The sequence below is a fragment of the Myodes glareolus genome, chromosome 23, assembly GCF_982192425.1.
Source record: "Myodes glareolus chromosome 23, mMyoGla1.1, whole genome shotgun sequence".
Classification (NCBI taxonomy): Eukaryota; Metazoa; Chordata; class Mammalia; order Rodentia; family Cricetidae; genus Myodes; species Myodes glareolus.
The window spans coordinates 4,885,945-5,030,123 of NC_142048.1; the positions used below are offsets into that span (position 1 = coordinate 4,885,945).

The 144,179-nt window shown below is 44.2% G+C and overlaps 3 protein-coding genes across 9 annotated transcripts; 2 read left to right on the forward strand and 1 right to left on the reverse strand.

Moving 5' to 3' along the window:
* The first annotated feature begins 31,848 nt into the window (after positions 1 to 31,848).
* Positions 31,849 to 49,848, forward strand: LOC125395600 (uncharacterized). Its single transcript, XM_048427051.3, is given in 5 exon segments — positions 31,849 to 31,904; positions 34,169 to 34,384; positions 37,009 to 37,135; positions 37,341 to 38,135; positions 38,138 to 49,848. Coding segments are annotated over 4 exon segments (1,668 nt in total). The 5' UTR covers positions 31,849 to 31,904; positions 34,169 to 34,375; the 3' UTR covers positions 38,875 to 49,848.
* Positions 49,849 to 76,975: 27,127 nt separating this feature from the next.
* LOC125395655 (uncharacterized) lies at positions 76,976 to 89,183 on the forward strand. Its single transcript, XM_087901052.1, has 4 exons — positions 76,976 to 77,136; positions 85,911 to 86,037; positions 86,184 to 86,244; positions 87,404 to 89,183. Exons 1-4 carry the CDS (start codon positions 77,134 to 77,136, stop codon positions 88,590 to 88,592), a joined length of 1,380 nt encoding a protein of 459 aa, XP_087757178.1. The 5' UTR covers positions 76,976 to 77,133; the 3' UTR covers positions 88,593 to 89,183.
* Positions 89,184 to 113,076: 23,893 nt separating this feature from the next.
* LOC125395679 (cytochrome P450 4F3) lies at positions 113,077 to 133,709 on the reverse strand. 7 transcript variants are annotated; one of them, XM_087900811.1, is made up of 13 exons: positions 133,553 to 133,709; positions 133,021 to 133,219; positions 126,811 to 126,955; positions 125,523 to 125,576; positions 125,308 to 125,435; positions 122,957 to 123,078; positions 119,686 to 119,956; positions 117,030 to 117,096; positions 116,702 to 116,831; positions 114,488 to 114,621; positions 114,330 to 114,394; positions 113,676 to 113,715; positions 113,077 to 113,318 (listed from the first exon to the last, which is right to left on the reverse strand). In XM_087900811.1, the coding sequence occupies exons 1-13, from the start codon at positions 133,696 to 133,698 to the stop codon at positions 113,290 to 113,292; spliced, it is 1,530 nt and encodes a 509-aa protein (XP_087756937.1). In that variant the 5' UTR covers positions 133,699 to 133,709; the 3' UTR covers positions 113,077 to 113,289. The 7 variants fall into 7 exon arrangements, with proteins under 7 accessions (XP_087756937.1, XP_087756932.1, XP_087756934.1 ...); XM_087900806.1 differs by having other exon boundaries at positions 113,633 to 113,715; XM_087900808.1 differs by having other exon boundaries at positions 114,307 to 114,394.
* Positions 133,710 to 144,179: the final 10,470 nt, after the last annotated feature.

A 144,179-nucleotide genomic window follows, 5' to 3' on the forward strand; every position in this document is an offset into this window, starting at 1 on the left:
TGTATTAGTATGTAAATGGAGGGGTTGTTTTTTGTCCCGCCCAGTCCCACAACAATTTATAATGGCTCAGGCTTATTACAAGGTAGCTCTCACATTTAAATTAATCCATTTCTATTCATCTTTGTACTGCCACATGACCCGTGGCTTACGGTGCTCTGGCAACCATGAGCAACTGCTGCCATCTCTCTCTGAGTCTGCCCTTTTTCTCATGTACCCCTGCTTGGATTTCCCACCTAGCTCTTCCTGTCTTACTATAGGCAAAAGCAGCTTCATTTAACAACCAGTGAAAGCAACACATATTCACATCATACAGAAAGACCATTCTACAGCATTTTGCCATGGGTGTCGGATCACCTGAAACTGGGATTATAAACAGTTGTGAGCTGCCATGTGGGTGCTGGGAATTGAACCCAGATCCTCTGGAAGAGCAATCAGTGCTCTTAACCGTTAAGACATCTCTCCAGCCCCTTGTTAGACATTCTTATACATAAGAATCCAAGTGAAGAGGGTCTCTTTTTTCATTCATTACTACAAACACACACACACACACACACACACACACACACAGAACTTTGGGTGTGGGCACTGAGGTTTATTTCTTTCCTGAGGTGACAAATATAACTGCAGTAAATATTGGTGGAAGTCTGCTGCGGGAGTATCTTCTGCTGCTTCAGCCAATAGTTGCTGAAGCACGAGCCCACAGTGCTGCAGGAGCGCCTTCCGCTCCGTCAGCCAATAGCCACTGAAATACCAGCCCACTGGGGCGTGGTATATTTCTCTTTAAAAGAAGAGCGGCAAGTCTCAGCTCAGGCTCTTGGTTCCAGCGCTTGGTTCCGGCTCCTGCTCCAGTGACTAGGCTCCTTTCCTGACAGTTTATGTGCATGTAAGTTTACCCCCCAAAATGAATACCCCTTTAAAACATAACTGGTGTGGGATTGATTCGCCATTATTTGGCGCCCAGCGTTTGGTTTAAGAACCACCCCACAAACACCCCCCCCCAGCTCAGCTGCCAGCCTCTGGCTTGGCTGCCTGCCGCCAGCTCGGCTTCGCCAGCTTGGCTTGGCACGAGCCCTCCCTTGGCCATAACCTCCACGCCTCCCAGGATACACAGGTTCGGACAGTCTCTGCCAGTCTACTTTGCTCTGTTCTGCACGGATTTTTAAATTTTTCCTTGCAATGTGAGTCAAAGAGCTCACAGTGCAAGCTCCCTTTGAAGTTCCAGTAAGATGTTTGAAATCCCCGCCATCCGCCATAACTGATTGGGAGCGCTGCAAGCAGCTTGACCCTTAATCCCAGCACAGGGACACGGGGCCCAAAGCACTAGGCCTCTTTAGCAACAGTGCAGTGGCTGTGTCACGACCCTCTGCATCGGGTTGAACAGAGCGGCAGGGCAGGAGAGCCCGGCCTGGGTAGGCCATGCTGCCTTGTTTATTGGTCACTAGAAGCTCTCTGACCTTTTGTGCTCTGTGCCTGGCCTCTGGATTTTCTCTCTGTGTACATCTGACCTCTCAATTGACTCATTTTCCCCAGTTTTTGAACAAATAACAGAGCAGATTTTAAAACAGGATTTGTCGTGAGGCCTACAGTGGTTCCAGAATTGCGACTCGGAGACATCCCCATCTGGTGGCTGAAAGGTAAAATGGCAGGTTTCTTTTTTAATGGGACTCTAGCTGCAGCTTTTGCTGCCACTTTGGTAGAAATCACAAGTGGCCTATATGCCTATGGAGGTACCGGGATTTACTGGTTATTAGGTTTTAGTTTCCTTCTTAATGTTATATCATTGTGGAAATATGTGGCATTAATTGATAGGATTAATACTATGATAGGCAAAATTGACTCCTTATCTAAGGGCACTGAGAAATTACCTGAAAGGATCGAAGCTGTTGAATTTGACTTTGAAAAGTTATCACAGAGTTTTGATAAGGTAACAGACAGAATATACCTCCAGGGTGGCAATTTACATGATCTCCAGGGGCAGTTCAAGGAGGAGATACTATCTTTAAAAGGAACCATTAAGACCTTGGAGTCACAAGTGCAGAATGGGGACCAAAAAATTGATACCTTAGTGAAATCACTAGAAACACATGCAGGTCAGGAGATTCAGGATTTAAGAGAGGCAATGATACAAAGATTTGAAATGATTGAAAAAATTATTGGAACTGATGATCCGGGTGAGAAGACACAATGGCAGGATACAATGCCACCACCACCTGCTAGAACTGGCTTACCCAGGGTTTTAGCAACATACCCTGTAATTTATTCTGACAAAGCATCAACTTCTAAAGGCTCAAAGGGAACCAAAGAATCTAGATGGATGCCAGTAGGTATGAATGACCTAAAGGAAATTAAGCAGGCCGTTGTTAATTATGGCTTGCACTCTACATTTGTTAAGGAAATGATAAGGACTTGGGCTTCTAATGTCAGGGCTATCCCCCATGATTTCTCACAGTTAGCTTCAGCTGTCCTTGAAGATGGACCTTCCTTGATGTTTGGAGTTTATTTCAAGGAAGAATACAAATATATGGAACAGCAAGGAAGAGCAAAAGGTGTAGAGGTTTCACAGGATCAAATTCTTGGCGTAGAAGCTTACGCTGATCCAGAGGTCCAAGTTCTTTATAATGATGAAGTATTGTCTCTATGCCACAAGGCAGCTTTAAATGCCTGGGATAGATTACCAGAGCCAGGAAGAAAGGTAGAGTCATATACTAGGGTTCGGCAGGGACAGGGAGAACCCTATACTGACTTTTTGCAAAGATTAATTAAGGCTCTGAACACAGGAATAACAGACCCAGAAGCTAGATGACTAATTCTTGAATCACTGGCTTTTGAAAATGCAAACTTAGACTGCAAAAAGATAATTGGGCCTTTAAGGTCTAGATCAGCATCTATGGATGAATGGATCCAGCATACCATGAATTTTCAGACCTTTAATTACGATGACGAATCTTGGGTAGGCAAAGCGATTTCTAAAGTGATGAGGGGACATCAACCTGCCAAATGTTTTTAATTGTGGTAAATTTGGACATCTAAAAAGGGATTTCAGGCAAGGTATTTCTAAGAATAACACTTCATCTGGGAATGACAGGAATAGGAAACCTCGGCCTTCAGGTATATGTAGGAAGTGTGGTAAAGGAAGACATTAGACGAATGAATGCAGATCAACAACAGACAGACAAGGCAACCTGATACCATCGGGAAACTCCCTGAGGGGCCTCTCGCAGGCCCCCAAGCCAAAAGTGGCCCAGTCATTCCCAGTAACCGTGGAGGACATGTCACACCAGGGAAATTAAAAACTCTAGAAGCCTCTATACAAGATCATAAGGTTCTAAATGATGCAAATTTGGAGGATAAGTCAGAAATTCAATTAGGAAATAAGAAACGTGTATTTTGGCAAACTTCTATAAATGATCAGAGATCAAAGCTGAGAGTACGTATAAATGGAATTGTGATTGTTGGCTTGATAGACACAGGAGCAGATGTGAGTATCATCACTCCAGAATCTTGGTATCCAAATTGGCCTCTTCAAGAGGCAGATGTTCAATTACTAGGAATTGGAACCATATCTCGAGTTAAACAAAGCACGAGATGGGTTGACTGTATTGGGCTAGAAGGTCAAAGAGGAAAGTTAAGGCCATATGTAGCTGATATTGCAATAAATTTATGGGGCCATGACCTGCTACAACAATGGAATACCCAGATTAACATTCCTGCAGTCTCAGGAAATCATGATTCTGGGAAGGATGTAATAAAGTACTATGCACAAAGGTCACCAGCCATTCAGGCTGTACAAGAACATAAAACAACTAACAAATCTTTAGAGGTATCTACAGCCCTACCTTTAAAATGGCTAACTGAAAAGCCAATATGAGTTAAACAATGACCTTTAGCTGAAGATAAATTGCAGGCTTTAGAACAATTGGTACAGGAGCAATTAGATGCTCAACATATTGAGGAGTCCACTAGCCCTTGGAATTCTCCTGTGTTTGTTGTAAAAAAGAAATCTGGCAAATGGAGAATGGTGACAGATATAAGGGCTGTCAACAAGGTAATTCAACCTATGGGCCCTCTACAGTCTGGACTTGCTCTGCCTTCTCTGTTACCCAAAGGATGGCCTCTTATAGTTATTGACTTGAAAGATTGCTTCTTTACCATACCATTACAAGAAAAGGATAGAGAAAAATTTGCCTTCACAGTGCCTACTTATAATAACTCCCAGCCTACTAGGAGATACCAGTAGACTGTCCTCCCACAGGGAATGCTCAATATCCCCAGCCTGTGTCAATACTTCGTAAGTCAGCCATTGGAAATAATATGTAAGCAATTCCCTAAATCTATAATATACCATTACATGGATGACATTTTGCTATCCAATTCAAACATAGATACTTTAGAAAGAATGTTTGAGGAAGTAAAGATAATTTTGCCTAAATGGGGATTACAAATTGCTCCTGAAAAGATTCAAAGAGGAGATTCTGTTAATTACCTAGGTTACAGAATAAGTTTACAGAAAATTAGTACACAAAAGGCACAAATTAGAAGAGACCAGTTACAGACTCTTAATGATTTTCAGAGATTGTTAGGAGACATTTCCAGTCTATGACCAGCTGTTGGGATAACACCTGATCTAATAATTCATTTAAACAAAACCTTAGATGGTGACAAAGATTTGAATAGTCCCAGAGAATTAACAGTTGAAGCAGAAAAGGAACTGAGCATGGTTGAGAAAAAATTACAGGAGGCACATGTAGATAGGGTGGATCCAAATCTTAGTTGCATTCTAGTCATATTGCCTTCCAGAATTTCTCCTACGGGAATTTTAATGCAGAGGGAAGATACTATTTTCGAATGGATCTTTTTACCACACAAACCAAGTAAAAAATTGAAAACTTATGTAGAAAAGGTCTCGGAATTAATTATAAAAGGTAAACTGAGACTTCATCAACTAGCAGGTTTAGACCCAGCAGAAATTATAGTGCCTTTCACTACTGATGAAATAAAAAAGCTATGGGAAGACAATGAACCATGGCAAAGGGCTTGTGCTAATTTTTTGGGAGAAATTAATAGCAGCTATCCAAAAAGCGGTAGACTTAACCTTATAAAGAGAACTTCTTGGATTCTTCCTCGAATTGTACATGATGCTCCAATAACTGGAGCCCGTACATTTTATACTGATGTTAATAAATCAGGGAAGGCTGGTTACAAATCAGATGAATTGAGTAAGGTGGAACAAAGCCCTTATACTTCTGTCCAGAAGGCAGAATTATATGCCATTCTTATGGTGCTAAGGGATTTAAAAGAACCTCTTAATATTGTTACAGATTCACAATATGCAGAAAGAGTTATCTTGCATATTGAAACTGCTGAATTTATACCAGATGATACAGAGTTGACTTCATTGTTTATCCAGGTACAAGACATAATTAGGAATAGGCTTTGCTCGATGTACATAACACACATCCGGTCCCATACGGGTCTGCCAGGTCCTGTAGCACAAGGTAATGCAGAAATTGATCAATTATTGATTGAAAGCATGTTGCAGGCCTCAGAATTTCATGAAAAACATCACGTCAATAGCAAAGGTTTAAAGAAAGAGTTTTCCATTACCTGGCAACAAGCTAAGGAGATTGTAAAGAGATGCCCTACTTGCTCTTTATATAACCAAACACCACTACCTGCAGGGAGATAACCCAAAGGATACTCAAAGGAATAAAATCTGGCAGATGGATGTCTTTCACTTTGCAGAATTTGGAAAATTAAAATATGTACATCACACCATTGACACTTATTCAGGCTTTCAGTGGGCAACTGCTTTAAGCTCAGAAAAAGCTGACTCAGTAATCACACATTTATTAGAAGTTATTGTCATTATGGGTATACCTGCACAAATAAAAACAGATAATGGTCCAGCTTAGGTCTCTAGGAAAATGAAATGGTTTTTTGTTTATTATAATATTAAGCATGTTACAGGTATACCATACAATCCTACAGGTCAAGCAGTCATAGAAAGACCAAATCGAACTATAAAGGATATGTTAAATAAACAGAAAGGGGTGGAAAATGCCCCCAGAAATAGATTACATAATGCCTTATTAACCTTGAATTTTCTTAACGCTAATGAGAAGAAAACAACAGCAGCAGAAAGACATTGGATAATGGAAAAGTCTGCTAAACTAAATCAACCGGTTTATATCAAGGATGTGCTGATCTCTCAATGGAAGCCAGGAGATGTGCTACGTTGGGGAAGGGGTTTTGCTCTTGTTTCCACAGGAGAAGAAAAATTGTGGATACCATCAAAATTAATAAAGGTTAGATCTGAAGAGAAGAAACCTCTTGGAAAGGAGAAATGACAGCATCTACAATGATGATGACCATACAGGTGGTAAGAAAAACATAGAATGGGGGCAGGGTTCTGCTCTTATCTCCACAGGAAAACACTCGTCTTTGAAAAATTCAAAGGACCCTGGATGTTTGAATACTGACAGATGGAAAAATAACTACCCAATATGGATTATCAAGAAAACTGAATAGGTTCTGTGAGTATGAAGCTCTGGAATATACTAAATAATATTTCTGAATTTATAGAGCTGGTTTTGGAGTTGGACTCTTGACTTGGTCCCTCTCTAATTCCAAGCCTGTTGTTAGGAGAAAAACCCAGAGTTTCTGGAGTTTCTGTCTTATGTCAAGAGCCATGATATGGGACAGAAGAAATATGAATTTAGAAAACATCTTTGCTTTTCTTCATATCTATCATACTTATCATTGAATATGTCTATCATACCTTTCATTGAATATATGTTTGTATATGTCTATATAATTAATGTTTAAGTTTTCCACAATGAACAATGAGTTTTTTCTGCACTGACATTTGAAGTTTCCAGGAAGAAGATGGGACCCCCATAACAACAACTCCACTTGGTTGATATGACGTCATGATACTGATAGTGCTACCACAAATCCTGTTTTGGGTATCAGCTGCACAGATGATTCCAACTTGGTTAGCTGAAATGGTGCACATCTTGTACAACATTCTGGCCAGACCTCCACAAAATACTCAGAGACTGTTTGCAATTTTAAAAGACATTGATCTTGAAATTTAACCATCATTTTACTTTCACAGGATCCTTCAGAAAGAACCTCACCCCCATGACAGCTGGAAGTAATTCCAGAGGACGATGTCCCCTCTCTCAGCAAAGTTTGTCCTCAGGTTTAGGAACAATATTTAGGGATTGATTATAATTAGTATACGGTTGAAAGTTGGGAAAGGAATTTTATAAGCTCAGGAATCTTTTTGGGAAAAAAAGGAGAAAAATTGGATAGATAATAATGGTGTTTGTGAGTTATTGTTTATAGATAACTACATCGGCATTGATTTTTATATATGGATACAAAGTTAAATTATATTGAATATTGTATGTATGCATGCTTCTACCTGTTTAAAATATTTTTATGTATTGATATATATTGTATTGATATATGTATACCATATTGCAGTGTACATTTCTACCTCTGATTAAGATACTCATATATTGTTTATGTATTGATACTTATTGTTTACATTTGGAGGTCATTGTCCTCATTTATTGCACAGTTGTTTATTCTCTTAGTCTTTAAGTTAGATACATGTTAAGAATTGTAGATCAATAGTCATCTATGTCTGTCATATTTATGGTTAGACTAATCAGGTTCTTTAGATACATAGAGATTATATATAAATAGTCTTCAACCTCTTCGAAAAGCTGTAGAAAATGGCATTTAATTTAATCTTAGAGTTCTGTGTAGTGAGACACAATCACTCCTGGCAACACCAACCTATTCCCGAGAGATTGTTGAGCACCAAAGACACTCCACTTGGAGCTTGTCTTCTTGACAAAACTGGCCTCTGGGCAAGGAACTGCCCATACCTCAACTACTGACAAATACACAGTATCTGGAAATGGATAAGCAGAACTGTCAAATCTTACCAAGACAGGGAAAGACGGTTTTGAAAAATCTCTTGCCTGTTAAAATCCGGAAAGGGATAAAATCTGGAAATGGATAAACACAACTGTTAAATTTGCCCAAGACAGGGTAAGACGGTTTTGAAAAATCTCTTGCCTGTTAAAAATAATCTGTCAGTTATTCTAGGCCTTAGTCACAGTTGGTTGCTTCAATGCTGCAAACAGGTCTTTGGTGATTGCCCAGGTAGCCAGTTGTCTCTGTGATTTGTTGCATGTTTTTGAAGTTCTTTGATTGCACTTCCTAATTACTCAGGTAACATTATTTCCCTTCTCGGATCTTCTATGGGGTTGAAGACTAGATAAATGTAGCTACTTTCTTCTCATGACTTGGCCAGGTTATTTATTATACAAGACTTTAGCTAGTTAGAATAGGATATTTGTACTTATTGTATATAATTTTGTAGGTCTGTACTTACTGTATATAATTTCGTAGTAGGTTTAGAACTCTCTTACTTAAACAAAAGGGGGAGGTGCTGCAGGAGTACCTTCCACTGCTTCAGCCAATAGTCACTGAAGCATGAGCCCACAGTGCAGCAGGAGCGCCTTCTGCTCCATCAGCCAGTAGCCGCTGAAATACCAGCCCACTGGGGCGTGGTATATTTCTCTTTAAAAGAAGAGCGTCAAGCCTCGGCTCAGCCTCTTGGTTCCAGCTCCTGCTCCAGTGACTAGGCTCCTTTCCTGACAGTTTATGTGCATGTAAGTTTACCCCCCAAAATAAATACCCCTTTAAAACATAACTGGTGTGGGATTGATTCACCATTAGAAGTCATGTTTATTGGATGCTGACTTAGGATCCTTCAGTAGACATTTTCTTAACTCTCCATACTATTTCAGGTTGTGATTGTATAATCCATTTTAAAGTAATTTTCTTTCTTTCAGGTGTGGTCATTTGTTTTGTTTTGTTTTTCAAGACAGGGTTTCTCTGTGTAGTCCTGGTTGTCCTGGAACACACTCTATAGACCAGGCTGGCCTGGAACTCACACCTGCCTCTAAGTGCTGGGATTAAAAGTATATGCCACCACCACCCTGATTTAAAATAATTTTCTAACACAGGGGAGAGTGGATACTTTTGTATCATGCCTCATTTTAAAATAATACATAGTTTTTCTCCATTCAGTAAAATGTTGGCTTTAGGTTCATTAAGTTGAAAGCTGGTCTCCTCAGTCATTGTTTCCTGGGGAGTTTTGGGGTTTTTTGTTTATTTTGCTTGTTTTTTGAGACACAGTCTCACTGTAGCCCTGGATGACCTGGAATTCACAGAGATCCACCTGCTTCTGCATGTACCACATCTCTTCTGAACTTTTATCTTGAATAGATATATACTGAACTTTTCAAAGGATTTCTATGTACTTGAAATTGTTGTGTGTTTTGCCCTTGATTCTGTTAATGGGCTTTTTAACATTTATTGAGTTTTATATGCTGAAAGATCCTTATATTGTAGGATTAAATGATCAAAGCAATTTGATTGCTTATGATCTTTTCAATGTACTCCTAACACCCTTTGGTTTACAAGAGTTTTGCTAAATATTGTCATCTGCGTTAATCTGGAAATGTGGCCTATAGTTTTACTGTTATGTCTATGTCATTTTAAAATCATAGCAGAATATCATTAGGCATCATTACATTGAAATTTTTCTTCCAATCATGTTTGGTTTAATCCTGGTGCTCCAGGCAGTGCAAGGGGTGAACTCACTCTCATGACATGGGTCTCAGGCTGGACCAGTCACTGACTGGTCACTGCCATGATCTCTGAACCACCATTACTTCAGCATATCTCATAGGCAGGATAAACTATAGGTTGAAAGTTATGTGGCTGGATTGGTATCCCAGTCCCTCCACTGGAAGTCTTGCCTGTTCGCAGATGACCAGGTCAGGTTACATATCTGAAATTACTAGGAGTCTTATCGAGAGTCTACCTTTAAGATTTCTTGGAGTTTTCCTTGCACCAGGTTTCTGGTGACCCCGAAATGCCCCCTTTTCCAGTTGGCAGTTGTATTATTTTTGTTTTGTTTTTTGTTTATTGAGGCAGTGTTTCTCTGTAACTTTGAAGCCTGTCCTGGAACTAGCTCTTATAAACCAAGTTGGCTTCAAACTCACAGGGATCTGCCTGCCTCTGTCTCCCAAGTGCTGGGATTAAAGGCATGTGCCACCACTGCCTGGCTGCATTAATTTTTAATCATTGTGTGTTCATAAACCTTTCACTGTTTCTGAATTTTTCCTACTCTCACATTCAGTTATGCAACTCCTTTTGGAGTACTGGATTAAGAAGTTTTGATCTATCTTTATAATTAGAAACTAATTCTCCATAGTGTATTTTGATTCTGGTCAGGTATGGCCAGCCCCTTCTGGTGTTACAGAAACTTGCTAACATTCAGATGCAATTAAATTAACAGCAATGAAACGAACACCATATTATTAGCATAAACTTGAACACCATCTCTCTTCACAGGTTGGTGGGGTCCATTGGCATACCAGGCTGTAGGCCACAGACAATGTGGGTCTTTGTTCTCGAGCTTTTCTAACAAGGTCTCAGGACACCTGCTGTAAACTCTCCTGTACATGCTAAGTCTTGGAACTTTTTAATAGAAGATGTATCATCAGGCCTAATATAGAAAGCAATTGAAGTGACCCAGCAACACATTTGTTTATCTTGTACATCTAGGTTTCTTTACTGCCTAGCTCCAATCTAGTTTCAGAATTGCATTGTGAAAAGAGTTAAGCTAAATGAAGGGTGAAAGTGTGATGACCACTACATATATTTTTGGAAACTTCAGCATTGTTTGAATGTGTTACTGGTCAAATGCGCATATCAAGTGCTTTGAATCTCACCCATCCTTCCTGGAACTGTGTGGCATGTTTTAGGAGTCTGTAACCTTTGAGGATATAGCTGTGAACTTCACCCTCAATGAATGGGCTTTGCGGGATTCCTCCCAAAAGAAGCTCCACAAATATCTGATGCAAGAAATCATCAGAAACCTGAGTGGTATAGGTAAGAGTGAGGAATTCTTTTATTTAATCAGTGAGAGAATAAGCATTTCAACTGAACAGTGCAAGCCCATGATTTGAAATGTGAAAGGAAAAAATGCTATAAATGCATCATGCTTTGTCCTGTTCTGCCAGTAAACTAAAATGTAATTCCTTTAATGTTGTAGTTATTCAAAGAGATTTTCCTGGTCTGCATTTTAGGAAAAAGGCAAGACAAAAAAATCTTAGAGATGATTATCAAAATTCAATGAGGAATCTATCACATTTAAGACTGCAAGCAAACAATGTGAGAATCAGGGAACTGCAGAGAAATTAAATAAAGGTAAGGAGTGTGAAAGACCCTTCATTTCTCCCCAGTGCTTTGTGAAGCCTGTGAATAACTCAAAATGGGGAGAAACTGTATGAATGTCAGCAACGTGGGGAAGCTTTCAGTAGACAGAGTTGTTATGATTTCAGCCAAATCACATGGCTGACACTTCTGGATTCTAGGGCCATGCATTGCAGGAAAGCCCTCAGGCAGAAGTGCCTAATGGCCCCAGGGATCTTAAAGGACCCTGCCTGACCCACGTGCAGCATGGTTGCACCACTTACGTCTGACACAACCACATGAATGCTTGCACACATGCGTGAGCTCTGTCATCTGCATATGACATAACCACGTCATCCCCCTGTGTGCATGCACTAGGCAGCCCTTAAAAGCTGGACACACCATCTTCAAGCTCTCTCTCTTCACACCGTCCTCACCAGGCCTGTACACTTCCCCCCTCTAATAAACTCCTAAGCCCAATCTGTGCTGTCAGTGCTGCTCCCTGGCCCCCCCCGGGGCTCGAGAACCACCAGGCCCATGTTTCAAATGTGGTAGAACTGGTCACTGGGCCTGAGCATGCCCTAATCCTCATCTTGGTCCCACGAGACCTTATCCAAGATGCCATAGGGAAGGACATTGGACAGTCAATTGTCTTTGTGCCCATCGTGTCATGGAGACATCAAATCCAGAAAATTCCCAAGTTGACTTTTTAGGTCTGGCCATGGACAAGTGAGGCTTCCCAGGCTCCTTTGACCCAACCACAACCATCATCTGTAACAGGGAGCCACAGGTAAACATCACGGTATCAGAATGGCCCATCTCCTTTCTCTTGGAGATCGGAGACACATACTCGATACTGAGGGGATTCTGGGGACCTACCTCTCCTTCTAGTTTCCCTATTGTCTGGGTAAGAGGACAGCCTTATCTACCTGAGCAGACCCCACCACTTAACTGTGTTTTTAGGGGTATTTATCTCACTCATTCATTTTTAGTCATGCCAGCCTGCCCAGTACCTATTATGGGAAGAGATTTTTTTAGCAAAAGTAGGAGCTTCCATTTCATTTGCTCCTTCCATTCACCTTACCTCAGACTTGCCAGCTGCTTCCCTCCTCCTCCTTCTAGCCTCGCAACCTCCCAGCCCCAATGTATCTTTTCCTCGACCAGCCTCTCAGGTGAACTCCTAAGTCTGGGACACCCGAAACCCCTTTGTTGCTAAACACCATTCTCCCATCATAATCCAATTAAAAGACCCTACTATGTACATTAGCCAAACTCAGTACCCCCTCTCTCTCCAGAGCCTTAGGGAACTTAGACCTGCTAAGTCAGAGATAATAGGCTTTTAGCTACTTTGCTACTACCTCTTCTCCCTTGAACACACCTATACTTTCTGCTAAAAAACCTAATGGAACTTATTGCCTGGTTCAAGACCTCCAGCTCATCGACTCCACAGTGGTCTCTCTTCAACCTGTAGTGCCTAACCCTTACACGCTTCTTTCCACTACCCCGCCCAGGAACCTCCCACTTCTCAGTTCTAGATCTCAAAGATGCTTTTTTTTTCTCTATTCCTCTTAGCTCTCAATCTCAAAATATCTTTGCCTTCTCCTGGACTGACCCTGACACTCACCTGGACCATCCTTCCCCGGGGATTCCAGGACAGCCCACACCTATTTGGTCAGGCTTTAGTTTCTTTTTTTTTTGAAAGTAATTTTATTAAATTATAAAAGTTTCCATTTCCGCCCCTCTTCCCAACACCCTCCCACTCCCTCCCACTCCCTCTCCTCCTCCCTCTTCGTCCCTTAGGGCAGTCAGGGTTTCCTGCCCTATGGGAAGTTCAAGTTCCTCCCCCCTCCCTCCAGATCCAGGAAGGTGAGTATCCAAACAGACTGGATCCCCAAAATCCAGTATATGCAGAGGAAACAAGTCTCAGTGTCATAGTCAATGGCTTTTCAGAAAGACTTCGGGCCAGCCACATTCAGAGAATCCGGCCAAATTCGGAGAATCTGGTTAGATCACGTCCTCGTTCAGTCCCAGTCCAACTGGCCTTGGTAAACTCTCATTAGATCCGTCCCCTTGTATCAGTGGGTGATAGCATCCCTCGCAGTCCTTATTTCCTTTTTCATTTTCTTCCTCCTTCTGCTCCTCATTTGGACCATGGGGGGCTCAGTCCGGTGCTCCAATGTGGGTCTCCGTCTGTATCGCCATCCTTCGCCAGATGAAGGATCTATGGTGATAAGCAAAATATTCATCAGTATGGTTATGGGCCAAGGCCGGTTCAGGCACCCTCTCCTCTGTCCAGAGAACAATCTGGGGATCACTCCTTGGACCTGGGATCCCATATATAATCAAGTCTCCTGTAAACCCTAAAATGACTCCCTTAGTTGAAATATATTCTTCCCTGATCCCATATTCATCCTTCCTCCCTCCCCCCATCCCGGTCCACCGAGATTTCCCCATTCCTCCCCTACTCCCTTCTCTCTAACCCTCTCCCCTTCCAACAACCCTCCCCCCCCCATGCACCCGAGGTTACCTGGGACTCTTGTCTATTTCCTACCTCCTGGCGGATAGCTAAATAACCTTCATCAGGTTCATCTTCTTATTTAGCTTCTCTAGGATCACGAATAATAGGCTCAAAGACCTTTAATTATGGTTAGAATCCACTTATGAGTGAATACATACCGTGTTCCTCTTTTTGGGTCTGGCTTACCTCACTCAGTAAAGCGTTTTCTATTTCCATCCATTTGCATGCAAAATTCAAGATGTCATTGTTTTTTACCGCTGAGTAAAACTCTAATGTGTATATGTTCCACACCTTTTTTAACCATTCTTCTATTGAGGGGCACCTAGGCTGTTTCCAGGTTCTGGCTATTACAAATAGTGCTGCTATGAACATAGTAGAACAAATGCTTTTGTAGTATGTTAGGGAATCTCTTGGGTATATTCCCAAGAGTGGAATTGCTGGGTCCTGAGGGAGGTTGACTCCCAGTTTCCTGAGAAACCACCACACTGATTTCCACAGTGGCTGCACAAGTTTGCATTCCCACCAACAATGGATGAGTGTTCCCCTCACCCCACATCCTATCCAGCATAGGCTATCGTTGGTGTTTTTGACTTTAGCTATTCTGACAGGTGTAAGATGGTATCTCAAAGTGGTTTTGATTTGCATTTCCCTGATCGCTAAGGAGGTTGAGCACGACCTTAAGTGTCTTCTGGCCATTCGAAGTTCATCTGTTGTGAATTCTCTGTTCAGTTCAGTACCCCATTTTTTAATTGGGTTAATTAGAGTTTTAGTGTCTAGTTTCTTGAGTTCTTTGTATATTTTGGAGATCAGACCTTTGTCTGATGAGGGGTTGGTGAAGATCTTCTCCCAGTCAGAAGGCAGCCTTTTTGTCCTACTGACAGTGTCCTTTGCTTTACAGAAGCTTCTCAGTTTCAGTAGATCCCATTTATTCATTGTTTCTCTTATTGTCTGTGCTACTGGGGTCCTACTTAGGAAGAGGCCTCCTGTGCCTATATCTTGTAGACTACTTCCCACTTTCTCTTCTATCAGGTTCAAAGTGGACAGATTAATGTTGATGTCTTTAATCCATTTGGACTTGAGTTTTGTGCATGGTGATAGATATGGATCTACTTTCATTCTTTTACAGGTTGACCTCCAGTTATGCCAGCACCGTTTGTTAAAGATGCTTTCCTTCTTCCATTTTATACCTTTAGCTCCCTTGTCGAAAATTAGGTGTTCATAGGTTTGTGGGTTAATATCTGGGTCTTCTATTCGATTCCATAGGTTGACTTCTCTATTCTTATGCCAATACCAAGATGTTTTCAATACTGTAGCTCTGTAATAGAGTTTGAAGTCAGGGATGGTAATGCCTCCAGAAGTTCCTTTATTGTATAAGATTGTTTTGGCTATCCTGGGTTTTTTGTTTTGCCATTAAACTTGATTATTGTTCTCTCAAGGTCTGTGAAGAAGTTTGATGGGATTTTGATGGGGATTGCATTGAATCTATAGATTGCTTTTGGTAGAATTGCCATTTTTACTATGTTGATTCTCCCAATCCAAGAACAGGGGAGGTCTTTCCATTTTCTGGTATCCTCCTCAATTTCTTTCTTCAAAGACTTAAAGTTCTTGTCAAATAGGTCTTTCATTTCCTTGGTTAGAGTAACCCCAAGATATTTTATGCTATTTGTGGCTATCGTGAAAGGTGAAGATTCTCTGATTTCCCTCTCTGCTTCTTTATCCTTTGTGTATAGGAGGGCCACTGATTTTTTGGAGTTGATCTTGTATCCGGCCACGTTACTAAAGGCGTTTATCAGCTGTAGGAGTTCTTTGGTAGAGTTTTTGGGGTCGCTTATGTATACTATCATATCGTCAGCAAATAATGAAAGTTTAACTTCATCCTTTCCAATACAAATCCCCTTGATCTCCTTATGTTGTCTTATTGCTATTGCTAGAACTTCAAGCACTATATTGAAGAGGTATGGAGAGAGTGGACAGCCTTGTCGCGTTCCTGATTTTAGTGGAAAGGCTTTGAGTTTCTCTCCATTCAGTTTGATGTTAGCTGTCGGCTTGCTGTATATTGCTTTTATTATATTTAGGTATGATCCTTGTATCCCCAGTCTCTCCAACACCTTTATCATAAATGGGTGTTGAATTTTGTCAAATGCTTTTTCAGCATCTAGTGAGATGATCATATGGTTTTTTTCTTTCAGTTTATTTATATGATGGATTACATTGATAGATTTGCGTCAGGCTTTAGTTTCTAATCTACTCTCACTGTCTCTCCCTAAGACTAAACTCATACAGTATGTAGATGATATTTTACTTTGCAGTCTATCCTTGAAAATCTGCAAAACTGATTCCTCTGCTCTTTTAAACTTCCTGTCCAAAAAGGGCTATAGAGTCTCACCTTCTAAAGTGCAACTGCCTATTCTTAGGTCATTTACTTAGGATTAACTATTACCCCAACCCAAAAAGCTTTTACCCTAGACAGAAAAAAAGCTAATTCAGTCCCTTGCAGTTCCTTCTACAAGAGAAGAGGTTTTATGGTTCCTAGGAATAGCTGGCTTCCTGCGTTCCTGGATCCCCTCTTTTTCTCTCCTCGTCTGCTCCTTATACAAGGCAACTCTTGGCTCTCTGCAACCAGACCCTTCTCCATCCCATTACTAAACCCTTCCAGAGACTCCAGAAGGCCCTTATCCAGGCTCCAGCTCTTCATCTCCCAGATTTAACTCATTCTTTCTCCTATATGTAACAGAGAAAGAGGGATATGCCCTTGGAGTCCTAGGACATCAGCTGGGATGCACCTGTAGCATACCTGTCAAAGAAACTGGACCTCACCACTCAGGGCTGGGCACTGTGCATACATGCTTTAGTGACCACTGAGCTTCTTATTCATGAGTCAAAGAAATTAACCTTTGGGTCACCCACCACTGTCTTCTCCCACCACAATCTGTCCCATCTCTTAACTTACAAAGGCTTACAAACCCCCTTCTCAAGTTCTTTCCCTCCAGGCGGCACTAGTAGATGCCACACTCACTTTCCAATCCTGCCCACCCATTAATATCTCACGTCTTCTACCTAAACCTAACATTAATTATTCCCCATCTTATTCTTGCATAGAAACCTTAGAGGATCTACTGCCCCACTCCTCACATATACAGGAGAGCGAACTGTCCAAGGCCATTTATACCTGGTACACAGACAGCAGCTCCTTTTTCTGTGAAGGGACCCGTAGAGCAGGCTGTGCCATAGTGTCAGATACTGGGGTGGAAGAGGCACAGACACTCCCTGCCCATACCACTAATCAGCAAGATAGACTAATAGCCTTTACCTGTGTCTTCCAGTTAGCAAAGCCATAATCTTTAAATGTTTACACAGACTCCAAATATGCCTTTCATATCCTCCTGTCCCACACAGCTATGTGGAAGAAGCGTGGGCTTCTTAAACTAATTCAGATTACATTATTGACTTATTAAAAGCCCCCCATCTCCCCAAGGCTACAGTAATTATTCACTGTTGGTCTCATCAGACCAACGGTTCCATTATTTCAAGGGAAATAACTAGACTGACCAAGCAGCTAGAACAGCAGCATTCCAGAGCCCAAACCTTCCTCAATCACCTCAGGAGGTTCATACAGAACAGCCCACATTTTTGCAGACACCCCCTGACACCCAGCAAATTCTGTCCTACCTAGATTAGCTCTTTCATCCTAATAGCAAAGCTCTGTTTCATCTTGTCAAGGCTTACCTCCAACCTACCCCTAAAGACTTAGAATTCTTACAAGTTATCACTGCCTCTTGTAAAATCTGTCAAAAGTCAGATCTCAAGACCAAATATCATAGCTTCCCTTTTCCCACTCACCAGGTTCCCTTCCAGGAACTGACTGGCAGCTTGATTTTACTCATATGCCCACAGTCAGATGAGTTAAATATCTCCTGGTTTTGGTGGACACCATGTCTGGGTGAATGAAGCATTTTCCACCACTAACAAGAGAGCCCAGACAGTTTCTGATGTTCTTCTCTGAGAAATTATCAGAAATAATTTCTGGTTTGGAATCCCAACCTCTCTTCAGCTGGATAATGGCCCAGAGTTTACCTCCCAGATCTCTCAAACTTTATATAATGCTCTTAACATTTCCTGGCATTTTCATATCCCATATCACCCTCAGTCTTCTGGGAAGGTAGAATGAACTAACCCTTCCTTTAAAAATATTCCTGTTAAAATGTCACAGGAGCTTCACTCTGACTGGGTAAAACTTTTGCCTCTGGCCCTTCTTAGGCTTAGGGCTCTTCCCCAAAAATCCCCTTTCCATCTCACCCTTTGAACTCATGTATGGGCAGCCGGTTTTAACTCTCAGTCTCTCACCTAAAACCTCTCCCCTTCCTGATCACCTGCTTACTCTGCTGTTATCTCATCTTGGCTCCATATTATGGGATTTACCAACTACTTATTACCTCAATTCATTCCAATTCATGCTCACCACCAATTAAAATAGGGGGTCAGGTACTGTTCTCTCCCCCTCACCCATTTTCCCTAAATGGCAGGGCCACTTTATAGCAATTCTTGTAACTCCCACGACTGCTAAGCTCGAGGGACTCTCCCATTGGATCCACCTGACCCACTTTAAACCTTTCACTCTTTCAATTCAAGGTACCCCCTCATATGCAGTAACTAAACAGGGCCCTGTTCCCTTAAGTTCCAGAGGACACCAAGATCAGCCACTCTTTTTACAGTTCCAGAAAAATAAAAGTTTCATCACCGTATTCAAGTCTCCTGTGCCAAAAACTTCATATACTCTCCCTCTTCCTCTTTCTCCTATCTGCTTTACCAACTTCTCTATATCTCCAATGTCATACTTAAGTTTCCAGTTAACCACTCAGCTGGTATTACATTGAATATAGAGCTGGAGCTACAAGGATTGCCAAAATCCCAGGTAGTAAGAAACAATAACGAGTTTGGGGACATTCATAGCCCTAAACTCCAAAAACTCACAAAACTGATAACAGGTTTATCACTGGCTGCAGCAGTGTCTCCTGGATGTTAGGTAATACCATGATGTTAAAGAGAACAAGTGCCTTAAGATTTGCTTCAGGTAAACATTGAGGGGTCTAATAATTCCCCTTTCTAATAATTTTCCTCCTGCCTCCTCACCATCTTCTATTCCAACACTATACCATCATAATCATAAGCTTTTAATATGTCTAAAGTTTATTTCTTTTCAAACATGTTTTCATAATCTCCAGGGAGCCAATTGGACCTACCTAAACAGACCAGATTCACCCAGAATAAGTATCATTTAATTCTTCCCTTATCATTCCTGGTCTTGGGAACCCCTGAGAAATCCCCTCCTCCACACCCCCCCCCCAAAAAAAACCCTCTATCTTCAATCTTGGGACTTTCTTCCCTTGACCACTAGGATCTAAAAAATTTTTCCAGACATAATTTTCTGCCTTTCCAGCATCCTGTAAGGTCCAAGCTTTCAGCCAGTCATTTCCATGGAGCCCAGAAAAAAAACACAAAAGCAATCAGCCACCCCAGGATGTGGTCAAGCATCTCAACTCTCCAATGTCCACAAAATCAGCAGGAAGCAGTCACGAGAGACCTTATGATGCCCCATTACCACCCATTAAAGACTCCAAAGTCCCCAAATTTTTGCCCCATCCCCACCCTTTAAGGACCCCAAACTCTCCAAATTTTTATAATAAACAAAAGGTTGGAATGTTATGATTTTAGTCAAACCAACATGGCTGACACTTCTGGATTCTAGGGCCATGTTTTGCAGAAAAGCCCTCAGGCAGAAGTGCCTAATGGCCCCCAGGGATCTTAAAGGACCCTGCCTGACCCACGTGCAGCATGGTTGCACCACCTACATCTGACACTACTGCATGAACGCTTGCACACATGCATGAGCTCCGTCATCTGTATATGATATCACCACATCATCCCCCTGTACGCATGTGCTAGGTAGCCCTTAAAAGCTGGATGCGCCATCTTCAAGCTCTCTCTCTCTACACACTGACCTTACCAGGCCTGTACAGGTCCCCCTTCTAATAAACTCCTAAGCAGGTTTGTTGCATGTTCTGTGTTTTCTTTTCACTCGCAGGTAATATCAACAAATATGTTCAAAGTCAAACAAAAATTCACAATGGAAAGAAATCACATGTATGCAAGCAGTGTGGGAAATGCTTTTTTACTCTTGCAGACATTCAGAGACATACGCTCATGCGCCATGGAAATAAACCGTTTGTGTGTAAGATACATGGTGAAGGTTTTCACTGTTCCAGTTCATTTGTGATACATGAAGGAATTCACACTAGGGGGAAGTTTTATGCATGTAAGTAATATGATAAAGCTGTTACTTATCCTAGTAGCTTTCACCACCATGAAAAGATACATAATGGAATGAATCCCTAAAAATATAGACAATGTAGGAAAACCTTCACTTAGTTCCGTATCCTTAGACATCATAAAAGGGGTCACGGTGGAGAGAAACCACATGAATGTAAACAAGTTACACAAGTGTTTTTCAAAATTGTTTTAAGTCATAAACAAATTCACACTGGATTGGATTAAAGAATGACGCATGTACAGCATATGGGAGACCTTTCACTGATTGCAGCCCTCTTCATTATCATGAAAGGGTTCACAGTGGAGAGAAATCCCATACATGTAAGTTATGTGGGAAAACCTTCAGTTGTAGTGATTCCCTTAGATACCATGAAAGGATTCACAGTGGAGAGAAACCCTGTGTATGTAAGTTATGTGAAAAGGGTTATATATGATCAAGTTCTTTACAAACACATGAACAAATCCCGAATCCATACTGGGGTTAAGCCCTATGAATACAAGCTTTGTTTAAAAAAAAAGCCTTCACTAATCACAGTTCCCAGCAGAGAGAAACCCTGTATCTGTAAGTTGTGTGGAAAATCCTTCTTGAATCACAATTATCTTCAATATAATGCTAAACTTCACAGTGGAAAGAAACCTTGCCACGGACCGGCTCAGGGAGCCACTCAGACTGTGGGGGAACAGGACGAAGGCTCAGGAGATTCCAGGATACGGCGGAGGAATGACAGGCAGACACCCTCAATGTATTTTGACAATGTTGCTGTAATTTTACTCTTTCAGTGCGAGGCTTTTATATTTTTACAAACAAAGAACTTGGCAAAGGCATACATCATCAGATCATTAAAAAAAAGCATAAAACAGTTTACAAAAAGAATCTTTAAAAATGCTTTGACTTGGGCACAAGGACTTTTGCCCAATCTGTACCAGGCGGCTGGCTGGGCTAAGTCCCTTAGAAAATCTATAGAGGTATCTAATGTCCTTTTTCTTGCCATAAGCACATTGGCCTTTGTCCAAGGGATGTCTCTATCCGTCTTTATTTATCTTTGATCTTTTGTTGCCCAGGCTCCCTATCTGAGTCCTGTCTTATGATCCCTCCAGTTTTTTCTTTCTTCTGCCTCCTGCCTTTCTCTTTCTTTTGCTTTCCACCTCCCTCTCTTTCATTTTATTTTCTCTGTCTCTCATTTAACATTTTCTCTGATCATAATTTTAGACTTTTTTGTTTTATATTTGTCTGGTTTTTATTTTTATTTTTATGTTTATTTTTATTCTTATAAGAGCGTTCCATCCTTATGGAACTTGGATTTACATTCATTTTTCCAGTGCTTTCCCTTTTTGCATCGGGGAAGTCCGGGAGTTCCTCTTTGCCCTGTTTCCCTGGGTCTCCTGCAGTATTTCTGTATATGCTGGTTTCCCATAATTATAACAAGTGGGAGATGAGGAGTCTCTTACATCTCCTCCATATGTCTTTTTAACATTGGCGCTGAATTTCCAACCCTTCATTGCTGCAGCATAAGCCATTCCTTGGACTAATGTTGGTGAGGCATCTCTCATAGATTGTCCCATGGTTTCTCTGATCACTTACTTCTTTGACCAGCAATTTCTTCTTCTGGCGGGACTGCAGCTCCCTGGTAAGAACTGTTCCTAAAAACTAATAAAAGGAAAAAGAAAGAAAAGAGAAAGATTACCTGTCCTTCAGGTCCCTGTTCGGGCGCCACCTGCCACGGACCGGCTCAGGGGAGCCACTCAGACCATGGGGGAACAGGACGAAGGCTCAGGAGATTTCAGGATATGGCGGAGGAATGACAGGCAGACACCCTCAATGTATTTTGAAAATGTTGCTGTAATTTTACTTTTTCAGTGCAAGGCTTTTATATTTTTACAAACAAAGAACTTGGCAAAGGCATACATCATCAGATCATTTTTAAAAAGCATAAAACAGTTTACAAAAAGAATCTTTAAAAATGTTTTGACTTGGGCACAAGGACTTTTGCCCAGTCTGTACCAGGTGGCTGGCTGGGCTAAATGACCTTGTGCTCAGAATATCTTGGGGTGTGAGAGGAGAAGGCCACTATCTTCCTGGGAAAACTTTTTGCTAGAAAATTTTAAAGACATAATCTCAAACTTGTTCTCATACCATAAATCTCAACTTTCTTCCCTCCCCGACTCTCAGGGTCAGATGCTGTAATTAGCCTAGGTTATTCTGGCCATAATGAAGGTTGCATAGGCCTCCTGTATGTATTTCTCAGGCAAACATCTAGTGTTGCTGCAGCTGTTTTTCTACAGAAGGCTTCTAAGGTTTCTCCTGCTAAAAGCAATTCCTTTTGCTGCACATCATTAAGGAATTATTTTAACGACGACTTCCCTATTTTTAAAACTGGCTATTTCCTTAAAGACTTTAATGAATAATGGGGCAAAACTCAAAAATGTCCTCAACAGTCTTGTTTGTATCCACAAATGCCTGGAATAGTCTGATCTGTTAGCAATATACAAGGATCACAAAAAGCACAAAGACAAAAAAAAGAACACACATATGGCTTCCAAGGACAGCCAGGTCGAGTCAGTACAAATGGCGACTCAGGTGGCATTACACCACAACTGATTGCCAAGGGACCGCCTAAAATACAGCTCCAAAAGACACAGATCCCAATCCTCCGACAACACTTGCTGCCTGGTCAGCATTTCTGCTAACTGGCGAGACAGCCATGGATGTAGCAAAACCTCATTTGTAAACTACGTGGAAAAGCTTTTGTGTGGTCAAGTTCTTTACAAACACATGAATAAATTCATACTGACATTAATGCCTGTGAATGCAAGCTATGTGGGCAAATCTTTACTAATCATAGTTCTCTTCATTAGCATTTGAAGGTCCATAGTGCAGAAAAACCCTATGTATGTAAGTTATGCAGGAAAGCCTTCATTACTCATAGTTCTCTTCAAGCCATGAAAGAATTCACAGTGGAGACAAACCCTATGCATGTCAGCTATGTGGTAAACTCTTCACTTAAAACATTTCCCTTCAATATCATGGAAGGGTTCACAATGGGGAGAAACTCTGTGTATGTAAGGTGTGTGGGAAAGCCTTCACTAGTCACGGTTCTCTTCAATTCCATGAAAAGACTCACAGTAGAGAGAAAACCTAGCAAAGAAAGGTATGTAAGAAAGACTTCATAAATCACCTGCAATGCCAAAGAAACATTCACAACAGAAAGAAACCATAATATGAATGAAAGCTATGTGAAAGTTCTTCACTCATCTCAGTTCTTCTCAATTTAAGTGCTACAGAAGCAGAGAAATTGAATGATATAACTACTGATCCCTCCTTCAGACAAAGGCTGCATAATCTAAGGCAATATGAAGAAAATCAGTCCCTAATTAACTGACTCAGAGTTATGAGAGACACTTGGTTATTTCTAATGGAGGTACCCATGAATATCATGGATTTAAGGGCAATCAAGAAGACGGGAATTTTTGAGGCAGTTGGATATGCCAGAGGAAGTGTTTGGTGTTCACTGGGTCCACCAGAGAGTTAATTTATTAAAAAAAAACATAGTTCAGCATGAACTTTGGGACAGGAAGCTTTGCTGAACACTGCAGTGGAACATGATGTACTAGGTTCTTAGGTTTACAAGGTTCTGAGTTCATGATCTTTTTATGGATACAATATTCTGCCTGCATATATACCTGCAGGCCAGAAGAGGGCATCATATTTCATTACAGATGGTTGTGAGTCACCATATGGTTGATGAGAATTGAACTCAGGATCTTAGGCAGAGCAGCCAGTGCTCTTAACTGCTGAGCCATCTCTTCAGCCCCGAGTTCATGATCTTTTGAGGTTCTGCGGAATATGAATGATTTAGACTAACATGTACATCATGATCATGAAATGATAAAACACTCAGGAGGAGATGGAGAGGGGAAAACAGAAGATGGGGTCTATCTGAGTCACTTGAACGTTGAAGTAGCAAAATTTGTATGGAGTCAGAGTCTCTAGTGAAATGGGCGAGGGGTGTGCTTTGGGACGCTTTAAAGAATAAACAACAATTCATCAATGATCAACAATCATCTTTGTAATGAAACATTTTCAGAAAGGATGCCGTGTTATGGATTGGTGTTAGCTCTCGGGCTTAAAAGATTGTTGCCTTCTCAATACTTGCAAATGTGAGTGAAGCAGGCTGTTGTATAAGAACTCAAATGTTTGAGGGTCTTCTGTGTTCCACTCAACTCTGCCTTGCCCCCACGGTCATCCTTTTGTCTCCTGTGTACTTGGAATACCAATTATCCATATTTCAGTGCTGAGGAGTTCCATCCAGAGAGGTGAGTGTGTACTATCTGGGGTGGACTGTCCCGCAAGAGAGCACAGGCCCCACCCCTCAGCTTCTGCGGCAGGGTCTTCAGTGTTCCACTGGACTCTACCCTACCCACACGGTCGCCCTTTTGTCTCCTGTGTCCTTGGAATATCAGTTATCCCTATTTCAGTGCTTAGGAGTTCCACCCAGAGGGTGCTGAGGAATTCCATCCAGAGGGCTATCCCTGTGTCTGTGCTGAGGAGTTCCATCCAGAGGGAGCTGAGGAGTACCATCTAGAGGGACGGGAACAGTTCCTGCTCCTACACTGAAGAGATACACCCAGAGAGTCAGAAACAGCAAAAACTGAACCAAGACACCAAGACTCTCCTGGCTCCATTTGAAGGAAGAGATGGGCAGGAACCAAAGAAAGAATTTCTTCAACAACCTGAAAGGCAGCATGACATTATCAGAATCCAAGGATCACGAAACTAGAAGAATTGAATACCCTACTCCAGAAGAAATAGAAGAAATCGACTCTAAGCAGAACTATATGAAAATGATAGAGGAACTTAAGCAGGAGGTGAAAATCTGCCGTAAAGAAATGGAAGAGAAGAATAAGAAAAAGATTGAAGAAATGAATAAAAATGGAAGAGAAGTATAACAAAAAGTTTGAAGAAATGAGTAAATCCATAAATGACACCCTGGGAAACCAAGAAAAAACAATCAAACAAGTAATGGAAACAGTTCAAGAACTGAAAACTGAAATGGAGGCAATGAAGAAAACACAAACCGAGGGCCGGCTGGATATGGAAAAATCTAGGTTAAACAAACAGAGACTTCAGACACAAATATAACTAATAGAATACAAGAGATAGAAGAATGAATATCAGATTCTGAAGACACCATAGAGAAAATAAACGCTCTGATCAAAGAAAACAGCAAATCCAACAAATTCTCATCACAAAACATTCAGGAAATCTGGGACATAATAAAAAAAACCAAATCTAAGAATAATAGGGGTAGAAGAAGGAGAAGAATTGCAGATCAAAGGTCCAGAAAATATATTTAACAAAATTATAGAAGAAAACTTTCCCAACCTAAAGAACGATATTCCTATGAAGGTTCAAGAAGCATACAGAACACCGAATAGACTGGATCAAAAAAAAAAATCACCTCGCCATATAATAATCAAAACACAAAACATTCAGAATAAAGAAAGAATATTAAGAGCTGCAAAGGAAAAAGGTCAAGTAACTTATAAAGGTAAACCTATCAGACTTACACCGGACTTCTCTATGGAAACCATGAAAGCCAGAAGGTCCTGGATAGAGGTACTGCAGAAACTAAGAGACCATGGATGCAAGCCCAGACTACTATACCCAGCCAAGCTATCGTTCACTATCAAGGAGAAAACAAAATATTCCAGGATAAAAAACAAATTTAAATAATACGTAGCCACACATCCAGCCTTACAGAAAGTATTAGAAGGAAAATCACAACCCAAGGAATCCAACACTGCCAACACTGCCTACAATAACTCAGACATCTAGTGACCTTTCACAAGGACAACTCAAAGAAGGGAAACACACACACTCTACTACCAAAAAAAAAAAAAGGAAAATAACCAGAGTCAACAACCACTGGTCATTAACATCACTTAATATCAATGGACTCAATTCACCTATAAAAAGGCACAGACTTAGAGATTTGATATGAAAACAGGATCCAACATTCTGCTGTTTACAAGAAACACACCTCAACCACAAAGACAGACACCTACTAAGAGTAAAGGGTTGGGAAAAGGGAAAAGGTTTTCCAAGCAAGCAGACCCAGGAAACAAGCAGGTGTGGCCATTCTAATATCTAACAAGTGACTTCAAACTAAAATCAATCAGAAGAGATGGAGATGGACATTGCATACTCATAACAGGAACAATTCATCAGGAGGAAGTCTCAATCCTGAATATCTATGCCCCTAATATAAAGGCACCCACTTATGTAAAAGAAACACTTCTGGAACTCAAGGCAGTCATCAAACCACACACACTAATAGTAGGAGACTTCAACACACCTCTTTCACCAATGGACAGGTCAATCAGACAGAAACCTAGCAGAGAAATAAGAGAATTATTGGAGGTATTGAATCAAATGGACTTAACAGACATCTATGGAACATTCCACCCGAATAGGAAAGAATATACCTTCTTCTCTGCAGCTCATTGAGTCTCCTCGAAAATTGACCACATACTCAGTAACAAAGAAAACTTCAACAGATACAAAAAAATATTAGTGACCACCTGTGTCCTGTCAGATCACCATGGATTAAAGGTAGAATTCAACAACAATGCTACCCCCAGGAAGCCAACAAACTCATGGAAACTGAACAGTAAACTACTGAATCACCCCTGGGTCAAGGAAGAAGTAAAAAAAGAAATTAAAGTCTTCCTTGAATTTAATGAAAATAAAGATACAACATACTCAAACATACGGGACACTATGAAAGCAGTGCTAAGAGGAAAGTTCATAGCACTAAGTGCCCAATTAAAGAAAATGGAGAAAGCACACATTGGAGACTTAACAGCACACCTGAAAGCTCTAGAAAAAAAAGAAGCAGATTTACCCAGGAGGAATAGAAGACTGGAAATAATCAGACTGAGGGCTAAAATGAACAAAATAGAAACACAGAAAACAATACAAAGAATCAATGAAACAAAAAGCTGGTTCTTGGAGAAAATCAACAAGATTGACAAACCCCTATTCAAACTAATCAAACGGCAGAGAGAGAACACGAAAATGAACAAGATCAGAAATGAAACAGGGGACATAACCACAGGCACTGATGAAATTCAGAGAATCATTTGGTCTTACTACAAAAGCCTGTATGCCACAAAATAGGAAAATGTAAAAGAAATGGACATATTTTTAGATAAGTACCATATACCAAAGTTGAACCAAGACCAGGTGAACAATCTAAATAGACCTGTTAGTCGCGAAGAATTAGAAGCTGTTATCAAAAATCTCCCTACCAAAAAAAGCCCAGGACCAGATGGTTTCAATGCAGAATTCTACCAGAACTTCCAGGAAGAGCTAATACCTATACTAAATGTATTTCACAAAACAGAAATAGAAGAGTCATTGCCAAACTCTTTTTATGAAGCTACAGTTACCCTGATATCAAAATCACACAAAGACACAACCAAGAAAGAGAATCATAGGCCAGTCTCACTCATGAACATCGACGCAAGAATTCTCAACAAAATACTGGCAAACCGAATCCAAGAACACATTAGAAAAATTATCCATTATGATCAAGTAGGCTTCATCACAGAGATGCAGGGCTGGTTCAACATACGCAAATCTATCAATGTAATCCATCATATAAATAAACTGAAAGAAAAATCCATATGATCATTTCATTGGATGCTGAAAAAGCATTTGACAAAATTCAACTCCCATTTATGATAAAGGTGTTGGAGCGACTGGGGATACAAGGACCATACCGATATATAATAAAAGCTATATACATCAAGCCGAGAGCTAACATCAAATTGAATGGAGAGAAACTCAGAGCCTTTCCACTAAAATCAGGAACACGACAAGGCTGTCCACTCTCTCCATACCTCTTCAATATAGTGCTTGAAGATCTAGCAATAGCAATAAGACAACATAAGGGGATCAAGGGGATTCAAACCGGAAAGGATGAAGTTAAACTTTCATTATTTGCAGATGATATGATAGTGTACATAAGCGACCCCAAAAACTCTACCAAAGAACTCCTACAGCTGATAAACATCTTTAGTAATGTGGCACGATACAAGATCAAGTCCAAAAAATCGGTTGCCCTCCTATACACAAAAGATAAAGAAGCAGAGAGGGAAATCAGAGAATCTTCACCTTTCACGATAGCCACAAATAGCATAAAATATCTTGGGGTTACTCTAACCAAGGAAATGAAAGACCTATTTGACAAGAACTTTAAGTCTTTGAAGAAAGAAATTGAGGAGGATACCAGAAAATGGAAAGATCTCCCTTGCTCTTGGATTGGGAGGATCAACATAGTAAAAATGGCAATTCTACCAAAAGCAATCTATAGATTCAATGCAATCCCCAACAAAATCCCATCAAAATTCTTCACAGACCTTGAGAGAACAATAATCAAGTTTATATGGCAAAACAAAAAACTCAGAATAGCCAAAACAATCTTATACAATAAAGGAACTTCTGGAGGCATTACCATCCCTGACTTCAAACTCTATTACAGAGCTACGGTATTGAAAACAGCTTGGTATTGGCATAAGAACAGAGAAGTCGACCTATGGAATCGAATAGAAGACCTGTACATTAACCCACAAACTTATGAACACCTGATTTTCGACAAGGGAGCTAAACGTATACAATGGAATAAGGAAAGCATCTTTAAGAAATGGTGCTGGCATAACTGGAGGTCAACCTGTAAAAGAATGAAAGTAGATCCGTATCTATCACCATGCACAAAACTCAAGTCCAAATGGATTAAAGACCTCAATATTAATCTGACCACATTGAACCTGTTAGAAGAGAAAGTGGGAAGTAGTCTACAAGACATGGGCATAGGAGACCACTTCCTAGGTAGAACCCCAGTAGCACAGACAATAAGAGAAACAATGAATAAATGGAACCTCCTGAAACTGAGAAGCTTCTGTAAAGCAAAGGACACTGTCAGTAAGGCAAAAAAGCTACCTTCTGACTGGGAGAAGATCTTCATCAACCCCTCAACAGACAAAGGTCTGATCTCCAAAATATACAAAGAACTCAAGAAACTAGACACTAAAACTCTAATTAACCCAATTTAAAACTGGGGTACTGAACAGAACAGAGAATTCTCAACAGAAGAACTTCGAAAGGCCAAAAGATACTTAAGGTCATGCTCAACCTCCTTAGCGATCAGGGAAATGCAAATCAAAACAACTTTGAGATACCATCTTACACATGTCAGGATAGCTAAAGTCAAAAACACCAATGATAGCCTATGCTGGAGAGGATGTGAAGTGAGGGGGACACTCATCCATTGTTGGTGGGAATGCAAACTTGTGCAGCCACTGTGGAAATCAGTGTGGTGGTTTCTCAGGAAACTGGGAGTCAACCTACCTCAGGACCCAGCAATTCCACTCTTGGGAACGTACCCAAGAAGATGCCATATCTTACTACAAACGCATTTGTTCAACTATGTTCATAGCAGCACTATTTGTAATAGCCAGAACATGGAAACAACCTAGATGCCCCTCAATAGAAGAATGGTAAAAGAAGGTGTGGAACATATACACATTAGAGTTTTACTCAGCGGTAAAAAAACAATGACATCTTGAATTTTGCATGCAAATGGATGAAAATAGAAAACGCTTTACTGAGTGAGGTAACCCAGACCCAAAAAGAGGAATGTGGTATGTACTCACTCATAAGTGGATTCTAGCCATAATTAAAGGTCTTTGAGCCTATAATTTGTGATCCTAGAGAAGCTAAATAAGAAAGTGAACCTGAAGAAAATCATATAGTTATCCTCCTGGATATTGGAAGTAGACAAGATTGCCAGGCAAACTTGGGGGCACGGGGGCTGGGGGGTGGCTGGTTGGGGGGTGGATGTAAGGGGAGTTGGGTAGAGAGAAGGGAGAAGGGGAGGATTCGGGAAAGCTTGGGGGAATGGGATGGGGGGAGGGAGGAAGGATGGATATGGGAGCAGGGAAGTATGTATCTCAACTAAGGGAGCCATTTTAGGGTTTGTAAGAGACTTGATTCTAGAGGGGGTCCCAGGTCCAAGGAGAGATCCCCAGATTGTTCCCTGGGCAGCAGAGGAGAGGGTGCATGAACTGGCTTCGTCCCATAACTATACTGATGAATATTTTGCATATCACCATAGAACCTTTATCTGGCGATGAATGGAGATAGAGACAGTGCTATCCAGCACTGGACTTAGCTCCCTAGGTCCAAATGAGGAGCAGAAAGAGGGAGAACGTGAGCAAGGAAGCCAGGATCACAAGGGGTGTGTCCACCCACTGAGACGGTGGGACTGATCTAAGGGAGCTCACCAAGGCCAGCTGGACTGGGAGCAATGGAGCATGTGATCCAAATAGACACTCTGAACGTGGCTGGCAATGAAGGCTGATTGAGAAGCCAAGGACAATGGCATTGGGATTTAATTCTACTGCATGGACTAACTTTGTGGGAGCCTGGTTTGTTTGGATGTTCACCTTTAAAGACCTGTATGGATGGGGAGGACCTTGGACTTCCTACAGGGCAGGGAACCCTGACTGCTCTTAAGACTAGAGAGGGAGGAAGTGTTGGGGAGGGGGAGATGGGAAGGGGGAGGGAAAAGGGAGGCGGGGAAGAGGTGGAAATTTTTAATAAATAAATAAAAATTAAAAAAAGAACTCAAATGTTTTTCTTCCCTCTGTGGAATACTGCTAGCATATTACTCTAGTTTCCATATGCATTGAATGCTTAAATTCTCTTGTTGGCATGTTCATCTTTTAATGCAAATGGATAAAATGAAAAGTTTTGAGAAAGTCTTGGCTGTGAAACAAATTGCCTCATTCCAAATTGCTCAAGAATGGCTGGCATGAGGCTGTCCCTGTTAAACTGTGTTCTGAGCTAGCCAACCTCTTCTCTGAACACGTGGATTGTCTCCATGGAACACTAACCTTGTAATTCACTTAACAAACTGGCAATTTCATTTCCAAAGTGGGAGAAGTGCAGAATGTAGAAACGCAGCAGGTGGCCCTTGGGCAAAGTCAGAGGCAAATTCTGCACAAATGCAATTATATCCAAGGTCAGCTGGTTCCCACCAAGAGTATACTGGGCTGAGAACGACTGTGGCTGGAACGAGGGATTTTGTTCCAGCTTGTCAGGTAGGCATCCCTTATTCTGTCACAAAGGCTCAGTGTATGAATCAAGAGCACCAGTGGGACTTTCCTCATCTGCCATCTTTCAATCTCGTGTCGCCATAGTCGTGAAACTGTCCTAGTAGCTCAGGGAGTCCCGGATTGTTCAACCGCACGGTGTGACACTGACCCCCGGAGTAATCATGAGGGCAGCTGACGCGTCCAGTATGAGCTGTCTTATCGAGGTCCCCTGTGAGCGAAACGGAAGAGCATCACTCGCCATCTTTCTTTCTGGTGCCGCCATTGTTGCGGCCTTGTCCTGTCTATTTATGGAGTCTCGAACTGTTAAGCTTCTTTTTTTTTTCCATGACCTCCAAACCCAGTAACAGAGTCAGGTCGTAGTTGTCCAGCGATTCCGAGGTAAAAAGTGGCGATCCGGTACAACTTGCTTGATCTGGAGCGCTGGAGAACGGAGCGGAAGTTCCTCGTCCGCCATCTTTCTTTCTGGCACTGCCCTCGCCCGCGACGTCCGGTCCGCTGAGGGAGTCCGGGGTCGCGGGACTTTAGCGGCTCGGCAAGCGCTGCTGCCGGGAGCCGCGTGAGGCCGCAGGAGGCCCGGAGCGCAGCCATGGTGAGCGCCCGGGTGCGGGGCGGGCGGCCGTTCATGTCGCGGGGACTGCGGCGGAGCCTCTGCAGCTGCGCCCGGGCTCCCCGAAGACGCGGTGGCCGGGTGCGGGTCGCGGCGAGGGGACACACTCCCGCTTTGTTTCCCTGCCTTTCCGGTTCATGGGAAGCCGTTTCTAAAATCCACGAGTTTGTCCCCATCCGCTGATTGACAGTTGCGATCCTTCAGTTCCCAGGTCCTCTCCACGCTTCCAAAATTTACCGGGCCGGGCGACCCACCGCTCCTCCGAGAAACACGGAATGGAGACGTGTGGCTGCCTATGATGCGCTGGGACTATTTCTGTGTTCTCTGCGCTTCCATTGGACCTTGCGTCTGTGTTTATGCAGTATTCTGTAGGGTTCTGTTCTGTTCTGTTCCCTTTCGTTTGTTCTGTCACCTGCAGTGTGTTTTGAAATCAGGTAATAGGAAACATGGAGCATTGGGGATTGTTTCTAAACCCGGTTTTGGTGGTGCACGCCTTTAATCCCAGCACTAGGAAGGCAGAGGCAGGCAGATCTCTGTGAATTCGAGGCCAGCCTGGTCTACGAACTGAGTTCCAGGACAACTACGGCTACACAAAGGAACCAAGACTCAAAAGAAAAAAAAAATTGTTTCTAGTTGTGTGTAAAATGTTGTGATAATTTCATGGCAATTTCACTGTATCTGTATTATTACTTTGAGTCATTTTTGCAACACTGATTCTCCTAATCCATAGTCATGTTAGGTCTTTCTTCTTCTAATGTCTTTTTTAATTTTTTTGCCTTTTTTATTGAAAAAATATTCATGCAATATATTCTGATCACCTTTGGTCACTCCCAACTCCTCCCCAAACTGCCCCACCTCCCTACCCACCCACCTTCACATCCTTTCTTTCTCTTTGTAATTGCTTCAGTGACCTACAGCTGCCTTGTTGAAGATTTTCATGTAATCAGTGAGGTTTGTCTTGGACATTTTAGTTTGTCTATTCATGACTTCCTGACAATGTATCTCTGTGAGATAGTTCATTATCCACTAGGAGAAAATGTATTGGGCATTGCCTGTTGATTTTGTACCCTCCTGCCTTCCTAAATAGTTTGTAATCTCTAAAAGCCTTTTTGGTGTTTTGGTGGTGGTGGTGGTGGTTGGTTGGTTTTTTGGTTGGTTGGTTGGTTGGTTTTTTGAGACAGGGTTTCTCTGGTCCTGGAACTAGCTCTTGTATACCAGGCTTTAGACCAGACTGGCCTCGAACTCACAGAGATCTGCCTGCTTTGGCCCCCAAGTGCCTTTTTTTAAAAAGACATTTATTTATTTGTGTGCTCTATCTGCATGTATGACTTTTATGCCAAGAGGGCATCAGATCCCACTATAGATAGTTGTGAACCACCATGTGGTTGCTGGAAATTGAACTCCGGACCTCTGACTGGTGTAATCTTTTGATCTGTTTGTAGTTTTGCTGGATATGTTACTTTTTACACAGAGAATATAACTGTGTACCCCAGCTGGCCGGAACTCCAAATCCTGCTGTCTTAGCCTCCCATGTACTGTGGTTCCTGATGTGTATTATAGTACCTGGTTATGGTTTTCTGTGTATTGAAACAGAAATAGTTTGACTTCCTTTCTGATTTGTATACCTGTTATTGATTTTATTTGCATAATTGCTCTGGCTAATTTAATATTATATTCAAGAAGAGTCATGAGTAATAACCTAGTAATTTTTTCTGACCATTGAGAAAATGCTTTCAGTTTTTTCCCTTAGTTAGCATGTTGTTACTAGTCATGTGTTTGTCATGAAAACCTTTATTATCTTAATGTATGCTTCCCACTTCTACTAGATTCTGAGCTTTGAGCATGATGTGGAATAGAATAAGTCTTTCTTGCTTCTAATGTCTATTAGATTTTTAATTCTTGAATTTGTGTGGCGATCTACTTCTGCATATCTAAAGGAAACTTTACACATCAAAAGATACTTGACTATGATTTGTCAAAACACTTGACTTTCATCATTCCCATTTCAGTGTATAATTTGATTCTTCATGGGAAAGGGAAATGTGTGCATGTTTCCAAATAAATATTAATTTGTCCTTGAATGTATTAAGCAAGTTGATTTCTGCCATTAATGTTTGTACTGGCTCATTTTATGTCAGCTTAATACCAGCTACTGTCATTTTGGAAGTGGGACCCTCAACTGAGAAAATACCTCCATCATATTGGCCTGTAGGCAAGCCTGTGATTCATTTTCTTGATTGATACAGGAGGACCCATATTACTGTGTTTGGTGCCACTCTTGGGCTAGTGATCCTGTATACTACGAAGAACCAGGTTGAGCAAGCCATGAGGAGCAAGCTAGTAAGCACTGATCCTGCATGGCCTCTGCTTCAGTTCCTGCCCTGCCCTGCCTTTCCTTCCTGAAGAACTGTGATTGGTACATGTAAACTGAAAGAAATCTTTTCCTCCCCAAGATGCTTTTGGTAATGGTGTTTATCACAGCCAAATAAAACCTAAGACACTGTTGGTACCTGCATGATTATGAATTGATTTTCTGCTTATATGTAGGTCTCTTTTAGTCTCTTCTTAAAAAAAAAAGAATTATTTATTATGTATACAATGTTCTGTTTGTATGTATGCTGCAGGCCAGAAGAGGTGCAGGCCAGAAGAGGGCACCAGATCTCATTACAGATGGTTATGAGCCACCATGTGGTTGCTGGGAATTGAACTTAGGACCTCCTCTGGAAGAGCAGCCAGTGCTCTTAACCTCTGAGCCATTTCTTCAGCCCCTCTTCTTCTTTTTAATACAATATTTTTGAGAATTTCTTATATGCATACAATGTATTTTTATCATATTTACTTTCACTTCTCCTAACTCCAGATTCATCCCCAATCCCCATCTCCTCCCAATTTCCTGTCCTGCTTAGTCTCTTTTTCAACATTACATTATATTTGGTAAAGGTTTCTTTTCATCTATTTGCACTATCATATATTATCATATATTCATTCTACAAAACAATTGGCTTTATTTCCTATAATAGTTTCACAACTACAGGTCTTACGAGTCCCCAGCACATGGTGTGTGCACTATGCACAGTTTTTTTTTAAAAGTAATTTTATTAAATTATAAAAGTTTCCATTTACGCCCCTCTTCCCAACATCCTCCCACTCCCCCCACTCCCTCTCCTCCTCCCTCTTCGTCCCTAAGGGCAGTCAGGGTTTCCTGCCCTGTGGGAAGTTCAAGTTCCTCCCCCCTCCCTCCAGGTCCAGGAAGGTGAGTATCCAAACAGACTGGATCCCCAACTATGCACAGTTTTTTATGTGAGAACTAGGTCTTTATGCTTAGGTGGCAAGCACTTTACCAACTAATCTGTCTTCTTGGCCCAGGGTTTCTTAATATTTTTTCCAAATTAAACATTTTGAAAGTTTTCATCTGATACATGTAAGATAGCATTTCAAAGTATATTTGGGGTTTGGGGGGGTATTGTTTTTGTTAGTTTGGTTAGTTGCTTTGAGTGTGTGTGTTTGTGTTTGGATTTGCTAATGCTTTATCACCTACTGTGTGATGTGTTTTGGGAAATCTTCCGTCTGATGCTGAGAAGAATGTGTGTTCTGCAGTTGTTGGATGGGCTGTTCTGTAAATGCTGCTAAGTGCATTTGATCTGTGGTGCAGTTTAACACTGAAGTGACCTATTTGTGATATCAGGGTATTGACACCACAAGCTGTTATTTTGCCCAGTGCTGTTTGTCTGTAAGATACTCAGTTCATATGTATTTACATGGGACATTCTTTATGGGCTTCCTCTTTACTTATATGTAAGGATCTTCTGATAAAGGAAATTCTGGGTTAATAGTCAACTGGATAAAGATGTGTTGAGAAATAATTATATTTTCTAAATATATCTGTCAGCAAGCCTCTTTTAACAATGCTATTCCCCTCATTTCTATTTCTCTTAGCCTTTTTGAGGAAAAACTAAAGTCTTCTCACATTATCATAGTAGATTATCCTTTGTAGGGCTTTCAAAATATTTGATTGCCAATAAGATGTCAGGTACAAGGCTTCTCAAGTTTTCTTTGTGCAAACAAAGATGTGCAGCTTCTTAAGGAAGAAGTTCGGAGATGAACTGTTTATTCTGTATTACCCGTCAGGCCAGCTCATTGGGAACTAATCCTCCAGAGCATATTTTTATTCTGATCAAGTAGGATCCTTCTGATAAGCATGTCAGAAGCTTGCAGACGTTTAGAGGAACAATGGGAGCTAAACAAGTAGCATATTGCTGTCTTAAACTAGAACAATGAGCCCCTTTCCACAGGTAGGCTAGTGAGGCCCATCCAAAATGCCAGTACCCAGACCCCAGGGAAAGTTGAAAATGTATCTTTTTTATATGTATGCTTACAGATGTTTGCACAAGTACACATGCACATGTGTGTACTTATGCATGTGGAGGTTAGAGAACAACCTTGGGTCATTCCTTGGAAATGACCTTTTGAGAAAGGGCCTTCTTTTGCCTGAAGCTTACCAAGTATACTAGACTGCCGGGCCAGTATGCACCACCTGTCTCCACCTGTAATCTCCAGTGCTGTGTTATACCACGTCCAGCAATTTTATGTGTACTTGTGGGGGTTCAAACTCAGGCCCTCATGCTTGAGAGTCAAGCACTATTCCAAGCCCTGATATAAGAATAGTCTCCGTATAGCTGGTGTTAACTCTATTATGGATACTGACTAGTGGGATTTTTTTTTAAGACATAGCCTCACTATGTAAGGCTGACCTCAAACTTAAGGAGACCCGCCTGCCTCTGCCTCCCAAGTGCTGGGATTAAGGCATGTACTACTATGCCTGACCTAGTAGGATTGTTTTCTTATGAGAGGTATAAAGAACCATTATACAGACTTTACTGGATGACCAAAAAGCATACCAGGCATTTGCTTTCCTTTTATAATATAGTTTCAGCCTAGCATTGGAATGATATTGTTAGAGTGAGGGCATTGACCAGAACGCTGATGAGCACTGCCTGGGTTTAACAGTTAGACAGTACAACATTCTGTACACACTGTGCGCATGAGCAGAGTGCTCCAGTGTGTCTCACCCCTCCTCATTTTTCAGGGGTCTGTATCCTTCGAGGATGTGGCTGTGAACTTCACCTCAGAGGAGTGGGCTTTACTGAATCCTTCCCAAAAGAAGCTGCACAGAGATGTGATGCAGGAAACCTTCAGGAACCTGGCTGCCATAGGTAAGGTGGAAATCTTTGCCTTGTTTAGTCCATGAGAATTAGATCAGTTTTTGCTGATCAGTGCAGCTCCATGATTCGTACAGAAACAGAAATTTTGGTGAATAAACCAGTCATGGTCATGTTGTACTGGGAGCCTACTTAGAATCTAATACTTTCCTATAGTGTTGAATTAACTCAAAGTGATTTTTCTGGATCTCCATTCCAGCAAAAAAGCAGGAAGATAAGACGCTTGAAGAGGATTATAAAAATTTAAGTAAAATTCTTCCCATTGCAGTTCAGACTGGATACAAACCATGTGAGAATCAAGAATATGCCAAGAAACCAGGCACTTATAAGGACTGTGGGAAAGTCTATAGTTCTCCCCAGTGCTTTCTGGAACATCTGAAGACTCACACAGAAGAGGAAACTTACGAATGTAAGCAAATTGAGAACGGTTTTAGTGGACACCATGATGTTCATGACCCTGAAGGAATGCATGCTAAAGAAAAACTTTGTATTTTAAAGCAGAGTGGGAAAGATTTTTTGACTCTTGCTGGTATTCAACAGCATGTAACACATAATGGACATGGGCCATATATATGTAAAGTGTGTGATAAAGTCTTTCACTCTTCTGGTTCTTTCTTGACACACGAAAGAACACATACTGGAGACCAGCTTTATACATGTAAGCAGTGTGGTAAGACCTTCACTTATTCCAGTGGCCTTCGCCGCCATGAAAGGACCCATAGTGGAGAGAAACCCTATAAATGCAAGCAATTTCTGAAAGTCTTTCCTTCTTTGAGTAAGGCTGAGAGTCATGAACAGACATATAATGGAATAGAATACATATGTAATCAATGTGGGGTAGCCTTCAGTGATCACAATTCCCTTCAATGCCATGAAAAGATTCACAGTTTGGAGAAACCCTATGTATACAAGCAATGTGGAAAAGCATTCACTTGTTCTAGTGCCTTGCGAAGACATGAACGAATTCATACTGGAGTGAAACCCTATGAATGTAAGTATGTGGGAAAGCCTTCATTGATTGCAGTTCTCTTCAGTGTCATGAAAGGATTCATAGTGGAGAGAAACCTTATGTGTGTAAGCTTTGTGGAAAAGCGTTCAGTCGCCAAGGTTCTCTTAAATGCCATGAAAGGATTCATAGTGGAGAAAAGCCCTATACATGCAAGCAATGTGGGAAAAACTTCATGCATCACAATGCTCTTAGATACCATGAACAGATTCACAGTGGAGAGAAGTCCTATGGGTGTAAGCAATGTGGGAAAGCCTTTGTGTTGAGCAGTGCATTGAAAAAACATGAACGAATTCACAGTGGATTGAAACCTTGTTTGTGCAGGGTGTGTGGAAAAGCCTTCACGTTTCATAGTTCCCTTCATTGCCATGAAAGGACTCACACTGGAGAGAAACCCTATGTATGTAAACAGTGTGGGAAAGCGTTTATGTATCACAGTTCTCTCCGTTGCCATGAAAATATTCACAGTGCAGAGAAACCCTATGTATGTAAGCTGTGTGGGACAGCCTTCACTTTTCACAGTTCGCTTCAACGCCATGAAAGAATCCACAGGGGAGAGAAACCATATGTATGTAAGTTCTGTGGGAAAGCCTTCACTGATCACAGTTCCCTTCGATGCCATGAAAGAATTCACACTGGAGAGAAACCCTATGTATGTAAACAATGTGGAAAATCCTACAGTACTCATGGTTCTCTTCGATACCATGAAAGGATGCACTGCGTGTAAACTGCATTGGAAGACGTTCTCCTTTTTGAATAAGTTTTAACCTCATTAACTAAAAAAACAAAATATATGGTTGTAAGCAGTGTGGATAAGCCTTAACATGTTCTGGTTCCCTTCAAAAATCATAAGTGGAGACACATTGGAGAGTATCTCTAAATATAGAATAAAGGGAAGCTCCTTTATTGCAAGCTCTTTCTAGCAAGCATGATGGCTTAGCAAATTTAACCTGTATTAATGTAAAGCATGTGGGATTATCTCCGCTTGCCTCTGTTCAGTTCTCAAAAAAAAAAAAAAAAAAACACTAAAGGGTTGGGGAGATGGCTCAGTCTATGTAGTTCCAGCCGCAGAAGTGTGGGTCCTGAGTTTAAATCCTCACTACCCATATAAAAGCCAGATATGGTGGCACATGCTTGTAATCCCAGTGCTAGGGAGGCAGAGACAAAATATCCCTGAGCTTGCTGTTTAGGTAGTCTCAAATCTATTCAGGTTCAGTGAGAAATCTTTCAAAAAGTAAAGTGGAGAATGGTTAAGGAAGACTTCCAACATTAACATCAACCTCTAGCCTCTACTTGCAAGTATAATGTGAGCCACACACATGAACACTCATCCTCACATGAATACACAGCACACACACAAAAGAACACATGATCAGAACCTTGATCAGAAGAAATCTGTAAGTCTTCACTTGGCCAGCACATACACAATCAAAACCTTGTAAATGTAAGTAGAATCGTCATTTGTAGCATGTGTCAAAGGCTGATGTAGAAGGATTCTATTAACACAACTAATGTGAAGAGTCTAGCATAAAATAATTGATGGACCGCTTAGAAATTGCACACTTCAGAGGAAATGTTGTAATGTTTATAAATGTTTGTCAGTGGCACATTCTTAGGTGATCTAAATTATGCGCTTCTAATTTTATTCTTGAAAGTAAATGTTTAAGTGAAGTTATTGCTAAGGTTTACTCAGTTGCATGTGCTTAATCTATAGTTTCAGTGTTGGTAATTCACTTAATAACTTTTTCTCCTTTTAATTTAAAATGTTGAAATGTCTTTTTAATATATGAGCAGTTTTAATTTTATGTAGTTTTAAAATAATTTTGTCTAGTGAACCTGTAAAAAAAATTTTAATTTGGGCTGGGAAAATGGCTCAATGGATGAGCATCAGGACCTAGGTCAGATCCCCAGTACTCATGTAAAAAGCCAGATATGGCCAAACATACCTGTATCCCCAGCACTGAAAGTAGGGAATAATACAGGAAGGACTTGCTAACCAACCAGTCTAGGTGAAAAACAAGCTCCAAGATTAGTGCAAGACCATGTCTCAAGCAAACAGGAAGAGGATGGTAGGAGAGAATAGTTGGTGTTGTCCTCTGGCTTCCATGCATATAAGTTTGGTGCTCACAGATATGAAAAGTTATTAATACTTGGGATTTTCCTATGAGGCTTTTGTATAGGTCATGTATATAAACTCAGAACAAATGACTTTAAAGTGGATTTAACTATTTTTTACTTTTAATATTTTCTCCAAATAAGATTTCTGTACATATTTTATATTTTAACTGTTTTCAACAATGTATACATTGGTATGTGTTATCTTTTTCATATATGGACAGTATATCTGCAAAATAATCATAAAAGAGATCAATTTCACAATTTTTCAATTTTTTTCTTTCAAGTTAGAGTCATTGTCAAAATACTGGTGAAATTTTCTTATATAGTAAAATCCTACTAACTAATGCTCTTTTCCTACATAAATTTTATCATATTTATGTTATAGCTTTTTATCATGATTTTCCCCTCACTTCTCTCACACTGGTTTTAAGTGTGCTCTGGCCAGAGATTACCAGGACCAAGGCTTTAGTCACATCGAATGTAATGGATTACAGTACTAAGTCTATCTACATACCATATCTGACTTCTTCATCAGAAATATCATGTTCTTTTTTATTTTAAGTTTAGTATTTTGTGCACATGCGGTGTATGTAAGCATTGTGAGTGTGGTGGGAACATAGGTGTATGCAGGTGTTTGTGCCTGTGCACCTTTGGAGACCAGAGGAAGATACTGTCCTTCTGTATTACTCTTTGCCTTCTTCCCTTGAGACCAAGTTGCTCCCTGAACCACGAGCTAGGCTAGTAGTCATCCCCTGGCTCTGTTTCTAGAGAACCCTGGCTAACGCACTACGAAAGCAGTATGCTAGGTAAATTGCCAGAGTAGAAACCTAGGAAGGGGCGTGAACAGTCCAGTATTGCGGTAAAGCCCTCGCTCCTCTCAAGTTACGCCTTTCACAGTAATTTTCAGACATCTCTTTGACATCTTTCTAAAGTAGGAACATAGAAATGAGCACAGGTCAGGTAGATGAATGTAAGAACATACTATTTGCCAATGGAAATGAGACATTTTTGTGAGAAAGGGAATTGGTGAACCAGTCATTGAAACTGACTCAGCTATAAAGAAGAGTAGGTATTAGTAGGTGGCATCATACTAAAATACACGTTAGTCTCCATGGAAACTTACTGTGTAAAGAAGCTCTCGCTGTTGGCCTAATATGTCAGCTTGTGTCCTTGGTACTGGCACACATAAACACAGGAGCAGGTGATAATCTTGTTATGTGTTTTAGCAAGTATGATAGGAGCTCTAATACTACAGTCATTCACACTGGTCCTTAGTGTAAACACGGTACTGTTTATGTATGGAAATCATCTTGCCTGGGGAGATGGCACAGTGAGTAGGAGTGCTCACTGTACATATGTGAGGACCTGAGTTTGGGTCCCCAACCCCCCATAAAAAGCTGAGCTTAGCCACAAAATGCTGGTGATTTCAGCAGAGAGAGACAGGCGCGGGGGACGGCTGTGACTTCTGTCTGCCAGCCTAACTCTGGGTCCAGTGAGACCCGGTGTCAAGGTGGAGAGTGACAGAGAATGATGTCCTCCTCTGGCCTCTGCGCATCCTCAAGTGTGCAGGCATGTGTGCACATATCACACACACACAAAGATTTTTTTTTAATTCTCTGGATTTTAAAGACAGGTAATCTGCCTAGAGATAGTACTACCCAGAGTGGACTGAACCCTCCTACATCATTTAGCAAGAAAATGCTGCACAGATATGCCCACTGTATGATGGCAGCAGTTCTTCAATTGAGGTTTCCTCTTCCCTGGTGTCACCTAGGTAGCCTCTGTCTAGGTTGGTCCTACCCACCATTGACCCATCATTGCGTGGACTTCAGCCTAGTCCTGAAAGGTATCCTGACAAGGCATATCCCCCCTCAGCCTGGCACATTTTCATTCTCCAAACATAAGATTTTTGGAGAAATTCCCTTTTCTTGGGTTCCATCATTTCATTAATCTAATGGATTGACAGATGTGTCTCTTTGGAATATCTTCAAGTCTATGAGGCCGGTTACAGAAGCTGAAACTGTTTATTAGTACACAAACAAGTAAAGTCAAGAGTTCTGCTTAAATACAGTTGCTCCCTGAGTGAAAACTGAGGACATGGCAGCTCCTGGCTATGGTGGAGGAGGTTTGTTGTAGATACGTGGAAGAGTACAGCCAGAGGCATCTGAAACGTTCCAGACTCAACATGGCCTGCAGATTGATCCGGACCATGAGAGGAGAGAAGTGGGGGTGGGGGGAGAAACAGAGAAGTAGACCAAGAGAGATTCAGAAGTGGAGCCAGCCAGGAGCCAAGGGATTGAGTAATGAGTAAACAAAGTGACTGAGGTTATATAGGGATCAGAGGCTAGGGAAAAAGAAGCCCAGGCCCTGGCCTGGAGAGATTTAGGGTAGGGAGTGAGTGAAAAGTACTGAGAGGAGACAGGTATTGGGCAACACTGGGAGAGCTCCAGCATCGGCTTTGATACGTTATAGGCACTTCAGTTAGCCTATATTTCTTTGAGACCTAACACCCCGCCCCTGGATGGGCCAGTTTGAGACGAGAGAGAAGAACCGGTACTGTGGCTGGTTTTCACTTGCCTGCATCTTTAGGTCTGATCCCACAGCCTCTGTAGCTCTGTCTTGGACAGATAGAAGTAGTGTGCTATGACTGGACCGTTCTCTACGGCACCTGACTCCTCCATGCTGCTGCCACGTGCACTATGCTGAACCTAATCGCATGATATGAAGGATCCTGCCCCCTAAAAGGTTATTTTTAAAAATCAGACCTCGCCAGGTGGTGGTGACGCAAGCCTTTAATCCCAGTGCTCGGGAGGCAGAGGCAGGTGGACCTCTGTGAGTTCGAGACCAGCCTTGTCTACAAGAGCTAGTTCCAGGACAGACTCCAAAGCTACAGAGAAACCCTGTCTCTAAAAAAAACAGGGCTGAAGAGATGGATCAGAGGTTAACAGCACTGACTGCTCTTCCAGAGGTCCCGAGTTCAATTCCCAGCAACCACATGATGGCTCACAACCATCTGTAATGAGATCTGGTGCCCTCTTCTGGTCTGCAGGCATACATGGAGGCTGAACACTGTGTACATATTAAATTAATCTTTAAAAAAATAAAAATAAAAAACCAAAACAAAAATCAAACCTCTTCATTTGCTCTGGAGAGTAGTCTGAGACAACGCAGGAGGATTGCTCAGGGCTTTGGTCTAGGGATGAAAACTGCTCTCTGAAGCTCCTCTGCCCTCCTCTCCCGTTCTCAAGGTCAGTCTGTCTGCCTCTTCCTGCCCCTCACCCTCTCCTTCCCACCCTCCACTCTCCCTCTCTTTCTCTCCCTCTTAAAGCCCTACGTTTAGATCTGCATAAACTGTATTTTGTCCAATGTCCTTCCTTCCACCTCCAGGACTGATCATGGCTTGAGGCAATTTATAATAAACCTGAAAAGAATTTGTATCAGCTTTCTTTGTGGAAGGACTGCTGCAGCTTTTCACTTTCTCACCGCTGGAATGTTTGGTTTATAGTGTTTCCATTAGTACACATTAACTATATGTAATGTTTCACAGTAATATTCTCATTCGTGTACATAATGTATCTTGTTCATACTCCCGCACACAGATTTTTGCCCTCTCTTGTCCCTCTCCCTCTCTTCTTGACTCCTTTCATCTATCATGTCTGTGTGTCTCAATGAACTTCATTAGAGTTGTTGACAGGAGAAGGAGGGCTGGTGTCAGTGAGGGGTGGGAGAATAATATACTGTCACTGGACATCAGCAATGACCGCAGAAGGAGCGCGGAGCGGCAGGTACGAACTGTCCAATCAGGAGCGCTAAGAGGCAGTTCCTTCTCTGCCAGCCATCTTTCTTCCTGGAGGCTCTCAGCTACCAACTGAGAGAGTCCGAGATGGTCTCTGTTAGGGTCCGAGAGAAGCCCCCAAGGAAAGACCAACAGCCACATATGCAATAACAAGAGTGTTTTCTTAATTCCAACATTGGGGTGGCACATGGCGACCTCCCAAGAAGGTTGCAAGCTCCTTTTAAGTGGAGTTAGGAGAATTCCAGGGAGGGGGGATTAATCTGAAGCTAAGTGGTGGAGGAAAGGTTGCCTGGGGGCTGATTGGTGGGAGGTGCTAGTGGTTAGAGACCGTCCAGCAGCAGAGTAGAGAAAGCTACTTTTAGTTATCAGGAGCGGTGGAGAGGAAAGATACCTGCTGAGTCAACAGAGGGGCTCTGGGAACCTGCTGAGCCAGCAGAAGGCTGTGGGGCGCCTACTGATTGGTTGTTAAATTGTGGTTTTCCTGAGGACTGTTTATCTTTGTCCCATTTTAGTGAACCTAAGTCCTGGTCTCTGTCAGGAGAACCTGTCTTGGCTTTGGTCTTCCCTCGACCCTCTCAGCCTTTCTGGGCTGTGTGACATATATCCCTTGAGATTCTTAGAACAGGAACCCCCCGGTGCAGAAAAAGTATCCGGTTGTATGAGTTGCCCAATCAGGAGTTTGAGCTGGCGGAGCGGAAGCTGATCACCGGGCAACCTTCCTGGCGCCTTCATCCTCGCAGCTGTGGGAGTCCCAAGTGGCTGAGCCTCCGAGGTCGTGTGAACGCCAGCGCAGGAGCCTCCGTGGGGCCGTGGCAGCCCCGGGCGCAGACATGGTGAGCGTCGGATGAACGAGACAAAGACAGGCAGGACTATGCTAGCACCTTCGGTCCCTGATGGCAGCATCACGGCATCCTCCCTGCTGGAGCCTCTGCGCAGCCATGCCCGGGACTCCCACGGCGCTGCGGAGGGGCTGAGACACGGCTTCGGCTTCGCTCTGTGGTCTCCCAGTTCTGAAAAGTGGCCTTTCCGCTTGGCCACTCAGACAAAAGCGGGATTTTCCAGTCAGACTAAAGCGGGATTCAGCGCTTCACCACAGAAAATATTTCGAGGCTGGATGATGTGAAGCAGAGTTGGAGGTTTAGAGGTTTAAGAGGCAGTTCTTGTATGGGAGACTTCACGTCCCGGCTACACGGAGGCCAAAGCAGGACATCTGGTGGCTTGTTTTGTCTAGTTCCACCTTATTCCTGTGAGACAGGGTCTCTCACTGAACCCATGGCTTGGCTGACAACTAGCAAGCTCCGGCGATCCTCCAGTCACTGTCTCCACAGCGCTGGATTTACAGTCGTCTATGACGACGCTTAACTTGGTGCTTTTGAGAACTCAGGCCCTCGCCCTTACTCAGCGAGCACTCCTAACTACTGGGTCATCTCTCCAGCCTGAAAAGGCATGTTTAATATATAGCTCTTAAGACAGAACTGTAGGGAAGACTGAGACTTACCCAGGTGTGAGTGTGGGCTTCTCAAGAGGCAGTCACAGCTGTTTTCACAGTGGGTACATATAGGTCTTTGATGGTACTCATGTTTAGAATTGTAATATCCACTTGGTAGAGTATTCTTTTACAAAGTGTGCTGTGACTAACTTTATCCCTTCATACTGAGCTCTGAGGCAAGACCCTTTCCGTTTTTCTCATCTCTGTGCTTCTGGTACTAGAGGGCTTGTCTTTCACTCTTGGGTTAAGTACGTTTGTGCCGTTTTCCAGTAGCGAATACTCTTTTGGAAGTAACTCAACTGTAACTTGTGAACAGGTTCAAATTACAGTAAATTGCAAGTGTACCGATTTGTTTTGAGACTGAATCTTACATATCCTAGGCTGTCCATAAATTCACTTTATAACCAAACTTTACTTTGAATTTCTGATCCACTTGTGTCCACCTTCCAAGTGCAGGGATTAAATGAGCACATGACCGCCACCACCTGCCACACTGGGAATCAAATCCAAGACTCATACTTACTAGGCAAACATCCTACCATCTGAGCTATAATCACAGCCCCATATCAAGTTTTTTATTATTATTATTAATTATTATTTATGGCTTTTCAAGACAGGGTTTCTCTGTGTAACAGCTCTGGCTGTCGTGGAACTTAGTCTGCAAATGAGGCTGGCCTTGAACTCACAGAGATCCACCTGCATCTGACTCCCAGATGCTGGAATTAAAGGTGTGCGCCACCACTGCTTGGCCAAGTTTTATTATTGAATAACCTTTCAATGATCATAACTTGAAATTATTTAGTTCATTGAACTTTGTTCTCATTGGTATAAAATGGAACCCACTTAGTATTTATTTGACTGTTATTTACTAAGTGACTCTATCTTTCTTTACGTATGATTTAAATGTTTAGTAAGTGTCTCATATTTGGTGATGGGATTCAGTTTATACGCAGCTCCCACCTTCTCTATTGCTGTGTCACCTCCATTGATTTTGATGACATTAAATTTGTCAGGACATTTAACTCCTGTTTTCCTCCTTTCAAATTCACAATTTTACATTAAAATGTTTATAATTTATAGGGTTTCCCCACTCTCTTTGATTCAGCCTTTCTACCTCCTGGAATAGGTATCCCAGGAACCTAAACCAATATGCCTTACTAGTCAGACAACGCAGCTTGCCCTTCCAAACAGACCATATCTGATTACCAATAGACCAGACTCAGAGCTTCCCCCAAGGGATCGGAAACAGTAGCTTGTTCTCAGGGACGCTCCCTGTCAAAGAGCTGAGCACTCCTCCATTGTGGTGGCATATGTTTGTTTAATCTCAGCTCTGGGGGCAGAAGCAGATCTCTGTCACTCCCAGATCTGAGCTGGGTAGGGAGTTCCATATCAGCCAGGACTACATAGTAAGATTCTCTTTCAAAAGTGAGAATGGGAGTTGAACACTAGGTGCAGGATGACTTCCACACCTGTTCATTGTGTGCGCTTTGACTACCCAGGACAGGGGAATGTTGAAACACTGATCTGTCCTGATGATGACACAGGTCCTTACCGCAGTAGTAAGCAGAATAAATAGCATTCCCATGACAACTTCAAAAATGAACTTAGTGTAGGAATCTACAGAAGGCAGCAACCCTGCTCTGGGTTGCTGTATTTGTCCATTCACTTGTTCTTTAATTTAACTTAAACTTCTACATTGGTCTCTGTTTCTTCCAAATAATTTTTCTGTGCCAGAAAAGTAAACACTGGAACAGGTTTCATTTTTTCTTTTCTTTTCTAAGTGGATATATGCATGTGAAAGCCCAAGGTTCATATCAGGAATCATCCTTGGTCATTCTTGCACACTATTCATTGGAGCAAGGCCTTAAACCAAAGGCTCACTGCCATGTCTAGTGGTGCAAACCAGCTTGCTCTAGAGACCTCATGTCTCCAACTTTCACGGCTATGATTACAACCAGGCCACCACACCTACCTGTAACATGAGAGCCGGCTTGTTGGGGTTTCTGCCTTGTCTGGTACTCGCAGCCATTAGGTCCCAAAGAAAAATCACACAGAGGTCTCCATAAGTTATAAACTGATTGGCCCATTAGCTCAGGCTTCGTATTAGCTCTTATAATGTATATTAACCCATTATCCTTATCTATGTTTGCCACATGACTTGGTACCTTTTTCAGCGGGGCAGGTCACATCTTGCTTCTTCCGTGATCTGGGCAGGACTAGGAAGAGTAGGTTTCCTTCTTCCCAGAATTCTCCTGTTCTCATTGCACCACCTCTACTTCCTGTCTGGTTGTCCTACCTATGCTTCCTGTCTGACTACCAACCAATCAGCACTTATTTAAAACATAATTGACAGACATAGAATTGTTCTCCCACACCACCTCCCCAGCATTTACTGGGTCTCAGGGGACCTTAACTGGCAAGTACTTAACTGCTGAGCCATCTGCCCAGACAAACATTTGGATTCCTTAGTATGCTAGGGGTGCTTTCTTGAATGACTGGATTCTTGGAGATTCCAGCAGAAAAATGTCCATACATATGGTCCAGACATCAAATCTCACACACCTGGAAACAGTGAGACTCTTGCATTTACTCTGATCACAAACGCTAAAGCAGAGACTCATCTCACATGTAGTGCCTTTGATACAACCTGGTCCAAAAGGCAGCACTGCAAATGACAGCCCAAGCATTCCTACAATTCAAGGAAGAATTCCCAATGTCTTAAGTGTTAAATACAGAAGAGGAGCAGATATCACATACTTACCTCCAGGAATGGGTTCTATCAAGATAAAGGACCTCAGACAAGGATTGGGCCTTGATTGGAGAGAGCATTAGAAAGGAATAGTACATCATGTTGGGGGTGGGAGGAGTCTTCAGAACAAAACCCTGAATAAAGGAAACTATGACTTTTCTATCCTGTTGGGGTAGCAGTAAACCCTACACCATGTTATTCCATTTGAGATAGCCTACTGGCGAGAAATATGGAAGGGCCAGGTAATGGGTAGGGCCATAAATTAAAGGCTGTGAAAACCACAGCACAGAGCAGGTTCTTAACACTGTGTCACAGAGGGAGCGCTGCTTGAGGGTTGACACACCAACTCCAGTGTCGTCTGTGTGACACGACTTATGTCATTAGGCTGGACGGGAGCTACGTGTCCCTCAGGGCTAGGCTTCCTAGAGGTTCCTGGCAGAGTGCTCAACCCTGGCTTCATATCAGGCCAAGATGCACTTCTCGCTTGATAAGCTACCTGGGATATGGGTCTGTGTAGTCTCTTTTATGGCTATGTTTTTTTCTTTTATGTATTAATCGAGCAATATCTCTTGGAAGATGGCTGATAGACGGAGAGGGACTTGATGTCCCGGAGGAACATGATGAAAATAGAAAGATAGAAATGGAGCCAACAGTATTGAGTCAGGAAATTAATGACCTACTTATGAATTTAAGTAATAGGCAATCATGGAACATTTCCACGAGAGATCCACCCATAATTCAGGCCCTTGTGAAGGTGGTGTGGAGGCAAAATGAAACTTTTAGGGACATTCTCAATGGATTGCAACAGGAGGAACTGTTTTGAAAAACCTAGGTATACTTGATAGTACAGCCATAAGAGTCCAGGCACTTATTGGGAATGAACACTCAGCTAGAAAGAGTCCATTGGGAATTCCCTCTACTATGATGTATGGTAGAAAGCATTACTTAATTCAAGGAATGTGGTAGGCTCCTCCATTAGGAAAGAACAATAAGGGAATGTATAAAACTATACCTGAGCCATTGCCATGTACAGGAGTATACGATGAACAAGGAAACAGATGGGTTAATGTAGAAGGGCAAAGAACATTATATTGGTCATTAAATTCCATGGAAAAATTGGCCAGATCCAGACCTCCCTGGTGTTTGATATCTAAGGCCAGCCAATAAGCAGTTATACAACAAGTGTTAAAATGGTATTTCCTTCATTGGCCATGAGACAGAGTTAGGCAACGGTTAGAAGGAGGCATGAAGGTTAATCTGGTATGGTTCAGTGGTCCTTGACATAATTAAAATGAAACTATTGTAGCGCAAATATCGGCTCGAGTTGAAACCACTAGTCTGAGGTTTTGATTTCGTCTGGGCTTTGAGCATGTTCACAGGGGCAAAAGGCTCCTGGGGTAGAGGATGTATCATGTCTAGGACTAGTTCCTGATACTGTATCTTTTCTTAGAAAATGCTGATGTTGCTTTGTTCCCTCATGATCTGTTCCATGTTTGTAAACTATATAATCAACTAACTGCAGAAGTAAAATCACAGCAGATTCAAACCACTCTCTTGTGTGTTGTGTCTGTTTGTCATTTACCGAACTCATGTCTTCCTGAGTACCAAAGCCCTGGTTCTCATACAGTCGTGGTATCCTGAGTGAGATGGTCCGTGGCAGAGGGTGTGACCTGATTTCTTTAGACCATGGTATCTGACCCCTTTAGAATAACCAGTGTCTTAATGGATGAATATCAGAGGCAAGGAGTAGCCTGATATCCATGAGATACTTTTTCCTATGGCTATCCAAGTTCTCTTTGTGTCTCTTGCATTTCTTTTTCTGGAGATGGCCCTCTTCCCTTCTCATCATTGATGTCACAGGGCTCATTGCCACTAGAAGAACTTCCTCTGCAGGAACCTGAGAGGCTTCCAAGTCACAGATTTTACTTCCTGATGAACAGCAATGTCTACAGTCTCCTTGACCCATAGAGACCTCATGACTGCCAAATCTGAGCATAATTTGCCATGGTCATTCTAACCAAGAATGTATCATGGCCTGGGACCTGGGTCTCTTTCCTCTCTTCAGCATGGAAACCATATCTGGAAGAGATTCCGCTAGCTGATCAGAACTACAGTCAGTTCAGATTGCTAGCTCCCGAAGCCACAGGCCAGCTCCATCCAGCTCTGTGAGCATCCTGCATCCAATGCTACTGCTCTTCTTGATTCATTCATCCCCATCTCTCCTTTCCCACTGCCTTGCTGTCTCCAAGGTATCACTATACATCCCTGACTAGCTTGAAATTCCTATGTAGACCAGGCTATGATCTTGAACTCACAGAGTTTTCCTACCTCTGCCTCCCAATTTCTGGGATTAAAAATGCACCAACATAACTTTTTTAAAAAATATTTTTATGGTTTATTTAACTTTATTTTATGTACATTGGTGTGAAGGTGTCAGATTCCCCAGAACTGAATTTTCAGACAGTTGTGAGCTGGGAATTGAACCCGGGTCTCTGGAAGAGCAGTCAGTGCTCTTAACCGCTGAGCCATCTCTCCAGCATAACACAACTTTTTTTATGATAAGACATTCTCTATTGCATCCTAAAGCATTAACGTTTTATTGTTTTCATTTAATTAAATAGTGAGTCAACTCCTGGACATGAAATACAGACAAATATAACATAGTATCCAATTAGATACCAGTTTGTCCTTGCCTCACACATAATAAGGTGTTCTTCAGTTCTGCTACCATTCCACAGTACCTGTTCTATCATTTTTCTACCCTGTGTGTATGTGCTACATAACACAACATTCCATTGTATTAGAAAGTGAAATCATCTACTGCATTTTGAAATATGTAATAAATTATTGTCAATGATACACTATTGTGCTATAGAACACTTAATCTTTCTTTAATCTTATGTATTATTTAATTCATGTGAAGTATTGTATGCTATGTTCATGCTTCCAAATGTAGTTACTTAGTATAATCACAGAAAATGTAGATTTCTCAAGTGACAAGTTATGACAACAGGCGTGAAAATATGCCTGTAGAAGAAGCTCATTAAACATGGTACCCAGGAAGATTAGAGGGATGATCAAGGAGGCTTTCTCTACTGAACATCTAAAAAGAACATCTAAAAAGGGTCCCAACTTTCAGAGTAGAAGCTGGTGAACAAGTACAAGAAGTGTTTTGACAAATCAGTCTCCTTTGGCAGCTATATTGATGAAGTCTGTCATCTAAACACAAGTAAAGGAGATGGAACTGTGTAAACACATACATTTAATGACTATGGATCCTCTGAACTGCTCTCAGTAATTGCTGTGTACACTGAGCAGTGCATGCTGTACACCTGCTATTCAATGAAACCTCAGGGATGACCCAACAACATATAATAACTCACCAGATGTCACTGTTTTGTTATTTCTTCAAAGGAGTGTTCACTAGAACACTAGAAAAGCTGTGTGATAGTGGCCAGGAGTCTCCAGTATCATGAGAATTTCCATGGATTGAATATAGGCCCCCAATGCTGTCAGTCTCCCCCTTTCTCCTGAAAATACATGTGGGCTGTTTTAGGAGTCAGCGACCTTTGAGGATGTGACTGTGACCTTCACCCTGGAGGAGTGGGCTTTGCTGAGTCCTTCACAGAAAAGTCTCCACAGAGTTGTGATGAGAGAAACCACCGGGAACCTGCACGCTGTAGGTAAGAGGGGCATAACTTCTTCATACAGTGTCTACTGCCCACCAATGCTGCTCTGTGACTTGGAATATATGAAAATGATACACTTAGATGAATCAGCTTGGTATGGCCACAGTGTAGCAAGAACTTGAATCATAATTTTTCATAACTCATAACAGGTTTTCTGGGTCTACTTTTAGGACAGAAATTGGGAGAACAGAACACTGAAAATGAGTACAAGAATCCTGGGTGTAGCATGACAGCCGGCTTGTTGGGGTTTCTATCCCGCCCAGTACCCCACAACTGGCAAGTTCCAAAGAAAATCAATCACACAGAGATCTCTGCTATGTAGCATGACAGCCGGCTTGTTGGGGTTTCTATCCCACCGGGTACCCCACAGCTGGCAAGTTCCAAAGAAAATCAATCACACAGAGATCTCTGTAAGTTATAAAGCTGATTGGCCCATTAGGTCAGGCTTCTTATTAGTCCTTGTAACTTATATTAATCCATTATCATTATCTATGTTAGCCACACGACTCAGTACCTTTCTCAGTGTGACAGCTCACATGTTGCCTCTTCGGTGGTCTGGACAGGAATGTGGAGGGAGCTTTCTGCTTCCCAGAATACTCCCAGTCTCTTTGCTCCACCCCTACTTCCTGTCTGGCTTTCCTGTCTATACTGCCTGCCTGGCCAATCAGCATTTTATTAAAATATGATTGACAGAATACAGACAATTCTCCCACACCACCTGGGGGGAATCTAAGGTAATTTGCATTCACAAGAAAAACTGGCTTCTCAGAAAACCTGAAATTGTAGAAAAAATTAAAACAAACACAACAAAGTAAGCCCAGCTTCAAACTGATTTATTTTCAAAACATCTTAAATTTACCTACAGACTAAGTATTTAAAATTCAGAAATTTAAATGTGAATTTGTTGAGTATAAACATGATACCACAAATGACACTTTCTGATGTTTTAATGTATACAAACTTTGTTTCACAAAGTTATTAAAGAAATCATGTGACATTATCTTCAGGTTTTGGATGGAAGGCATATTTGAAACTTAATAAATGTTTGCATTTAGGTCTCATCTCATATAAGTTCTAATATTTTAGAATCTAAACACATCTGCCCTTTGTGTTTTAGATGAGGCATGCTTAAGCTATATTTAAGCATAACACAGGTTTTCAACGTTTGCAAAATAGTTAATGAAAATTGTATTAATTAAATTACTGCCTGGCCCATTATGTCTAGCCTCTTCTTGGCCAACTCTCACATCCTGATCTAACCCATTTCTACCAATTTGTGTTCACCACGAGGTCGTGGCTTTACTGGGAAAGATCCTAACTAGCATCAGTCTCAGACAGAAGCTTCATGGCGTCTGCCACACTGCCCTCTTCCCAGCATCCTGTTCTGTCTACTCCGCCTACCTAATTTTTTGCCCTATCAAAAGGCCAAGGCAGATTCTTTATTCAACCAATGAAAGCAACACATACTATATACCACATACTATAATTCCAGGACAAGGGAAACTCAAAACTAAAGATTAAGAGTTTTGAATTCTGGGCTATATTGCTTATCTGGATTAAAGAAAATTTGTTTTTCTTTGTTCTCGATTTCTCATTCATTCATACAGTGAAGTATGATCATATTACTCTCCCTTTTCTCCTTCCAACCCACTAGATGTAATTAACACTGCCCATTCGTGTATGGGTATAGCTACTTTTTCAAAAAAGAATAATTCTGCCTTCTCCAGAAGTTGTCAATTGCCAATAGCTCCTCAGTAAGGGGTCAAGGTTGGAGATCATCTACTCCATCAATGCTGGGATTTTGACTGGTTTGACCCTGTGCAGATAACCACAAACATAGTGAGTTCATGAGCGGAATGACAGTGTGATGAACAGAAGATGGCATCTCACACTACTCTCATCCTCTCACTTGCTTTCTTTCTACCACCTAGGAAAATGTTTTTAATAAAGTTTTACTGTTATCTTAGTGTTCTATTGCTATGAAGAGACAACATGACCAAGGTAACTCGTAAAAGAAAATGTTTAATTGAAGACTAATATAGAAATTGTAAGAAAAAGGGATAGATTATTGAATCTACTTTAATCTAAAAAACAACTATTAATCTCAAAATATTTTACATTAGTATGGGTTTTGATTTATTCATACAAATTTAAAATTAATTTTGTTATACTGTATGTATGTTTCTACTCTTGTTTAGGGTATTAGGCTTATGCAGCTCATTTAAAAGAGTAATATATAATTAAGAAACATAACACAGATTAATAGTCATCTATAATAGTCAAACTTATAGTCATATTAGGTATATTTTCAAGGTCATAAAAAGATATATTTATATAAATAGATAGTCTTTAAATGCTTCAAAGACCTACAGAATATGGCATTTAATATGTTTAATAACCTAAGGCTTTTCATGATAGTGAAACATTGCTGCTCCTGGCAACACCAGTTTACTTCAAAGGAAGTTGATGGGCACTGAAGAACCTCCGTATGGAGTTTGTTTTCACTGTGGTAAAAGCTAGCTAGCTACTGGGCAAAGAACTGCCCTTACCTCAATTGCTGACAATAAACCATTCAAACTGTAACAGCAGAATATAAGAAAAGGGACTGTCAAACTTTGCCAAGATAAGGTAGGACAGTCTTTCAAAATTCCCTGCTTAAGAAAAAAAATCTGCCAGATATGCGAGGCCTGTAGGACAGAGCTGGATGCCCCAACATTGCAGAGGAACTTTGGGTGACTGTCAGGCATACTGATGTCCCTGTCATTAGGTAATATTTCATCCTTCTGGGATCTTTGATGGAGTTAAAGACTAAATAGTTAAACTTATAGCTTTCTTTAGTTATAAAAGAAAGCAAATTAGGTATAAAACTTTAGATTCACAAAGATAGGATAGATAATGGAATATTTTCTCTGATTTTGCCAAGTGCAAATGAACTGGATTTTGTAACTAATTCTTACTTAATAACTGGTCTTGTTGTATATAACTTTTACTATGTTAAAGTTAAATCTTCCTTTTTAATCAAGCAAAAGGGGGAAATGCTGTGGAACAATCTTTGTATACTGTAGTGAGGGGCTGCGGGCAGGCCTGCTTTTCGTCTCACCCGGCTCCCGCACAGCTAGCTTAGTTCCAGAAATAACAACATACAAATTGTATTCATTTAAGCACTGCCTGGCCCATTATCTCTAGAGAGTTAGTTACTGACTAACTCTCATATCTTGATATTAACCCATTTCTAATAATCTGTGTAGCACCACGAGGTGGTGGCTTACCGGAAAAGATTCAGCACGTCTGACCTGGTGGCTGGCTCCATGGCATCTGCCTCATAGCCCTCTTCCCAGCATTCTGTTCTGTTTACTCCGCCTACCTAATTTTCTGTCCTATCAAGGGGCCAAGGCAGTCTCTTTATTGACCAATGAAAATAACACAATAGACAGATAACCCTCCTTCATCAGTATACTGTAAATATGTATTGTTTTCATTGCTAATAAAAAGCTGATTGGGGGATGGAGAGATGGCTCAGCAGTTAAGAGCACTGGCTGTTCTTCCAGAGAACCCGGTACAATTCCCAGCATCCACATGACCGCTCACAACTGTCTGTAACTCCAGTGCTAGTGGATCTGTTACCCTCACATCAATACATTTAAAAAAAATTTAAAGAAAAGCTGATTTGGCCAATTGTTAGGCAGAAAGAGAATTGATGATATAGCCTGAGACAGAATGCTGCAGATTGGAAGGGTGGAGTCTGAATAGTCTTGAGCAGATGCAGAGGGAATGGGAAATAAATGTGCCATGATAACACAGGTACCTCCACGTGGCAGAGCATAAATAAGGGGTGTGGGTTAATTTAAAATTAAGAGTTAGCCAGGCAGTGGTGGCGCACGCCTTTAATCCCAGCACTTGGGAGGCAGAGGCAGGTGAATCTCTGTGAGTTCGAGGCTAGTCTTGAACAAGAGCTAGTTCCAGAGCAGGCTTTAAAAACCAAAAAAAAAAAAGAGTTAACTAGTAACAAGTCTGAGCTGTCCACTGAACATTTACAATTAATTATGAGCTTCATTGTTTATTTGAGAGCTGCTGGCAGGACAGAAACTTCTGCCTATAGATTAGTGACAGTTTTAGGGGTTTATTATCATCATGGTGAGGAGTGTGGTAGGAAACATGGTAACATGCAAGCAGACATGGTGCTGGAGAAGTAGCTTCTATATCATGTTGCGATCCAGCCCCAACATAAATTATCTCTTGGACCAGTGTAGAAGTGTGGGAATAATTGAGGCACAGTTCACACAGCAATATCAGGAGGGAGTCTCAGGGTTCATTCACATCCTGAAGTGTAGGTACCCAGGTTCCCCATTTTTCCCCCCCGAGGCGCTATGCAGGGCTGTTCTGCTTCCTGGTTCCACTGCATCAGCTTGAGGGTGTAGCATAGAACTGCCCTCTCCTGTTATGTTAATTTCACCTACGGCCCAAGGGTGTAGCTTAGAGAGAACTCTTCTGTCATGGTAATTCCACCTGCAAGCAAGGTTCTCGCCCGCAGGCAAGGTTCCTGGGTCAGCTTTTCTCTGAGCCTGAGCACGCCCACCTGGCTTCCTCTTTTCTCTGTTCAGCTGCTCTCCGACCTTGGGTGCGGCCCCCTGACTTTTCTCTTTCCTTGATCCTGATGGGGGGCTGGTGTCCTTTTGCCCCACAGTATATATACCCGACTTATGCTTAATAAAGCTGCCATTTGCCACTTGCTCCTTGGCAGATGAGCCCGGTCTCTTTGTGTGTGTGTCATGTATTTTAACCCTTAGGACAATCGTCCGTTCTCGTGGGCTCGAGTCAGGAAAAGCGTGCGCCTGTTTCGAGGTTCAGGTGTCCACAGAAAAGTGCGGAAGCTTACACTGAAGATCACCCACGTTTATTATCTAAACAGTTTTTATATCAAGAGGTAAACTGAGGGGGGAAGTTCATTAGCATTCTGTTTCCGGGGTAGCAGGACTAAGATCAAGTCTGCAACTATGGCTGCTCTGTCACATAGCCTGAATTAACACCTCTTCCCAGGTGATCTCCACAGTTATAAAGGAGCAAACTAGCATTAGCATATTCTGACCCTTTGTTAGGGATGGCAACAGTTTGTCTGGAAAGGCTAGGTGACCACCTTCTGTGAGGCCAGGAGTGAACTATGGCCTGAGAGTCTGGCCGCCATACAATGTAGACAGACATATGGGCCTGTATAATATGGCCCTACAATATCAGGTTCCATAGGCAGCAGGAAGAGAGAGGCCCTGAGCCTGGCTTCAGCTTTTGAAACCTCAAAGTCCACCCCCAGGGGCACACTTCCTCCAAGAAGGCCACACCTCTTAGTCTTTCCATTCCCTGATGATGAAGCACTCAAATATATGGGGGTTTCTCTAAACCACCATAAATGTCTCATGAAATTTCCTCTAGAAACCTACAAATGAAACTAATACAAAGCTCTGAAACAATAATTTGTATAATTTTTATGCAGTGCTTCATAAAATAACCTAACATGAAGAAAATATCCTAAAAGTTACAGATAAATTGTTTGTATCAGTGTCTCGTGCTTAAGTAGACTTCTGATCTGTGTCTCATTCTGACTCTTTAAACATTTGATGACAGAATTCAGTAAGTATTGTTTTTGCAAGATTGCTAGATTAGGTAAATCAGAATTCCCTTTTATGGGTGTTTAGTCTTATTGATAAACAAATTTTAAGATAAACTCAGAAGAAATCTCAAGGACCATTTCCTTAGTGTTTAAGAGAAAAGCAGTAGGGCAGGCACACTGAAACCCCAGCAGTTGCTGTTGAGCGTGAAGGTGAATTAGGAGCTAGAGAAAGGTCATATAGTGGTATATTATTTGTGTTTTAATAAATAAAGGTTGCCTGAAGATCAGAGGGCAAAGCAGTCACACTAGTCAGCCATAGAGGCCAAGAAGTGATGGCACACACCTTTAATCCCAGGACTTGGGAGACAAAGGCAGACAGATCTCTGTGAATTCAAGGCTAACCTGAGCTACACAAGATCAATTCAGAAACAGATCGAGGTAGTGGTGATCCACATCTTTAATCCCAATGTTTGAGAGTCACACACTTTTAATTCCTGCAATGGGGAGGTAGAGACAGGAAAGATATGACTGGGCAGAGAGAGGAATATAAAAGCAAGAGACAGGAACTCACTGGAGTGTGGAGTCTGAGGATTTGTGGAAACAGGATCTGTTATTCCATTGGGACACTTTAAGAACTAACCACGCCCATCCCAGCCACTTTTGGACCCTCCCCCCGCCGCCATCCTCTCTCTCTCTCTCTCTCTCTCTCTCTCTCTCTCTTTCTTTCTCTGGTGTGTGTATGTGTGTGTGTGTGTATGTCTTTGTTTTATGTTTGTCTATATCTTCCTTTTTAAGTAATAAATGTCTAGCTTTATATATAGCCTTATGTCCATTTACTCTGCTGTTCACCACATCCAGCCGCTTGACTCTGCCGCTCGCCCAGGGACCCTGACTCCCCCCTGCCGCATGGCGCTTCCACTTGCAGCTGCTCCGTAAGCTGCCTGGGACATTTTGTCATCATATTCTTTTAAAAGAACAATAGGATCTCACCTATTGGGTCTGAAGATTGGGTAGAGGTAAGAGGTCTCTTTAGTGGCTGACTGCTTTGCCTTTCTGATCTTGAACCCCAATATCTGTCTCTGGGTTTTTATTATTTGTGTAACAGGGTGGTGTCTTTTGTTTTGTTTTTTGTTTGCTTGTTTTTTGGAGATAAGGCTTATCTGTGTAACAGCCCTGGCTATCGTGGAACTCAGTTTTTAGACCAGGGTGACCTCGAAGTCACAGAGATCTGCTTGCCTCTGCTTCCTGAGTGCTGGGATTAGATAATGACCACTTGTTGTAAGACTTTCTGAAGTAAGCACTCCGATTCCAATGAGAGTGGACCAAAGCCAGGATAGCTCCAGAAGGTTTTGATCCTGGTTCCAGTTGGTACTCTCATTTTATACTATAAAAATACAAGATGAGGGACGGGGGAGCTCGAGCAAGATCTTACAAGAGCATACACAGCAGTCAGCAGGTTGTCAGGAGTTCTATTCCAGGTAGCAAGTGAAGTCATGCTTGGCAAATGGTCGGTGCAAGCAGTGTTTTAAGTAAATCACTAAATGAATCAATAAATAGTATCTAATAATTAAGTCTTTCTACCTTAGCCACCATATGGGTGCTGGAAACCGAACCACATCCTCTAGAAGAGTTGCTAGTGCTCTTAGCCACTGAGCCATCTCTCCAGTCCCCGCTGAGTCATTCTTATAAGAACTATTTGTCTTTAACTGCAGATCCTGACCTGATGTAGTACAGTAGCTCTTCGAGTTTCTCCAGACTCCGTTTTGCCAGCAGTGCAATGATGTCACTCGTTTGGCTTTGTCCCACCATCTGCAGTGCTGGCAGGCCATTAATGTGGTGTCCTCTCCAGCAAGGCTTTCATAACCTCACGATGTGTTAAATGAAGCTGTGGGTCAGTTGTCCATACAGTGCCCTAACTTCCAGGCCAGGCTGCCCTGCTCATTAATGCTGCAGAGCCTATCCCATGGATGGCCGAGGAGATACCCTGCTCTGGGGCTGACAGGAAGAGGCTCTCAGCCTTCTGCATGCAGTTCACCACGGAAGTGCCAGAGTGCCCCTTTATCTTTGCTTCATTTTTTCTTCCTCTTGCCATTCCCTTTCACCCTCATTTACTTCATTCATTTTTCTGATTTATTAATTTTTAACCTTATGTCTTAAGTAAGTCCTTCGTTCTTATTCTTTTCTATAAATAATGGGGGGGGTTGTTGTGGTTAGCTTTAACTGGTTTGGAGCATTCCTGTTCATGATTTGCTTTCTGGGTTAGACAGCTACCAGGTTCTCTGCCACTCCAGGCAGATCTCTGTGAGTTTGAGACCAGCCTGGTCTACAAGAGCTAGTTCCAGGACAGGCTCCAAAGCTACAGAGAAACCCTGTCTCAAAAAACCAAAAAATAAGTAAGTAAATATTTATCTAAACTATGAGTTAATGGCATTTTGAGCTAAGGGCAAGTAGTTATGGTTAACAGTTTAATCCTTCACACATTCTCCAGTCTTTTTATATTTCTGCCATCTATGCAGAAGAACTTCTTTCCTTCTCCACATTTCTAACTCCTTTTCAAACCTTCCCCAAAACCAATCTCAAGACGTTACAGACATTTATCTCTCTCTTCTATTCTTATCCCATTTTTGCTGAATCTGTTTTAATTGCTTAATTAAGTTTGCCTTTTGTTCTTTATTTAATAAGCACCAGATTGGCCTAGATCTCTCAAATCTTTGCATAAATTTTAATAAAAACCAGGAAACCTGAAAGACCTGGATAAATCCAGATCCCCCAGCAGGAAAAAATAGAGTCAAAAATCTAAACTGGGAGGGAAGAATCAGAAATCTAGGATTAGCCGGCTCAGTTTCAGGAACTAGCTGAAGATAAAATTAGATTGTAATCTTGAGAATAATCTTGAGAAACAGGGAGTTTCCCCTTTGTGATTATCATTGGTGTTTTTGGAATTTTCTATGATGCCCTCCCTACTCCTTTGGATTACTGGGCTGTGGTTTCTTCCCCTAAAACCCCCCTCTCCCAGCTACTCAGGGTCGAACTCTTCCCCTGCGTGGAAGAGTTATGAGTCTCAGCCCCAGTGCACTGGTTCCCATCTTGTCGATTAAACCTCATGTGATTGCAGCAAGGATGGTCTCTAGTGAGTTACTGGGGGGGGGGGTCGTGTTATCCCGAGACTTGAGTGAGAGTCTACCCACACTGGGGGTTTTTCAAACCTTTTTGCCTTTGAAAGTTAACCCATCTTCCCCCATTAGCATCGCACACGCCTGTGTATGGCAATGGCTCATCAATAGACTCTGGAAACTTAAACATACTGTCAATGAAGGACCCCAACTCATTTTAGCCACAGTTATGTCATTTTGCAAAGAAGCTCAGTTCAGAGAAGGGCCCCCGGAATGCTGAGCAAAGCAGGATACCTGAGGTCAGAATGAGGACGGCCTTATCAGGCTGCAGGACAGGGGATTTATGGTCAGACATCTGGCGAGATATCCAGGACAGCCTTATCAGGATGCAGGACAGGGGATTTATGGTCAAGACATTCTGGCCTGAGTGGAAACAAAGACTTCAAAAGACGACCATATGTGCTTGAGATAAGGTCTGGTCAGTTATCTGGTTTCTTTGATCCAGGCCAAGGACCACGAGGCCTGCCCTCAAATTCACCCCTCGCCTCATTCAAACTGGCCAATGGGACCCCTGTAACCGTGCTTTTGCTTCTGTAACATTGCTTCTGCCTATATAAAGATACCCCAAGACGTAGCTCAGGGTGCTCAGTTCTCCATGTGACTGCAGCACCCACAGGGCTGTGAACAATAAAGTTTGCCTCTTGTTCTTGCATCCAGTGGCTCTCGGACCTGGTTCTTGGGCATGGGTCTCCACGCGTGTGAGACACCCTCCAGGTGCTCTTTCACTCCCTTCTGGGGGAAGCCAGACTGTATCCCTAGAACATGAGCAGGGAATGCCAAAAGTGTGTGGGCTCAGATGCAGGTAGCACAGCACACACCTTCTCTGCAGGCACTCTTCCTTGAAGTTTGTGCCACAGCCTGCGTGAGAGGCTAAGCAGACTCGGCAGGAGGTGGCGTGACAGGGTTTCTCTGTTCCTTAGCTGTCCTGGAACTCACTCTGTAGTCTAGGCTAGACTCAAACTCACAGAGATCTGCCTATCTCTGATTCCTGAGTGCTGGGATTATGGTGTGCACCACCACTACCTGGCTTTTATTATGATTTTTAATAACATTGAAACAAATTAATTCTGACCATGTGCACATGTGTATGGGGACAGTCTTGGGGGCAGGGCTTAAGGCAACCAGTCAGCAGACACATCGCCAAAGAAAAGTGACCCTCCCTCAGCAGTTACCAACACTCTAGGGTGGGGCCTTAGGATCCACTTCCCCATCCATGCTGTAATTGTGACTGATTTGATCTTGCCTAGGTAACCACAACCGATATGAGTTGATGTGTGCAGCAGCCATGTCATGTTCAATAGACAGAACTTCACACTCTTCTCTGAAAGACTGAGGTCAAAGAGACCATCGACACCAAAACTACCAGAAGCAAAGACCTGTATTTTGAGTCTGCATTTTGTTTACAGCCATCTTAAACTCACAGGTTAAGAAAAATATCTACCTCTCCCGGCCCTGCAGGGTCTAGAAAATCAACCTGGCTTCTTATCTCCTAGCAGAGACCTGCAGGAACCAGGTTCTGGGAACTCATTAGCATTTTCCTTTGTTAGTCAATAATCACAGACCCTCAGTATTTACCTATCAGCTGGGGATGCCTCCGGACCTGAATTCCAGCAGACCTGAGTTTCCTGACACCCTTCCCTCTCTCCTTTTGCCTGTTTGCTATATAACAGCTTCTGACGAAATAAACTGAGGCGGCTTGATCAGAAATCCTGTCTTGCCATCATTTCTTGTGTCTCTTGTCTCCTTTCATTCCTCTCCACTAGGTTTATCAGGGACCCCCGTTCGTATCCCGCTGGTGGGGATGCAAAACGAGGGATGGAACAGGACTCAGCTTCTTTGGGAAGTGGAGTGCAGAGTCGTTATTCTTAGCCCTATTATACTGTCACAGCTGAATAGAAATGCACAGTGCATACCGATCTGTCATGACTGCTTCTTTTGAAAGCACCCCCCACCCCACCCCCACCCCCACTCCACCCCCGTTCTGGTGTCTTCCCCTCGGGGACCCTGACACCCAAGAACCAAGACTAGTCCGCACTGGATGCAAAAGCAAGAGGTATTTTTTATTGTTCACACGGAGCGCCCGTGGATGCTGCAGCTTTCGGGTGGCTGAGCGTGCCGGGCTAAATTCGGGGCTGATTATATAGCAAGAAGCCGGCTTACAGAAGCGGACGCATTCTCCGTGGTTATTTCTGATAAGACTTTGAGGCCAGGTCAGGGACAGGGTTGTCTATTCATCTTGAATACATGGGAATCAGTTAAGGTTCATTTCAGCACACTCTGGGCTTCCTGCTCCCTTTTGTCTTCCTGTCTGCTGGCCAAGGCTGACCTCCAGGTATCTGACCACAGATATCTGGCCTCAGAGTGATTATACTGGCCTGGGAACAGCTTGACCTGGTTTGGACTATAGTCGAAACGGAAATTCCTCGAAGCAGGCGGGGGATAGCTGCGAGGGCAGACGGGCAGCAAGAGCAGATGGGCGGGGGTCTTCTCACTTTCTTGCTGGACAAAGCACAGCTTTTTATATGTTACTGATTGAGCCTTTTCCCAAACGAAATACAAAGAACATGACAGCTGGTCAATAAATACTTGTTGGAGTATGAAAGCAGCATTATGCCAAAATCCTGCAAACATCCTCCGGTTTTCAAGGGATGTCTGACAAGTGCATTGTCCCGGCCTGGTGTCAGCTCAGCACACCGCCCTTATTTCCCCTTTTTATTTAACTATGTATTATAGCACAATGTTGAATACAGCTGCTCGATGCTGAATCATTTCTTGGTCGTCAGATCTTTCTCCCAGACTATTAAACATAACAAAATCAAACAATCAGTATAAACATTACAGCATGGAGGAGCTTGCATTCGCTGATTAAATGAATTCAACTTCTCCATCCATCAGCAGTACCCACCAATAATTTATTTCTAGTCAGTCCATGCATTTGTATTGCAATGTAATATCCCAGACTGTAATTTCAATATTGCCCGAGCCATATACTAATATACATAGCAAATATACATATACACCAGGCAGTGGTGGTGCTTGCCTTTAATCCCAGCACTCAGGAGGCAGAGGCAGGTGGATCTCTGTGAGTTCAAGGCCAGCCTGGTCTACAGAGCAAATTCCAGGACAGTTAGGGCTACACAGTGAGACCCTGTCCAAAAAAGAAAAAAAAAAGAAAAGAAAATATACATATACTATATTAGCTCATTAATTATATACTAATACACATAATGTTTTCTAGTCTCATCCCAAGGGAACAAAGTCTTGTTATGCCCAGATCACAGAGTTTCCCCAAAACCAACTAGGAGACAGAGTCCTGTATGCAAAAACAAAGAACTTTTATTCTTATACAAGTTTACAAACTCAAACTTTCCATGTGTCCCACGTATTGGAGTGATCAGGAAGCCCTGAGGCTCAGCTGGGGTGGTGTAATGGTTTAGATGATGTTGTTCAGTTATCAGCAGCGGGCCAAGAAGGGCAGCCAGGTCCCACCAACCGAGTCCTCTGTTGGCTCCAGGCAAGTGGGAGGCAGCAGGTGAGATCCAGTCCCACCAGGAGCCGTGGGAGGTGAGAGCCGGTTACATCATGCAGAGAGGCGAGTTTATTTAGTGGGTTATGGAGGGGAAAGGAAAGGGGGGAAGGGGAGAAGGGGAGGTAGAAAGAAAAACACAGAGTGTAACATGAGGGCCGGCTTGTTGGGGTTTCTGTCCTGCCCAGTACCCCACAGCCGGCAAGCCCAAAGAAAATCACACACAGGACTCCATAAGGTTATAAACTGATTGGCCCATCAGGTCAGGCTCCTTATTAGTCCTTGTAACTTACATTAATCCATTATCGTTATCTATGTTAGCACATGGCTGCTCCGTACCTTTCTCAGCTGGGCAAGTTACATGTTGCCTCTTCGGTGGTCTGCGCAGGAGTGCCAGAGGAACCTTCCTGCTTCCCAGAATTCTCCTGTCCTCATTACATCACCTCTACTTCCTGTCTGGTTTTCCCGCCTATACTTCCTGCCTGGCCAATCAGCGTTTTATTAAAATACATGATTGACAGAATACAGATAAGTCTCCCGCACCAACAGAGAGAGAGGGAGAGAGAGGAAAGAAAAGAGAGAGGGGGAAAGAGAGGGAACATAGTTACCAGAAAGAGAAAGAGAAAGAGAAAAGGAAAGAGAAAGAGAAAGAGAAAGAGAAAGAGAAAGAGAAAGATCACAGGCTGGAGGAGGAGGGATATCCACTTCCCTCATCAGAAGGGGAGGGGTTGGGAGAGGGCAGGGATCTCTCTCTCTCTCTCTCTCTCTCTCTCTCTCTCTCTCTCTCTCTCTCTCTCTCTAGCTTTGGAGCCTGTCCTGGAAACAGTTCTTGTAGTCCAGGTTGGCCTCGAACTCAGAGAGATCCACCTGCCTCTGCCTCCCAAGTGCTGGGATTAAAGCATGAGCCACTACTGCCTGGCCAGAGTTTGTCTCTTAAAGGGACAGGATACACAGGTGACAAACCAGGCCAGTCATGTGACACCAGTGTAATGATTTAGATAAACAGTGGGTGGGAGACCTTGCAGGACAGTGGGTTGTAGAGGGAAAGGGGAGGGTGAGGTGGGAGGTGGCAATCACTTCTTCCAAAGAGAGACTGAACTGAGAGAGCACAGGCTGGAAGTGAAGGAAGATCCCAAGGGGGAAGTAGGCAGGGCTTGTCTCTTAAAGGACAGGACGAGTCAGTAGCAGGTCATAACAGGTGGGACTTTTAATAATAGCAGAGGTTGGGGTGAAGGATTTCTTAGGTTCATGACTCCTGATAGGGTGACATTTGTCTAGTTGTATCCTGGTGAAAAACAATGGTGTGTGCTGGCAGGTGATCCTGTCTACAATGGTTGGAACGTTAGGCAGTTAGGCATTTCCTGGGTGGTACCTGGGTGATCTCAGTTTGTGGTCTTTCTTGGAACCAGGGCAAACTACTGAGACTATTGAGCTTGTCACAGCTGGGTCCTACAGTCTCATTCCAATGCACAGGAGTAACACAGAATTGAGTCACATTCTGATCATAACTTTTTTAATTTTACTCTATTTATTTATTTTACTTACCAACCACAGGTTCTCCTTCTTCCTCTCCTCCCATTCCCTCCCCACCTGCCTCTGCCTCCCTGCAGTCACCACCACACCAGGCTAAATGTATAATCCAGGCTGGCCTTGAACTCCCCTATCTTCCTGTCTCCACCTCCTTCAGCAAATCCTACTGGCCTGCACCACCATAACTGGCTTTCTTTCATTTTGAATGATTCTCACTATGTGTTCGGGAGTTTCCTTATACTCTAATAAAGGATGAAAATGTATACAATGGATGTCTCTTGAAACAAAGTAATTATTTGTAAAAAATTTCCACCACCACAGAACCATGTACTGTGATAACTCTGCCTATTACCACACAAGTTAACACCAAGCAGCTAGAAAATTTAGATGAGTAACTTACGTTTGGTAAATAAGGTATATTTAATAATCAATATTTTTAATTTTCTTTTTTTTGAAGTAGATGTACTTTTTTATTCTTACATAAAGAATTAAATCATCGCTGAGTATTTGGTACTGCAGGACATAGAACACTGTCCATTTTTTTGAGCTGATAGCCATTTTGATTTGATTTTATATTTTTTGTTTTTTGTTTTTGTATATTGAGACAGGATTTCTCTGTGGAGCTTTGGCTGTCCTGGCACTCTCTCTGCAGACCAGGCTGACCTTGAACTCACAGAGATGCACCTGCCTCCGCCTCCTGAGTGCTGGAATTAAAGGTGTGTGCCACCATCACCCAGCTCGCAAGCAGCAGTTCTTAAAACCAAACATTCAAACATAATACAATACAAAGATGTTCTAATTTAATCCTACATGCTGAGAAATAGCATTTTAAAAATTATGTTAATTACTTTGTTTTTTATTACTTTATAAATAATACCAATCAAAATTTCCACTTCCTCCCCTCCTCCTACTCCCCCCCCCGCTCCTGCTCCCCTACACACCCTTCCCCCAACCCCCTCGATTCCTAAGAGAGGGCAAGGTACCCTGCCTTGTGAGAAGCCCAAGACCCCTCCCCACTACATCCAGACTTAGGAAGGTGTGCATCCAAATGCAATAGGATCCCAAAAAGCCAGTACATGCAGTAGAGACAAATCCCAGTGCCATTATCATTGGCCCCTCAGTCTGCCCCAATTATCAGCCACATTTAGAGGCTCTGGTTTGATCCCATGTTCCTTTAGTCCCAGTCCAGCTGGAGTTGGTGAGCTCTAATTAGCTTAGGCACACTGACTCAGTGGGTGAACCAACCCCTCGTGGTCCTGACTTCCTTGCTCATATTCTCCCTCCTTCTGCTCTTCAACTGGACCTTGGGAGCTCAGTCCAGTATCCCAATGTGGGTCTCTGTCTCTATCTCCATCCTACACCAGACGAAGATTCTATGGCCAGTTCAGGCACCCTCTCTTCCATTGCCCAGGGTCCTAGCTGGGGTCATCCAAGTAGTCTCCTGGGAACCCCTACAGAGCCAAGCCTCTTGACAACCCCAAAATGGCTCCCACAATTAAGATATCTTCTTCCCTGCTCCCATATCTGTCCTTCATCTCAAACATCCCACTCCCCTAAGCTCTCCACAACCCTCCCCTTCTTCCCTCTCTAACCCCCTCTCCCCTTCCCCTCACTCCCACCCCATGCTCCCAACTTTTGCCTGGTGATCTTGTCTGCTTCCAATTTCCAGGAGGATCTATATATGTTTTTCTTTGGGTTCACCTTATTACTTAGCTTCTCTAGGATCATGAACTATAGGTTCATTGTCCTTTGTTTATGGCTAGAATCCACTAATGAGTGAGTACATACCATATTCATATTTTTGGGTCTGGGTTATCTCACTTAGGATAGTATTTTCTACTTTCATTCATTTGCATGCAAAATTCAAGATGTCATTGTTTTTTACTGCTGAGTAATACTCTAATGTATCGATGTGCCACACTTTCTTTATCCATACTTCCGTGAGGGGCATCTAGGTTGTTTCAAGTTTCTAGGTATTACAAATAATGCTGCTATGAACATAGTTGAACAAAAACTTTTGTAGTAAGATTGGGCATCTCTTGGGTTATTACCAAGAGTGGTATTGCTGGATCCTAAGGTAGGTTGACTCCCAGTTTTCTGAGAAACCGCCACACTGATTTTTAAAGTGGTTGCACAAGTTTGCATTCCCACCAGCAATGGATGAGTGTTCCCCTTCCTTACTCCACATCCTCTCCAGCATAGGCTATCATTGGTATTTTTGATTTTAGCCATTCTGACAGGTGTAAGATGGTATCTCAAAGTTGTTTTGATTTGCATTTCCCTGATAGCTAAGGACATTGAATATGTCCTTAAGTATCTTTTGGCCATTTGAAATTCTTCTGTTGAGAATTCTCTATTCAGTTCAGTACCCATTTTTTAATTGGGTTATTTAGATTTTTAATGTTTAATTTCTTGACTTCTTTGTATATTTTGGAGATTAGACCTTTGTCTGTTGTGGGGTTGATGAAGATCTTCTCCCATTCAGTTGGTTGCCTTTTTGTCTTAATGACAGTGTCCTTTGCTTTACAGGAGTTTCTCAGTTTCAGGAGGTCCCATTTATTCATTGTTGCTCTTATTGTCTGTGCTACTGGGGTTATACATAGAAAGTGGTCTTCTGTGCCCATGCATTGAAGGCTACTCCCTACTTTCTCTTCTATCAGGTTCAGTGTGGTCAGATTTATATTGAGATCTTTAATCCATTTGGACTTGAGTTTTGTGCATGGTGATAGATATGGATCTATTTTCATTCTTCTACAGGTTGACATTCAGTTATGACAGCACCATTTGTTAAAGATGCTTTCTTTCTTCCATTATATACTTTTAGCTCCTTTGTCAAAAATCAGGTGTTCATAGGTTTGTAGATTAGTATCCGGGTCTTCTATTTGATTCCACTGGTCAACATCAGTGTTTTTATGTCAATACCAAGCTGTTTTCATTACTGTAGCTCTGTAACAGAGTTTGATGTCAGGGATGGTAATGCCTCCAGAAGTTCCTTTATTGTATAGGATTGTTTTGGCTATACTGGGTTTTTGTTTTTCATATAAAGTTGATTATGGTTCTCTCAAGGTCTGTGAAGAATTTTGTTGGGATTTTGTTGGGGATTGCATTGATCTATAGATTGCCGTTGGTAGTATTGCCATTTTTACTATGTTGATCCTACTAATCCAAGAGCATGGGAGATCCTTCCATTTTCTGGTATCAATTTCTTTCTTTAAAGACTTGAAGTTCTTGTCAAATAGATTTTTTCACTTCCTTGGTTAGAGTTACACCAAGATACTTTATGCTACTTGTGGCTATTGTGAAAGGTGATGTTTCTCTGATTTTCTTCTCAGCTTCTTTATCCTTTGTGTATAGGAGGGCTACTGATTTTTTTTTAGTTGTCTTGTATCGTGCCACATCACTGAAGGTATTTATCAGCAGCAGAAGTTCTCTGGTAGAGTTTGGGGGGTGCTACATCCACGGCTGTCACGCCAGTGTAGCAAAAATGCTGACTGGACGGACTGTTGCCGTAGGATTGGGGCTCGCGCTTCACGGAGTTATGTCCCTGGCTGTCCCTTGGCAATCAGCTGTGGTTATGATGCCACCTGAAGTTGCTACCTGCACTGACTCGACCTCGCTGTCCTTGGCACCGATATGGCTGTCTTTTCCTTGTCTTTCTGTTCTTTGTGATTCTTGCATATTGCCAACAGATCAGACTATTCCAGGCAGTTGCGGATACAAACAAGACTGCTGAGGACATTTTGAGCTCTGCCCCACCATTCACTAAAGCCTTTAAAGAAGTAGCCAGTTCTGGGAATTGGGGGTCATCGTTAGAATAATTCCTTGATGATGTAGAGCAAAAGGAGTTGCTCTTATCAGGAGAAACCTTAGAAGCCTTCTGTAGGAAAACAGTTGCAGCAGCCCCCACTAGACATTTGCCTGGGGAATACGTGCAGTTTCAAACAGGAGGCCAATGAAGCCTTCCTTATGGCCAGAAAAAACCTAGGCTGATAACAACATCTGAGCCTGAGAGTCGGGGAGGGAGGAGAGTTGAGATTAATGGTGTGAGACGAGTTTCAGAGAAGTTTGAGATCATGAAATTTCCTAGCATAAAGTTTTCCGAGGAAGATAATGGCCTTCCCCTCTCACACCCAAGATATTCTGAGCACAAGATCACTTAGCCCAGCCAGCCACCTGGTACAGACTGAGCAAAAGTCCTTGTACCCAAGTCAAAGGATGGAGCAAAAGTCCTTGTACCCAAGTCAAAGCATTTTCAAAGATTCTCTTTGTAAACTGTTTTATGTTGTTCTTTTTTCTTTTTTTATGATCTGATGATGTATGTCTTTGCCAAGTTTTTTGATTGTAAAAGAATATAAATCTTACGCTGAAAAAAGTAAAATCACAGCAGCATATTCAACCACATTGAATGTGTCTGTCTGTCATTTCCTCGCCGATTCCTGAATTCTCCTGAGCCTTCGTCCTGATTCTCCCACGGTCTGAGTGGCTCCCCTGAGCCTGTCCGTGGCAAGGGGCACTTATGTACACTATCTTATCATCTGCAAATAACAAAAGTTTGACTTCTTTCTTTCTAATTTGAATCCCCTTGATCCCCTTATGTTGTCTTATTGCTATTGCTAGAACTTCAACCACTATGTTGAAGAGATATGGAGAGAGTGGACAGCCTTGCCTTGTTCCTGATTTAGGTGGAATGGCTTTGAGTTTCTCTCCATTTAATTTGATGTTAGCTGTTGGCTTGCTGTATATTGCTTTTATTATATTTAGATATGAACCTTGTATCCCTAATCTCTCCAAGACCTTTATCATAAAGGGCTGTTGAATTTTCTCAAACGCTTTTTTCGCATCTAATTAAAAGATCATTTTTTTCAGTTTATTTATATGATGGATTACATTGATATATTTTCATCTGTTGAACCAACCTTGCATCTCTGGGATGAAGCCTACTTGATCATAATGGATGATTTTTTAAATGTGTTTTTTGATTCAGTTTGCCAGTATTTTATTGAGAATTTTGCACTGATGTTCATGAGGGAGATTGGTCTGTAATTCTCTTTCTTGGTTGAGTCTTTGTGTGGTTTTCGTACCAGGGTAACTGTAGCTTCATAAAAAGAGTTTTGCAATGACTCTTCTGTTTCTATTATGTGGAACACATTAAAGAGTATAAGCATTAGCTCTTCTTGGAAGTTCTGGTAGAATTCTGCACTAAAACCATCTGGACCTGGGATTTTTTTGGTTGGGAGGTTTTTGATGACAGCTTCTATTTCCTTGCGACTTATAGGTCTATTTAAATTGTTCACCTGTTCTTGATTTAATTTTGGTATATGGTACTTATCTAAAAAATTGTCCATTTTTTACATTTTCCAATTTTGTGGAGCACAGGCTTTTGTAGTAAGACCAAATGATTCTCTGAATTTCCTCAGTGCCTGTGGTTATGTCCCCCGTTTCATTTCTGATCTTGTTCATTTTCGTGTTCTCTCTCTGGCGTTTGATTAGTTTGAATAGGGGTTTGTCAATCTTATTGACTTTCTCAAAGAACCAGCTCCTTGTTTCATTGACTCTTTGAATTTTTTTCTGTTTCTATTTTGTTGATTTTAGCCCTCCATTTGATTATTTCCCATCTCCCACTCCTCCTGGGTGAGTCTGCTTCCTTTTCTAGAGTTTTCAGCTGTGATGTTAAGTCTCTAATGTGAGCTTTTTCCATTTTCTTCATGTGGGAACTTAGTGCTATGAACTTAGCACTGATTAGAACTTAGAACTCTTAGCACTGATTTCATAGTGTTCCATAGGTTGGGTATGTTGTCTCTTCATTTTTGTTGAATTCAAGGAAGACTTTAATTTCTTTTTTTACTTCTTCCTTGACCCAGGAGTGGTTCATTAGTTGACTGTTCAGTTTCCATGAGTTTGTAGGCTTTCTGGGGTAGCACTGTTGTAAAATTCTAACTTTACTCCACGGTGATCCGATAAGACACAGGTGGTTATTCCAATTTTTTTTGTATCTGTGGATGTTTGCTTTGTTACCACATATGTGATCAATTTTCTAGAATGTTCCATGAGGTGCTGAGAAGGTATATTCTTTTCTGTTTGGGTGGAATGTTCTATAGACGTCTGTTAAGTCCATTTGATTCATTACATCTGTTAATTGTCTTATTTCTCTCTTAAGTTTCTGTCTGGTTGATCTGTTCATTGGTGAGAGAGGAGTGTTGAAATCACCTACTATTAGTGTGTGGGGTTTGATGTGTGATTTGAGTTCTAGTAATGTTTCTTTTACATATGTGGATGCTTTTATATTAGAGTCATATATATTCAGGATTGAGACTTCATCTTGATGAATTGCTCCTGTTATGAGTATAAAGTATCCTTCTATATCTCTTCTGATTGATTTTAGTTTGAAGTCGATTTTGTTAGATATTAGGATATCCACACCTGCTTGTTTCTTAGGTCTGTTTGCTTGGTAAACCTTTCCCCAACCCTTTACTCTGAGGTAGTGTCTGTTTTTGAGGTTGAGGTGTGTTTCTTGTAAACAGCTGAATGTTGGATTCTATTTTCTTATCCATTCTCTTAACCAGTGCCTTTTTATAGGTGAATTGAGTCCATTGATATTAAGTGATATTAATGACCTGTTGTTAATTCAGGTTATTTTTTTGATGGTAGTGTTTGTGTGTTTCCCTTCTTTGAGTTGTGTTGGTAGAGGGTTATCAAATGTCTGTGCTGTTTTGGATGTTGTTGGCTTCCTTGGGTTGTGGTTTTCCTTCTAGTACTTTCTATAAGGCTGAGTTTGTGGATACGTACTGTTTAAATATGTTTTTGTCATGGAATATTTTGTTTTCTCCATCAGTGGTGAAAGAAAGCTTTACTGGGTAGTCTGACCTTGCATCCATGGTCTCTTACTGTCTGCAGCACATCTATCCAAGACTTTCTGGCTTTCATGAAGTCAGGTGTAATTCTGATAGGTTTGCCTTTATATGATACTTTACCTTTTTCCTTGATATTTCTTAATATTCTTTCTTTATTCTGTATGTTTTGTGTTTTGATTATTATATGGTGAGGGGATTTTTTTTTTTTTTGATCCAGTGTATTTGGTGTTCTGTAAACTTCTTGTACCTTCAGAGGGATATCCTTCTTTAGGTTGGGAAAGTTTTCTTCTATAATTTTGTTGAATATATTTTATGGACCTATGAGCTGGAGTTCTTCTCCTTCTTCTACCCCTATTCTTCTTAGGTTTGGTCTTTTCATGGTGTCCCAGATTTCCTGGATGTTTTGTGTTAAGAATTTGTTGGATTTGCTGTTTTCTTTGACCAATGCATCCATTTCCTCTATAGTATCTTCAGTGCTTGAGATTCTTTCTTCTAACTCTTGTATTCTGTTAGTTATACTTGTCTCTGAAGTTTTTGTTCGTTTACCCGGATCCTCCATATCCAGTCATCCCTTGATTTGTGTTTTCTTTATTACCTCCATTTCGATCGTCAAGTCTTCAACTGTTTCCTTTACCTGTTTGATTGCTTTTTCTTGGTTTTCTTGGGTATCTTTGAGGGATTTATTAATTTCTTCTTTTTGTTTATCTTCTCTTCCATTTCTTTAAGTGAGTTTTTCACTTCCTGTTTAATGGTCTCCATTATTTTTATACGATTACGTTTAAAGCCATTTTCTTCTACTTCTTCTGGGTTAGGGTGTTCAAGTTTTCCTGTTGCATGTTTGTTGGATTCTGGTGTTATCATGTTGCTTTTCAGATTGTTGAAGGAATTCTTGCATTGGCGCCTGCCCATCTCTTCCTTCAAATGAGGCCAGAAGAGTCTTGGCATCTCGGTCCAATCTTTGCTGTGGCTGACTGTGTACTTGGGAGTTTTTCTTGGTCTACCCTCTCTTAGGTCCCCTCAGCACTGGATCAGGCTCTCAGATACCCTCCACCCTGAAACAGGCTATGTTGGGGGTTCTAAGGACCTCACAGATAAAAAGGCGGGCATGGGTGCAGGGTGGAATGGGATAAAGAAAGCCAGCAGCAGGAACACAACCAGCTGAATGGCCAGAAAAGCTTAGGGAATTAAAGGTGGCCCAGATTCAGTGCTTCCTCACCCCCAGGACTGTCCCAGAAAGTGGCATTTGAGGCTGTTTGGCTGTGTGGCCACTTACTTACCTCTCTGGTTCCCCTCAGCATGGGAGTAGGGTATCTTGCAGGGTTCCAAGGACCTTACAGACAAAAACGTGGGCTTGAAGACAGGGTAGGATGGTAGAAAGAAGTCCCAGTGGCAGAAACACTCCCCCCTGGCTCTCCGGTCTCCTCAGCCCTGAAGCAGGCTGTGTTGGATATTCCAAGGGCCTCGCAGATGAAAAGGTGGGCTTGGGGTCAGAGTGGAATGGGGTCAAAAAAGCCAGCAGCAGGAACACAACTGGCTGAAAGGCCAGAAAAGCTTAGGGAATTAAAGGGGGCCTGGATTCAGTCCCCGTCCCCTGGGACTGTCCCAGAAAGTGGCAGTCAAGATTTTTAAATTCGAATGGTCTACTCAGGTTCTCCGTAATATTTGTCTAGCCCTGTCTTTGCTCACTTTTAAACTTGAGGAAAGTTCCTGCTTACTAAAAAAGGAGACCTGTTTATCTCTAGAAGAAGAACTTGTGGCCCTTCCATTAACACACGTGACTGGTGCCTATTGCCAAGGTCAATGCTAGCTTCTTCAAGCCCTGATGACAAGCCACACCTCAGCTAATTTACTTCCTTTTTGACCCGTCCAGCAGGCCAGGTAATTTATGGGTCTCGAGGAGGCATCACCTAGAAATAATGGGGGGAAAGGGAAAGGGAACCAAGCGTGTAAAGAAAGACAAAGTCAGTCTGAGATGCGTCAAGGCTCCGTTTATTGCAGGCAAGGTTTCATTTTTATGGGGCAGTTCTGGAAGGGAGGGGTACGGGTAGAGGGGGATGGAAAACTACTGTGCCCTAGGTCAAAGAGGAAGTAGCTGTTTTTGTTCTTATTATATCTTATAGAACATCTTGCGGTTAGACCGTTCCAAAAACTTGCACCACAGCTGGCTGTGCTCTCTGCAGAAAACTGTTCTTATGAAAAGGGTATGGAAGATTGACCAGTTCTTTTGGCCTGAGGGTCTCTTGGTCCCTCACACCTTTTCCCATTGAATTTTGCATGCAGCTACAGAGTATAAAAGGTGTATTCTTTTTTCAATAAACTATACGGGAAGCCATAGTTATTTACCCTCAGATCCTGTCAGTCGTTTGTTCCCTACCCCCACGCATCTTCTTTGGGACCTGAACCCCACAGAGCTGGTCTCTAGCACCGGGCACTAAAGATGATTTTTCAGAAGTTCCTCTTAGATAGCACCATGGCAATGCAGCCCAGCCAATCAAGTTAAAGCTCTCCTCCTGCTAAGTGAAGTCAGCCGGACCTATGCCCCCTTAGCTTCTGGACACAACCATTAGCACCGTCCTTCACAGGAAGTAGCCAATGGGGTAGTGTATCGTATCATCTTCTGATCTGTTGTCAGGTTCTGGAATGAAAGCTTAATGACCTAAAAGCCTCAGGTAGACTATGAGGCTCTGGACACAAAAACTGACCTGGCTGATGTCACCTGGGTGTAATGGTCTGTGCTGACCCTTTAATAGACAAGCCACACCCACTCTCTCTCAGAGGCAGCTTCTGTCTCTCCCTTCTCCCCACTTCTCCCCTTTCCCCCTCTGTTTCTCTCTCTTTCTCTCTGCTTCTCTCTCTGCTCTTTCCCCTTCTCCCCTTCCCTTCCATAACCCACTAAACAGATATCCAACTTCACTCTGCATGACGTGCCTATCCATGTCTCTGTCTCTCACCCACCATGTGGCTCCCTGTTTCGGAGACCTGCGGCATGGTCTCATTGAAATGGATTAATAAAAATGCTGCAGCTCTCCAACTGGCTGAAGCAGCAGCGGGCCATGAGACCATGCCGCAGGTCCCCGAGCCAGGGCAGGCAGCAGGCCCCAGAGCAGCCAGTCCCACACAGGGACAGCACACAGGTCTCTGAAGGCAGTTGGTCCTGGGCAGGGAGACATGCAGCTGCAGGCAAGAGACAGAGACATGGATAGGCATGTCATGCAGAGTAAGACTGGATATTTATTCAGTGGATTATGGAAGGAAAGGGAGAGAAGGAGAGAAGAGCAGAGAGAGGCAGAGAGAGAGAGAGAGAGAGAGAGAGAGAGAGAGAGAGAGAGGAGAGAAGAGAGAGAAACAGAAGGGGGAAGGGGAGAATGGAGGAAGGCAGAAGCTGCCTCTTTGGGGGAGAGACGGAAAAGAGGAAGAGGTCCAGGCTGCAAGCAAGAAGGAAGATCTGCCTGCCTCAACAGAGGCGGGTATGTGTGGACAGGTCTTAAAGAGACAGGACAGAACTTGTCAACGGAAGCATGCCAACCCAGGACATAGCTCTGTGCTTCAAAGCTCACCCTGAAAAGGGCTGGATTTACAGTGGATCCCGAACACTCAGGGTAGTCACCTGCCGGCTAATAAAGACTTTCTATTAATCCCAATATTGTTCTTTTTAAAATATTACCATGGTGGGATGTCCCAGACAGCTCGCGGAGCAGCTGCAAGTGGCAGCGCCATGCGGCCAGGGAGTCTGTTTCATGGTCTTTGTCTTTATAAACCCCTTACAATAGTAAACCGGGTCCTCCCTCCATCTGCTGTGTCTGACTGTGAGGTAGAGGACCCGTACTAGCCCGTACTTAATAAACGAAGCCTTGTTTTTGCATTTGGAAGTGTGGTTCCGTGGTGGTCTTCTTGGGGCTGGGGGGGGGGGGGGGTCCTAGGACTCAGGCACAACAGTGCCAAGTTGTGTGTGCCATCACATTCAATTTTCCGTGAATAAATCTGGCTTTTCTTGTGTCCTTTTGGAGACAAGGTCTCCTTCGACCCAGGCTGACGTCCACTGTGAAACCAAGGAGAGCCCGCAACTCCAGCTGCTCCAGCCTTTACCTTTACTCCGGTGCACAGGCGCAACCAGATTCCAGCCAGCAGTGGGACGCCTCTGGACAGCAACCAGGCCTGGGCAGGACTGCGCTGGATCGCACTGGTATCAGTATCGTGCTGGTCCTGTCCATCAAGGAACAGGGACTCCCTGGAGCCAATCAGAATTGCGTATAAGCGGAGCCGTCCAATCGACAGCGGGCAGCCGCTCTTCCGGTGCCGCACTGTTTGTCTCGTGTCTGCCCGTGTCGGCTCCAGCGCGGCGCACACGGTTGGTGGTGGCGTCCAGCGGAGCGCACTAAGATCGGAAACGCGTTTCGGCAGCTGCGCGGCGCACACGGTCGGTGGAGACGCCCAGCGGAGCGCACGGAGATTGGAAACGCGCCATGGTGAGTGCGGCGTGGAGACGCCGGTGGGAGGCGGAGAGGCCGGGGACTCTGCAGTCGGCTGCTCGGAAGTTCCCGGAACTGCGCGTTTGCAAACCGCTCTCCCGGAGTCCGCAGCCGAACTGCTATGGAAAAAGGGACCGCCGTGTTTATGTGTGTTCAGGTGTTCATGTGGAAACGGAGACATAGGGCCCTCTATGGGTTAAAAACTCTTGGGGCTGTTTCTAGAAATGTTCTTTCGGTGTTTTAAATTACACTTATTTGTAGGGGTGGGCCGGTGGGGAGGTCCGTGTCCGGTCTCGGTTTGCACCGTGTGGATTCTGGGGATCGAACGCAAGTCCTCAGGCTTGGCAGCAAGCACCTTTTCAGCTGAACCATCGCGCAGGTCCCTTCTTTTTCTTCTTCTCTTATTGTTTTTTCCCTTGTGTGCATACACACAATCCAGGTGAGACCCTGTGCCTAGAATGAGAGAAAGGGAACTCTCCCTGGGGTAGAGAGATGGCTTAGAGGTACTGAGTTCAATTTCCTCTGCCACGTGGTGACTCACAGTAAAGGAATCTGATGCCCTCTTCTGGCCTGCAGACAGCACTCATACATTTTCCCCAACAGAAAAATTACAACTTGGAAAATTTTCCCATCATCTATTATATGTCGTTCCCCCCCCCCCATTATATCACAAGCAAAAGGGGTGGGGGTTGAAGGTCACTGTAACCCCGCCTGGCCAGCACTATTTCATTACCTGTGTCAGGACCCTGTGCCAACAACAGAAAGGAGAGCAATGAAATAATACAGGGCATGAGGGCATGTTAGAACTTCAGTGGGACCTCAGAGGGACAAAAAAGTCTCCATAATCTTGAGAATGGCCCAGTGTGGGTGCTGGGAACTGAACCCAGGTCCTCTGGAAAAGCAACAAGTTCTTATTACCACTGAACCATCTCTCCAGCACCTTAAGATTGGCGGGAGGGGGGCGGGGGTCCTGTAGACTCAAAGATCCTCCCTGGCTCCCAGGTGCCAGGGATTAAAGGTGTGGCCACTACCATGATCTTAAGACTCTGTGGTCATTGTAGCCTCAATGTTTTTGGTTTTTTTGAGACAAGGTTTCTCTGTGTAGCTCTGGAGCCTGTCCTAACACTCGCTCTGTAGACCAGGCTGGCCTCGAATTCACAGAGATCTGCCTGCCTCTGCCTTCCTAGTGCTGGGATTAAAGGTGTGCGCCACCACTGCCCAGTTTAGCCTCAGTCTTTAGCATGGTCTCTATCCTTCTCCCCATCTCTCTCATCTCTCCTTCCCTCCCTTTCTCTGTCCTTCTCTCCCTCTTGGCAACTTCAGTTCTCAGGGAGTTACCAGGAAACTGATACCTGAAGCCTTGGAAATTTCAGGCCTGCTTAGAACCCCGGGGCCCAGCGCTGAGCTTGTCAGCAGGCAGTGTCCGGGGCTCACGCTCTTCTAGACTGGAAGCTGGAAAGCACCTTCTCTCTCACTGTAAAGCACCTTCTCTCTCACCTTACCCTCACTGTAAAGGTGGGACTGTGTGGCCTAGGACCAGGGTGGGTTAAAATTCTCAACCTGTTTGATTTTTGGGATCCAGCTTTTTGTTGGGTCTAAAATGTCCCCATAATTGAGTAGCAAAAGTGCTGTTACCCTCTGAGGCTTCTCTACCACCCTATAATTAGAGACCCATACGCACCTCTTTCCCTCGTCTGCTGAGTCTTTGTCCTCTCATACTCCATGGCTTCTTTTTTATTTTGTTGTGATTGTGTGTATGTGTATGAGTTTGTATGTCTGTCTGTGTGCCAGACTGCAGGTGCCTGCAGAAGACAGAGGTGCCAGGTCTCCTGGAGTAGGCATTAGAAACAATGTGAGCTACCCAACATGGGTATTTGGATCTAAAAGAGCCAGCTCATCTCTACAGCCCCTTGTGCCCTCCTTGGTATGTGGGTACCAGGCACGGTGGCCCAAGCCTGCAATCCCAACACTGAAGAAAAGGAGGAAAAATTATTCAAGGCCAGACTCAGCTGTTGGCTTCTAGGTCAGCCTTAGCTACATGAAATCTCATCTTCAAAATATGCATTGACACATGGTGGTTCACAACTGTCAAAGTTAAAGGGGGAAAGCAGATTTATTCTTAATAAGCCAGGCATGGTGGTATGGGCCTGAATCTCCAGCATTTGGGAAACAGAAGCCAGAGAGTTCAGGGACAGCCTGGATTACAAAAGAATCTGGGCCCACAAAACACAGGGAAAGGCAGTTATTCCTGGCCTGTGGTCTCACTACTAAGAAAGTAGAAGGGAGAGGAGTGGGAGGTCAGGGCCATTCGGGGCTACTTAGGAAATATGAGGCCAGCCGAAGCTACTGAGAAACTGTTTGAACAAAAAACAAGTAAGGAACCAGTTGGTGATGGTGCACACCTTTAGTTTCCAGCACTGGAGAGGCGGAGGCAGGTGGATCTCTGATTTTGAGGCCAGCCTGGTCTGCAAGAGCTAGTTCCAAACAGGCTCCAAAGCTACAGAGAAACCCTGTGGAGGGTGGGGGACGAACAAACAAACAAATAAGGAGGTAAAATGCTAAGTACAAGTAGGATGTGACCCTATTGGAAGGAGTATAGGAATAGGAGGGGGAGAGCCCACACTGAGGTTAGACAGATGAGGGTGTGTGTGCATGGTGTATAGTCCCTGTACCCACTGAGGCCAAAAGAAGACATTGCACCCCTTGGAACTGGAGTAACAGATGGTTATGTAGGTCCTAGGAACCAAAGCTGAGTCCTCTGCAGGAGCAGCAAGTGCTACTAAGTACTGAACCATGCCTCCTTTTATGTATATGAATGTTTGCCTGTGTGTGTGTGTGTGTGTGTATGTGTGTGTGTGTGTGTGCACGCATGAGTGCGCACCATGTACATGCCTGGTGCCCCCACACACACCAGATCCCCTGGAATTAGTTCTATAGACGGTCGTGAGCTGCCATGTGGGTCCTGGGAACAAACCTGGGTCCTGGAAGAGCAGTCTGCATTCTTAACTGCTGAGCTGACTCTTTCAGCCCTGCCTTTCTTTCTTCCTCTCTTCCTCTTTCTACTCTCTTTAAGATTTATTTTTTTTGTTATGTGTGATTTGGCTGTATTTATGCATGTGTACCACATACATGCCTGATGCCCACAGAGGTCAGAAGAGGGTGCTGGGTCCCCTGAAGCTGGAGTGACAGATGACTGAGCTACCATGGAAGTATAGGGACCAAACCCAGGTCTTCTAAAGGAACAAGTGCTCTTAACGGCTGAATCATCTCTCTACCATCCCCATCTATACCCCTTTTCACACTAATTTGTACCTCTCCTTGTATCAATTTTAGTATATTGTTTCTTTCTTAGAATTGGTTAATTATAGTAAAGCTGTTAGATATGTGGAACCGGGCTTGTTCATGATGTTTCTTTGTGGTCCCTTTTATTTTCCTTTAGATTTTTATCAGTGGGTCCTCTTATCACAGGTATTGGTGGTTTCTAGATTGTCTTTTTGTGCATTTTATTTGTGTGTGTGTGTGTGTGTGTGTGTGTGTGTGTGTGTGTGTGTGAGTGTGTGTGTGTGAGATATGTGTACGTGTGGAGGTCAGACATTCAGAAATCACCATGCATCCCACCCATGGATTGAACTCCATCACCAGGCTTGGCTGCAAGCTCTTCCTCTCGCCCACCTTCTCTTCTTCAGTTTGACAAGAAATTTATCAAATCTCATCCACCTTTTCAAAGAATGGGCATTTTCTTCTGTTGTTTTCGTGAGTTTAACTTCTCATGTTCGCTGGGCATGGTGGCAGACACTTAATCTCAGCACTGGGGAGGCAGAGGCAGGCAGATCTCAGTGAGTTCAAGACCAGCTTGGTCTGCAAAGGGAGTGCCAGGACAGCCAGAGTAAAAAACCTTGTCTTGAAAAAACAAACAAACAAAAACGGTAACTTCTCATGTTCTTGGGATTGTCGTAGTTTTGAAGATATCTGTGTGTGAGCCAGGTAATGGTAGTGCACACGTTTAATCCCAGCACTCAGGGGGGCAGAGACAGGCAGATCTCAGAGTTTGAGGCCATCCTGGTCTACAGAATGAGTTCCAGGAAAGCCAGAGATGCACAAAGAAACCCTGTCTGGAAAAAAACAAAACAAAGTATTACATGAGTGCATTGCTTAGGGAGGCCAGAAGAGGGCGCTGGATCCCCTGGAGCTAGGATTGCAGGTGACTGCTGGGCATCCCCTTGGGTGAGTGCCTCAGCAGTAGAGACATTGCTACCCACTCCCACCCCCGTGTAACCTGATACCGCATTAGAAACATACCTGTAAAGGTTTGCGTTTATTTTTGTGAACAGCTGACTGCATTAGCGTTGTTTGATGCCAGTATTCCTTGTTTCTCTCAAGATTCTGTAGTCTGCAGGTACTTTAGGTGTTCCACCCTTTCAGTTAGTGCTAGAAGTACATGCATTTCTTTTCATATATTTTATTTTCCATATTTTTTTTTAAGGGAAAAGGTTTATTTCAGCTCAGTTCCTATTTACAGTTGATCATGGAGGGGAGGTCACAGCTACAGGAGCTTGAAGGAGCTGGCCATCTTTGAAATGATTGGCTTCTATTTATGTGCCTCTGGATGCTATGGGTTGACAGGCTGTGCCATCAAAGCCTGGCTTCTATTTCTTCACCATCTCTGTTGATTGTTTGAGTTTTTGTTGTAAAATTGCATGTGGGGGGTGTTGTTTGTATCTGTGTACCACATGCATGTAGTGCACACAGATCAGAAGAGGGTGTCAGATCCCCTGGAAATAGACTTAGATTGATGTGAGCCACCATGTGCATCCTAGGGATTGAACAAAAAATGCTCCTGACCACCAAGCGCTTTCTCTAGAGCCAGTAATGTTACTTTTATCAATGATGATGCTGATTGTTGGGTGTGGGGTACACATACCATCAGACGTGTGTACATAAAAGAATAACTTAGAGGAGTCAGTTCTCTCCAGGGGTCAGGCTTGGGTCACAGCAAGCACTTGGGCCCACTGAACAGTCTGGCCAGGCTCCTAGTGTGATTCTCCCGTTATTTGAGTAGGTGGGATCCCCTCCCAAATTCAGATCCTAAATACCAGGAGAGATTGAACCGTGTGAACTGGCTGCTCACAGACCATCTTGGAATGCTTATTCACCGCTTCGACGCTGCAGACAGTAGCGCTGCATTCAGTCCAGTGCTGAAGAGGGGGTAAGCTCCAGCTGGATGGCTCAGCAGGTGAAGGTGCTTGCTGCCAAGACTTGTGACCTGATCCCTAAGACCCACATGGCAGAAGGGCAGAACTGCTCCCAGTGGGTTGTCCTCTTGTAAGCACCTACGCTTACTCACAGGCCACCTGATACAGCAGCCAGGAAGACTGGGGCTGTGACAGTTTTTGCTGAGAGCAATCAGACTTTTTATACCTTTATCAGAAAGAATATAGTGTCATTGCCAGGATCAGTACAGTTGTAGTTGCCAGGATACAGTGATGTTTGCAAAGTTTGCAGACTACACAAGATGAATGTCTAAGACCAATTGTCCTGAAAGCTCCCGTGCTATCGTGATTTCTGAGGGATCATACAGAGAAACACAAGGCAGTCTGAGAGCATCACTGCCTGAGGGAGGAACCGAGAGGCCAAGGTGCCTCAGGAGCCATGGACTCTAACCTGGAAAACCCAAGATGCATTTTTCTCAGGGCAGCTAGACCAGGCTACCTCCATAGTTCCCTACAATTCACCCTTTTTTATTTTTTAATTTTAGGGTAAGCAGAGCAGGTAAGAGTAGCAAATCAATCTCAAGGCTGTAACGCTTCCCAGATAACCAATAACAAACCTCCCAGAGACATTCCTTGGACCATAGTTTAGAAATTCAATTAGAGATCAAAATAATAATAATAATGACCAAAATTCTTTGCTAGGTTTTGTGTAGCAATGGATGAAGGTAATTCATTTCATTTGAATGCTGAATAATTATTTCATCATGCAGGACCTGGACATCAATACTCAAATTGTCATGTGACCATCTTTGTCTTCCCATCCCTTATCTTCTATCTTATTTACTTAAAAATTTTAAATTTGGACAAGAACGGCCTCACAGCTACAGAATGTTTTGGGGTCCCTCAAAACAACTCAGAGTTTTGTTCCTTTGGCCTGGGAGGGGGGCACCAGGCATGTACATAGTGCGCACACACACAGAGGCAAACATTCATATACATAAAAGGAGGCATGGTTCAGTACTTAGTAGCACTTGCTGCTCCTGCAGAGGACTCAGCTTTGATTCCTAGCGCCTACATAACCATCTGTTACTCCAGTTCCAAGGGGTGCAATGTCTTCTTTTGGCCTCAGTGGGTATAGGGAATATACACCATGCACACACACCCTCATCTGTCTAACATCAGTGTGGGCTCTCACCCCCAATTCCTATACTCCTTCCAAGTTCTGGGGCTTCTGAAACTCTCACACTGATTTGCTTGTAGGGAAATACCAATGAACATAAAATAAAAATAAACTATATATTTTTAAAAAAAGAAAATAAAATATTATGAGGAGTAGCCATGATACCTTACCCCCCTCTTTATTTTTAAACAATGTTTAAGCTGTCTTAACTCTTTCCACGAAAGGTTGACCCGAGGGTTATGTGGAATGCCTGTGAATAGGGGTTGTATCAAACTGTTGGCAAAATTACTGAAAAGACTTGGCAGTGTATACAGGAGAATTGTCAGTTTTCAATGTTTTATAGGGGCATAAATGTTTATTATTTTGGCAGAAAACAATATCCGTATAATGTATAATAAAAGCAAGAAGAAATCCTGGATCTCTGAGTTCAAGGCCAGCCTGATCTACAGAGAGAGTTCCAGGACAGACTCCAAAGCTACAGAGAAATGCTGAAAGAAAAGCAGTAAACAACAAACTTTTGACATAAAGTTTGTCATTTCTTTCTTTTTCTTGTTGAATGACTGCCAGTAGTTGTGGTTCCACCAGCCCTTCAGTGGCCACAGCCAGAGATAGCCCTTCAGTGTGTGAAGGCCCAGCTTAAGGACAGAAGCAGATATGAGAAGGCGGATAGCAGTGTGGCATGCAGCATTCTCAGGCCAGTTGCTGGACAGTAATCATTCCTGCCTCCCCAGCAACCCCGAGAAAGATGGGAAACGAAGTCTCGCTCTGTCTCATCAGGGCCCCTGTCTAAGTTTAGAAAGTTCCTCTGTCGTTCTTCCGGAATCTGGTAACTAACACCATGCTCGGAGTACCATTTGTCCATAATCCTCAGGAGGATGTGTGAGCATCACAATACATGTCTTCTCCTCTTAGTATCTCAGAAGTTACAGGCATGTTATTTTGTTGATTTCTGATGTTTCTAAATTCTAAGATGGGAGTTTCTTTAACATCTCTATGAATAAGTCAGTCATCTACAGTAAATATTTACCCCCAGTAAGACAAACTTTAGCAGTTGGTTTTTGTTTGTTTTGCTGGCAACAAGGGATTGAATCTCACAGGCCCCGTGGAAATAAAAATGTTACTAGGTTTTCTTTGAAATTAAATACATTGCCATCATTTATCCTAGAAATCTAGTGTAAAATATAGCAAGACTAGAAACTAGGGTCGTATTAATTCTTGTTCCACTGAGAAAACAGAGGGTTGGATAAAGCTTTCCTAATTGCTTCAACCTTGAAACAATCTTAAATAAGTAATAAGCAGTTACAGTGTTTGCAGGGCCATTTAAATCTTTAATTTCTAAATTACATGTACCATCTGAATTTTCTTTTCATTCTTCATTTGATTTACATCCCAGCAGACTGACATGGTCTTTTAAGAAAACTGTCTTGACCTGGATGAAGTGGGGGGACCTTGGACTTCCCACAGGGCAGGGAACCCTGACTGCTCTGAGGGAAGGGGAGGGGGAATGGGGGGAGTGGGAGGGAAATGGGAGGAGGTGGAAATTTTTAATAGATAAATAAATAAAATTGTCTTGATTATAGATTGATATAGTACAATGCAGTTCACTGTCAGCAACAACATTGCCTGGACAGATGGTCCTGGGCTGTATATTTATTAAAAAAAAAAAAAAACTAGCTTCTCGTGAGCCAGCAGTGTTTCTCCGTAGTTTCTGTCCTCAATTCCCACTTGAGTCTGTGCCCTGGTTACCTTCGATGATGGACTGTAACCTGGAAGTATAAGCCAAGTAAACTCTTACCTCAGTTAACTTTTCTGTTGCTGTGAAGGGACACTATAACCAAGGCAACTTAGAAAAGAAAACATTTAATTAAGAGCTTGCATACAGTTTCATAGGATGGGTCCATGACCATCACTGCAGGGAACATGGTGGCAGGCAGGCAAACAGACATAGTACTGGAGTTGTAGCTGAGAGCTTATATCTGATCCACACACAGGAAACAGCACATTGGGAACGGCATGCATGGGCTTTAAAAAGCCCAACCCCAGTGAAACCTCTAAATCCTTCCTTGAAAAGTTCCACCCACTGGGAACCAAGCATTGAAATATGTGAACCAGTGGGGACATTCGCGTTCAAACCATCACACATTCTTTCTTCACCTAAGTTGCTTTTGGTCAGAGTGTTTCATCACAGCAGCAGAAATCAAACTAGAACACTATTGTGTGAAATTACAGTTGCAGTGTGGGAAAAAGTGTCGATGACAGTTCTTGTTACCAAGTCCTAGAACTGACTGAAGCCTTATTCTCTCAGCCTGGTATCAATTAACAATAAATCCCAGCAACTGCTGGTCTCCTTGTTTGTGGTAACATAGTCCCATATGTTTCAGGATTCGATAACCTTTGAGGATGTGGCTGTGTACTTTACCAAGGAAGAGTGGGCCTTACTGGACATTTTCCAGAAGAATCTCTACAGAGATGTGATGCAGGAAACCTACAGGAACCTGACTTCTCTAGGTGAGCATGACATTGCTGCTTCACGCCCTGTCTCTTTGTTGAGTGCTGGGTGCACATGCTAAGTCAGGCTTGGTCTCATGCACTAAGCATCTAATAATCACTTTATACGTTTTGTTTTTTTTAATTATTCTGTGTCTGTGTTTTAGGAACAGAATGGGAACAGTGGGATTTGGACACTTACTACAGAAGTCTGAAGAGAAACCTGAGGTATTGGACACCCACAAATAGCTGTGGGTCATTGGATATTGGGAAAATATTAGAAAGAGCACAAATTCAAACTATGTATTCTTTTAAAAGCAGTCTTTGTGAGCTCTGAAAATGAATGTTTGTATGTGCTGTGGATATTTGAGGTTGGCAAAACAGTTTTTGTAAATCAGTATTAAGACCTTCCAACTGGGACCAGAGCACTCAAATATGTGAGCCTGAGGAGGCCATTCTCATTCAAATTACCACATGCACATCATTTGGAACAAATAACTAAGGGGGCTGGAGAGATAGATAAGAGCACTGGCTGTTTTTCCAGAGGACTCGGGTTCAATTCCCAGCACCCACATGACAGCTTATAACTGTCTGTAACTCCAGTTCCAGGGGATCTGATAACCTTCAGCAATGTACATAAAGTTAAGTAAATTATTAAAATATACAAAACATAAAAATTTTTAATAAGTAATAACAAAATCTTTAAAAATAATGATAAGGGGGCTGGAGAGATGGCTCAGTGGTTAAGAACGCTGACTGCTCTTCCAAAGGTCCTGAGTTCAATTCCCAGCAACCACATGGTGGCTCACAACCACCTTTGATAAAATCTGGTGCCCTCTTCTGGCCTACAGGCAGGATACTGTATAAATAAATAAAAGAAAAAAGAAAAAAAAATAATGATAAGGCGCTTTGGACCAGCCAGCTTTCAGACCCGTGAATCCACTTATGTGAAAGCTGGGGTCAGGTGGGCAGTGTGCAGCACACGGAACCTGAGTACTTTATTATCACACCACAGAGCTAGAGTCTGCAGGAGGTGTCTGTAGGCAGCAGTCTCGGGGATGGGGAAGCTGCCGTTGCTAGTCTTTACACGCACCGGTCAGCCGTTTGTAATACTTGAACACACTGTCAATATTAGCACTCAGCCTGGAGGAGGGCTTTACCATTGTCATTAGTCTGAGACATGGCTGTGCCCGTGTCAGCAATGTACATTCTCTCAGGGTTTTGTCTCTTTACACATTTACTCCAGGACTTCCTTGTCTGCCCACACTTTGGGGCATAAATGTCTAAAATACCTTGTGAATGTTCCCAGAATAAATCCAGTATCTACTAGTAAGTATAAAATTGTTACTAAGCAAACTCTTATGATTATATTTCTTAATTCTTACAGAATCCAAATGGTAAAGAGAGACTGTGAACTTAGAGACAATGGCCAGTGTAGAGAAATCACGGCTCAAGATCCCGTCAGTATCACAAACAAGAAAATGCCTGAACCAAAGCTTCCTGAGTGTCGTATCAGTCAGTCCCTAAAGAGACATGTTACATTCAACCCTCAAAATAGACCACGTGACTATCAGAAATATGTAAAGAAATACTGTGAATGTAGAACATGTGGTAAAGTCTTTATGTGTCCCAGCTCCCTCAAAAATCATAAAAAGATCCACAGTAGAGAGAAACCTTACAAATGTCTGCATTGTGAGAAAGCCTTTAGTTACCGCTTCTGTGCTGAAAGGCATATGCTAACTCATAGCGCAGACAGGCATAAATGCAAGCTGTGCGGGGAAATATTTCCTAATGCGGATACCCTTCGGGGACATAGAATAATTCACTCCGGAGAGATGCCTGAATGTAAGGATTGTGGGAGAATGTTCTGGACTTCCAGTTCTCTCGAACTGCATAAAAGGCTTCATACAACAGAAAAACTTTATGAATGTAAACACTGCAGGAAAACCTTCAAGAATTATTGTTCCTTTAGACTACACGAAAGGATTCACACTGGGGAGAAACCTTATGAATGTAAGCAGTGTGGGAAAACCTTCAGACATTCCAGCCATGTTCAAGCACATAAGAGAACCCACACTGGAGAGAAGCCCTATGAATGTAAGCAGTGTGGGAAGACCTTCACTTCTGGGCATTGTGCAAGAAGACACTTAGGGACTCACAGTGGAGCCTGGCCTTACAAGTGTGAGGTGTGTGGGAAAGCTTATCCGTATGTCTATTCCCTTCGGAATCATGAAAAAAGTCATGCCAAAGAGAAACTTTATGAATGTACGCAGTGTGGGAAAACCTTTAAATATAATGCTTCCTTACGAAACCATTTGACCACTCACACTGGGGAAAAGCCATATGAATGTAAGGAGTGTGGGAAAACCTTCAGTTGTTCCAGTTACATTCAGAATCACATGAGAACACACGGGCAGCCCTATAAATGTGAAGAATGTGGTAAGGCATTCTCATACTCCAAGAGTCTTCGAAGACACATGAATGTACACAGTCGATTGGTGGAAAGCTTTCAGTATGAGTTAGAGGCTGAGCATAAGAAGAACAACTCCACACGTTCAAGCTCATGTTCAAAATGAGTCTGTGAGTGCAGCGAGCGAGTCTGCACTGGTTAGATGGGCCACAGTTTGGTGTGCCAATGCCTATGAGTTGAAAGTGTGTTGGGAAGCCTTTGAGCACTGAGGACTTAACTGGAGATGAACACTGACCTGGAAAAGCTTTTTGCTCATCCTTGATAGCATACATGGGAAGACTGGAGGGAAAATCTATCACTGTTAGCAGTATGGGGAACATTTTACCTTGAATTCCCAGTGTGGGAAAGTCTTCAATAGGCTCCACCACAGACCTAGACTCTCTAAATGGAGGAATACTTGGACTCTTGCAATGTTAACATGTTCAGACCCCTGAAATGAAGTTGAGTCCCCAAATCTCATAAACCTAAGAAGTATAAAACCCGCTGTGTCAGTATACTGTGGATTTTGGATTCTTAGTCATAATTCTGTTGGTACTTTTTGTTTAGTTGTATGTAATTTTTAAGTACTTTTGTAATTAATGAGCCAGTAAAATCTGACTTTGTAAATGTCCAGATTTTTGTCATAGTCCTCGACTGTCCAGGTATGACTGTACTTTGTCATTTGTTTCTAATAAAAATGTCTTTTTCCAGCACAAAATTTACTCGGTCCTTTGTACTAAAATGGTGTCACGTTTTATGCTCGTTATGTCATGGGAGGGGGTGTGTGCACATGTGTCAGCTGCCTGCAGAGCCCAGACGAGAGCATTGGATCCCCTCGAGCTGATCTTGGGTGACACGGGCGCTCTGTAAGAGAAGCTCTGAGTCCTCTCTCCAGCCCCGCATGTTTCTGGGGAATGTTCTCATGGAGCTGTAGTGGTGTCTCAGAGAAGCATCCCTGGCTAAAATGCTGCTGCCACGGATCTGTTCGTGATGTTGCTTTGAAAAGTGGCTTTCTTAGGGGAGCCATTAAGTGGCTTAGTGTCCTGGACTCAGTACCCTAGCACTGCGAACGAGTTGGTGCTGTGTGAGTCAGTGGGATGGATTTTCTGAGTGGAATCGCGTGGGGTGGACCTTCATTCCTGGACTAGCCGTTCTGGAACCCTTTGCTGCTTCCCTCGGCAGCTTAACTTGCCCGAGCTGTGGCAGCAGTGAGAGAGGGGCTGTCAATCTGGGGCATCAGAGTGTCAGTAAACAGGAGCATGCTGCCACTGCCAGCGCCATCTTCCAGTGTGTGTGTGTCCAAGTTGCAGGACCCCAGGAATCTGACTTAGTCATCAGGCTTGGTCACAGTGATATTGCTGGCTGAGCCATCTCACCGTGTTTTCTTAATGTAGGAAATTTTAGTTATCTTAAGAATTGCAATTTTACCATAGTGAGATCTTACTAAAAGTTAGACTTTTCCAACTGTCCTCTCTCAGAATACACCACCCCATGTGTTCTCAAAGAAGGTGTCAAAAAATGAGGGAGCTGTAGAGATGGCATGGTGGTTTGTGTGCACACTCATGTGTGCCCAGGGTTTCCAAGAGTGGACATCCAGACCGCTGCAGCTGGGATTACAGGCATTTGTTAGACATCCAGAATGGGTACAAGGAACTAAACTCGGATCTTATGCAAGGGTATGAAGCGTTTTGTCTTGTTTCGAGATTTATTTTTTATTATGAATACAGTGTTCTGTCTGCATATATGCCTGCAGGCCAGAAGAGAGCACCAAATCTCATTACAGATGGTTGTGAGACACTGTGCGGTTGCTCTTCACCTCTGAGCCATCTCTCCAGCCCCCGTGATGCTCTTACATGCCAGCGCAGTCAAGTCATCAAGCATGCACACAATGCAGGGACTCGGGGCTCTCAATATAGAGTCAATAAACACTTTCTTAAAACCTAGTGCTAGTTTGTTTTTTGTTTTTTTTTATGAAAAAGATGGATGTAGAAACAATACAACTTTAGAGGACTGGAGAAAGCTCAGTAAGATACTTGCCATGCAAATGTAAGGACCTGAGTTTATTTTTAGAATTAACATAAAAAGCCAGGTACAAAAGTCTACAGACTACTGCTGAGTCCCTAGAGGACAGGCCTTCGCACCCCCACTTGATCTGTTTTGTGGTTGGTTGAAAACAGGAACAATCTGTTGTTTTCAGCAATGTTTCTAAGGATGTTTACCCCTAAGCCATGTGAGTTACGGTGATGAGCTTCCTGCTTTTGCTGGCTCGGTCTACTGAGGGCTGTATATACTGTGTGAGAAAGTGGAATAAAGGCTTGTCTACAAAACCTGACGTTGTGTTGCGTGTTAATCCCAATGACTGTCGCTCAGAAGAACTACAGTTGCCGTGCTGGCGTGGCACCTACATGCAAGCAAAACACCCACACACATAAAGATTTTAAAAGCTGAGTATAGTGTTGCACACTTGTAATCCCAGCACTGAGGAGGTAGGAACAGGAGGACTGAGCCTTGCTGGCTCAGATTTACAGAATTTTCTATATATTACCAAAGGACTTCATATCCGTGTTCACTGCTGTTCTGTTCACAAAGGCTCAGAAATGGAACCAAAGGTCAGCAGCTGCAGAGTGGAGAATGAAAGTGGGGACTATGTACACAGTAGGACATTAATCGGTTGTAAAGAAAATTGAAATGTAATCTGTGGGAGCGTGGAGGTAACTGGAAGATGTTTGACGCTGTTTAACTCAGGTTCAGAAACAAATGCCACAGATTCTGTCCTTCGTGGATTTTAGAGAATTCTTTTAATGACTTGTTTTTCTGGGAGGTGGATGTGTGTTTTGCCTACAAGTGTGTACATTCACCATTGGTGTGCTTGCTACCTGCAGAGGTCAGACTTGGGCAATGAATCCCCTGGTACTGGAGTTAGAGGTTGTTCTGAACCACTGTGTGGGGGCGGGGAGTGGAGCCCATGTCCTTTGCAGAAGCAGCAACTGCTCTTAACCACTGAGCTTCCCACCCCATCACATGCAGATTTTAGCTTGTGGTTTGTAATATATGCATTTTTTTTAGTCGAAGTGAGGGAGAGTGCAGGGAAAGGACCCATCAGAGGAGAGGAAACACCTTTCAACAGAAAAGGACTCTCTAGCTAACTCTGAACATTAAATATGTTATATTTGAAACCTAAGAGGTCGTGATTTCTGGACTAGTATCTGACCGCTTATGACAGACTCTAAATTAATGACTGGGTTTGGTGAATAAAGTCACTCGCTGTGGGGTCTGAGGACACATTCCCCAGAGCCAGGTGGTGGAAAGAGAGAGCCGGTTCCTGCAAGTTGTCCTCTGGCCTCCACACACTTGGTGCCTATGCATGCAAGCACACAGTCAGTAAAGCAAATGTACTTGATTGCATTCCCTGATTAGGTCTATCAGGAGCTGCTGTTCAGATGTACTCCCAGACATTTCTCCTCATCACTGCTGAAAGTGTTGTGGCTTTCCTTATTCATGTCCACACATTTGGCTGTTTCCATCGAGTTGCTTTTTTAAATTCAATTTGTCTTGCATTAGTTCTTATTATGTAAATGTAAATATTTTAATAAATATGTAAGGGGATGGAGAGATGGCTCTGTGGGTGAAGAGTGTGCTGTGCAAGCACGAGAACCTGAGTTCGAATTTCCAGCTCCCATGCAAAGGTCAGCACATTATCAGCCAGGGACAGAAGCAGGGGATCCCTGGAACTCACTGGCTAGTCACTCTAGCCAATCAGGTGACCTCTGGGCTCAGTGAGAGAGACTGTCTCAAAAGAGAAACTGAAAAACAGGTGGTAGTAATATAAATACAATAAAAATAAAACAAAAGTAAAATACTAAAAGGTAAAGAGCAACTGAAAAAGAGAAATTGAAATCAGCCTTAACTCCACAAATGCACACACACATGCACAAGCACACGCGTACAAATACCTGCATGTGCATATACACACAATATTCATATACATACACAAAAAATAAGACAAAAATCTGGGAGGGGCTTGGTAAAGGACCTTCCCTTTTGAATGACCCTCATCAACTGTAGGATCCTAACTATGATGTACACACAGGACAGGTAGCCAGCTTCCTGTGTTGTCGTTCATGCCTAAAAAGAGAATTGCAGAGATGTAAAGGAGTGGCCATGCAATTTCAGAAGGACTTTGCAACTCTCAGGCTTGGTATATGGTGCAGAGTATGAGATCATGATCTCTCTCTCTCTCTCTCTCAGGACTTTGCAACTCTCAGGCTTGGTATATGGTGCAGAGTATGAGATCATGATCTCTCTCTCTCTCTCTCTCTCTCTCTCTCTCTCTCTCTCTCTCTGTGTGTGTGTGTGTGTGTGTGTGTGTGTGTATCTGAGACGGGGTCTCTTTGTAGCCATGAGTCTCCTGAAGCTTTCTTGTGTAGACCAGGCTGGTTTCAAACTCACAGAGATCCACCTTCCTCTGCTCCAAGTGCTGGGACTAAAATCAAAGACTGGCCACACCTGGCTCCCTTTAATTTGTTGATACAAGGTCTCCCAAGGAAGGTAGAGCTTACTACCTGATTTGACTAAACAGTGGGTCCCCATGACACCTCTCCAGGGCTGGTGTTACTGGCATGTGTGTGCAGAGGAATTAACGACCAAGTCATCTCCCCTGCTGCCTGTGGGACTCTATCGGGAGAGTCATCAGCTAGTGTTTAGTTAGTGAACACCACTAGATGCCAGGCAGAGGGAGAATATGACAAGTAAATTCTGGGTAGTCCTTGCTGTGTGTACGTGTACATGCGTATGTGTGTGCACACACGCCACAGTGTGTTGGTATACTGAGTTGCTCGGGACAACCAGAGGGACATTCGAGGATGTAAGGAAACTTTGCAGTGCCAAGGGAACAATCTGCAATGGTCTGCACCCTGAGCATCTCTGCAGAAGCATAGTTATCCATCGTCACACAAGAGGTCTTTAAAGTAAGTCAAGTTTCTCATACCAGAGCCTATGTCCTGATCTGTGTGTTGCCTGAAGGAACACATGACCCACGAACTTCTCAGTCCTTATCGTACAAGAATTCCGTGTTTGCCAGAAATGTCTTGTGATTAAAGTCAAGGCCATAAAGCTCCTTCAGCTAAACTGGGGCTGGAGGGGCGGCTCAGCAGTGAAGAGCACTGGCTACTCTTCCAGAGGGCCCAGGTTTGATTCCTAGCACCCACATGGCAGCTCACAACCGTCTGTAACCCCTGTTCCCAGGGATCGGACTCCCTCACACAGACATGCGTGCTGACAAAGCAATACTGTACATTAAAAAAAGAAAAGAAACAAGAAAAATAACTCCATAAATCTCAGAAAACAATTCTGATCAGATGCAGAAGATTTCCTCAGGTCTTAGGCTTGTCTAAAACAATCCCAACATCCAGTGTTCATGCCAGATACAATGACTTCAGTAATGGTCCCACGACAATGCGGAAGCCAGAGGACAGCTCGCCGGAGTCTGTGCGCTTCTTCCACTCTGGATCCTGGGAATTGGACTGGCTCATCACGCTTGGTGGCAAGCGCCTTTACTTCTCAGTCTCTACAATCCCTGCTCACATCCCTTGATGCAAGTTGGAGTTTGTGCTTGAGGCTTGAGGGAGGAGGAGGCACATTCTTCCAGAATGGTGTCCATCTGTGCTCCGTCTGGCAACCTAGCTCTGAGCCGTGGCAGCTACTTAAGGACGCTTAACTGTTCTCAAGCAGCCCGCAGTGTGGGGGACTCATTTGCAGCCCCTGCTGCTGGGAGACCATGTGACCCCCTCCTAACCCTTCCTCTGCTCCCCACCCCTCACCATTCTTTTGCCTCCAAATTGTGGGAACATTTCTCCCTGAATGAAATCTGGGTCGTGTTGGGCATCTGCATCTCCCTGCTTCACTGGAACACCCGAGAGAAAGGGGGATGGATGGGTTGTAGAGAGGATGTGGTGGGAGGCCTCCTCCCCATCCCTCAGCCTTCCTTCTTCAGCTGAATGAAGTCCTCCTGCTCCTCCTCTGCCATCGTCAAGATGGGTCAGACACAAGCAGCGGGTTTTGAAGTTTCCAGAACAGCCTCAAGGTTCTCCTCTGTTCCCACTGACTGACTGGCTAAGGCTGTATCCTGCACCAATGGAGAGGACCCTGGGAAGGCTCTATGGTGAGGAAAACTGAGTTCAAGAGAAGAGGAGGGGAGGGGAGGGGAGGGGAGGGGAGGGGAGGGGAGGGGAGGGGAGAGGAGAGGAGGGGAGGGGAGGGGAGAGGAGAGGAGAGGAGAGGAGAGGAGAGGAGAGGAGAGGAGAGGAGAGGAGAGGAGAGGAGAGGAGAGGAGAGGAAAAAGGTCCTGCCTCAGAGCAAGAGCTAAAACCTAAGACAGAGACAGCTTTATTCAAAAGCTTTCAGGAGTTGGCAAAATGGTTCACAGGTAAAGACACTTGCTGTTGAGTTCTATACCTGGAACCCACATGACAGAAGGAAAGAACTGGATGCAGTGAATTGTCCTCTATCCTCCCTACATGCACCATGGCAGGTATGTGTGTGCACACACACAATAATTGAGTGAGTCATTGGTTGGCTGAGTTGTAAAGCTAAAGCTGGAGAGATGGCTCAGCTTTAAAGGCTATTACCATTCTTACAGAAGACCAGAATTCAGTTCCCAGTCCCCACATCTGACAGCTCACAGCGCCTACAACTCCAGCTCCAGGAGGTCTGGTGCCCTCTTCTGGCCCACACTGTCACTACTCTCACATGCACAAACACACAGACATTTGTGTTTGCACATGCACATAATGAAACATAACACAAATCTTCAACAACAGTTTTGAAGCATCCACAGAGACAGTTAACAGTCTCTAAGTGGAGAGACCACTAGTAATATGTCCCTGCTCTTTAAGTAACCCCTCACCCATGCTCCTGCAAGAGTGAAGTGTGTTGCTACACACACACACAAAGGCAAGAGGAAGAACCAGCTTGGAAAGGAATGGGGATCAGTGGGAGGCGGAGGGGGAAAGCGGGTACCGAGGTATGACTGTGATCAAAACTTTGTATACGTGTACGAAAATGTCAGAATAAAACACACTATTATGTATCATTAATACACTCTAATAAAACATTTCTTAAATGTTTTAACAATTATGTGTTGTGGGTGTGTGCAACAGCAAGTGTGTGAAGGTCAGAGGGCGTGATGGCTAAAGCAGCTCCATTTTATGCCGAGCTTCTTGGTACCCCCAGTCATTTGTCTCTGACTCCAATCCCTGGAAGATAAGTTCCCAGTAACCCCGACTCAGTGACCCCCATGTAAATATGTATGTGTGTGTGTGTGTATGTATATAGTATATAGCATATAATATAGCGCATATATATGCTAGTTATGATATGACTACTGCTTTCTTTTTTTGTTTCTGTAACTTGCTGTGCAGATACCCAAATGGCATGACCACATGACGACCATTGCTGCTGGACAAAGTTCCAGCATGTCGACATCGCAGGCCACAATTCTCCAGCACTTTATGACTTTCATCTTTAATAATTCTCACTATGTGTTATGAAAGTTACTTTATGCCTTTTCTTTTGGGAAGTTTTGTGTGGGCTTTGAAGGGTGAAAATGTACTAAACAGCAGCCTCTTTAAACAAAATAATTCTTTGGAAAAAAAAATCCCCACCACCGAGGAACCAGGAACCCCCGTGTGCCCTCCTAATTACACCAAGAACAGGAAAGTTAGAGATTTACTAGACATGCCAGACCCCAAGGGTAAAATGCTTTCAATCCAGATCCAGAGCCTGAGGCCATTAAGGGCAAGAGTTCAGTTAATAAGTACAGAGAAATCAGAACGTACAGTGGGAAAAGAGTAAGGCCTTTCAGGACCTTCCCCTTCGGGAGCATCACTCTGTAAGCCTTAGACACAAGGGAACGCAACTAGGGACCAGCTCCGTGCAAACAAGGAATCATGCCCCTTGAGGGGTGAAAACTGTTCTTAAATTGGAATGGAGTTTCCATTCCCCTAGGAAGTCCTTTTCCCAAGGTCAGGCATTTGGATCCGGAGCCTCCATTGCTAAAGCGGTCATTCTCCTGAGCTCTAGCAGGAGGAACGGTAGTCCTTCTGTAGATGTCAGAGGGTGCCTGGTAAAGTTACTGAACCTTTGAGAACAATAGGCATTTAGATAGTTGCTGAATTTATGGTTTCTGCCTCAGGAGAAATGCTAGACGTTAATAGCCGCTTGAGCATGTCCCTGAATCACTGAGTCTACTTTCAATCTTGGCTGTGGCTATTACCTTTTCAATAAATAAAAAGGAATTTCACCAATTCACCTCAGATCGTATCTGTCTCCTTCCCTCCCTCTGCAGACTCTACACATCCTCTTCAGGACCCAAACACCACCCACACCCCATGTAACAGGAATGGCGGGCTGCTTCCCACCGCCTGCCCAGCTAGCTTTACTCGAAATAATTACACGGAAACTGTATTCTTTTAGACACTGCCTGGCCCGTTATCTGTAGTCTCTTATTGGCTAACTCTCACATATTGAGTCAACCCATTTCCAATAATCTATATGTAACCACGAGGTTGTGGCCTACTGGGAGAGATTCAGCATGTCTGACCTGGCAGCTTCATGGTGGGCAGCTCTCTGACTCTGCTTCCTTCTCCCAGCATTCTGTTCTGTCTACCCTGCCTACCTATGTTCTGACCTATCAGGCAAAGCTGTCTTAGTTTGGGTTTCTATTGCTGCGATAAAACACCATGACAAAAAGCAACCTGGGGAGGAAAGGGTTTATTTGACTAACTCTTCCATATCACTCTTTATCACTGAAGGAGGTCAAGACAGAAACTCATACAGAGCAGGAACCTGGAGGCAGGAGCTGATGCAGAGGCCATGGAGGAGTTCTGCTAACCGGCTTGCTCTGCTTGCTCTGCTTGGTTTGTTCTGCCTGCTTTCTTACAGAACCCAGAACCACCAGCCCAGGGATGGAACCACCCACAGTGGGCTGGGCCTCCCCTATCAATCACTAGTTAAGAAAATACTCTACAGACTTGCTTACAGCCTGATCTTTTAAAAAAAATTGTTTATTTTTTAACTCATTTTACATTCCAACCAAGGTTCTCCCTCCCACCCCCTCTCTGGCCCCCCCTTGTCTCCCTCTCAGTCCACCCCCCATCCACTCCTCCCAACAGGTAAAGGCTCCCATGGGGAGTCGACACAGTTTGGCATATTAATTTGGGGCAGGATCAAGCCCCTCCCTTCTGTATTAAGGCCGAGTATGGCATCCCCTCATAGGGAATAGGCTCTAACAAGGTAACTCCTGCACCAGGGGTAGATCCTGGTTCTATGGCCAGGGGCCCTCAGGTAGCTCAGGCTTCACAACTGACTCCCACATACGGAAGGCCTGGTTCAGACCCTTGGAGGCTCATGAGTTTCCACGAGCTTGGTTCAGCTGTCTCTGTAGATTTCTCCATCATGCTCTTGTTATCCCTTGGTCATGTATTTCCTCCTCCCTCTCTTTGACTGAATTCCTGAAGTTTGGTACAGCCTGATTTTATGGAGGCATTTTCCCTCCTCTCAGGTGACTTTAGCTTGTATCGGGTTGACATAAACTAGCCAGCGCAGGTGGTTTAAATCAGAATGGCCCCATAGGCTCATATACTTGAATGTTTGGTCACCAGGGAATAAAGCTGTCTGAAAGCATTTAAAGATTAGGAGGTGTGGCCTTGCTGGAGGAAGATGTGTGTCATTGGAGGTGAGCTTTGAGGTTTCAAAAGGCCAAGTCAGGCCCCCCCCCGCCTTTCTCTCTGCCTGTGGATCAGAGTGTAGCTCTCAACTACTACTCCAATGCCATGTTTGCCTCTATGCTCCTGACCAGGATGATAGTGGACTAAACCTCTGAAACTGTAAGCAAGCCCCCAATGAATGCTTTCTTGTATAAGAGTTGCCTTGACAAAGGATACTGTCTATAAGCCAAAACAGTAGCCTACAGAATGGGAAAAGGTTTTCACCAACCCCACATCTGACAGAAGGCTGATCTCCAAAATACATAAAGAACTCAAGAAACTAGACATCAAAAAAACAAATAATCCAATTTAAAAATTTAGGTACAGATTTAAACAGAGAATTTTCAACACAGGAATCTCAAATGGTCAATATATACTTAAGTAATCATTCAACATCCATAGCCATCAGGTGCTGGTGGAGGCTGCTCATTTGTTCCTGGCTGCCCAGACCCGAAATAATCGCATAGAAACTGTATTAGTTACAATCCTGGTTGGTCAATAGCTTAAGTGTATTTCTAATATCTTAATTAACCCATTTCTATTATTCTGTGTATTACCATGAGGCTGTGGTTTACTGGTACTGGCATGTGGGCAGTTACATGGCAACTCTCTGACTCAGATTTCCCACCAGGCTATATTGTGCCCTGCTATAGGCCCAAAGTTGCTTTATTAATTAACCAATAAAAGCAACATATATACAGAAGCACTTCCCACACCATTTCCCTTTTTCTGTTCAAATAAAAAGGAAGGTTTTAACTTTAATATAGCAAAATTACATATAACTAAGCAGTTAGCAAGCAGGAATTATAGTTACAATATTTAGTCCATTTACATTTGGCAAATTAAGGAGAATACTCTATCATCTATTCTATCTTTGTGAGTCTAAAGTTTTATATTTAATCTATCTTTTATAAATATAACTATCTTTCTTCAACTCCACCAAAGATTCAAGAAGGATATATTACCTAAGTAAACAGGAAGTTCATTGTAAGCAACTTCCAAGACTCTAGAATTGACAGAGAGGTCTCACTACCTGGACAGTCACCCAGAGTTCTTCTGTAATGTTTCAGCATCCATCTTCAGCCTACAGGCCCGTAGTCTCTGGCAGACTTTTCCATGAAGCAGGAAATTTGAAAATCTGTTTGCCTTGTAATGACCAAGTTCATCAGTCACTTTCTTCTATATCCTGAAGAATGTCTGGCAGACTCTTTCATGAAGCAGGACCCTGAAGAACCATCTCACCTTGAGGCAAGTTTAGCAGTCATTTTTCTGTGTGTCCTGCATGTCCAGTTTATATAGCATAATGTCAAGCAGTTCAGGGAAGAGCAGTTTCTTGCCCAAATGGCTAACAAACTCCATAAGGAGCCTCTTCGATGCCCATCATCCTCTTGAAGTAGATTGATGTTGCCAGGAGCAGATGTGTCATGAAAAGTCCTAAGTTCTTAAAACATTTTAAATGACATATTCTGTAAGTCTTTGAAGGGTTTGAAGAACATCTATCCATCTGAACTATATCTTTGTACATCTAGAAAAACCTAACTAACATGACTATAAGTTTGAGTACTATAGATGACTATCTATTGATCTGTATTTCTTAATTATACATTACATTTTTAAATAAACTGTACAAGCACAATACCTTAATCAAGAGCAGAAATATACGTATAACAAAATTGACCTTAAATTTGTATCAATAATCCAAGATCCATACCAATGCAAACATCTCTATAGTATATCTCCCTTTAAATGTAAACAAATATTTATAAAAAATATTTGGGTGTAGTTCTCTCGAAACTGCTTTCTCTTTTTGATTTGATGAAGTAATGTTGACATTTACAGAGATCTTTCAGGGGATCTTGGTCCATCAAACCACATTAGTCTGGAAGGAATCCATAGGTTCTCATCCTCTGTGGAAATAAAGGAGAACCTCTTTTCCAAAGCAACATATCCTTAGACCCAAATTTTGAAGTCAAGAGACAATATATATATATAATATATATATTATATATATATATCTATATATGTTTAGATCAGCAGCCCATACAATGAAATGTCTCTCTGTACTGAGCTAATTCACAGTCAAAAAAATTTTAAAAAAATAGTATACATAATTCAGACTCTCTGTGTATTTTCTGTCTTTATGTGACTTATTTTTCTTTACTCCTTTAATTTATGACTGTCTGTACTCTGTCTCTTTAAAGACTTTGTTTTATTTTTTAAAGTGATCTACTGTAGGGTCATATTATACAGGTCCACATTGTATGGTGGACAGAATTTCAGGCCACAGCCTGCCCCTGCCACACAGGAGGTGGTCACTTAGCCTTTCCAGACAAACTGACACCATTCTAAACAAAGGGTTGGGATATGCTAACGTCCTCTGCTCCTTCTTTGTAATTTTAGAAGGTCACCTGGAAAAGAGGTGGTCTTCAGTCTATTCGACAGAACAGGCACACAGAGCAGGAAGACGGATAGGAAGTCATGACAAAAATGGGCATACAAAGGTGTGGCTGTGACCAGAGTCATTCTCCCGGCTACCTTGGAAACAGAATGCTAATGAATTTCCCTCTCAGGTTACATTTTGGTATAAAAGCTGTTTGGAGAACAAACATGTGTGAATTTTTAGGATGTGAACTCAGGATTTCATGAAAACTCCCTCCCGATAAAGACATGTGAGTTGTGTTTTTATTCCCATACCTCTTCTCTGGTCTGAGAAATAATTTATGGTCTGGGCTGGTCCCAGACCCTGACAATCTACTTCTTTTTATAATTCTCTAAACTCTTTTTCTTCTCTCTCCCAAGTCTACATACATTTTGTTAAACACAGTGTCTCATTTAGAGGTCTTTTATGTCTGAATCTGTCCTATTGTGTATCTGAAATCCTTTTCTGACAAAGAGCATTTTAAAATCATAAGCAATGTGGTCGCCATGGCCCTGGATACTGCCTCTGCCTCTCTTGGCCTTTTAACATGGTGGAGGTAGTTCACTGCCAGCTCTGGGGCTGCCGGGTGGGAGCCGTCCTCACCACCTCAACTCTGGGTAGCACCGTGTAACATATAAACCCTTTTTATCTGCCATGCAGCAAACTGTGCTGCCTGGAAATATCTCTGCGTAAGGTGGCAGGAATCCAACGCTCTCCTGCCTGTGCATTCCTAGTAGACACAATCTCACCATCTGCACAGGCAGGGGGCACTGAGCTGCACCATGGTCTCAGCTACTTTCCTCTTGACCCCAAGTGGGCACACAAGCATCTGGACCCAAAGTGAGTGGTGGGCATCAACCCCAAACATTTGTTGGACACCATTCTGTAGGCGGAGACTGCTCATTTGTCCCTGGCCTCCCAGACCCAAAATAATCACACAGAAACCATATTATGTTGCTTTAATTGGTTAATGAATAAAGCTGCTTTGGGCCTATAGTAGGGCACAATGTACCCAGGTGGGAAATCTGATATATAAAGAGAGTAGGCGGAGTCAGAGAGTTGTTGACGGAGACTGCTTGTTCATTCCCAGCCACCAGACCTGAAATAATCACACAGAAACCGTATTAATTACAATACTGTTTGGCCAATAGCATAAACATATTTCTAGCTAGCTCTTAGATCTTAAATTAACCCATTTCTATTATTCTGTGTATTATCACAAGGCTTGTGGTTTACCAGTACCAGCAGGTGGGCGTCTTTTTCCTCCAGCGGCTACATGGCATCTCTCTGACACTGCCTAATCTCTCTATATATCAAACGTCCAGCCTGGCTATATTGTACCCTAATATAGGCCCCAAAAAGCTTTATTCATTAACCAATAAAAGCAACATATATACAGAAGGACTTTCCACAATTAGGGAAATGCAAATCAAAACATCTCTGAGATACCATCTTACAACTGTCAGAATGGCTAAGATCAAAAAACACTAATGACAGCCTGTGTTGTAGAGGATGTGGAGTAAGGGGAACACTCCTCCACTGCTGGTAGGAGTGCAAACTTGTACAGCCACTTTGGAAATCAGTATGGTGGTTTCTCAGAAAATTGGAAATCAATCTACCTCAAGACCCAGGTATACCAATCTTGGGCATATACCCAAAGGATGCTCAAACATACCACATGGACACTTGCTAAACTATGTTCTTAGCAGTGTTATTCATAATAGCCAGAACCTGGAAACAACCTAGATGCCCCTCAACTGAAGAATGGGAAAAAAGTGGTACATTTACACAATTGAGTGCTACTCAGCTGTAAAAAACAATGAAATAATGAAACTTGCAGGCCAATGGATGGAGCTAGAAAAAAATCATCCCTAGTGAGGTAACCCAGACCCAGAAAGGCAAGCATGGTAGGTACTTACTCATAAGTGGATATTAGCTGTAAAGCAAAGGATAACCATGCTACAATCCACAGACCCAGAGAAGCTAGGTAACAAGAAGGACCCAAAGAAGGATGCATGGATTTCCCTGATATGGGAAAATAGATGAGATCTCCAGGATAACTTGGGGTAGGGGATGGGGGATAAGAAAAGGATCGGGTTGGACAGGTTAGGGGTGGAACCGAGGGGGAGAATAATGAGATAACTTCATGGGGGGTAGTTTTGGGGTTAGGGAGAAACCTGGTGCCAGGAAAACTCCCAGGAATCCACAAGGATGACCCCAGCTGAGACTCCTAGCAATAGTAGAGGGGGTGCCTGAACTGGCCTTCTGTAATCTGATTGGTGAATACCCTAATTGTCATCAGAGAGCCTTTATCCAGTAACTGATGGAAGCAGATGCAGAGATCCACAGCCAAGGACTGAACTGAGCTCCTGGAGCCCTATTGAAGAGAGGGAGGAAAGATTGTATGAGCAGGGGTGGGAGGTGTCTTCACAGCAATAGAACACTAAGACGGTGGGTAAAGGTGCTGGCCAACAAGTCTGATGGCCCGAATGAGATCCTGAGCATCCACATGGTGGAAGGAGAAAACCAGCTCCCACAAGCTATCATCTGACCTCCACATGGATACACACACACACACACACACACACACAGAGAGAGAGAGAGAGAGAGAGAGAGAGAGAGAGAGAGAGAGAGAGAGAACTTTCTCTACTATGTAGACAGGGTTTCTCTGTGTAACAATTCTAGCTGTACTGAAACTAGCTCTTGTAGACCAGGCTGGCCTCGAACTCACAGAGATCCACCTGCCTCTGCCTCCCAGGTGTGTGTCATCACTGTCTGGCAGGGAGGCATATTTATTACTGCATTCTGTGAGCCATTCTTCCAAGGCATCAAAGACATACATGATATCATGTTTGTCTTTAGGGAGTAAAAAACAACAACAACAGAGTCTGAGATAGGAACTGTGTTATATATGATACACAGGAGGCTGGAAACTCATATAAACCAAACAGAGGGCTGGAGGGCAGGCTAAGAGCACTTGCAACACAAGCCTCAGGATCTGTAACCAGCCAGCATGCCTACTGGGTTGAGCAGAGAGAAGAGGATTGCTGCGGCTTGCTGACTCCCAATTTAGCCCCCCAAATATGAGGTCCAAATTCGATGAGAATAAATCAGAGAGTGATAAAGGGCACGAAGGCTCTTTTCTGCCCTCCGTGCACACACCAGGCAAGTGCATGTTACCTATACCACACAAACCTAACAATCCTATAGGGCTAGCATGGGTCCTTTCTGACACCCCAAAAACCCCACTATTCTCTGCTGCATTCACTCCAATACCAAGAGATGGAAAGAAAGAAAAACTGGGACTGGGGAGGCGGCACTGCCTAAAGTGCTTGCCCACTAAACATGGGGTCCTGACCTTGATCTTAAGAACCCATATAAAAAGCTGACTTGGTGGTGCACACTTAGAATCCCACTGCTGGAGAGACAGATACTGAATGAACCTTGAGGCTTGCCGTCAGGCCAGACTAATCAGTGAGTCCCAGGTCCTAGGGACAGAGCCAGGCTCAAAAAACAAGGTGGGGCCCAAAAGATGGCTCAAGGGATAAAGGCATTCGATGCCAAGCCTGATGACCTAAGTTCTATCCCCAGGACCCACATGGTGAAAGGAGAGAACCAACTCCGGCAAGTTGTTCTCAAAACCCCACACTCAACCCATGTCATGCACGCACACACACGGAGATAAATAAATTAAGTGATTAATTCAAGGAAAATTATAAACAAAATGTGTTCATATACAATAGAGTACTGAAAATCCCGGGTTGGATTCCCTAGGAGGAACGGGACAGCACATTGGCCCTCTAGTGGTTGGAATCACACGTTAGTGTCCCGTCCCCCCCCCCCCCCCCCCCGCCCAAGCTGTGGAGACTGACACACCAGTCCCTGTCAGTCCCTGGTGAGTGGTGAGCCACGGAGGTTTCGTTCTCCCAACACGTCTCAGTTTCCCTGACTGCAGAGTTACAACACTTTTTAAATCTTTCCTTTGTTTTTCAGAATTTCACACATGTACACAATGAAATGATGTTCCTCCCACCCCCCTTCCACTCCCCCCATTCCTGGAACACCTCTCTTCCTTACTTACCCAAGTACAGTTAGTGCTGCCCATACATGCATGGGTATGTGGATATCCACTAGATCATGGGAAATCTGCCAGTGACCACATCCTCTATAAAGAACAATTGTCCCTCCCCAGTACCTATCCACTGCCAACAGCTCCTCAATAAGCGGTGGGGCCTGGAGACCAACCCCCCCCCCCCGTGTCTGTGGGGATTTTGACTGGCTTGATAACATACAAGCAACAACATAAGCTTGACAGCCAAATCCTGTCCAAAAGCTGGCATTTCACAATTCTCCTCTCCACCCTCTGGTTCTTACCCTTTCTGATGTGCGCTGAGACTTGGGTGAGGGGGGAGGCTTAGTGCCAACATCCTGTCTAGGGGGAGCATTAATTCTCAGCCTCAGCACTGGGGTGATTGGGGAGGCTTAGCACAGGCATCCTGTGTAAGGGGAGCAGTCATTCTCAGCCTCAGCACTGGGGCAAGGGGGGAGGCTTAGTGCAGATATCCTGTCTAGAGGAAGCACTCATTCTCAACCTCAGCACTGGGTGAGGGGGAGACTTAGTGCAGACGTCCTGTCTAAGGGGAGCAATCATTCTCAGCCTCACTTTGACGAGTTGTCCATCTTTCCATTGACTGCTCGCTGCAAAATGCGGGTTCTCTATCCAAGTCTGAGAACAGCCCAGTCAGGACCAGGGGCTGAGCAGACTTCCAAAACAGCAAGTCCTTATGGGTAGAGGGCCCGGCTGCAGGGATTGAGTACTGATGACCATAGGACTGAGCATTACTGTAGATCTGGCCACAACTGGGAACAGAACAAGATGAAGGAGACAGGAAAGTTTCTGTCTCGTGGAGCTTGCATCTTGATTAGAGGAGGTAAATCTGCTGAGCACCAAAATGCAACATCCAGAATGGATTTTATTGACTGGGGCTGGGGCTCAGTTAATAGGGTGCTTGCAGCTTGGATGGTAGAGTGCTCACCTAGCCTGCAGAAAGCTCTGGGTTGAGTCGGGCAGTGGTGGTGCATGCCTTTAATCCCAGAACTTGGGAGACAGAAGCAGATGAATCTTTGTGAGTTCGGGGCCAGGCTAGTCCAGTTCTGTTGAAGGAGAGAGCTGCTTGTTGATTCCCAGCCACCCAGCTAGCTTAGACTTGAAATAATCACACAGAAACTATGTTAATTAAATCACTGCTTGGCCCATTAGCTCTAGCTTCTTATTGGCTGACTTTAATATTAATTTAACCTATTTCTATTAATCTGTATATCACTACGAGGTCGTGGCCTACCAACAAAGTTTCATCACATCTATCTCTGGCAGCAGCTCCATGGCATCTCTAACTCTGCCCTCCTCCTCTCATGCTATAGGCCAAGCCAGTTCTATATTTATTAACCAATAAAAGCAACACATAGACAGAAGGATCTCCCACACCATAGTTTCAGGACAGACTTCAAAGCTACAGAGAAACCCAGTCTCAAAAAACAAAAACAAAAACAAAAAAGAAAAGAAAAGAAAAGAAAGTTCTGGGTTCAATCTCCAGCACTTCATAAATGGGGCTTGGGGGGAAGTTACTTGTCTTCCTAGCCCTTGGGAAGTAGAGACAGAGGTCAGGGCATCAAGGTTATCCTAAGCTATAAAATAAGATTGTGCTAACATGCAATATATGAGACCCTGTCTCAAAGAGTTACAAGCACAACATGCCTTGGGGCGGGGGGCACCAGCAAATTCCAAGGCCCCAGGTAAGAGGACAATGAGGCTGTCAGGAAGGAAGCAGTCTGAGGAGAGAGTTCAGTCAGTGATGAGATTGTGAGATTCCCAGAATTCACAGGAAACAAGTCGGACTGGTGGCTTGTCATCCCAGCCCTGGGCAGAAGGCAAACAGATCTCTGGGGCTCACTTAATATAGAACTTGGGGCCATGGCTTTTGTCCCAAGAAGCCAGACTCAGTCACAATCCTCTATAAGCCACCTGGAAAAATCAAATTAACAATAAAAAGTAGAAAAAGGTGACTTAGTCAATGTGGTCACTTTGGGAAGAGGAGCAAAGAGACCCAGCAACTCCCCCAAATCCACCTTTGAGGTCCTGGAGTGAAGTGGGTACTTCTGTGCGCATCTGGGCCATCCTGGACAAGTGAGGGTCCTGCCATCACTGCCAGACCATCACCTTTGGAAGGTTGGAAATTGCTCCGGGAGAGAACACCCCTCTGGTTGCCCAGGCTGTCCTCATACCAGCATGAGGTCCTGGGAAATTACAGTTCCTTGGTGGCCATTTCTAACAGTCATAACCAAAGAGTCTCTTTAGAATATAGTCATTTCTGCAGTGCTGATTACACGCTGGCCAGGAAACCTGCCATAACGGTAAGGTCCAAGTTCAGGAAGAAAATATATCTTATAAAACAAGATTAGGTCGGGAGTAATGGCACTCGCCTTTAATCCCAGCACTTGAGAGGCAGAGGCAGGTGGATCTCCGTGAGTTCGAGGCCAGCCTGGTCTACAGAGTGAGTTCCAGACAACAAACATACACAGAGAAACCCTTTCTCAAAAAACCAAGGGAAAGACAAGTTGGCAGGGAGCTGGAGAAGTGGCTCAGTGGTTAGGAGCACTGACTACTCTTCCGGAAGACCTGAGTTTGGTTCCCAGCACCCACCGCAGCTCACAGCCATCTGTAACTCCAGCTCAAGGGAATCTGACACATTCTTCTGGCCTCTTAGGCACTGCACACATGTGGACACACACACACACACACAAACACAAACATAGCACACACAGAGGAGGAAGAAAAAGAAGAAGCATGGGGAAAGAAAGAGGAGGAGGGGGAGGTGACCACTGCCACCAGCAGCAAAACTAGGGAGCTGGAAGGAGGAGGAGGGAAGGGGAGGAAGGTGAGAAGGCCAGCCAGGCCTCAGTAGTGTGGAGCCCCTCAAAGCGAAAAGTGATCAGCAGCTCAGCTGAGGTTTCCCTCAAGAGCCATCTTGTTCTTCCAGACACACCCACCACTCTATGAAAACACTGCTGGCTGGGACCAGTGAGATGGCCCTGTGGGTAGAAGTGTTTGCAGCTTGCTGCTCAAGTCTGAGGGCGTGAGTTCGATGCCCGGAGCCCATCGTGGAAGGAAAGAACTGACTTCTGAAAGCGATCCTCTAATCTCCACCTTTGTGATGTGGCATGTGTACATTGTACACACGCGTGCGCACACATACACACATTTACATACATACGAAATAATAACAATAATGATGATGATGATAGCAAATTGGTGGCAAGGTCAAATTGGTGGCAAGGCCCTATTGCTGAAAATAATACCTACACAGCTCAGTGACTATGAAGTCAAACTGGTGCCTTCCCAGGGCCTTCATCCCCACTGTCTAGTGTTCTTGGTACTTGAAGGTACTCTGAAAGCAGCCAAAGGAGAAATATAAACACCGACCCAGTCATAAACCCAGTCATCTACAATGGTGACCTGCCTGCAAGATAAGCTAGGGCAATGGTGGCACAAAGCTTGAGGGAATAACCACCTAACATTTGATTTGATGTAAGGCCCATACCACAAGATGTAACCCAAGTCCAACATGGCTTGAGTGAGCAAGGACCAGAGACAATATAACCCTTGGGGACGTTGGGTAAAACCAAATACCCCTGTTCTACAAAAGGAGCATAGCAGTGCAGGGACTCTGCCGTACTCATAGACCAGTGCCTTCCTCAGCTGTCCTCAGAGAAGCTTTCTCCGGAGACAGATGGGAACAAATACAGAGATTCAGAGCCAGGCAGTATGCAGAGAATGGGAGACCCTGGGACTCTCAGCCCTAACTGGGACATCTCCACCAAATCCCTCCTCTCAGAGCTCAGGGAACCCTGAAGAAGGAGGTAGGAAGAGTGTAAAATCCAGAAGGGCTGCTGGGTAGTGTGGCGCACGCCTTTTATCCCAGCTTCGGAAGGCAGAGGCAGGTGGATCTCTGAGTTCAAGGCCAGCCTGGTCTATAGAGCGAGTTCCAGAACAGGCTCCAAAGCTACACAGAGGAAATCCTGTTTTGAAAAACCAAAAAAGAAAAGGATCCCGAAGGTATGGAGGACACCAAGGAAATAAGGCCCACTTCATCTAGTACAACAGCTGTACAGACGAACGAACCACACAGCCTGAGGCAGCACGCACGGCCTGCTCGGGTCTGGCCCAGATGGGGTCCTAGAGCCGGAAGGAGAAGCGGATTTGGCCCCCAGGCCTAACGCAGACGCTGTCACTGGCCAATGAAGACTTTGTACTCTCCGAGGGAGTCTCACTGGAGAAACAAAGCCGGCGGCCAACAGAAGAGCTCAACACTTCTGCAGGAGTTCCGTGTCTCTTAATGTCACGGCAGGGCTTTTGTTTCCTTTCTACTTGTATCTTATTTTATTTGTGTTTATTTGTCACCCTGCAGGTTTTGCACAAGTGTTTGCTTCTGATATTGTGTTTTATGGGATTCCTGGGTATGCAAACGAGCGGACTCCGGGTTTACCTCAGCTCTGCTGCGCTCTCTCGGGATCTTTTCCTGCTGCTTGTTTGCTTTGTCCTAGTCTCATATTGCATTTTATTTTATGTTATCCCTTAGAAGTTGTTTCCTAGTGAGAGACAGAAAGAGAGTAGATCTGGATGGAAGAGGAGGTGGGGAGGAACTGGCAGGAATTGGGGGAGGAGAAACTATAATCAGAATATATTGTATGAAAAAAATCTATTTTATAAAAGAAAATATCTATAATACATTGCTATGAGATATAAGCAAGAAACTATGATTTTAGGTGATGACTCTCATAAATATTTTTACTATTTTAATATACTACCTTATTTTTGTGACATTTTAGTAACAGGCTTTTTGTTATTCTAATTTCTATATGACATATCCTAAATTATAATGCCTTATGTATTTATAATGTATAAATATATGAGAATGAAAGTACAGAATATTTTATACTACAAAATACCAGATAATTGAATGGTCATTCCAAAAATGAAATAAAATGAATAATAAGCCTATGAAAAATAATAATAGCAATAAATTGATTTTTAACCTGTGTTGTAAATATATGCAGAGCCACCAAGGTAGGCAGAGCTGATGCAGCAAGCGCAAATACTAGATCACCTGCCTTTGAGTTTAAAAAAAAATAAACTAAAGGTGCCCAGAGAAGCTTGTGATACCCACCGAGGCTCCCAAGAGGGGCTTGTGATACCCACCGAGGCTCCCATGAGAAACTTGTGATACCCACCGAGGCTCCCATGAGAAACTTGTGATACCCACCGAGGCTCCCAAGAGGGGCTTGTGATACCCACCGAGGCTCCCAAGAGGGGCTTGTGATACCCACCGAGGCTCCCAAGAGGGGCTTGTGATACCCACCGAGGCTCCCAAGAGAGGGGTAACAGCACCCTGTTTGTTCAGCACTTATTATGTACCAGGCACAACCCCAAGTCCTTATGCTCGCTCCTTAGGGTTGTGTCGGATTGCTCCCCGTTATATGATGAGGAAGCTGAGGGACAGAGAGAGGGGCTGACCTGCCTGCCCCGTCACACAGTGGAGCACTCAGCGCTCTACGGGTCCCTGGCTCTTCAGAGGGGATTTTTTTTTTCTTCCAGGGGTTCAGCTTTAACTCTCAGGAGTCAAATGGAATATCCCTGACCTCCTCCATGCTGCCCCCAAATGCGCTAGGTGTTCTGTAATAGACATGAAGACAGAATCCTGGAGCTAAGCTGGGGAGGAGAGGACGCACCTCCTGACATTTGTGACGGCCCTGGGCTGACAGTGAGGGCTAAGCCTGCCTCTCTTGGCCAGCATGTAGCATCAGAGGGTCCACGAAGCAAACAGGGGGGTCTCGGAAGGCAGAAGAAGTCACCAATGGAACCGTGAGGGGCTGACACAGGGGACAATAGCAAGGACTGGAAGGCAGTCAGGAATCCTGCTGGGCTGCCAGCGCTCCTCTGCACTCTTGACCAGCCCTTTGTGAACTCTCCTCTCTAGCGCAGAGTCTTGGGCATGCCCTTGCCTTGATTGCATGTCCAGCTGCTGTAATGAAACACCCTCAGAAGATAAGGGAGCGGGGTGGTCTGGGTGAGAAGAGCCCCATAGGCTCATGAGTTTGAGTGCTTGGTCCCTCCTTGGTGGAAATGTTTGGGAAGCGTTAGTGTGACTGTGGTGGCTGTTTCTGGCTTTTAACTTGACTACGTCTGGAATTAACTAAAACCCAAGCTGCTTGGTACACCTCTAAGGGATTTTCCTTGATTAGATCATGTGAGGTTGGAAGAGCCACCTTTAATCTGGGTCACGTCTTCTGGCCGTAGCCTACAGAAAGGATGTGGAGGAAGGAGGTCCTTGCTGTTTGCCTGCTTGCCCTTGACCTTGCTCTTGCTGGAAAATTCATTCCTCACTGGCACTAGAACAGGCTCTTCACCTTCCTAACGCTGTGCTGCCCCTTTAACACAGCTCCTCATGTCGTGCTGACCACCAGCCATTAAAGTATTTTCACTGCAACTTCATCACTGTGATTTTGCTACTGTTATGAGTCATAATGTAAATATCCATGTTTTCCCACGGTCTTAGGTGACTCCTGGGAAAGGGTTGTTCGACCCTCAAAGGGGTCACCACCCACAGGTTGAGAATTCCTGCATTGGCATTTGCTTCTTCAGGATTCTGGCATATACTAAAAACCAACTGAGACAACCCTACCTCATAAGCCAAAAAACTACTGGATCCCAGGCCTTTCCTTTATTAGACAGCCATTGTTAGAACGCTCGGGCCACAGCCTGCGAGCCACTCTAATGATTCCCATTTATATGCATTCAGTCTGTAAGCTGTGTTTCTCTAAGAATCCTTACTAATACAGTGGCCTTGTGGGAAGAGGTGTGTCACTGAGTCAGGGGACTTTGAGGTTCCAAAAGCTCAGGCCATTCGCAGTTAGCTCTTTTATCTCGAGCTTGTGGATGAGATATAAGGTCTCAGCTACTGCTCCGACACCATGCCTGCCTGCCTGCCACTGTGCTTCCTGTCATGAGAGTCATGGGTTCACCCTCTGGAACTGTAGGCTCTCAATAAACACTTTCTTCTACAGCACATGATAGGATAGGATGGGATAGGATAGGATAGGATGGGATGGGATGGGATGGGATGGGATGGGGTGGGGTGGGGTGGGGTGGGGTGGGGTGGGATGGGATAGGGTAGGGTAGGGTAGGGTGGGATGGGGTGGGGTGGGATAGGATAGGGTAGGGTAGGGTAGGGTGGGGTGGGATGGGATGGTATAGGGTAGGGTAGGGTAGGGTAGGGTAGGGTAGGGTAGGGTAGGACTGGATAGAATCTGTACAGTTCCCCATCGCTGTGTCTCTTCACAGCGATAGAAAAGAAAACAGAGAAGGTTAATTCTGGTTCTCAGCTCAGGTCGCAGTCCAACATGGTGGGAATGGTTTGGTGGCAGGGGCATGAGGTGGCTGGCCACATGGTGCTTAACTTGCTTCTTGTTTGTGTGTTTAAGATTTATTTTATTTGCTGGGCAGTGCAGTGGTGCCACATACCTTTAATCCCAGCACTCGGGAGGCAGGTCTCTGTGAGTTCAAGGACAGCCAGGGCTACACAGAGAAACCCTGTCTCAAAAAATTGAAAAAAACAAAAATCATTATTTTGTTTAAAGTATATGGGTATTTTGCCTACCCTACATGCATGCCTGGCACCTGTGGAAGCCAGAAGATGTGGGATCCCCTGGAATTGGAGTTACAGACTGTTGTGAGCCCCCATGTGGATGCTGGGAGCCGAACTCCAGTCCTTTAAGCAGAGCCCTTAGCCTTAACCTGTCAGCCATTGCCAAAGGTTTGCTTCTTCCTTTTTATACAACCCAGAACCCAAACTCGGTAATGGTGCCACCTACAGTTACGACGGAGGATCGTTCCACCTCAAATGGCTTAATACAGATAATCCCTCCATGGTGTGCCCAGGACCTCCTCAGTCCTTGGCATCCAAATAACCAAAGAGTCTGGAAACAGCTCCCACAGGGTATTTAAACTGTACCCTTCCCCAGAGCCCAAACACGAGGTTTTCTTGTCTTTCTTTTCCGTCTCCTCTCTGGGAGGCTGGAAAGTCATCCGGGAGCCCTTATATCCATTAATCCTGGACTTTTTCTAATTCTGTTTGATTTGGTCTGATTCGGATTATTGCGTCAGCAGAGAGGATTATTGGGGTGCAGAAATTTTTCAGATTTTAACAATTTTCAGAAATTTTTCAGAAATTAACAATATTAATCTTCCTGTCCCCTAAATCCGACCTGTCCCCTTACTGCTCAAACACCTTCCATGGCTGCATGTGGCTCATGGGAGCCGCACCACCTTGATTCCCGGAGCCTCCCTGCTGATGTTTGGCCAGGCTCAGACACCGGGGTGACAAAGATTTTTATTGCTGGGAATGCTCGCAGGATAGGGGTGGTCCCGGGCCAGATGTGGCGTCACTACGTGCTCAGCGGCTCCACCCGCAGCCATAGCCCGCCCTCTGCGCGCAGGATCAGCTCTGGCTGCCTGCGAGGCTCCTTATCGTCCGGCAGGACGCGGAAGCGCAGCAGGGTCAGCGCCAGCGCCACCTTCATCTCGCTCAAGGCAAAAGTCTGCCCGATGCAGTTCCTGCGGGAAGGCGGGGTGGGTACTCTGACTGTGCTCTAGACCCCACCCCGAACCAACACAGCACTAGAACCTGCCCCCGGACCAATGCATGGGCATCCGCATGCTGGGAGCCTGATCCAGACCAGTAACCAAACGGTCTAGGGAGGGACTCTGAGCACGGAGAGGGGCTCTCTTCACTTTCCCCTCCTTGGTTCCCCAAACCTTTGCACAATTCCTGTGCAAAGGAACAGGAGGGAGATGCTAACGCCCCCACCACCACCCCAACTCCTCCTGCTTATCAGCCCCAACCCCCGCCCCCTCACTCATGGCCTCACCTGGGCCCTGCGGAGAAGGGAATAAAAGCCAGGGATGGCCTACCCTTGGAGCTGTCTGCATCAAATCGAAAGGGGTTATAGACCTGCAGCAGATAAAAAGGTCTGGTGGGTGAGTGCCATCTGCCGCCACAACCAGGAAGGAGCAGAGAGACCTCTGCATGGGAGGTAAGAACTGATGTCTCTGCCTCCAGGACTGGTAGAGTGCTCGCCTAGGCTAGGAGCAGTTGGAAGCCCTGGATTCCATTTCCACACCAGCATAAAACCGAATGAGTGAAAACCTGTCATCTCGGCACTCCAGAGGTGGAGGCAGGAGGATCAGTGATTCAGGGCCAATCTTGGCTATATAGGCTTTCCAGGTTAGCCTGGGATCCCCAAGACCCTGCTTGGTACAACCTATGGTTAGGGTTGGGGAGGTCGCTGAGTGCGTAGAGCACTTGCCTGGCGGGCAGAAAGCCCTGGATCCCATGCCTTGCACCATATAAACCAGGCACAGTGCTGCAAACCTGTCATCCCAACACTCAAGAGGTGGAAGCAGATGGATCAGAAATTTTACATCATCCTCGGCTACAGGACGAGGTCAAGACAAGCCTGCGCTACACACACACACACACACACACACACACACACACACACACACACACACACACGCCTTCTTCTCTAGAACCATAACCTACATAGGAGAATAAAGGGACAGAACCTCGGGGTCAGGCCACACAGTTGGATTGTGATGGGTCCCGAAAATACTTATTCTGCAGATGACACCTGTGGAGGAAGTGAGGCAGTCAAGACAAACTGAGCACGCTGGACCCACTCTCTGCCCAGGACCCTCCCTCTCCTCCCCGATGCGGTGGGCACCTTTGGGGATGACCCGACCATCTGGGAGCACAATGTCCTGAGTGCAGCAGCGGGAGATAGCAGTGACCGGGGGATGCAACCGCAGACTCTCCTTGATGCACATGGTGAGGAAGGGCAGCTGCGCCAGGTCGTCCCTGAAAAGAAACCCCGGCCAGCAGGTAATCAGGTCAAAGTGAGAGCCTTCAGCTCCTCTGTGACCCAGCGAAACCTTTCTCCCTATAATAAAATAATCTTGAGATGAAGTACTTGAGCATTGTGAAAGCACAGGCTGAGTAGACAGCTCAGTGAGTAAAAGCACCTGCCGACAAGCCTGAAGACTTGAGTTCAATCCCCAACAGCGTAATTTTTAAAAGCGAGAATAAAAACAAAATTCCAACAGTGGAAGGCCGAGACAGGATTATGAGCTTCAGACCAGCCTATGGTACACAGTGACACTCCATCTCAAAATACATTGACTACTAATTAACAGTTGGTTAGCTTACTGATTAATTAGTTTAATTGTGTGTTTATTAACAATTAACTTTTAATTAATCAAAATGTTTTTAAGTCAGAGAATTAGGGAAGTACAAAAAAAGTTTAGTCAGGTAGCTTTAGAATCCTTTTCTGAGAGACCTCAACACCTAAATGGCAACAGTAAAAAAGTCAACAAATGGGCAGAGAGATGCTCAGCAGTTAAGAGGACTTCAGTTCTCAGCACCTACATCAGACAGCTCTCAACTGCTCTGCAGCTCCAGAGACTCTGACACACTCTTCTGGCTTCTCCAAGCACTGCCCTCACATGCGTGTGTGCACATTTGCGCCCGCGCAAGCGCGCGCGCGCGCACACACACACACACACACACACACACACACATTTGTAATTTTAAAATAAAAATAATTTTTAAGTTAATGGATCTGCACAAAAATTACTGTCTCTGGAAAAAAGAGGAAAACCAAAGTATGAAACAGTAAAGAAGTAAAATAAATAAACCTCATGCTTTTGCTTTTCTTTATTGCTGTACTAGAGACACTAGCAAATGTAATTAGCCAAGGGGAAAAAAAAAGAAGGAAAGAATGTGATTTACTGTAGAAGGGTAAATATATCACGTTAGCACAGATTGGTGCTGAGGAAGGTTGTTTGGTTCTGGTTTGTTTTGGGTTTAATTTTTGCAAGGCAAGTGTTCTCCCAGCAAGCCCCATCCACAGCCCCAGACAGTGATATTATGCTTAGAAAACACAGCAGAACCCACTGGAAAACTTTAACAACTAATGCAGAGCCAACAATGTGGCTGGAACCTTTAATCTGGGTTCTTTTGGTGTGAGCTGCTAACTGGCTCAAAAACTGAACTCCATGGTACATCACTCAGCCCTCTGACACAGTGCCATACACATCTCTCCTGGCGGCTGCCTGGTTGCGAGATCTTTTTTTGTTTGTTTGTTTAAGAACGCCCTTTTGTTTGATGTTTTTTTTAAGGGTTTTAAAGTGTGTGTGCTCGCACGTGCGCATTTGCATGCAGGTGCCCAAGGAGGCTAGGGCATTGGATCCTCTGGAGCTAGAGTTACAGCAGTTGTCAGCAGCATGGCATGAGTCCTGGGAACTGAACAGGGGTCCTCTACATCTCTGCAGCCCCGTTTTGTGTTCTCAGGTAGACAAGGTCTTATTATGCTGCCCAAACTTATCTCCAACTCCTGACTCAAGGGATCTTCTTGCCTCAGCTTCCCAACTAGGTGGGACTAAACACGTGCCCACAACACCCAGCTCGCCTGATGTTTCAAGGGAATTCCAACAAATTAAGCTAAAGGTTTTCTGGAAGACTAAAGGATTGTACAGTTAGGTCAATCTGACAGGGGAGGACCTTCACGATACAGAGCTGACTTGCCTCTCTTCTGCTTACACCTTCTCCTGGTCCCATAAATGCCCTTGGGTTAAAATCAAAGTCACTAACATGGCTTTTCCAGTCTATGCTACTGGCCTCAATTGCTGCTATCTTGATTCATCTTAGCCCCACCACACACACGCATGCACACACACATACACATGCATGTATACACACACACACACATAGCTTCCTGTCTCCCACTCCCTCATTTCTTTTCCTCCCACTTCATCTTCATCTTTTAAAGCCCCTTTCTCCTATCTAAAAGCAGGCCTCCTCTTCTCTCTTTCCCTCTCACTTCTTGTAGAGAAAAGAGCCGAGGAGAGGGGCTCAGAGACACCCCAGGACCTGCACTCACCATTCAATCTCCTCAGGTTCACGGTCCCTCAGGAGCTCCCGCACCTCCTGCCGGCATCGCTCTTGGTATTCTGGGTGCCTTGCCAAGTTGTACAGGACCCAGGAAAGCCCACTAGCCGTGGTATCATGGCCTGAGGGGCAGACAGGCAGCCTGGGGTCTCTGGGCTACTTCATCATTTACCACATAGGTGGCTCAGTCCTCAGGAAGTGTAATTGCCAGGAAGGACAGGGAAGGGGAAGGAACAGAGGGATCCACGGTCTGCCTACCCTGTCACCAGGATGCCCAGACAGACCCCTTCCCTCTCTGCAGCAGTTCACAGAAGGCTCACCTCCAAACATGAAGGTATCAGCCTCTGCTCGGATGTCCTCATCAGACAGTGCCTTTCCATGTTCATCCTGAAGACAAAGCAAGACACCAAATAGCACCAGTTTGGAGGACTCCTGTGTCTAACCTGGGACAGTCTCTGAAGACCCCTGGTCCATCTCGATACCCAACCAACCACAACTCTGTCCCTGTGTTAATCACCGTCACCAGAGTCCCCACACCAATGATGTCAGCCCTGGCTGCTGGCCTCTGTCCTAACCCTGGAGGAACCAGCAACTCATCAATATTCTTTATCCTGCACTACAAGTGTCTGGAGAAGGGAGTGGCACCCTAGGATACAGGAGTTGAATGTGGTTTGCCTTTGAAGACAGACGCAGAACAGCTGCCAAAGAGCATGCTCCCGTGTGTATCTAGGAAAAGGCCAGTGAGAGCGCTCCATGGAGCAAGGCTTTGCCACAAGCCTGATGAGTTGAGGTTAATCTGAGATCCACATGGAAGGAGAAAACCTGTTCCCTGAAGTTGTCCTCTGGCCCCTGTGTGTACTGAGGCACAGGCACCCACACACAATAAACAAACAAACAAACAAACAAATAAATAATAAATGAACAAGTAAACAGTGTGGTTTTAAAATGCTATTAAAATAGAAACCCAAGTATCTTATCTCCAGGGAGATAATATTTGGCTTGCATGCCTGTAGATGTCACTAAGTAAACCTAATTCACACTTCAGAGCACAGTTCACTCTCTCCCTTCCTTCTTCCTCACTCTTGCCGCCATTCCTCATCCTTCCTCTTTACAGGGAAGCAGATACAGATGTGACAGCTGTCCTGCAGAAGCCCCAACCCTTATAACATTCAAACTGTGTTACTTGAAGATAATAGATATAATATAAGATAAAATGTATCTTATATATATTATATATATTATATATTACTAATATATAAGATAAGATAAGATAAGATAAGAGTTGGGAAATGGCTCAGTCGATAAAGCACTTGCCACTCAAACACCTGTCTCAAAAACCTGGTGAGATGGCTCAGCAGGTAAAGGCACTCACCTTCAAGCCTGAAGACATGAGTTTGCCAGGAGTTTGAAGTCAAGGATGCTACTACATAGTGGAAGGAGATAACCAGCTCCCAAGTTGTTGGGTGACCTGGGAGCACACACATACCCACACAAACCCATCAAGCAATCAATAAAATGTAATAAGTAAAGCAAGGTGGAGGGGCTGAAGAGATGGCTCAGTGATTAAGATCTCTTGCTGCTCTTGCAGAAGACCCTGGTTCGATTCCCAGCACCACATGGTGCCTCACAACTGTAATTCTAGATCCAGGAGATCTGAAGCCATCTTCTCACTCCCTTGGGCACCAGGCACATATTGAGTGCACATACATGTAGACAGAACATTCATACATGTAAAATATAATAAATAAGCCTAAAACCATTTTCAAAATACAGCAAGATGGAAAGCAATCGGGGAAGACACTCGATGCCAACCTCTGTTCTCTGCAAAAGCATGCTCACATGAGCACAGACCTTCTACACAACATGGGAACATACACACAACATTTTATTTTAATGCTACATGTACAGGTAAAAGCATTTCATTGCCCACTAAGGAGACCCTGGAATGGGGAGCTTTGCTGTCCATCATCCTAGCTGCTATTGTAGAATGGACTGTTCTGCTCCTGGGCACCAGGCTGCTGAGCACAGCCATAGGAAGATGTGCCTACTGATCAATGACACTAACTTCTCCTCTAAAACTCAAAGGTCCCCAGAGCTTCAGCTATGGAAGTCCCTGTGTCGTCATCTCTAAAGCCACTGATGTATGACATGTTCCCCCATCCTCAAGCTGCCCACTGCCCTCTACGTCAAGATCCATCTCTTTTCTTGCCCTCAATTCTTTGAAAGACTGGGTCTCATGTAACCCAGACTGACATTAGACTCACTCCATAGCCAAGGAACCTCTGACCCACCTGCCTCCAACACATGAATGTTGGGGGTGATAGGCAGGGACCAGCATGCCCTGTTTACAAAGTGCTGGAATGGAACCCAGGGCCTTGTGCATGCTAGGCAAGCACTATATCAACTGAGCCCTGTCCATAGTCCCAAAGGAGGGGAGAAATCAGCTCTCACTGTCCACTAATATGTGCAAGACTTTATCCCTGGCTATGTTGGCAAATGCTACACACCCACCATGACTGGGTCTCTCCTGAAGGGTTATGACCCTTTCTACTTTAACCTGACAATATCAAAGGAATATTGCCCTGAGTTTTATTCCTTTCTCACCCATGCCCATGTGAGTCTAGGGGCCTGGTGTGTTGGGTAGGGTCTTGGCCTGACAAATGGGGATGAGGAGAGCTGGCATGGCTGGTATTCAGGGTCTCCTTCCCACCCTTCGTATAGGTCATATGCAACCCATAGTTGAGAAGTCAAGAACAGCCTTCCTGTGCCCAGAGCCCCTCTGTAGTCTGAGGAGACTCAATGGATGTAGATACCCATGCAGTGTTCCAGACACCTTAGTTCGCCTGGTGGTGAAGGGCTCAGGGCCATGTTCCAGTGATAAGTGGAGGCTGCATAGGGTCCAGGACATAGTAAGGACAGAGCATGCTCAGCTTTTTCATCCCAGCCCCAGCCATCTGCTTCCCTTAAGGAACCCACCTTGCTCAACAACAGCACATCAATGAAGTCCAAAGTCTTGGCCTTCGCCTTGGCCTTGAGGATATCATCTTCACCCTGATCAGGAAGGGTGCGACGCCTCTCCTGGATGACGGCGTTGGTGAAGTCGTGCACTAGGCGGCAGGCCTTCCGGAAGCGCATCCCGTCCCAGGTGAAGTAATAGAGCAGGTCCACATGCAGATGCAGCCTCTGGTGCCTTCTGGCCACTAAGGCACTAAGTTCCAAGATGGCAGCGATGTACTCACTAGGCTTCCTGGAGGGTGTCGGCATAGAGGAGGTGAAGCTTTAACATACATGAACACTGAGAAACATCTCAGCAGGCAGGAGCTGCACCCCTGGGGATGGAGAAGCTAGAAGCATGTGTTTACTTTTGAGGCTATCTTGGACTTTACCCAGGAGCCATGGCAACTAGATCAGAGCAATACAGTGGTACCCAGGTCTCTGGTGATAGTGTCAGACCTGCCTCCTAGTAGATGGAGGAAAGGAGGGTCAGGAGACCCTCACCTTCAACTCCACCACCTGGCACAAGTTATCTAGAAAGTGGGACTCCATGTACATCCATGAGGTCACCACCCATGATGAGGAAGGTCTCGGTGACGGTGCAGCACCTAGACGTGACCCTTCTACTGTGCTTTGTAAGTACAGCGAGCTCTGTGACGGGCGTTCCTAGGAGGAACTGCACTCGATCTTGAGCCTCTGTAAGGCTGCTTCGCTGATTAGAGTTTCAGGAACTGTGGAGAGCTGGGATGCTTCAGGTGCAGAATCCAACTGCAGCCTAGACTGTCTTTAGCCCCAGTAACAGTCACCATTCCTTGCCCATCGCTGTGACTTGTGACTAACAAGTAAAACCTTTTCAAATGCAGTAACTTAACAAAACCACAGTTCTCAGCAACCAACAAAGGCTGTGTGTCATCAGATGACTCCCGAGCCCACAGTGGACACCCCCAATCTGCATTTAATCTTGGAATTTAACCATCGTTTACTTTCACAGGTTCCCCTAGGAAGAACGTCACCCCATGACGATTATACTTCCTGTTTACTCAAGTAATATTACTTTCCTTCTCAGATCTTTGATGGAGTTGAAGATTAGATAATTGTAGTTACCCTCTTCATGATTTAGCTAAACTTAATTTCAATACATTATTTAGACTCCTTAAAATAAAATGCTTAGTAAAACTTTTGTTATGCATTTCTTGCTTAATGTTGTTTATTACTTGTAATTTTATATTTGGTATCTCTTCCTATTGTACATAGTTGTATTGGGTCGATCTTGTTTAGACAAAATGGGGAGATGATGGAAAAGCTCAACCAATCACATCTGGTTAGGGTGTGGCTGCCTGGGGCCCAGGTAGAAAAATCGGGGTAGGTAGGTGCACTCTCTATGTTGTGCCCGCCAGACCATTTCGGATTTCAGACCTTCCACTCTGGTAGCGTGAGTTCCCCCCTTTTTCAATTATTAAAATATAACTGTTGTTCTTGAGCTGGTCTGGTTATTTATCGTACCGACCGAATATGTCAACATGCATTAACCTACCAACCTGATGTCTCCCTTTATGTATTTTAAAAGTGCCTTGATTTATGACATTTTTAATATCTTTAAATTTATTTATTTTATTCTATGTGTGAGTGTTTTGCCTGCATGTATATGTGCACCATGTGTGTGCTTAGTGTCCACAGAGGTCAAAGCAGGATCCCCTAGAACTGGAGCTACAGATGGCTGTGAGCTACCCTGGCGGGGTTGGAACTGAATCTGGGCCCTGCCATGACCAGCAAGTGCACTTAACCCTGAGCCAACTCTCCACACTCCCCAATCTATGACTTCATTCTTATCATCAGCCTCTGACCATGCTGAAGCATAGCATTTGGGGAAACCTGAGTCAACTTCAGGGCCATTGTCACTCATATTTGGCTCCGGAATAAGCAGTTTCTTCTCCCCTTTGGGGCGAAAGCTGTGTCTTTGCCTCAATACTCATTGGTCTCACAGAGGTGGACTTCGGTCTGTCCTGAGTGCCCACCTTAGGGGAAGAAGTGTTTGGTCGACTGTCCCAGGGGAAAAGTCAGTTCATCCACCACAGGAAAGAGCCCTGAGACTCGTGTCCATCCCCTGTCCTTTAGTGAATCTGTGTGAGCTGCCTCTATGTCCCAGAGTACAGTGTGGACACTTGACTCCTCCCCTTCCTCCTCAACCCAGGCTCCACCCCTTCCTCTTCCCTACTTGTCTTCTTTCCACTTCCATGTCTATAATTATTGGTTGGTATCACTGGTGACTCAGTGAGTTTGAATGGGGTTATTTGCAGGAGTGTGCACACCTTACCAGTGGTTACACCACTGAAGAAAGTATCTCTCTGTTTCCATTAACTGACTTATTGTACTATAATTTCCTCTGAGTTGAAACATTCTCTGCTGGAGCAAGATTCTTTAAGACTCAGGAAGTAAACAACTCTCTAGTCTCAGGTAATTCCTGAAACTCACCAGGTTCACAAGGCCCATCCTTCCCCAGCGTTGCATTAGTAAGAACTGCTGGAGAGAGGAGACGCTCTGACCTGTAGGGCTGCAGAGAGCTCCAAGCTTCCAGCTTTGTGAGCTGTCAGCCCTGCTCGTGTGTGCTTTGGTGATGCAGCTGTCTGTGAGTCATTTCTGCTTCTATAAGTGACCCCTATGGAACTCATTGGTTCACCAAGTTGGACTTTTGAGGTATCCTTTGGTCTGTCACAGATTTCCTACCCGGGATAAGTAGATATTTGTTTAAATCTCCTCAAGAATCATGTCACAGAGCAAGTCTTCAATGTCCCAGGGACTGTAGCCCCAGGTGGGGACCAATGAGCCTCTCTGCCACCTCTCTCTTTACTTTGGAAACCCTCCTCTTTCTTCTCCATGCTCCGACTTTGAGGTACTGCCTCATCACAGGAGCCAACTGACTGAAGCCTCTGAAACCCTGGCCGCAAACAATCCTTCTCTTGATGGAGATTGTCCTGGATATTTTGTTACAGTGGGAGCAATCTGACTACTGCAAACTTAAGCACCCTCTGTGGTTTCCTTGAGATATCATAATGACGTTCACATCACTTGGCCTAGCTTTTCCGGGTCCTTAGAACTGAGCTACCACCTCCCCAGATACCCTCCTCTCCAAGATGCGCCCTCACTGCTGGACACAGGCCTGCATCCCCATACCATGCACTGCTCACTCTCTCCCTCCCAGTGCTCCCTCCCTTGTGTCTATGGGTCATGTCCCCAGGCCAGGCCAGGCACTCACTCCTGGCAATTGCTGTTGAAGCTGAAGACACACTTCTGCAGACTGTCCAGGGTCATGAGGCTGATGTGTTCAAACATGTCCAGACGGGCGCTTCCCTTGGAGGCTAGGCACTGCCACTTGGCCTGGTCAGAGAAGGCGACAAAAATGGGCTGGACCTTGGAACTTTGAACCTCTTCCCAACCACAGCCACCAAAAAGGAACCTCCCGAAACTGCATCTGATTTAATCTGATTTGCTGTGTGCCAAAACCAAGACGGAACTCATACTCCACCACGTCTAGATCACTTCTTTGCCTGGGTGGACTTGAACAAGCTCCCTGTTAGGTCAAACCTTCAGGATCACCCGTATTGGGCAGCAGCACCCTCTACTTCACAAGCTTATGAAAGTAAAAACCGATAGCGGCTATTACTGAATTGACATGTGTGACCATGTTTGGCACGCGAGGTGTTCAGCCAGTGTTAGCTTTCTGGATCCTCAGTGTTATAGATTTATTTTTTTAAAAAAAATCTGTGTTCTGATGAGATGGCTCAGTCAGAAAGGTGCTTGCCATCCTAGCATGAGGTTCTGAGTTCAATTCTCAGAACCCATGTGGAAAAAAGTGGTCATGGTGGTATGTATCTGTATGTATCCTATCCCCAGAGAGGTGGAGACTGGAGGGCCCCTAGGGCTCAACAGCTAGGCAGTTTGGCCTAATTGGTGAATTCCAGGCAGCAGGAGACCCTATGTCAAAAAAGCAAGATGGATGGCAACTAAGAAATGATCCCCAAAGTTGATCTCTGATCTCCACTGCGTGCACGCACACAGGTATGCATGTGCACACACACAGGTGTACATGCACACATAGGTTTATACACAGAGATGTATACACACAGGTGTATGCTCACACAAACAGGTGTGCATGCATATACACACAAATGCATGCATATACACACAGGTATACATTCATGATAAACAGGTATAATATGAACACACAAGAGTGTACACACACAGGTATACATACATATGCACACAGGTATACATGCAAATGCACACAGGTGTTCATGCACAATACACAGGTGTCCACACACACACACACACACACACACACACACCTGTAATATATGAGAGGGTGCTGCCCCTGATCATAAGAATCCTTCCTAGGAATACCAATAATCCATGTCCTGTTAGTCCTCATCCGGGCTGTTTCTCAGATGTGTTTGCAGAAGAAAGCTCAGAGAGCAGCAGCAGCTCCCTCGGGAAAAGCCCAGGCTTCCTTGTTTCCTATCACAGAAGATCCCAGCCTGATATGACCACACATGCCTGTAATCCCAGCATGCGGGAGGAAGAGACAGACCCCAGTACAGCTGGCTAAGGAGACTAACTGTATCTGTGAGCTCTGGGCTTTATTGAGAGACTGTGCCGCAGTGAGTTAGGCTGAGAGAGATGGATGAAGATTGTCAACCTCAAGTTTGGGCCTCCACACGCGCGTGCACACACACACACACACACACACACACACACACACACGAACATACAAACCCTCTGTGATGATCAGTGTTGATTGCCAACCTCACACGATCTAGAATTGCCTAGAAGACAAGCTTCCAGGCATGCTTTGAGGGCTTAGCTGCATTAGGTTCCCTCTGTGCACGGCTGGAAGGAGTTATCTGAATGTGTTGACTAGTTCTGACTGTCAGATGGACAGTTAGAACCACCTGGGAAGAGCCAATGGATGAGTTTTCTAAACCAGCTTTGCCTGTGGGCATGGGTATCGCGACTGTTAACTGATGTGGGAAAGCCCAGCCCACTGTGAGCAGCACCTTTCCCCGGACAAAGGTCCCTGGAATGTACAGAGAGAAAACGGACTGAGGGTGAGCAGGGAACCGTGCGTTCATTCTCTCTGCTCCTGACTGTAGCCATGACATTTTCAGTTCCCGCCTTCACTTCCCTGCTGTGACAAACTTGAGCCAAACAAGTTCTTTCTCCCCTAAGTCACTTTTTGTCTGGGAGTTTTGTCACACAGCAAACGTGAACTAGAAGGCTTAGTTAGGTTAATGGAAGTGCGATGGTCCATCCTAAAAGTGGGCGGCCCCAGCTGGGCTCCTTGGCTGTACAAAAGGAGAAAGTGAGCTGAGCGCCCGCATTCATCCCTCTCTGCTTCCTGACTGTGCAATGGGACCAGCTGCCTCACGTTTCTGCCATCTTGACTCCCGCAAATGGTGGAGTGTGAGGCAAAGAGACCTCCTCCCTTAAATCGCTTCCATTGGGGTCTTTTATCACAGCCTCCATCTAAGGCAAGGACCGGAGACCAGGTCTGTCTATAGCTCTTCTTCCTTCAGGGTTCAGCTACGGACCTGGGCTCCAGGGACTCACATGCATGATGTTGGTGCTGTCCTTGAAAATCTTTACGTACGGCTTCAGGATGTTGAAATGGAAGGCGGGTGTCAGCATGCGACGGTGGCGGCTCCACTTGTCGCCAGTGCTCATCAAAAGACCATCTCCTAATGGAGTAGCATGGCAGTGGGCAAGGACAGCACTTTCCCCCAACCCCTAGGGGTATTGCCAGCTCCTCACCTGTTGGTACTCACCCAGCCAGGGCTTCAGGAAACTGTAGAAGACTGTGTCCTTGGGAGCAACTGAAGCTGATGTGAACAGGCACCATCAAGAACCATGGCAGGAGGAAGGGCAGGAAAGGATGGGGTCCTTAGTCTGGGATCCACACCCTCCCCCCCCCAAGTGCACATGGTAGGATTGGGGGCAGGGAGGGAGGGAGAGGAGAGAGGCCAGACATGCAGCAGCACTAGACAGAGGCGACTCCGCCTGCTGTGACACACATACTGTAGCACGCCTTCACACAGCTACTGCGTGGTTGAGCATGTTGGCCCTGCTAAGCACAGCATCCCATTCTGCAGACCTTTGCAGAGACCCAGTGCTCCTGTCCGCTCCAGCATGTGCTGATATCTCCTGACACAACCATGTGACAGAGACACACATAGGCTAACATGACTGACACACACATGACCTGCCCTAACTGTGACAAACACACCTCAGCACTCCCCATTGACAGGTTCCAGGTGTGATTTGAAAATCTATTTCTGGGCCAGGCATGGGGGAGCATGCCTTTAATCCCAGTGTTATGGAGGGAAAAGCAGGTGGATCTCTATGAGCTCCAGGCTAGCCTGGTCTGCATAAGTTCCAAGCTAGTCAGAGCTACATAATGAAAATAAAATAAAATATAGTGTTTAGGAAAATATAGTTCTAGAGGGTAAAAATTCATTTTGGGAGCAGTGTGATGGCTCGGCAGGTAAAGGTGCCTGCCACCAAGCCTGATGAGCTGAGTTCAATTCCTGAGACCCACACAGTGGAAGAAGAGAAACGACTCCCACAGGTTGTTCCCCTGACTGCCACCCTTGCTCTGCAGCACACACACATATGCACACTAAATACAAGCAAAAATAATAAAATTAACTTCCCTGATGTGACCTAAACAGGCCTCAGCATTACTCAGATTTTTCTCAAAAGGTCTCAGTCATAGCCCCAAAAACTTCTGGCCCAGACTTCAGACACTTCAGGAAAAAGAACCTGTTTCTACCAGCACCTTAGACAAGTGCCGGTGAGAAGCCAACATGCCCCAATTGTCTGTGACCCCGGAGAAAACTATTGTCATATAAACCCAGGTGGGAACCAGGCGCAGCCGATAACAACACACACTAGAAAGATGGAGGCCACCCACAATAGCACACGGAATGCCCACAGGTGAGTCGGGTGGGTTTGAAGGAAGCAGCAACAGAGATATTCCTACCATAGTCCTTCCTGGCTGCACTGAGGTCACCAGAGACTCACGGGTGTGCAAGCTGGGACCAGCATGGTGCCTACCTGAAGCCAAGAGCACAGGCTTGATGAAGGCAGGGTGGAATATGCGGATGACAGGTTGCCACGGCCCCACCCACCAGCAACAGACATCCCTGAAGGTTCGCACCAGGCTCTGGATGTACAGGAGCCCTTCTTCCGAGGCCTGGATCTGTAGAAGAGGACTCACCCAGTGTTTGCTTCTCTGGGTTGCCAGAGAGAACACGTAGGGTGGGCAGGCACCGGGAGCCCCAGGGACTCCATCCAAGACTTTACTCACCCGGCTGAGCCCTGCCTGGGTGCCCCCAGGGAGAGAAGACGTATCCTCACTTCGGATCCTAAACACTGTATTTTATCTATGTGTGCATGCTTGTGTGTGTGTCCATGTACACACGATCATGTGTGTGAGAGTATGGAGGCCAGAGGTCAACATCAGGTACCATCTAATTTGTCTTTTTTGCACATATTTTTATTACATTCTATTTGTTGGTGGGTCATGTGCTAGGATGTACAATGTAGAGGTCAGAGGACAGCTTGCAGGAGTTGGTTCTCTCCTTCCACCACGTGGGGTCCCAGGAATTGAACTCAAATCACCAGACTTGGGAGCAAGCACCTTTACCTGATGAGTCATCTCACCAGCCCCAACTTTGTTTTCTTGAGTCAGAATCTCTCACTGACCTGAGGCTCACTGATTAAGCTAGGTTCATGAGACAAAGAGCTCTGAGGACCCAGCTGTCTGCACCTCACTAGTGCTGGGGTTGCTGGAGGCCATCAGAGTATACAGTAGGTGACAACTAGTGTTCAACAGGCTGACCTACCAGATGAGTGACTCTGATGGGGAACCCCACTTGGAAAAGCCACAGGGTCGCTGGGCTGTAGACAACTGTTTGTCTCTGTCTGCAATTTCTCTCATGAGTCACTTTATTTCTTCCCTAATAATAGCTTTGGGTGTTTCCCACTGTTGTGTGTTTATCTCATGAAAATATTGTATCTACTGGGCACACACATATCTGTGGATGGTCAGGAAGATGACTTCTCATGAATCTGTATGACTTTGATATATAGAAACTATTTTAGGACATTCTTTATAGCTAGCTCCACTGTCCCACAAGGCTGTAGACCCTTAAAGCCTGCCTTGCTCCTTTACTCAGACTAACACAAGAAAATAAATTTCTCCTCAGTCTCAGACAAACGGCACACAGTCAGTTCATTTCACCTCAGAGCAAGTTCAAACTAGACTAAAGGTTTTTGTAAATGAATCATAAGTTTAAAGCTTTACAGTTGTGCACAAAGTCAGAGTCACGGGAGTCCAACCAAGGTTATTAATGCAAAACAGCCTAAAAATCATGTCACTTCTTCTCCTGCCAAATCTGGCTGATAAAAGGCCTATGTCTGAAAGCCTATCTCACTGGGCACTGTGCCCCACCCTGGTCACAGTCTTTCTCCAGAAGCCTTGAAACTTTGTGTTGCCATGGTAAAGGGTTCTGCTCTTACCACTCACCCAAAGGGATGTGCTTTTGACCCATGAGATGTAACTCTTGTAATTTTTTATTATTGCTTCAAGCTTCCTGTAAAAAGTGTATTTCAGCTACGCTATGGCTGGGAGGTAGTTTTGTGAGCTGTACTGGCAAGCTACCGAAATGTGATCACACTCTTGCACCAAGCCCTTCACTGACTAAACCATCTCCCCAGTGCCCAGAATACCATAGTAACCTGTGTTCCTCTCCATCCCATCTTCCACATGGAAACAGTTGCCCTGAAGTACCTTACAGTTTCCCACATAGCGAGTGGCATGTCTGAGACCTGACCCTGGGGCTGTAGACCTCCAGGGTCACAGACTTAATGCAGACCTTGCCGCGTGAAGGATACTTAGGGGAACTTCAGCGGGCAGTGAACTCTCCTGTGGAACTGAGTCTCTAAGACTCATCATCATAGGCATAGGCATGCTGGGCGGGGGTGTGGGTGTCTCGGTTGTTAGCTGATGTAGAAAGACTGAGTTTTGGAGGGGCAGCACCATTTCATGGCCTGATCCTTGTCCTAGCTTTAGTCTGTTACTGTGATAAAACACCCGACCAAAGGCAACTTTGGGAGGAAAGGGTTTATTCGCCTTCTGCTTCCAGGTCATAGTTCATCACTGAGGGAAGTCAGGCACAAACTCAAGCAGGAGTCAGAAGCAAGAACTATGGGGGAACACTGCTCACTGGCTCACTCTGGCTTCCTCTCTGGCTTGTGTTTATCTATATTTCTTATACTGCTCAGACCCACCATGTAGGGATAGTGGTCTGGGCTCTCCTGCACCAGTTAACAATCAGAAAATACTCCCACAGGCCAATCTGATAAAGGCAGTTCTTTAAGATTCCTTCTTCCATGGTGTGTCAAGTTAACAATCAAGACTATTCAGTGTGTGTGTGTGTGTGTGTTTGTGTGTATGAGTACAGTATATGCAGAAGCCAGAAGAGGATGTTAGATCCTAGAACTGAAGTTATAGGTGGTTGTGAGTCACCCAGTATGGGTGGTGGCAAATTAATTAGGTCCTCTGCAAGAATGGCCAATGCTCTTACCTACTGAGCCATCTTTCCAATACCTTGACTGCTTTCTAATGTTCTTGACCCCATCAGTCACAACTTAGCCCCAGATTTCCAATTGCTCCTTTTTTTTTGACCAAACTACTACTTTTTCCTGTATTATTCTGTCCAGTTTTTTGCTCCTAATTTTTATATAAACATATCTAAAAGCAAATATCAATATCATGCAATAGCCTGAAAAACCTGCTACTTTGAAATTCCTTCTGTCAAATACACTAGTTTGCCATTTTTAAACACAGCCTTGTGCCTGGAGAGATGGCTCAGAAATTAAGAGCACTTGTTGCTCTTGCAGAGGATCCAAGTTTGGTTTCCAGCATCCATGTGGTGCAGCTCACAACTACCTGCAATTCCAGCTCCAGGGAATGCAACACCCTCTTCTGGCCTTCCCAGGCACTGCACACACACACACACACACACACACACACACACACACACACACACACAAAGTAAATCTTTAAAATGAGCCCCCCACAAAGTCTCAGAGCAGGAACAAAATGTCCATAAGTTCTCTACCAGTGTGTCACACAGGTGTGTGTGATGATGACTTTCTCTCGGGAGATGCAACACACACCCATACTCACCATGACAGACCAAAAGTAACCATTGCACCAATGTCCAATTTGGCCAAGCAATGAGTTTCACTGGGGTTACTAACAGGACCATAGGAGGGGGATTACTCCTCCCTGTGAGCAGCTGCCTCACAAGAAACCCCACCCCAACATAGGTGACTGCGCCCCACCCCAACGTAGGTGACTGCACCCCACCCCAATGCAGATGACTGCACCCCACCCCAGAAAATTCCTGAAAAACGAAGCACACTGGAGCTCTCTGTGCAGCTCACAGGCAACTCCACAGTTGGAATATCTTTCTGTGTGCAGTTTGTCTGGTCAGTCTCTGTCCAGCAAATGTTTACCCCTTTTTAAATTGTTGGGTTAAGATCCCCAATAATCTCCTAAACTTCTATTCCTCCTGAGGTGCTTTTGCCTCCTTTCCTTTCTGGATAAAATGTTTCAGTTAGGAAGAAATGTTGCAATTTGGAGGAAAATTCCATAGAACAGGTAGCCTCTACTCCAACTACAAGCACAATGGGGTTTTTCCCCATTTAAAGACTCATGAGCACAGTCATTACCTCACGGGCACAGCTATTACCTCACGGGCACAGTCATTACCTCACGGGCACAGTCATTACCTCACAGGCACAGCTATTACCTCACAGGCACAGCTATTACCTCACAGGCACAGCCATTACCTCACGGGCACAGTCATTACCTCACAGGCACAGCCATTACCTCACGGGCACAGCCATTACCTCACAGGCACAGCCATTACCTCACGGGCACAGCTATTACCTCACGGGCACAGTCATTACCTCACAGGCACAGCCATTACCTCACGGGCACAGTCATTACCTCACAGGCACAGCTATTACCTCACGGGCACACCATTACCACACGGGCACACCATTACCTCACGGGCACAGCCATTACCTCACGGGCACAGTCATTACCTCACAGGCACAGTCATTACCTCATGGGCACACCATTACCTCACGGGCACAGTCATTACCTCACGGGCACAGCCATTACCTCTAAGTGCAGCCATTACTACCCAAATTCTCGTCAGATTCCTCCAGAACCCCCATGACTCTATGTTAGTTATGTCTATGAACCTGTGAGCAGAGTCCCTGCAAGAGGGAGCGAAAAGAGGAAGACTCGCTCTGCTCCAGGTTTCAGAGCGTCCGGTCCATGACTGCTCAATCCACCCACTCGATGTTTCACATTGCGGCAACAGCAGCTATGGTAGGGGACTTCTTTACCTCCCATGGACAGGAATCAAAGAGAGATAAGAAAGGACAGAGGACAAGACACCCCAAGAGCCCATCCCTAGTGTTCTATGTCTTCCAACTCTACCCTGACTCCTGGAGTTTCCAGAACTTTCAAACCAGTGTCTCCAGATGGGCATTGGGCGTTCAACACAGGCAGGGTTGGTATATGTAGCATGACAGTTTCCTCTAAATTGAAACATTCCCTCTGGGAAGTTGGGGAGGGGCTCACGAGACCCCAGGGTAGATAGGCATCAGGAGTCTGGAAGGTGGAAATGCACGAGATGTCAAAGCTTGCCCTGGGTAAGCAGCAGTTAGTTCATGCTTCCCCCAAGTCTCTCGCCAGCACAATGTCCACCCTGGCTTTGGAAGGTGGATTTTCTCATCCCCTGCAGTCCCAGCATCGGAGGCGACCGCAAGAGGGAAGTCACATGGGGAGATAGTGGGTGGCAATGTGGTCTCAGGACTTGTCCCCAAGGTATCACATATCCTCCATGATCTAGGGGGCCCATTTTTATATGGCACTTTTCCATCTACGCCCAACAGGATGTCATTTCCAATGTTTCCTGGTAGTCATGGCAACCTCGGCAGAACACTAGAGTAGCAGCCAGGCCAATGGTAATGGTGATCAAGTTTTTAGAGTCCAGAGAGGGGGTCAGGAGACCCTCTTCCGGTACTCCAGCTAGGACTCTCCCCCCAGCAGTAGATGATATCTTGGGATATGCTAGAGTCTGGAGAGAGGGTATCTTCGGATATGCTAGAGAATTCAGGAAAAGGAGGATTTTAAAGTCAGGACTCTGGTACAGCTTCCATGAAGCTGTCACTCAGGATGGGTGGGACCTTATAAGTTGTTTGGGGATCACCCATGATCCTATAAGTAACCCCTCTCCTATTCTCTGCCAAAACACCTAATAAACCCATTGTTCTCACCAAGCTGGACACTAGTGGACTTGCCACTTGGGTGCCTCGTTGGGGTGAATACACACTTGTTCACATCTACCCAGGAAAAGATAGTGTGGTGCCCATGTAGCCTCTGACTCCTCCTGCTAGGAAGGACTACATCGGGGAACTTGTAGCCTTGGCAGACCCCAAGAGAGTAGAGGTGACCCCTAGGTCTCCACCAGGGTGGCAGCTCTCACCCGTCACCTGCTGATCCCCGGCTCTGGCACAGCAGTCTGTGGTCTAGGTGAACCTCTGCACCCCAGGGACCATGCCGTTTACAAGGAAAGCAAATGTCACCAAATCACACACAGGGAAAAGCAGATCTAAGTCAACACTGGAGGTGTGGTGTGGAGGATGGGTTCTGGGACGGAGTCTGAAAGAGGAAGCCAGTGACAAGCTCATATCTAGATTGAGCAACAGAGCTCATTGGTACATCTCAGTAGAGAAGCCAGACATAGGAGAAAGACACTGAAAGGGGCAGGAAATCAGACCTCAGAGCTCTCCCAGCCCACCCAAGTCCTGGGTGTGCCTGGATGGGATTGTAGTTCATTTTTGTGACCATTGGGAGGCCAGAGATGTGCTGAAAAGATATGACAGAGGCAGGGGACTGGTCCTGATCTTCCTTCGGGAGGCTTTAAGCCTGGCACAGAGAACCTGAAAACATCAGGGTCCTCTGTCTGTGGAGCCCATGCTGGGAGCCCTGCAGCATGGCCATCCATGGAGAAGACAGCTCGAGATGGATACAGAGAAGACTCAGGGTGGAAAAGGCTCAGAACTTTTTCCTTGAAGTGATGTCATTCTACTGTCCCCAGCTCCCTGAGCCCATTCCAACCTCCTCACAATTTCTTCCACCCTGAAACCCCAGGCCCACCTCACTGCCACACTCACCAGACCCAGGTGACCCAAGAGCCAGTTTCGTTTGGGAGGCTGAGGGAAACAGCGAAGGCGTTGAGAGATTTCATAGGCAGTGTAACCCTGGACCAGGATGTAAGCCAGAAGGCAAGAGGCCCCAGCCAGGGGTAGGAACAGCCACAGGGAGGCTACTGCAGGCCCCAGGCCCAGCCAGGACAGGCTCAGCTGTGGCATCCTGCAAGGCAAATGGACACAAGGTGAGATCTTGGGGCACAGGAAAGCGTTGGAGATAAGGCCTGGGGAGGTAGGGAGACCCAGGGCAGTGCAGGGGAAAGACAAGGAGGAAAAGAGGGAGAAGGAGAAGGAGATGGAGAAGGAAGAAATGAAGAAGAGAAGAAGATGGAGGAGGAAAGATGTTGGTTTGAGTCCTAGTCATACACAGGTGGCCAGGGACTATGGGCGAGAAATCAACATCTGATGCTGATTTCCTGTGCTGCCCCAGCCTAGGACAGCCAGCCCCTCCCACCCCAGGCCAGGGCCCCTCAGCCCACTGATTTTAGCCTGGTACCTTCTCTGAGGAGCACTGTGTTCCCCAGGTCCTTCTCTCACTGTTTCTGACTCCTGACCAGGACTGGCTGGACGAGTCTGGACTGGGCCATTCAGTCCCCTGCAGGCCCAACTGCCTCCTCCTGCCTGGGTAGGTAGCCACCACATGGGGGCGGAGCCAGCCTGAAGCAGAGGGGGAACCAATCAGGACCCCACACTCAGGGTCACACAGATAAGTCCTGGGTCCCCAGGATTTCATACCTCTCACATGGGGGCTTTAGAGGAAGCAGTGGGCAGATCGGTGGAGATAGAGCCCCAAGGAGAGGGCGTGATGAAACAAGCTGGCCAACACTCTGCTCCATGTAAGAGTGTGAGGAAAGTCCTCCCACTGTGCCTTGGGCCCTCATCTTGTCTCCTGTGCCCTGGCTAGTCTACATGAACTCTCTGCCTTCTTCAGGTACCCAGCATCCTCACAAGGCCTGTTTCCCTCCACACTCTAAGCAGTCTGGACTAAGTCCTGAGAGTCAACAGAAAAGGAAGCTGAAGCTCAGAGAGGGCAAGAGTCTAACCCAAGCTGCACAGCTCAGAAAACAAAATCTCAGGCTTGTCAGAGCCTAAAGCTCAAAACTTTCCCCCCACAGTACTGTTTTACCCCACTGAGAACGGTGTCCTGTCAGTGTAGGGACATTTGTAGTGCTGGGATCACATGGCCCCGTACCAGGAGCCACTTGAGGCTCCTTAATGGCCTCCTGCTTCTCTTCCCATACCCAGTATGCTCTTCCCAGAAGATTGCCTCCTCCCCTCCTGGCCCTGCTGAGAAAGAAGGTAAGGAGAGATAGCTCCGTCTACACCCCAGTGCCACCTCAGCCTGGTCAGCCAGATGACGGGTGAGCCACAGTACCATGTGCCAGTCATCCAAGCAGGCTCAAGGCCAACGTGGGCCACAGTGAGAACCTGTACTGTTATCTCAGCTCCCCGACGGCCTCCTTGGGCACCCACGCTCACAAGCACATGCCTACACAGAGACGCAAACACACAATTTAACATAAAGTCTTGCCTAGCGTGGTGGTTCCACTGCTGTGAAGAAACACCACGACCGAGACAGCTCGTTTAAAAGAAAGCATTTTAACTGGGGCTTGCTGACGGTTTCAGAGGTTAATCCATGATCATCACGGTGGAGAGCTTGGTGGCAGACATGGCTCTGAGAGCTTCAAATCCTACAGGCAGCAGGGAGAGAAAGCGAGAGGGAGGGAGGGAGGGAGGGAAGGAGGGAGGAAGGGAGGGAGGGAGGGAAGGAGGGAGGAAGGGAGGGAGGGAGGGAGGGAGGGAGGGAGGGAGGAAGGGAGGGAAGGAGGGAGAGAGGGAGGGAGGGAGGGAGGGAGGGAGGGAAGGAGGGAGGAAGGGAGGGAGGGAAGGAGGGAGAGAGGGAGGGAGGGAGGGAGGGAGGGAAGGAGGGAAGGAGGGAGGAAGGGAGGGAGGGAGGGAAGGAGGGAAGGAGGGAGGAAGGGAGGGAGGGAGGGAAGGAGGGAAGGAGGGAGGAAGGGAAGGAGATACTGGGCCTGGCTTTTGGACACACTTCCTCCAACATGGCCACACCTCCGAGCCATTACAATCCTTTTAAATAGTGACATTCCCTGGTGACTAAGCACTCTAATATATGCGCCTATGGGGGAATTCCTATTTAAACCACCACAGCCCACGAATTTAATCCCAGCACTCTGGAGGCAGAGGCAGGCAGATTTTATGAGTGCTAGCCTGATTTAAATAGTGAGCTGCCTAGCGAGACCTGTAACAAAAATAAATACATAAAATATTTGAAAAGCAACAGCAAGAAGAAATACAATCAAATAAATAGATAAGTCTGCTTGGGGAGACAGATCAGTCAGGAATTTAGCTTCCTGGCGGTTGTAAGAAATTTAGATCCCCAGAACCCACACAAAAATCCACAAGCACAACACACATCTGTAAGCCCAGCCACGGCCAGGTGGGGGGTGAAGATGGACAGATGCTGAGGAGCTGACACTCAGCCTGACCCATACATGGGTGCTCCAGTGACTCTGTCTCAAACAGAAGGTGGAAGGCACATGAGGGTGTGTCCTCTGACCTCCATGGGAGCAAGGCATGTGCCTTCACCCACACACAGAGGAACATGAGTGTACGTGCGCACACACAGACACACACACACACACATGCACGAAGAGAACCTGGTCTGACTTAGGCCAACAATCAAAGTTGGCTTCCTGGAGAAAGCGAGTTTCCTTTTATAAGGTTTTGCTTGTAGCTATTGTGTACGTGAACGTCTGTGATTGGGTTTGTACGTGAGTGCAGGAGTCCAGAGGTCAGAGCCCTGCAGCTGGAGTTGCAGGCACTTGTGAGCTACCTGACGTGGGTCTCTGCAATGGCTGTCAGCGCTCTTCACCTCTGAGCCGTCTCTCCAGCCCAGGAGGCAACTTTTCAACAGGGACAAAGGAAGTTTCTGAGGACAGGTGTGAGGGGGGGCAGCAGCACAAGTGGGTCCTTCTGTCTTTGACAGGTGCCGAGGTCACCAACGTGCAAGATCATGAAGGTTTCAGGAACCAGGGTTGGAAGCCAGGCCTGGCTCCACATGGAAGCCTTGAACTACTGTGCCTCTGACTCAGGACTCCTTTAGGCAGCGTCCATCAACCGCGGCTGCAGATTCCAGGGCCCAGTGGCCGAAGGGACCAGTGACTCAGGGCCCCTTCAGGCAGCGCCCATCAACCACGGCTGCAGATTCCAGGGCCCAGTGGCCAGAGGGACCAGGAAGTCGGAGATGGGGCCTGTCCTTATGGTAAGCCCTCAGCTCAGGAGTTTTCTTCCAGGGAGGCTAATGGCAAAAGCCAGGCTTATGGGACAACCCCAGAGAGAGTCGAGGCAGTGGCAGTAGAGGGGGGTGCTTGTTCTGGAGCATCCTTGTCCCTCCTCTCCCTCCACACAGTGGACAATGGCTTCAAAAGTTGCAGTCAGTTCCAGGAGATCGGCCCCTCAGCCCTGAGCCTCAGACTTCAGAGCTGAATTATGGGTCCCATAAAGCTTCCCAGAGCTTCTTGAGAATTCTATCAGACAAACCCAGGGACAGGACAGGGGCACAATTCCATAGTGGAATTTGCATACTCAAATTTGCCTTGCAAGCGTGAGGAGCCTAATTCAATCCGTAGAGCGCACATTAAACAAAAGAGAACAGAAGTGGAGGGAGAGATGGTTCAGTGGGTAAGAGTGCTTACCCAGCAAGTGTGAGGCGCTATCTGAGTCTGAGTCCCCAGCACCTCTGGAAAAAGCTGGACATGGGCCAGGGAGATGGTTGAATACATAAAGTCACTTGCCCCCCACACCTGTTGGCCTGCTTCAAGCCTGTGACCTTGGAAGGTGAGAATCAACTCCTACAAGTTGTCTTCTGACCTCCACATGTTCACACCACAAATAAATGAGTAAATAAATAGAATTTTAATTAAAAAACAAATCCAGGCATGGCTGCATGTGCCTGTAGCCCTAACATTGAGGCATAAAGGTAGGTGAACCCTTGAGGCCAGCGTAGACTGTCTGAAGAATTCCAGGCCAGTGAGAGATCCTGACTCAAACACAAAGTGGAAAGCTCCTGACAAGCGACGCCTGAGGTTGTGCCCTGACTGCCATACACAGGCAAGGACACATGCATCTGCATCTATATACCCATACAAATGCAAACACATGTGCACGCACACACACAATCTTGCTACCTCAGACTCCTGAGTGCCAGGATTACAGTAGTGCATACCACCATGCCTGGATCCTGGGGTCTTTTTAGACTCTCAAAGTTGCTACCTGCAGACTAAAACCCCACCTCTCATGATTAGTGGTCAGAAGGAGATAACTTCTAAACTCACTGGAACTGAGTCCAAGCTGACCGTGCAAACTCAAACAAGTAGCTTGCCTTCCATGAGCCTCTGTCTTCCTTATAATGAAGAGGTGAGGTTACACCCACTTTAGTGAGCCACCCGAGCATCTATAGTATCCCTGGCCTGCAGCTTTGGACTCAGGACACATAAGACTAGGTCCCTATCATCATGGTAAGCATGCCTGATGAGGGATACCAACAGGAAAGAGGACCCAAACCCTAATCCTAACACTAACACTAACCCTAACCCTAACCAAGTCAGACAGTGGAGGCTTGGGAAGGAATTAGCAGAGACCAGGAGAATGAATGACTGTTAACAGGAAAGAGGACCCAAACCCTAATCCTAACACTAGCACTAACACTAACACTAACACTAACCCTAACCCTAACCCTAAACCCTAACCCTAACCAAGTCAGACGGTGGAGGCTTGGGAAGGAATTAGCAGAGACCAGGAGAATGAATGACTGTTCAAGATGTGATGATCAGAAAGACATGCACAAGAGGTGACCCCAGAGCAGAGCCTGAGTGATATGGAGGAGGGAGTGCGGTGCAGCAGGTGGACCACCTGAAACACACCTACCCGCCTTCTGCACACTTCTCTTGCGGAGCGGAGATAAGGGGCATGCAGCAACTTCCCCTCCCATGGTGGGGGAAGGGGAAGGAGCCACACAGAAACCACACTGCAATGCTGCACTGCCCCAGGTAAAGGCCAGAAATGCTGCATTCCCACCCTGCAGTAAGGTCTGAGGCCCAGCAGCCCACAGGACAGTTGAATGTCAGACCCATACAGAAAGCCCCCAGCATCTTGGCAGAGATGCCAGGGGCTCAAACGAGTCACCCCCCTGGGCTTTTTGATCCTTTTTCCACATAAATTATAAAGCCATTGTTTAGGGCTGACAGGATGCCCAGTGGTAAAGACACTTGCCACTTAACCTGACAACCGGGGATCAACTGCCACAGTTGCCCTCTGACCTCCACATGTGCGGTACAGCATGTGTGCTCTCTCACACACATACATATAATTATTTTTTAAATCACCTTGTTTTTGCCAGCGCTCTGTGGCTTCTCTGCATCCATACATACTGTGCCCCGATCAATAACCATGACCTAGGCCTCCATTTGTGTGTGCTTCCATTCATTTCTCTCAAAAAACACGAGCTTTTACCTTTTTACTTTAGCATAAATGCCCTTTTCAGTTATTTTTTTATTATTGCAATATTTATTTATTTTGTGTGTATGCATGTGGTCATGGGTGTGGCATGCTGGAATGTTGGCTTACCTCATTGGCTTGATGCTCCCAGGTGACCACACCGGCTGTGAGGACGAGAGTACCACACCATGTCATGTTCAGAAGACAATCTCACAGGTCTCCTCCCCAGCCTCAGACTCTTACGTCCTTTGTGTCCCTGAGATCCCTACACCATTGTGAAGTGTATAGCTGTCCCACTTAGGATCAAGTAGCCAGTTACTTCAGCATTTTAACAGGTTATGAATCTCTACGCTACCTGCTGACCATGGGAAAAATAGACTTCTCTGGCCAAGGCTGAGATCAGCGATAATCAACGGGACTTTTCCTATGTTTTTACTTGATGATTATACTTTTTTCTCCTTTCTATTGTTAATATTATAAGTCACATTGATTGGATTCTTTTCAATCTTTTTATTGTGCTTATAATTTATCGTGCAGGGCATGCACAAGAGAAGTCAAACATTCAGGAGCCTGTTATCTCCTCACTGTGTGGGTCCCAGGGACCAAACTCAGGTCATCTGTCTCGGTGGCAAGCACCTTTAGCTGTTGAGCCATCTGACCAGTCCATATTAGTTGATTTCAGAACGATAAAAGATATCTGGAATGAGTTGTGAAATTTATTGAGTTCCCTCTGCTAATATTTTGTTTATAATTTTGGCACTTTTTTTCTTTTTTATTTCTGCTGGGGTTACTATTATTTTGAGACAGGGTCTCATAAAGTCCAGACACCCTTGAACTACTGAATCTCTTCTCTCAGCCTCACACATCACGGCATGGCCCCACCTGGCTGCATCTCTGTTTCTGACTGTAATAGGGATGGGTCTGCGGTTTCTCAGGATATTCATCTTGGCACCAAAGTTGCTGGGATGAATGATGAAGGGTTCCATCTTTCCCTCCACCCTGAAGGTGCTTTAATACAAGTCTCATCCCCCATCTAAGGAACTCTTGGCAGTTAACAGCTTCGGCGAAGGGTGCGGGGGAGGACACTTCCTGTAGAAGTGGGCTGCATGCCTGTGTTACTGTAAACAACTCCAAATGACTCACTGATTTTTCAAAAGTCAAAAAGGGATGTGACAGTAGAAAGTGGTGCTGGCTGAAAGAGGAAGGAAGGAGATCGTTGGAAATGGGAGGGTACAAGAGAAGATGACAGGCCAGAAGATGATTGCTCAGCTGATAAAGTTGCTTGCCACAAAGCTTGACAACCTGAGTTTGATCCCTGAAACTCACATGATGGAAGAGAAGGTAAAGGATGTAAACATGATCAAACACATTACATATGTGTACAAGAGTGTCTTAATGAAACACATTATTTTTTAAATTGGTTTTATTGAGCAATACATTTTCCCCACTCCCCTTCTTTTCCTCCCTTCTCCCTGTCAACCCTTCCCATTGCCCTCCATGCTCCCAATTTACTCAGATTTGGTCTTTGTCTGCTTTCTAGGCAGATTCATGTATGTCTTCCTTAGGGTCTTCTTTGTTGTCTAGGTTCTCTGGGGTTGTGGACTATAGGCTAATTATACTTTGCTTTGTGTCTAAAATTCACTGATGAATGAGTAAATACTATATTTGTCTTTCTGAGTCTGGGTTACCTCACTCGGTATGTTTTTTATTCTAGTCGATCCATTTGCCTGCAAATTTCAAGATGTCATTACTTTTTACTGCTGAGTAGTACTCTATTGTCTAAATATATCACATTTTCCTTATCCATTCTTCAGTTAAGGGGTATCTCAGTTGTTTCCAGGTTTTGGCTATGACAAATAATGTTGCTAAAACAGAGGTCAGCAAATGTTCTTGTGGTACAATTGAGCATCCTTTGGTTATATGTAGTGGTGTTTCTGGATTGAGGCAGACTGATTCCTAAGTTTCTGAGAAATTGCCATGTTGATTTCCAAATCAACTGTGCAAGTTTGTTCTCCCACCAGCAAAGGATGAGTGTTTCCCCTTACTCCACATCCTCTCCAGTATAAGTTGTCATCAGTGTTTTTGATCTTGGTCATTCTGACAGGTGTAATATGGTACCTCAGAGTTGCTTTGATTTGCATTTCCCTGATGACTAAGTATATTGTGCAAGTGTCATTCGGCCATTTGAGAGTTCTCTATTGAAAGTTCTCTGCTAAAGTCTGTACCCCAGTTTTTAATTGAATTATTTGTTCTTTTAATGTCTAGTTTTTTGAGTTCTTCATGTTTTGGAGATCAGCCCTCTGTACGATGTGGGGTTGGTGAAGATCTTTTCCCATTCTGAAGGCTGCTATTTTGTCTTATTGACAATGTCCTTTGCTTTACAGAAGCGTCTCAGTTTCAGGAGGTCCCATTTATTAATTGTTGCCCTTAGTGTCTGTGCTACTAGGGTTATATTCAGGAAGTGGTGTCTTGTGGCAATGCATTCAAGGATACCTCCCACTTTCTCTTCTATGAGTTTTACTGTGGTTAATTTTATGTTAAGGTTTTAGATTCATTTTTGCTTCTTTGTCAAAACTCAGGTGTTCATTGGTGTGTGGATTGATAAGCAGATCTTTGATTCAATTCCACTGGTCCTCCTGTCTGTTTTATGCCAATTCCAAGCTGTTTTCACTACTGTAGCTCTGTAATAGAATTTGAAGTCAGGAATTATGACGCCTCTGGAAGTTCCTTTCTTGTACAGGATTGTTTGGCTATCCTGGGTTTTTTGTTTTTCCATATGAAGTTCAGTATTGTTCTTTCAAGGTTTTGAATAATTTTGCTGGGATTTTAATGGCTATTGCATTGACTAGGTAGAATGCTTTTGGTAATATTGCTATTTTTATGATTTTGATTCTACCTATCGAAGAGCATGGGAGATCATTCCTTTTTCTGATATCTTCTTCCATTTCTTTCTTCAAAGACTTAAAGTTCCCATCATACAAGTCTTTCATTTGCATGGTTAGAGTAACTCCAAGATATTTTATGTTATTTGTGGCTATTGTAAAAGGTGATGTTTCTCTGATTTCTTTCTCAGCCCGTTTACAATCTGTATATAGGAAGGCTGATTATCTTGAGTGAGTCTTGTATCCTGTTACAATACTGAAGGTGTTTATCGGTTTAGGAGTTCCGTGGTAGAGTTTTTGCTGTCATTTATGCATACTATCATATCATCAACAAATAGTGAAAGTTTGACTTCTTCTTTTCTAACTTCTATTCCCTTGATCTCCTTTTGTTATCTTATTGCTCTAGCTAGAACTTCAAGGATTATGTTGAATAGATATGGAAAGAGTGGACAGTCTTTTCTTATTCCTGATTTCAGGGAGATAGCTTTGAGTTTCTCTCCATTTAGTTTGATGTTGTCTGTGGACTTCGTGCATATTGCCTTTATTATGTTTAGGTGTGTTCCTTGTATCCCTGCTTTCCAAGACCTTTCTCATGAAGGGGTGTTGTATTTTGTCAAAAGCTTTTTCAGCATCTAATGAGTTGATTATGAGGGGGTTTTTTTTGTTTATATGGTAAAGTACACTGACAGATTTTCGTATGCTGAACCATCCCTGCATCTCTGGGATGAAGCCTATTTGGTCATGGTAGAAGATTTTTCTGATATATTCTTGGATTCGGTTTGCCAGTATTTTACTGAGTGTTTTTGCATCAATGTGCATGAGTAAGATTGATCTGTAATTCTCTTTCTTAGTTGTGTCTTTGTGTGGTTTGAGTATCAGAGTAACTATAGCCTCATAAAAAGAGTTTGGCAATGTCCCTTCTGTTTCTATTGTGTGGAATAATTTAAGGACGATAAGTATTCCTTCTTCTTGAAAATCTTGTACAATTCTGTGCTGAAATCATCTGGTCTTTTTCTTTCTTTCTTTCTTTCTTTCTTTCTTTCTTTCTTTCTTTTTCTGGGAGAATTTTGATGACTGTTTATATTTCCTTAGCAGTTATAGGTCTGTTTTATTTGCTTATCTGATCTTGATTTAATTTTGGTATTCTGTACTTATCCAGAAAATTGTCCATTTCCCTTAAGTTTTCCAATGTTGTGGAATACAGATTTTTTTAATATGACATGGTGATTCTCTGGATTTTCTCCATGTCTGTTGTTATGTCCCCCTTTTCATTTCTGATTTTGTTAATTTGGATATTCTTTCTCTGCCTTTGGTTAGTTTGTGTAAAGGTTTGTCTATCTTGTTGATTTTCTTGAAGAACCAACTCTTTCTCTCATTGATTTTTTTTGTATTGTTTTCTTTGTTTCAATTTTATCAATTTGAGCCCTCAATTTGATTATTTCCTGTCATCTAGTCCTCCTGAGTGAGTTTGTTTCTTTTTGTTCTAGAGCTTTCAGGTGTTCTGTTAATTCACTAGTGTGGGATTCTTCCAGCTTCTTTATGTAGGCATTTAGTGCTATGAACTTTCCTCTTTGCACTGCTTTCATTGTGCCCCATAAGGTTGGGTATGTTATGTACTCATTTTCATTGAATTTTAGGAAGTCTTCATTTTTTTTCTTTGTTTCTTCCTTGACTCAGTGGTGATTCAATTTCCACAAGGTTGTAGGCATTCTGCAATTAGTGTTGTTGTTGAATTCTAACTTTAAGTCATGATGATCCAATAAGACACAGGGAGTTAATCCAAAATTTTTTTATTTGTTGAGATTTGCTTTGTTACCGAGTATGTGGTTGATTTTAGAGAAGGATCCTTGAGGTGCTGAGAAGAAGGTATATTCTTTTTTGTTTGGGTGGAATATTCTATAGATGTCTGTCAATTTCATTTGAACCATAACATCTTTTAGTTCTCTTATTTCTCTGTTAGGTTTCTGTCTGGCAAGCCTATCCATTGGTAAGAGTGGGGTGTCAAAGTCTCCCCCTATTAGTGTGGGGGCCCTGATGTGAGATTTAAGCTTTAGTGATGCTTCTTTTACAAATGATGGTACCTGTGTATTTGGGGAATAGAAGTTCATAATTGAGACTTTATATTAACGGATTTTCCTGTTACTAATATAAAATATCCTTCTTCATATCTTTTGATTGATTTTAGTTTGAAGTCTATTTTGTTCGATATTAGGATAGCTACACCTGCTTGTTTTTTAGATCCATCTGATTGGAAAATTTTTTCCATCCCTTTACTCTGAGGTAATGTCTGTCTTTGAGGTTGAGGTGTGTTTCTTGTATGCAGCAGAAGGATGGATTCTGTTTTTGTATCAAATCAGTTAGCCTGTGTCTTTTTTTAGGTGAATTGGATCCATTGATATTAAGAGATATTAATGACCAGTGATTGCTAGTTCCCATTATTTTTGTTTTTGTTGTTGGTGGTGGTATTGTTTGTGTGTTTACCTTCTTTGGGATTTGCAGTGTGGAATTTTCTATTGCATGTGCTTTCATGGGTACAGCTAACTTCCTTGTGTTGGTGTTTTCCTTCCAGTACTTTCTGTAGGGTTGGATTTGTGGATAGGTATTAATTAAATCTGGTTTTCTCATGGAATATCTTGTTTTCTCCATCGATGTTGAGGGAGAGTTTTCCTGGACATAGTAATCTAGGCTGGCATCTGTAGTCTCTTAGTGTCTGCATAATGCCTG

Bases quoted from the DNA above. Each gene is read 5' to 3' on its own strand.
- LOC125395655 (XM_087901052.1), top strand. The intron at 86,038-86,183 runs GTGAGCATGACA...TCTGTGTTTTAG, and splicing joins CAGGAACCTGACTTCTCTAG to GAACAGAATGGGAACAGTGG. The intron at 86,245-87,403 runs GTATTGGACACC...TAATTCTTACAG, and splicing joins AGTCTGAAGAGAAACCTGAG to AATCCAAATGGTAAAGAGAG.
- LOC125395679 (XM_087900806.1), bottom strand. From the start codon at position 133,698: ATGTGGTGGCTACCTACCCAGGCAGGAGGAGGCAGTTGGGCCTGCAGG. The intron at 133,220-133,552 runs GTACCAGGCTAA...TTTGCCTTGCAG, and splicing joins CACAGTGCTCCTCAGAGAAG to GATGCCACAGCTGAGCCTGT. The intron at 113,716-114,329 runs GTTCTGTCCCTT...TATCTGCTGCAG, and splicing joins CTGTGTGGCCTGACCCCGAG to GTCTATAACCCCTTTCGATT.